Raw genomic sequence first — 144,179 nt, forward strand, 5'->3', positions numbered from 1 at the left:
AAGGTCAATACATGGAGAGGACCTAAACCCAAGCTCAGGCTCAGATGTAGCCCTTAGACTCAGTCTCTAAGTCCCTAATAAGGGGAGCAGGGGCTTTCTCTGGCATGAACTCTGTGACAGGCTTTTTGATCACCTCCCCTTGCAGGGTGCAGCCTTGCCAGGCAACAGAGAAAGACAATGCAACCAGTCCTGATGAAACCTGATAGGCTAGAGTCAAATAGAAGGGGAGAAAGTCCTCACCTATCGGTGGACTAGAGGAGGAACATGGGGGAGAAGAGGGAGGGAGAGTGAGGTTGGGAGGAGATGAGGGAGAGAGACACAGCCGGGATACAAATAGAATTAATTGTTATAAATGATAATAATTTTAAAAAATTAAAAAGAAAAAATACAATAACAGAAAGTAAAATAGGTCTTCTCAAGAGGATAGCATCCCTATTAAAGCAATTTAGCTGTAACAAAAGAGAAGGACTTTAATGATAATGTCGTTATGGATATGATAGATGCCCTCAAAGAAGAGTGAATAAATCACTTTAAGAAATCTCTGAAAAGACAAACAAACAGTGGAAGAAAATGAATAAAGCAATTCAAACCCAAAAGTAGAAATAGAATCAAGAAATCCCAAACTGAGGGAAATACGGAAATAAAAATTTTAGGAACTTAAAAACAGGAGACTCAGAAACCTCATCAAGACAATACAAGAGTGGAAGAGAGAATCCCAAACATTGAAGACAAGAAAGAAGAATGAATAACTGTCAAAGGAAATGTTAAATTTAAAAAACCTCAAGGCACAAAATATTCAGGCAACACTAAGACACTAAGACAAAACAAAATCTTTGAATAATAGAAATAAAAGAAGTAACCCAGATCAAAGGCCCAGACAATATTTAAATATGCAGAAGAAATTCTCCTAACCTAAAGAATAAGATGGCTATCAATGTACAAGAAGCATAATGAAAACATAGTAGATTGCACTAGAAAAAATATTCCCTCAATACATAATGATGAAAACACTAAACTTACAGAACAAAGAATTAAAAGATAAAGTCAAACAAACCAAGTAAATATAAATGCAGGCCAATGAGAATAATACCCAACTTTTCAAGAAAGACTCTAAAAGCCAGAAGGCCTGGATGGTTGTTCTTTAAATTCTGAGAGACCCCAGATGCCATCCCAGACTATTATACCTAGTAAAACTTTTAATCATGATAAATGAAGAATGACACTCCATGATGAAATAAAGAATCAAATACAGCTCTGTAGATAAAGATTAAAAAGAAAACTTCAATTGGAAGAGTATAAGCATGTGTGAAAAAACATAAGGAATGAATAATTTTAGACCAGCAAATAAAAACAGGAGAAAAACCTCACAACTCAAATACAAAATAACAAAAATCAAAACACAGTGCTGATTGATGACTCTCAATATTGATCATGTTTATTCCCAAATAAAAAGACACAGACTAACATAAAGGATGTAAAAACATGTTGTATGCTTCTGCTGAACCTATAAAACTCACTTTAACATCAAGGATAGCTATCACCTGAGGGTAAAATGATAAAAAAAAAGTCCAAACAAATGGACCTAAGAAGCAAGCTAGTGTAGCAATATTGACAAATATCTGCGACTTCAAACCAAAATTAATAAGAGACAGGGAAGAAAACTACATACACATCAAATGAAAATGTCTTCAAGAGGATATTTTAATTCCTAACATCTGCATGAAACACAAGGCCACCCAAGTTTATAAAAGAAATACTACTACAGTTTAAATCACATATGGACCTTCTTACACTGAGAGTGTAAAAACCTAAGCAGAAAAAGACGGGAAATAATATGATGCATCCTATCTGACCACCATGGGGTAAAGCAGGATATCAACAACAGAAAGCATACAAATTGAATTTAAAAGGGTAAGCACAAAAATCAACATATTAAAGACTTTCTGGAACTGAAAGAAAATGAAAAACAACTTATCCAAACTTATGGGACCCAATGAGGGTAGGTCAAAGAGGCAAGTTTATAACACTAAATGCTTACATTAAAGTTCTGAAGAGATTTCATACCAGTAACTTAACATCATACCTCAATACTCTAAAACAAAAAGAAGAAATAATACCCAAAGGAATTGTTGGCAAGAAATAAAGTCAGGGCTGAAATGAACAAAATAAAAATGAACAAACAATACAATACAAAGAATTATTGAAAGATACAGTTGATTATTTGACAAAATCAGTAAGATTGAAAAATCCTTATCCTAATTAACAAAAAGACAGAGAGAGAAAAAAAAATCCAAAGTAACAAAATTAGAGATGTAAAGGAAAATGGCGACATAACTACAGACAGCAAGGAAAAACATTGAATCATAAGTACAGTTAAAAAACTGTACTCCATCAAATTAGTAATATTTTTTAATGTAAAATCTTCATACCACTATCAAAGTTAAACCAAGATTAGGTAAGTAATTTAAACAAAGTTATAACTTGTAGTGATAATTAATGGTCTACCAAATAAAATGTCAGGGCTAGATAATTTTGGAGTAGAATTATACCATGCTTTCAAACACAAATCAATGCCAATACTTCTCAAATTATTTCACAAAAGAAGCAACAGAAGGAATATGCCAATTCATTTTTGAGGGCACAGTTACCCTGAACCTTAAACTTCATAAAGCCCCAACAAAATCAAGACTTATAGGTCAATTTTCCTTATAAACATAAATGCAAAAAAAAATTCTCAATAAAACAATTTCAAGCTGAATCCAAGAAGACATCAAAAATACCATCAAACACTTATGAGTAGGCCTTATCTCGGAGATAGAAGAATGATTTAATATGTAAATTAATGAACATTATCTACCATAGAGACAAACTGAAAGACCAAAACTACTTGATCATCTCATATAAATTCAGAAAAGATCTTTGACAAAATCCACTACTCATTTATGATAAAAGTTCTGAGAGACTAAGGATATATAGGGCATACCTCAATGTAATATAATAAAGACAGTTTAGAGCAATTGTCCTTAGCCAATAACCACTTAAGTGAAGAATAAGTCAGAGCAATTCTACTAAAGTCAGGAACAAGACAAGGTTATTCACCTTCTCATAACCTTTCAGTAAAGTACTTGAAGACTTAACAAAAGAAATAAGACAACTGAACACACAAATGGAACAGAAAAGTGAAAGTATCTTTATTTGTGGATGATATGATAGTATGAATAAGTAATCAACTTCCATCAAGAAATTGGTGGACAGCCTGATTCCATCTTATGAATGGAAGCCATTTAGTTATAAGTTCCAAATATATTCATTCCTGTTTACTACAAAATTCAAATTGGCAATGTTTTGACCTGTTTCTGGAATTTGAGATGTTTCCCACTCTGTGGAGTTTTACTGGCACCCTGAACATAATCTATACCCCTATCAAAAATTCAACATAATTTTTCATAGATCTTGAACAATTTCAACTTCATTTGAAAATACAAAAGAAGCTAAAACAACCCTGAAGCATAAGAACTTACATGTGTATCACTATCCCTGACTTCAAATCGTACTACCAACATTTTTAATAGAAACCAAATAGTTTTGGCACAAAAAGAGACAGGTTGATTAGTGGAATCAAATTAAAGAAGAAGACATGCATCCACTCACCTATTGACACCTGATTTTTGATAAATTAGACAAAATTATGCACTGGAAAAGAAAAGACAACAGCAACAACCAGTGCCGGCAAAATGGATGGCATACAGAATGGAAGTAGATATATACCTATCATCTCGGAAAAAAAAAAAAAAACTGCAAAAGGAACAAACACCTCAGCATAAGAGCAGATCTATATAAAGAACTCTACATAAATATATAAAGAAATATATGAAGAAACTATATATCAAGAAAACAAACAATACTCTTTAAAAAAATGGGGAACAGATCCAAACAGAGAATTATCAAAAGAGAAAACTCAATTGGCTAAGAAACATTACTGGAAAGGATGCCGCTGGCAATGCAGAAAAAATAGCAACTCACCTATAAACACTTCAGTTTACAAGAGTGTCCTGCCTGAAAGGTATGCTAGGAAAGTGGTGGCCCAAAGCTAGAGGGAGTATCCAGTCAATATCTGATTGGATTTAGGGCTTACTCCATGAGAGAAAACCCATACCCAATGCTGCTTGTGTGACCAAGAACCTGAGACTATATGAAACAGAGGCCCAGAGTAAAACTAAACACTACTGTTCTATTAAAAGAACATAGCAATAACATGACTCCTAATCACACAGTTCTCTATTCATAGATCAGTGCCTTGCTTAGTGTATCACCATCAGAGACCTTCCTCCCATGTAGATGGAAAAAATATAGAGACCCATAATACACAGTATGCACTGAGTGAGAGTCTTTGCTAGACTCAGCCTTATATAGAGACCCATAATACACAGTATGCACTGAGTGAGAGTCTTCGCTAGACTCAGCCTTAAATGCGATTTCTCCATCAAATCCCTCCCCCCAGGTCTCAGGGAACCCTGTAGGAGAGGAGATTTAAAATATGCAAGATCCAAAAGAGATGGAGGACACAAATAATACAGGCCTTCAAAGCACAGCTAGACCAGATGGGGTCCTAGAGCTAAAAAGAGAAGTAGACAAAATCCCCATCCCTAACCCGGAAACTATCGCCAACTGATAACCACTTGCAAATAAAAAAGACCAATTTTCTCAAATGGAATCTCCCTTGGTAAATAAACTTCTCCTAAGTGTAGGCTGCACATCATGCAGTAAATGGCCAAAATGAAGAAACTCAACAGCATCTTTGGGAATTTGGCTTATAATATTATGTCAGGGTTTTTTCTTTTCTTCTTTTTACATTTTCATTATTTTATTTTTATCTTTTTAACCTATAGGTCCTTTGAATATATATTATAGTTTCCAGTTTTGTGTTTTTCTGAGATTCCTAAGTGAGTGAATGAGTGGATCTCTTCTACATATAAATATGAGGGGAGGTAGAAAGAAACTGGAAAGACGAGAGAGGAGAACCTATAATTAGGATATATTATACTCTTGAAAATCTATTTTCTTCACCAACCCCACATCTGGCAGAAGGCTGATATCATATATATATATATGATATATATATATATATATATATATATATATGATATATATATACTCAAGAAACTAGTCTAGAACAAACCAAACAACTCAGTTTAAAAATAGGGTACAAACCTGAACAGAGGGTTCTCCACAGGGAAATTTCTAACAGCAGAGCAATACTTAAAGAAATGTTCAGCATCCTTATCTATGAAGGAAATTCAAATCAAAAGTACTCTGAGATTCCATCTTATACCTGTCAGAATAGCTAAGATCAAAGTCACAAGTGACAGCTTATGCTGGTGAGGATCTGATGCAAGAGGAACACTCTTCCATTGCTGGTGGGAGTGCAAACTTGTACAGCCACTTTGGCAATCAATATGGAAATTTCTCAGAAAATCTACCTCAAGACCCAGCTATATTATTACAGCTGGGTATATAAGCAAAGGACACTGCACCATGCCACATTAGGAATTATTTCATTGATTCTTTTTCCCATTTGTGTTTGGTTTCATTGTGGGTCTCTGGGATATCCTTCCTCTGGCTCCCGGCCCAATTGTCATCAGAGAGGCTTCACCCAGCAACTGATGGAAATAGATGCAGAGACCCACAGCCAAACATTAGACTGAGCTTGAAAAAATCTATTATAATAGGAGGAGGAGGAAGGATTGTAGGAGCCAGAGGGGTCAAGGACGCCATAAGGAAACCCACAGTATCAACTAACCGGGGCACACAGGGACTTAGAGATACTGAAGCAACAACCGGGGAGGCTTGCATGGGACTGACCTAGGCCCTTTGCACACAGGTTACAATTGTACAGCTTGGTCTTCTTGTGGGAAGAAGACCAGTGTCTTCGACCAGTGGGAGCAGGAAATGTCTCTGATTCTCTTGCCTGCCTTTGGAACCCTCCTACTGGGTTGCCTTGTCTAACTTTAATAGAAGAGGAAGTACCTAGTCTTTCTGCAACTGGACATGCCGAGGCTGTTTGACATTCTTGGAGGCTGACCATTTTCTGAGGAGAAAAGGAGGAGAAGCGAATGGGAAGGAGGATGGGAGAATAAGAGACTGGGCAGAGTGGAGGGAGGAGAAACTGAGGTTGGGATATAAATTGAATAAAATTAAAATTAAAAATATTTTTAAAGAAATTTTTTTTTTTAATTTTTTTTCTTATTAGTTACATTTTGTTAACTCTGTGTCCCAGCTGTATCCAGCTCCCTCATTCCCTCCCGAACCCCACACTCCCTCCCTGGTCTCCTCCCTGCCCCTTTCCAAGTCCACTGATAGGGGAGGAGGTTTGACCCTGTTTTATCGGGTATCTTCAGGGCTGACTGCAAAGTCCTCCTCTGTGGCCTAACAGAACTGCTCCTCCCCTGGGGGGGGGGGTGTCAAAGAGCCAGCCCTTGAGATCCTGTTAGAAATAGTCCTTGTTCCCCTTACTTTGGAAAACTACTTGGTTACTGAGCTACCACGGGCCACATCTGAGCAGAAGTTCTAGGTTATATTCATAAATGGTCCTCGGTTGAGTGTCAGTCTCAGAAAAGACCCTGTGCCTGGATATATTTGGTCCTTGTAGAGCTCCTATCCTTTCCATGTTACAAATAAGAGTAAAAGATATAAATTTCTCCTCAAAAACTAAATGAAATTGTTTAGTGCAGTGCAGCTTTGCTATGCCACAGAGGAGGACAATGCACCCAGTCTTGATGAGACCTGATAGGCTAGGGTCAGTTGGAAGGGGAGGAGGACCTCCCCTGTTAGTGGACTTCGAGAGGGGCATGGGAGAAGATGAGGGAGAGAGGGTGGGATTGGGAGGCAACGAGGGAGAGAGCGACAGCTTGGATACAAAGTAAATAAACTGTAATTAATATTAAAATTAAAATTAAAAAAAGAAAAAATGCTCTGTAGCCACACTCATTTGAACATACTTTATTCTTCTACAAAATTCTATTCTGGTAATATGACTGGCTTTCCTGAATGCTTATTGTTTATGTATGTTAATCACATTTAATGAGAGATATTTTAATGTTAGTAGTCACAGAAATTATGTGCTCTGTATCTACCATTGCTAAAGCCTACCAGAGAATATGTACTGATTCCACTTTAATATTGGTCCAATAGTGAAAGTGGCAAAGATAAAATTACATTGTGGCCCCATATAAAGGGATACTTTCTAGAATAACAGAATAGCAAGAGAATTTGAACCTTAGGCATGACATATGTGGAAAAAGTACAACCAAATGTCAATGATTCTTTTTCTTAAATCAATAAAGTCTAAAATTCAGGGGGAACCACTGTAAAACATCAGTTAGTGTCAACTACTCTACTATCCTCCGGGGCTTTCCTTGCCATCTTTTAAATATGTCAATTATAATATCATGTCAACTACCAGACAGCGGCACAAACCAAGATCTGGAACTGCAACACAGCAGCAAGAAATAATTAATAAATTATTTCCTATGACACTAGTGACCACCTTTCAAATAGCCTCCATTATGGTTGTCTAGAGGCATGAGAGCAATGTAGGTGGTGATGGAGCATGCATACCTGTGTATGTGTGTTTATATGTGTATGGGCGTGGGGGGGAATGGGTTTGGAGGGTGTGTGACTGAAAGATGGTGTGGAAATGTGGTCAATTCACACAGTTACACTACTAACTCCAAATCGCATATGGGCAGCCTGGAGACCCCAAAAAGAACCGCTCCTGAAGCTCTTGCCAAAGAGAGCCTGAAGGCAGAATTTCCTCTCCTTTAGAGGAAAATATTTATTCTTAAATTATGTACAAATCCTACTCACATCATCCAGAACAAGCTGATTTACTCAATATCTAATGATGAAACTTCTACTTTCATCAGAAATTAGTTTCCCAGAAATGTCTGCAATAATGTCTGAGGCCTGATGACTAGCCAAACAGGTGCAGGAAATCTTCCAGTTCATGGACTGTCCCAAACTAAGATGCTTTGACGTTTTGTTTGTTTGTTTTGTTTACTACAACTTTATTCAGTATCCTCATGGTAACAACATAGCAGGTTTTGTGTTATGCTAAAGATATTATAAGCAAGTATAGATAATTTCAAACCAGTATAGTATAAAGTTGTGCTCATTATGAGTATTACCAAATAAATCTAAATCGATTATACAGAATAATGCAGTCCATTGACAGTGATCTGTGAATTACTAACAATTATTTCAAACACAAAAATGATCAAAAATAATAAGATTAATTTATGCTAAAATATACAATGAAGATATTACTGTAAACTACTGAAATGACTTATTTTTATAAGTATTCATGTGCATTTAAGATTTTTTTGCAATTTTTTTTAAATTATCATTTATTACAATTTATTCAATTTGTATCCCGCTGTGGCCTCCTTCCTCTTCTCCTTCCAATTCCACCCTTCTCCCTCGATGCCCTTCCCCTAGTCCACTGATAGGGGAAGTCCCTCCTCCCCTTCTATCTGACCCTAGCTTATCAGGTTCTGATCAGGACTGATTGCATTGTCTCCCTCTGTGGCCTAGCAAGGCTGCACCTCTCAGGGGGTGGTGCTCAGAGAGCCTGCTACTGAGTTCATGTCAGAGAAAGCCCCTGCTCCCCTACCTTAAAAAAAAAAAATGACTAGAACTGCCATTATGCAGTTTCAAAAAATCTTCACAGATGAAAGCACTGTAATTTCAAGCTCAGCTGATATTGTGATGCCATGCTCATAGAATACTTTTTTGACATAAGTATGTCCAATATAAGTAAATAGGAAACATTAACTAGCTTAAAAACACCCCTGTTCTGTCCTACGTTAAGTTTCATTGACATAGATTTACACATTCCCAGTGCAATCTGCAATATAGATGAGGGTTTGGCATACAATATGCTATCTGGAAGAAAAGGACCTTAAGCTTATAACATCACTAATCTTTATTAGCTTACAAGCTTAGAAACAGCAGAGTCATTAATAATCTTCAATACCTGGGCAAGTTAATCACTCAGTTGTTCGGTTTATTCTGGGTAAAAATGGAAAAGTAATGAGCTGTTATACATTCTTCGCCCAGGGTAGTGTACTGACATGTTGCTTGTCAAGAAAATCTTCCTCTTCCTCGTCTGTACTGTAATCACCAGTTGACAGCAAAGACTGCATTTCGGTATTTCTTCCAGAAGAGCTGAAAATGCATCAGAAGATCAATACACAGCATATGGTACCAATTTTCAGTTTTCGTTTGTCTTATAATCTATACTTATGTTGAAGTCATTGGAAGAAGGCTGAGTGGGGCTGTAAGTTTTGATGTTCTTGACATATATTAAGCCTCCTTTTAATGACTAAATCTCATCATTTTCCTGCTTCCAGGGGAAAAAAAGCTACTATTGTACCAAAAGAAAAGAATTCTTATGCGCTCCAGTAGTGCTCGTCCCTGATGTTTTCTGAGGAACTTCTAAAGCCTGCAGAGCCCCAAGTCATTATTAAGAACATTCATCCTGTCATTGGCTGCTTAAAGGAATCCCACTGCATGGACATTCAGATAAATATCCCGTTTGTGTACAGTAAATTAGGATGATATGGTTAGTCATTCAAGATAAACCAAAGCTAAAATTCAATGACACTAACTACTTGCCTGTTATTTTGTTTTGTTTTGTTTTTGTTTTTTCTTAATTGATTTATTTTGTTCAGTATTTTATCTGTAGGGGGTATAGACTGCCCAAAGCATGTGAGTGTTTGAGGTTTATAAATAGCTTGGGAGAACAAAAAGTCTGTATCATTCAGATAATTTTATTCAAAGTGACCAGGATATCTAGATCATATGAAAATGTTCACTCTGTGGTGCACATAGGACCTTGATAAATTATTTTTATCAAATCCAAAAAGACTAAATCAACAGTTCATAATGTTATCTGTAAACCAGATGGGAAGAGAATACCAGGGCAAGACGACTTTTGTGTGACTCTTTTAATTGTAAGTCCTGCTTTTTATCCTTTATCCCCCTATATTTTTATTATAAATTCAATTTTCTGAAATGATAATGAGAACAAATATTAATTAAGTTGGGCTTTAATAACTTTCAGGGGTAAAAACAGTAGTTTCATAGTATTCAATTTTAACTTGTTATTTGTGTTGAAATGCAAAAATTTTAAGAGCTCAAGGAAAAGATTTTTTCTTCCAGCAAGACTGAGTTACAAACTGTTAATTCTGTTTGAGCATAAGGCTTAAAACCAACCAGAGAGATTTATAATTAGAGAGACTTTTAATTTGAATTTATTTTCTTATTTTTTAAAGGAGGCATCTTTCCTCAAAACTTCCAGTGCCACTAATAGCTAAGCTCATTGCATTATTGAAGCATTTGCCAGTCTGACCTATCTTTTAAATTGATCCCCATAAGCAAAGAAGTATAAAATGGTGCAAATTAAGGGAAAACTCAATATTTTATTCTTTAATATTTACATTGGGTAAGAGTCAATTAATGTGAACTATGGAAATTCATCAGATTAATTCAAGTAAGACAACAATTTTTCAATATAATACTGTAGTATTATTACTTCCTTTTCCCCCTTTTAATGACACACAGTGTATTGCAAAGAAGTATCTTCAAAATTAATGTAACAAGTTTTTAAGCATTTTACTAAATCATACTACTAGGTCTGCACAAGATCCAAACATTTTATGAAAATAAGATGGTAATAAGCTTCATAAATGTAGGCAATATTTCTTTTCATAATACAGAAAACTGATTGGAGCTCATATAATTCAGTTATGCCCCATTTTTTCACAGGAGGCTGTATTCACTTACCTGAACTCAGTTCCATAGGGGTCACTCTCACATAATATCCCAAGGAGGTCTTTGGACACCTGACTTAAATCTTCTAATGGTAGACAGTGAAGTTTTTCTGAAGGACCTGAAACATGTCATTTCATATATCACTAGCACATCTGAGAAACATGTGAACAGCATATGGTGCTGGAATATACCCAGAATGAATGATAAACAACAAAAGAGAATAGATACAGACTTGTCACCACCTACCAATTTTTTAATGTTTGCGGGATGGTGAAGTCTTGTCTGAGATTCCACGTTGCTCAGGCTAAGAGGTACAGTGCTTACTAACATGTATAAAACTAATCATTACTACCAAATGGAAAGAAGAGAGAGGGGAAAGAAAGAGAAAGTAAACAAGACCATGTTATCAGGTCCCCTTAATCATACAAATTTTTGAAATATACATGCTGCTTGTGAATTATAGCCAATATCCTGGCAATTCACAAAATTTCAAATGAGAGGAATCTTCTTTAACACTAGATTTTTATGCAGTTTTTCAATTTGTCTTTTCATTAGACACTATTATCTCTGTGCTTGTTTATTCTGCAATGTTCCTCCCTCTTTTTCAGCTTCTTTGCTTAGGGGAAATATTACTTTGTACTTGAAGGAGGGAGAGGGGCATGTAAACCTTAAATCTTCTCCCTTTTCTTCAGCTGGCATTTTGTTCAATACCCTCGGTGTAGACAAACAGAATGTTTAGGCAAAATTATCTTTATACAAACTACTCTAGAACCAAGTATGGAAGTAAATAGTTCTAGGTTAGATCTCAGAGCATTCTTTCTGACATTGATGTAACTTTCTTTCTTTACACAGCTTCTCATATAACCTAGGTTGGCACAGTATGTAGCCCAGGATGATTGTGAACTTCAAACTCTCTTATTACTTTAATTACAGGTGAATGCTGTAATTACAGATGTGAGTCACTGTACCATATATATGAGGCGCTGGAGCTCAATTCCAGAGATTTCTATTTGTTAGCCCTCTACCAACTGAACAACATCCTTATCGCACAAAGCCATCTAAGTTATCACAACAAATACTATGATGACTGTTTAGGTTATCTCCATCACTGGGTGCTATCTTCTCCCCATTTACAAATGGGTCAAATAATTAACTTTCTGGTTACAAGGAATAAACACTAAACTGACAATATTCCACTGGACAGAATAATATTAGTTTTGATGGTTAAGAGTAACTTTCAGTTTTTCAGCAAGCAGATTTCCTCCACTGAAAGTAAATTACATTGTTCCCAATGAAAGATAGACCTCAATATATTTACAGATTAAAACTCCCTTAAAATTATTTAGCTCAGTGATTTTCAAATTATGATACACTTAGATAAATTAAATTTGAGATGAAGTTCTTTTCCCACAATCCCAAAGCAATCAGAGAGAGTCACCTAATCTCATTTATATTTGAGGACTCTTGATAAGATTTACTATGAAACAAAAATCCTAAAAGTTTGGCTATATTAAAAAAAATCAGCACCCTTACTTGTTAGATTAGAAAAATGAGGACTCATAGAAAAATAGTCACTCACTATACAAGGAATATTGCTATTAGATGCAAGTTCCTTTAGATCAATGATACTGCAAGTGACTATGCTACAACATTTAATTCTAGCCCTGAGCTCTTCTCTTCTCCACAATTCAGCTTCTAGGCTGAAAGGACAACACCCGACTCCAGACAGCAGCACTAAACAAAAGACCAGTGACACTGCAAAGCAAAGGATTTTAGGCATACTTCATCTTCTGATGATCACAGAAGACACAAAGTCAACAGGAGGAAGATGAAAAGATGGGGCATGACAACCAGCTGTGCCCCTACAAGAGCATCCAAGAATCAGTGGCATGGTGCATTCAGAAATGGAAGATTAACCTGAAGTCAAGCCTTGTATTGCATGCCTATAATCCCAACAATCGGGCTGGTGGTAGAGGCAGGAAGATCCTTAATTCCAGACATGACAGGACTAGGTTGTAATCTTCACACCAGACTGGACTATATTGTAAGACCTTGTTCTCAATACTACTAATAATAAATAAAAGAATTTGGCAGAAGACATGCAGTAAGACCATAAAAATATTCCACATAAATTCCTTGCCTACAAAGAAGCAACTAAAACAAACTATTTTTGACAGGAACAAAACTAATCTCAAAGATCTAACAAAACAAAGCAAGTTAAATGGCCACTTATTCTTCAGTTGGATCTTATACCAGAAAAATAGTGATCTCAAACAAAAGCTGCAGGAAAGAACTGTTCAACATGTCCTATGAATAGAGAAGTATTCTAACCGTGTTGATTGCCCCACTCCGAACACAGTGTAAGAGGTGTTCTTGTTCAGGAAGGTACACACCGATACGGTTTCTGGTAAAGTCACAATGTTTGTAACTGACTTTCAAAACCATCCAAAAAATGTACAAAAATACAAAATGCATTCTCTTGCTCTGCTCTCTCCACCCTCTACCCTCTGTTTCTTCTTTCCCCCTCTCATTCTTCTCCCTCGCTGTCTTAGAATGTACATACATACATGAGTTTGATACATGTTTTTTTCTATTATTTGACAAATATTCTGAAAGATTGAAATTACTTTTAAAAAACTCTACCAATAACATCAAAGGTAATATTAAAGCAATATAGTTAGAAAATTTGATATTTAAATCCTGAGGTAGAATTTGAACTTCAGGAAAAGCACAACAAATACAGATGGAATTAAAATCCATGTAAAGCAACCTTGATGGCTATTTCTGTCTGTCAACTTGACTGCATCTGGAATTAGCCAAAACTCAAGCAGCTAGATATACTTGTGAGGGATTTTTATTGACTGGATAATTTATCTTAAATCTGGGTGATACTTCCTGGTGGCTGCCTATGTAAAGGAGAAGGGGCTCTTGTTCTTTGCCTGCTTGCCCTAATGCTCATTAGGAAGTCCATTCCTTCGCTAGCATTAGAACCTACTTCTTTGGGATTTGGGCATATTCTGAAGAGCAGTGGAGACACTCAGCATTATAGATTGAACATCAATTTTTTGGACTTTTTGTTGGGAGACAGCCATTGTGAGAATGCCAATTAATAGAGTAAGTGAAGGACATATTGGAAAGGCATTGTTAAGAGAGGATCCAACTAAAGAAAATAGGTTCCCATTAGGAGAAAGCAGAATAAACCAGAAACCAATTCAAGAATACAAAACCAGACTTTTTTTTTTTCTGAAACTGAGAAATTTATTCTACAGTCAGAAAAAAAAGCTTCCACTGTAAGAAGCAATTGGCATAGAATCATCCTGGCCCTGTCACTAAGGGGACAAGAGCATAAGATGAGATAGTCCATAGGCCTACAGGAAATATAATCAGAACGAATAAAGAAAAAAAAAAGAACAAAACAATTAAACAAAAAAGCCCTTTATGTATTCTTCCTGGAAAAAAAATGTGAAGAAAAAACATGAGGTTGTAAATTAAGAGAGCATCAGATTATGTCACAGCAGGGTCTAGAGCCAGGAATGTGCCTGTGGAAGGTTTAAAAGAGAAGGACTCAGTCTACTAGTGTAAACTGATCCGTGTTTCAAGTATAAAGTCCTTAGGGGGTTCTTTCTTTCCTTCTTTCTTCTTTCTTTCCTTTTTCTTTCTTTCTTCTTTCTTTCTTTCTTTCTTTTACTCTATTTCACAATACTTATTAAACATGAGTAATTTTGTGATACAAAGAAACAGAATATTAGAAGAAAGCCAAGATCCTATTAAAATTATATTTTTGTTTATCTAGAAGTACAATATTTTTATTTTATTTTATTTTATTAATTACACTTTATTCACTTTGTATCCCCCCATAAGCCCCTCCCTCCTCCCCTCCCGGTCCCATCCTCTCTCCCCCTTCTTCATGCATGCCCCTCCCCAAGTCCACTGATAAGGGAGTTCTTCCTCTCCTTCCTTCTGATCTTAGTCTATCAGATCACACCAGGAGTGGCTGCATTGTTCAGTGGGTTACATAGTAATGGGAAGAGGGACTGCCTCTGACATAATCTGATTGGCCTGCTCTTTGATCACCTCCCCCTGAGGGGGGAGCAGCCTTACCAGGCCACAATGCAGCCTTAGAGGTTTCTAAACTGGAACCACTTCAGGTAAAAGAGCCAGATAACCCTCCCTGCAGGGAAAAACAACTGGACTATTAAGCTCAACCAAACAAAATGTCAATGGAAAAATGGGGAGAATAGACAGTAAAAAGATGTCTGCTATTGTGCAAAGGAATACATACACTCAGTCATAACAGACATGCGATGGGGCCCAAGAAGTTGGCTCTCCAGGCAAAGCTATATATAGCCCACAAAGCCTGACCATCTGATTTTGTTCTGCTGAGCCCATGTAAAGGTGTTCTGAGAGAAGTGTTCTCTGACCTCCACACTGGCCATGTCACACTCGCCCTCCTCCTTGCCTCCTCATCATCCATATACCCAAACACACACACATATACAGAGAGCTACTAAAAAGACATTTTAGAGACATCATTTTAAGAATATCATATCAAACTTTTTCAAGATAAATGAAAACACAAAGAAGTTAATTCTCAGGAATTTTGAGAAAGAAAGAAACCAAAAGGAAATCTTAAAAAGATAAGTTATAACTCACTGAGATGTATTCATTACCATCTATTATTTAATTATTTAATATTATTTAATAAACTGAGCAAATAAATGTTCATCTTTTATTTTAGAGATGAACTAATGCCAAAAACTAAAGCACAAAGAAACACTTTCAACTGCCTAGTGGTTTTTTCTTTTCCAGTTTTCTTAATTTTTAAGAATATACACAAAATTTCGAATAGACTGTCAATATTCTACTGTTCTGGTTTAAAGTGGAACAATTTTATATAGTTAACTTGGCAGCAGTATTCTGATGATAATACTTTGCTGACATGTATACTTTCATCCTAATAAACTTTTGAATCTGTATGCCTGTCTAGCTACCATTTAAAAGTGTTTTGCAAAATAGCAGGAATCTGGTCCTGTGAAGTTACAATACACCTCCTTCCTTTTTAAATATGTCCATCCATCTTTGCGTAGGCGTTTACCTCAGGATTGAAACATTCCCATTTGAAAGGATGAGGGAAACTCAAAACTCAGGAGAACATTACAAGATTCAAGAAGATCAGCATCTCACAAGACTCAAGAAATCTCTCCAAATGTTTCATAAACAGTAAGGAATTGTAGGGAGTGGGGCTGGGAACGTAAGACCCGTCAGTGAAGCTGCCCGCAAGCTGAGCAGTGAACCATAGTGGCAGAACATGGGTAAATAGTCACTCATGCTGGGTCGGGCTTTACCATGTTTCAACCTCTGAGATTACCCACACTCCTGATACCCCAATTGTTTCAGCAAACAGGACATGGATGGTATCACTTCTATGGTCCGTTACTGTCTTCTCTCTCTCGGGTGACTACAAATACACTCTTCAGTTAGAGTGATTCAGCGTTGCTGTAAATATTTACTTTTATGTCTGTACTTATGGTATAAACATGCTTAAAAATGACACTCATTGTAGTTAATAGTGGTAGTTTTTAGGAGGTGTAAGACTTTGTGAAAAGGTTTTTTTTGTTTTGTTTTGTGAGGGTTTTTTTTTTGGTTTTTGTTGTTTATCTTTTTTGTCATATTGGCTGAAGTTTTCAAAATTGAATTAGTCATTCATAGAAAAGTAGCAAAGTTGACTAAACTTAGTAAGGAATAAGGCTACTAACAGCAAAGACACAGGATGGAAGGGCTGTGACAAGTGTGGAATACACAAACTCAGATACTTTTCTGTCTTCTTCATCTACACTTGGCTTCAAACTGTGGATGACTGTGAGAGGATTGCCTCCCTGACGTTTTGTTACTGCTAGACACTTGCAATGTTCAAGAAGAGAGCGGCCATTTATCACGCTCTTTGAAGCTATTCAGGTAGGAAATAGAATGAGCAAGTAGAATTTCTTTCCAAACTGTGGTCTGTTACCCAGCAGCCTGGCCGTTGCCTGGGCACTTGGTATCTATGCAGACACACTAACTCCATGTGCGTTTGAAGAAGGCCCCAGGGGGTCTATGGATATATTTAAAGCTGGGAAGGGCTGCTTTAAAAGTCCTAACAGCTCAATTTTCCTACAGATTCTCTGACAGAAGATTTTGAAAAGCTGAAGACACTAACTCTTTGCACTTTCAGAAAGATAAAAAAGATTTTGTCTTTTAAATAATTTTCCTTACCTTTTATTTGTGTGTCTGTACGTACACCCATATACACACCAGTGAATACATAAAAAGAGGTCAAGAAGAAACTTGGGGAATTCCATCATGTGTGTTTCTGTGATCAATTCCTTTTTTTCTTCTTTTCTTTTCTTTTTTTTATTTTATTTTTGGTTTTTTGAGACAAGGTTTCTCTGTGTAGCCCTTGATGTCTTTGAACTCACTCTGTAGACCACACTGGCCTTGAACTCATAAATCTACCTGCCTCTGCCTACCAAGAGCTGGGATTAAAAGCATTATCACAGACTTGCTTAGTTATCAATGCTAGTTGTCAGTCTTTGTTAAAGGGCTTTATACACTGAAATACTCTGCTTGCCCCAAACATGAAGATTCTCATGTCACAGCCAGGTCCCAGAGAATAAACACTACACACACACACACACACACACACACACACACACACACACAAACACAGACAAAACAAGTCCATGAAATGGTTTCTAATGATATTCTGCTATACTCATAGATTGGTGCCTAGTCCAATTGTTATCAGAAAGGCTTAATCAAGTAACTGATGGAAACAGATACAGAGACTCACAGCCAAACATTGGGCAAAGTTCAGGAAATCCTGCAGAAGAGGAGGAAGAAGAATTGGAGGAGCTATAGGGGTTATAGATACCACAAGAAAATCCACAGAACTAGCTAGCCTGGGCTCATAGGGGCTCACAGAGAGTGAACCAACCATCAGGGAGCCTGCATGGGTCTGATCTAGGCATTTTGCTTATGTGACAGTTGTGTAGCTTGGTATTTATGTGGGACTCCTAACAGTTGAAGTGGGGCTGTCTCTGACATTTTTGCCTGCTTTGGGGACCCTTTTCCTCATTCTGTGTGGCCATGTCCTTCCTGAGTACTAGGGGAAGTGACTAGTCTTATTGTGATGTGATAGGATATTGGTGGGAGACCTGCCCTTTTCTGAAGAGAAACAGAGGGGGGGTGGATTTGGGAGTACTGGGAAGGAAAAATGAAGGAAAAATGCAGTCAGGACATAATATATGACAAAATTAAATTAAAAATTTTAAAAACTGAAGCAGAGTACAGAGTTAGTATGTTATATGTAAAATCCAGCATTTACCTGACAGGTTTCTCAGCACATTTAATTCTTTCTCCAAAGTGTCTAAGGCTTGTTGATCAGCAGTCGGATCTCCGAAAACCTCATTCTGGTCAGTGACGTCAATGTACTCAATTTCTGAAATTTCAGAGGCAGCTTTGGATAGGGATTCAACAGCTGCAGTTTTTGGTCGAGGATAAGAGGACAAATGGTGGCTGGAACCATTTCGAGTGGATCTGGAAACAGGGAGATGCACTGTTGCAGGTCTCTGTGCGGTTTGGCCTACAATAAAGAAAGAAAGAAATCAACTGCTTTAAGGTCCCAAGTGTATGAGACTCAGCATCTGCTTTCATACACTGCTAGGTAGAGTCTTTCAGAGGTCCTCTAGGGTAGGCTCCTGTCCTGTTTCTTGTTTTCTGCAATGTTCTTCCCATTTATCTTCCTAAGTGAGGATTGATCATCTTACCCCAGTCCTCCTTCTTGTTTAGCTTCTTTAGGTGTGCAGATTTTAGTATGTTTATCCTATCTTATAGGTCTAGCATCCACTTAGAAGTGAGTATATACTCTGTGTGTCTTTCTGCTTCTGGGATACCTCACTCGGGATGATCTTTTCTAGATCCTACTATTTGCCTGCAATTTTTATGATTTCCTTGTTTTTAATTGCTGAGTAGTATTCCATTGTGTAAATGTACCACAATTTCTGTATCCATTCCTCTGTCGAGGAACATCTGGGTTGTTTCCAGGTTCTGGCTATTACAAATAAAGCTTCTACAAACATGGCTGAGCAAATGTCCTTGTTGTGTGCTTGAGCATAATTTCGATATATGCCTAGGAGTGTGCAGAGTGCAGGTAATCATATGAATGAAGGGAGAGTTAGTAAGACCTGGAGAGGACAGGAGCTCCACAAGGACCAAATATATCTGGGCACAGGGGACTTTTCTGAGACTCTCCAGCCAAGGACCATGCATGGATATAATCTAGAACATCTGCTCAGATGCAGCCTGTGGCAGCACAGTATCCAAGTGGGTACCCTAGTAAGGGGAACAGGGACTGTCTCTGAAATGAACTCAGTGGCTGGTTCTTTGACTCCCCCCAACCCCATAAGGGAAGAGCAGCCTTGCTAGGCCACAGAGGAGGGCATTACAGCCAGTCCTGATGAGACCTGATAAGCTAGGGACAGATGGAAGTGGAGGAGGACCTCCCCTATCAGGGGACTTAGAGAGGGACAGGTAGGAGATGAGGGAGGAAGGGAGGGAGGGAATGAGGGAGGTGGCTGCAGCTAGGCTACAAAGTAAATAAAGTGTAATTAATATAAAAAATAAAAATTTAATTTAAAAAAACGGTCCCAAGTGTAAACAGGGTGGAAGTGCAGGACTTTAATCTTACAACTACAGTGCTCTGGAGGCAATGGCAGGTGGATCTCTATGAATTCTAGGCCAGCCTGGTCTACAGAGTGCCTTCAGGACAGCCAGGGCTACACAGAAAAACCCTGTCTTAAAAAATGAGAAAGAGAGAGAGAGAAATCCCAACGTGTGTTTATATGTCTGGTTGTTTGTTTAGTTTAGTGCATACATGCGTGTGCATGGGAGAACATGCATGGACAAATACATGTTGATGCACGCTGGTGTTCTCATCATCAGGGACACTATCCAACTTCTTTGAGAGAAATTCTCTCATTGGCCTGGGTTTGCAAGTTAGACTCCAGTGTTTGGCCAGTGAGCCCCAGAGTTCTGTCTAGAGCCATCATCCTAGCCCTGGGATCACAAGCATGTACCACCAGGCCTGACATGAGATCTAGAGATCAAACTCAGCTCTTGGTGCTTAAAAGACAAACATCTTACTGATGGAGCCATTTGCTGTGCCCACCCTCCAGTGCATCAATAATACCAATTGCTTCCTGCCTGAACACAAAACCGTAATAATTCAACCAACAGTATTGGTGGGAAAGGCAAAACTTTCGACAGTCACTTATTTGAGCCATCCACAATGAATTAATCTCAGATTACATTCATCGTGACATGAATAACTCTTCTCCATCATTTTTCCACACTCAGGAAAAGATAACTTAATTTTAATGACAGCTAAGGCAAAATATACATATGATAAGCTAGTTTCAGACCAGTATAACACATGGCTTTCAAAGCTGGATACCTAATATGTCCCTTAAATTCTAGGAAAATACCACACTGTGCCTTGTAAAGAGGATAGAATAAGATAAACATGGCATACTCTTAAAGAACTAATTTGACTTATCAGAATTATAAAGACAAAGAGCCTAGTGCTGAGGGCTAGGCCAGTTCAGGACTTTCTCTGAGGTCTTCATGCATGGAGAAAGGACTTAGTTCTTTGTCTAAAATCTGGTACTTGCTTGGCAATGCCAGTAATGGCCTTGGGCCAGGGCTGTGGGGGAACTGCAGTTTTGGATCCTGAAAACTGAACTTTTCCCCTCGTATGATAGAATTTTGCTAATTTTGTTTGGTTTTCCTTTCCAGAAGCACTGTACATAGATGCTATACATCTCTCTCTTTTTTTAATAAAGCTTTTTAAATTGAAAATAGATTCTTCTCTCATGCAATACATCTTAACTATAATTTACCCTCCCTCCACTCTTCTTACCCTCCCCCACCACTTCCCCACTCCCTTAGATCCATTGCCCCTCCATTTTCTTTTCAGAAAAAACAAAAACAAGAACAAAAACAGGTTTCCTCTCTCTCCTTCTCCCTTTCCCTTTCTCTTTCCTTTGCCCCTCCTCTCAGGCAGAATTGTTTCTTGACTCATTTCAGAAGCTGGCTCAGTTGGTTTATTTAACATGTAATGTTTTACCACAAGAAGAAAGAGAATGCTTTAAATTCTATTACAGCATAAGTAATTCAGAATCTTCTCTTTCTCACAAAAGATTCTTTAACAAAAGCCATCGGAAATTTTAAGAAGTGAACTCAAAGATTCACAGGACAGGTATATTGCTTTAATTTACCATCAGATTTATAGAACTATTTTTAAATCAAACATAAATAATTCAAAATGTAAGTTTTTAACCTCACAAAAGAAATAAGCTTTGTGTAAATTTTTGAGATAAGCAACTCTCATTATTATAGAAATCATGATTGACTGAACAGATCCAAGTAACATTATGTCACTATACAGACTAAAAGAGAAATTTAAGTTTTAAATGACTATGAAAGTCACCCTCTATAAATTAAAAAATAAGTTTGCCTTCCTCCCGGTTTTCCTCCTTTTCATTTTGCATTGAGTACAGTGGAACCCCTCAGAAGCCTGGGATGCAGCCTGTAAATGGTTAGTTGAGACTCACTAATGTAATACAGAGGGTACTGACTTTAATGAACACTGCTAAAATCAATTTTGAAAATTACTTTGAAAAATGTAATTATAAATACAGGCTTTGACCCTTTTATGACTCTGTGCAGAAAAAAATTCTGAAGAAAGGTAAATCAACAGTCATGTGCCTATGTATTGATTCTTCTTTAAATGCCCTCAAGAATTACTTTGATGACCAGAATTGAAAAGTGGTTTTCCCTTTATAGAATTTGGAAACATTCAATATGTCATTCATAGTCAGGAAGGAGTAAACTATTCCTCCTGCATCATGTCCCATCCCAGGAGAAAAACAGCTACAAGCAGAAATTCTTTACAAAACACGAATGTCCTGGATCTCCAGAAAACGTTCTTTGTCCTGTATCACAATGCCTCATCAAATGCAAAATGTAACAGCATTTTTATTTTTCTTTGAGATATAGCAAACAAAAGAAAGGTGTTTTTAGTAAGGCCTCGGTTTCTCACAACAATAGCAACAATAAAACGTGAAGTGAGAAAACTATAAAATAACATAAATGCCCTTCAGAAAACTCAGGAGAGAACTCCACTAGCTGGCGCTTCCAGCAGCATCTGCTTAACCACTGAATTTGAAGCTAATTAATCCCAATTGAAATAAAATGTACTCACGGGATAGATCAGATATGCTAGCACAAAGCAAAAGGACAGACCATCTTCCCTGCTAAAAATATGCTCCACTATATTTTGGAGTCAACAAAACATAGAGATTTTATTTATTATTCCTTCATATGCACTTAACATTCACTTTAGAGTTTAATTTACAAACTCATTAATAGTTTTGCTAAGATTAAGACTCAACACAACATGAAAAAATGACACTGATGAAAAATGCCAGTTGAAACTGTCATCCCATACTAAAACTAAGTATGTGAGCACACACACACATACTCACACAGCTATCAAAGCAACTGGAAATATAGTATCATTGACAATATAGTATCAAAAAATAAGTAATTTGATTGATTCCAGTCAGATCCTAGATATAACAAATTTTCTTTAGTGATAGCTTAAAAATATAGACTCTATGATGAGTATTGAAACTGTACTAAATAGTGAAAAGATGATATATGATGACATCAAGAAGCACAACTATTAATGAGGTTATGACACATAAATCAATCACTAAATAATGCTTAATGTAATTGTGATTGCTATCTATATATAACATGTAGTTTGATGAAACAATTACAGCATGTACTTTGAGTTAACATTTTTTTTTTGTACAGGTATAGAAAGTTTAGAGGTCAATATAGAATTCTTTCCTCAGTTATTCACTTTTTTTTTTTTAGTTTTCAGTTTTTCTCATTTTAAAATATTTATTTGTTTACAATTTATTACAATTTATTCACTTTGTATCTCCACTGTAGCCATGCCCTCATCTACTCCTAGTCCCACCCACTCTCCCTCTTCTACCCCTATGCTCTTTCCCTAGTCCCCTGATAATGGAGGTCCTCCTTCCCTTCTATCTGCCCCTAGCCTATCAGCTCTCCTTAGGGCTGGCTGTATCTTCTTCCTCTGTGACCTGGCAAGATTGTTCTCTCCCCCAGGGGGAGGCTATCAAAAAGCCTGCCACTGAGTTCATGTCAGAGACAGCCTCTAATCCCCTTACTAGGGACCCACTTGGAAACTGAGCAGCCTATGGGCTTCCTCTGAGCAGGTGTCTAGGTCCTCTTCATGCAGGGGCCTTGGTTGCATTATCTGTCTCTGCAGGAACCCCTGAGCCCAGGTTTTCTTGGTTCTGTTGGTCTCCTTGTGGAGTTCCTGCCCCCTATAGGACTTTCTATCTCCCTCTTCTTCTGAAGGCTTTCCTGAATTCTGCCCAAAGTTTGGCTATGACTCTCAGTATCTCATTCAATACCCTTATGGATAGAGTCTTCCAGAGGTCCCCTGAAGAAGGTTCCTGTCCTATTCCTTATCTTCTCCTACTTCTGATATCTATACTGTTTGTCTTTCTGAGTGAGGTTTCAGCCTCTTTCTTAGGGTCCTCCTTGTTTATCTTTTTTAAGACTACAGATTTTAGTACTTTTTTTCCTATATTGTATGGCTAATATCCACTTATAAGTGAATATATACCATATGTGTCAGCTGATAGGCACCGTCAGTAAAGTGGCTGGATAAAAAATTAAATAAAAAAGACTAAAACCCTCCTGTATACCAAAGACAAATGGGCTGAGAAAGAAATTAGGGAAACCACACCCTTCACAATAGACTCTAATAACATAAAGTACCTTGGTATGACTAAACTAGCAAGTGAAAGACCTTTTCGAAAAAAAATGAAAACTTCACATCTCTGAAGAAAGAAATTGAATAAGACATCAGAAGATGGAAAGATCTCCCATGCTCATGTATCAGTAGGATTAACATAGTGAAAATGGCCATCCTACCAAAAGCAATCTACAGATTCAATGCAATTCCAATCAAAATATCAACACAATTTCTTACAGATTTTTAAAGAACAATTCTCAATTTCATATGGAAAAACAAAAAAACCCAGAATAGCTAAAACAATCCTGTACAATAACAGATGTTTTGGAGGTATCTCCATCTAAGATCAAAGCTATACTATAGAGCAATAGTAATAAAAACGTTATGGTACTGGCATAGAAACAGACTGGTAGATCAATAGAATAGACTCAAAGACCCAGAAATAAAACCACATGCCTATGGAAACTTAATTTTTGACAAAGAAGCCTAAACCATATAATGTAATGGAAAAAAATGGTGCTGTTCTAACTAGATGTCTACATGTAGAAAAATGCAAATAGATCCATATTTATCATCCTACACAAAAGTAAAGTCCAGTAGATCAAAGATCTTTACATAAAACTGGTCACACTAAATCTGTTAGAAGAAAAAGTTGGAAAGAGCCTTGACCTCATGGCACAGGAGACAACTTCCTGAAGAGAACACGAACAGCACAAGCTCTAAGATCAACAATCAACATATGGGACCTCATGAAACTGAAAACTTCAGTAAAGCAAAGGACACTGTTATCAGAACAAAACAACAGCTACAGACTGGGAAAAGATCTTCACCAACCCTATGTCTGACAGAGGGCTAATAGCCAGAATATATAAAGAACTGAAAAAGTTAAAAAGCAACAAACCAAGTAACCCAATTAAAAAAATGGGGTACAGAGATAAAAAGCAAATTCTCAACCAAGGAATATCGAATGGTAGACAAATACCTAAAGAAATGTTCAGTATCCTTAGTCATCAGGGAAATGCAAAACAAAATGACCCTGAGATTCCACCCCTCACCATCAGAATGGCTAAGATAAAAAACTCAAGGAATGGTGCATACTGGAGAGGATATGGAGAAAGGGGAACCTTCCTCCATTGCTGGTGGGAATGTAACCTTGTACAACCACTTTGAAAATCAATATGGTGCTTTCTCAGAAAATTAGGAATAATGTTACCCCAAGATCCAGGTATACCACTCCTGGGTATATACCCAAAAGATGCAATACCATTCAATAGAGATATTTACTCAACTATGTCATAGCAGCTTTATTTGTAATAACTAGAATCTGGGAACAATTTATATGTCCCTCAACCAAGGAATGGATACAGAATGTATGGTACATTTACACAATGGAATATTAATCAGCAATTAAAAACAAAGAAATCATGAAATTTGCAGGCAAATGGTGGAAACTAGAAAAGATTATACTGAGTGAGGTATCCCAGCAGAATCATTCATAATCTTGACACAGCATTTTTCACTGAACCTGGAACATTCTGATTCAGCTTAGACTGGCTGGCCAAGCAGGTCCCCAAGATCTCTTGGCTTCTACTTCTACAGTATCTAGATTATGGACATGCATCATTGTCCTGGGCTTTTATTTGAGGTCTGGGATTAAATTCATGTCCCTTTGCAAAAGCAGGAAAAGCAGTTTATTGACGGAGCCATTTTCCAGCCTCCTTGGATAGCATCTTAGTAACAATATTTTTATCACAGGACCCAAAACTTTTAATCATAAACTAAGTTAGCAAAATATTACTTATTGGAATACTTGTTACTCTGCATACTTTCAAGAATTACCATTAAAAACGGAAATATAATTTCTAAGACTTCTAGGAACACAAGAGCTTTCACTGAACATCATCGTTTAGTGGGAAAAATCCTCAGCTGAGTTACTAAGAAACTTATTATCTTTCCTCACTGAATCAGAAATCAGTTTGTGATCTGAAACATGATAACCCACATCTCACCTTTAATATACAGAATTATAGACTGTAATATCTTAAATTCCATCCAAGTCTGAGAACTTGTGAATTAATACTTAATTCAATTCAATGATAAAAATCATTTATTAACCCCTAAATCTGCCAAATGCTCTGCCACAATCTGAATATTCTAAAATGAATCAGACATTAACCCTGTTGTCAATTTCCATACAAAAATACTAGAAACAGTGTCCATCACTGAGGATTCAACAAAGAGTATGAAGGCTGCTTTTTGCTTTCTAGCAAAGGTAGGATACATGAGAAAAAATAAGAGTATAATCTGCCTAAGAACAGAGCAGAGCCTGGAAGAGAACAGGGTGGGAAGAGATTCCTTGAGAAGAGAGGAGATAGCACTTCAGATACAGTCACCCATCAAAAGGAAGATTTTTTTGATACCTTCCATTGGTAGCTATGATATGCTTTTAGACAACTAAATGTCAAGTTCTTTGCTCACACTAAAATATAATCCCCATAAGTTATAATACATATCAATAATTTTCTGTTTGAAACTATAAACAATCCACTCACTGATTTTAAATAGTAGAGCTAGTTAGAAAGCTAGGAGGGTTTTGCAATGAGTAAGAGTGAAATTGGAGCGCAAGCCAAAGATGGAAAGTCACAGGGCTCCCTGGGAGGAGCTCCCCAGTCCCTCTGGGGCTGCGCTGGAAAAGGGGAAGCAGCGTTTGCGAATGAATAGGTGATAGCTAGTGCAGGTCGGCTTGACTTCTTAGTGTTTGGCTGAAGATGTTACATCTGCCCAGTTACCTTTGCAAACAGGGGGTGCTGAGGAAGGTTGAATGACAAAGAGACTCCCCTTTCAACATGTATGTATTCTGCGCTTTTACATTTTAGGACTATTCAGGTATTAACATTCCTACATTTACTGGCATCAGTTCAGAGTATAAGTTTTCCTACCTTGTTGCATTGCCAAGAGCAATTAATTATATTTCAGTCTACTACCTCAGTCCAGAACCCATTTCCCAACTCTCCTAACTGGTCATTGTTATTACATTTTAAAGACTCAAATAAAATGTCATATTAGAAATGTAATATTAGGGAAACATACTAAAATCTGTACACCTAAAGGAGCTAAGCAAAAAGGAGGACCCTGGGTTAGACGATCAATTCTTATTCAGAAGGCAAATGGGATGGATATCTGAAGAGGGAGAAAACAGGGAGCAGGAAAGGAACCTACCACAGAGAGCCTCTGAAAGACTCTACCCTGCAGGGTATTAAAGCAGATGCTGAGACTCATAGCCAAACTTTGGGCAGAGTGCAGGGAAATATTTTTTAAATTAATTTAGTTTTTATCGATTATACTTCATTAACTTTGCATCCCAGCTGTAGCCCGCTCCCTCATTCCCTCCCAATCCCACCTTCCCTCCCTCATCTCCTCCCATGCCCTTCTTCAAGTCCACTGATAAGAGAGGTACTACTCCCCTTCCCTTTGACTCTAGCCTATCAGGTCTCATCAGGACTGGCTGCATTGTCTTCCTCTGTGGCCTGGAGGTGATCAAAGAACCAGCCACTGATTTCCTGTCAGAGACAGTCCCTGTTCCCAATACTAAGGATTCTTATGAAAGAAGAAGGAGATGAAAGTTCCTGTCCTGGAAGGGATAAGAACTCCACAAGGAGACGAACAGAACCAAACAAATCTGGGCCCAGGGGTCTTTTCTGAGATTAATACTCCAACCAAGGACCATGCATAGAGATAACATAGAACCTCTGCACAGATGTAGCCCATGGCAGCTCAGTGTCCAAGTGGGTTCCCTAGTAAGGGAAACAGGGAATGTCTCTAACATGAACTCAGTGGTTCACCTTCCTCTGAAGGGGGAGCAGCCTTGCCAGGCCACAGAGGAAGACAAGTCCTGTTGAGACCTGATAGGCTAGGGTCAGAGGGAAGGGGAGAAGGACTGCCCCTTATCAGTGGACTGGGAGGAGGGGCATGGGAAGAGACAAGAGAGGAAAGATGGGATTGGGAGAGAATGAGGGAGGGGGCTACAGCTGGGATACAAAGTGAATAAATTGTAATTAATAACAAAATAAATTAATTTAAAAAATATCATGTACTCTGTAAAATTTGACTTATCTATTTTATCATCTCTGCTTCCAAAAAATAAACAAAGCGCGCGCGCACGCGTGTACACACACACACACACACACACACTCTTCTATTATAGCTAATATATGGTAATTTCTTTTGTGGTTCTTATATCCAGCAGTTTTCTCAAAATAAGACTTTGGAAGAATTTACAGTAACACCAGAGAGAATTATTGACACATTATAAGGTATCTTACTTAATCCTGTATGAATCAATGTCTCTAATGAGAAGAGCAACAAATTTTCATTAATGTTTTCTATTTGATGTTGACATTGACATCTGAGAACCTCGGTATGGGCTCTAAGCTACTGGGTCACATTTCTTTTTATCTCTAGTGGCTAGTGGTGGCTAGCTGAGGACAAATGCTCTAACAAAGGATTTTTACAGTGTATTACTCACTCTGCATCTGCCCCAAACTGGTACTTAAGAACATTTGGCTCTTTACTTAGAAACATCTGTCTTTGTAACTGATTTCTCACAGCATGTCTTTAAATTTATTTTCAACAATACACAGTGACTTAAAACACAGTTCTTTCACCCTGCCCAGGAGGCAGGAAGCAGAATACTCTCGTGGTTGCTTTTGAATTTGACGGAACAATAGGTAACTAATTAATGAGTTCCCCCCTCCCAAATTATGATAAAAGGGTGGTTTGATACTTGCAATTTCATTTCTGGCAGCGAAATCAATGTAAATTCATATAGGAAAGATCTAAGCCAACTGAGGAGAATTAATCAGAGTTTAAGGCAAAAGAGACATATAAATCGTATGTATATGAGCAAATCATCTGTAATTAAATTTCTGGCTTAAAGAGAGGCTATAAACCAAAGCAAATAGCCCATTTTGTCAAGTATTCCACCAAAGTTGCACTCTCATTGAGACCAGGGGGAATGTTCATGCATCCCTTCATCCTCAGACACTTACACGGTATTAACATGTTACACACATCTGTGTTGAGCTGATTTAAATTTTTAGCTATGTATTGCAGCTTCATATTAAATACAGAAAAGAGCAGATATACTATAACATGTATGATGCAACAAGGGAAATATTCTAATCATTCTAGTAATAAATGCATCAGGAAAATAACTGTGATAAACAGTCAACAATGTGTGCCCATGTACACATAACACAGAAAATAATGTAATAATAACCTTTAAAAATAAAAGAACCCAGCATAAAAACCTAGAGTATTAGATTTAAGAATAAATGATATTGATCCTGGTTCTAAGATGCAATCTCGGTATAGTTCAATGATTTCACAAATGGGTACAAATGATTATTATAACATCTGTAGGTCTCTATTGGGTCCCTGCCCTCAGACCTAAGAAATCCCATGGAAGAGGGGGCAGAAAACTTGAAGCGTCAGAGAGGATGGAGAATACCAGAAGAACATGGTCCACTGAATCAACAAAGCAAGGCAGACATGGGCTCACAGAGACGGAGGCAGCAAACATGGGGTGTGTAAGGGTTTGCACTGGGTCCTCTTCACACATTCGCTTGGTGTTTTTGTGGGAATCCTAAGTGTGGGAGTGGGTTTGTCTTTGTCTCTTTTGCCTGTTGGATTACCTTGTTGAGCCTTATTTTGAGGGAATTTGCCTTGTCTTGCTGTATATTGTTTTGTCAGTGTTGGTTGTTGGCTTTTGGAGGCCTCTTTCCTAAAGGGAGACAGAGGAGCTGTGGCTCCTGAAGAGACTGGTGACGGGGGCAGCTGGGAGAAGTAGAGGAAGGAAAGACTGGAGTCTGGATATATTGTATGAGAGAAGATTCTAGTTTCAATTTTAAAAGAATGAAGTAAAAGCATATGGAATATAGCGTAAAACATAACAAACATGGAAAGAATTGTATGGATATTCTTTGAGGATTGCTTGAAATACACCATATTGTGACCTAAATTTTTAAGATAAATCGCCAATAAGTAGCTATGAAAAATAACTAGGAATATAACAGCTTGGAAAGATATGAGTTCATGTGATGGCTTGGTTATCTGCCTTTAGATTCCAGAGTGGAGTATAACTGCACAAAACTTTCAGATGAGTACTAAGATAGGAGGAATCAAACAACTAGACAAAGTGAGCCAGCAATGTGACATTTCTGCATTCCCGTTGACTGTACCTGTCTTTTGCCGTTGCATATTTGGAAGAAGATTTTTATCACTCTGCAGATCGCACAAGGCACCTTGAATACCAGCATGCCTATTTAAGCTGCTGTCTGGGATCCATACTTTGTTTTCTGAAATGGAAAAAAAATGATAAAGTAATATAAAGTATAAGGTAAGATAAGTTCCACACCTTCAATGTTCATGGGACATGGACAGAATATTAAATCCAGAAGACAGGGGGAAGGGCTCTGAAAAGCTCTTCTGCATATGATACCGCCATTACAGTCCTGAACTCACGAGAGCCACTGCTGCCTGCACTATGATTCCATAAGACTTCCCAGGCCAACAGTGAGTCATAGATGCAGGAGATGCTCAGGCATTTCTACCCCTTCCGGAAATCTCCTGATATGCTGCAATCATGTGATTCATCTTCCAGTTGTATGATCCTACAGGGCTTCAATGGAGAAGCCAAACTCACAGTCACAGAACTAGTGCGGTTAAATTCAACAGGTCACAAAACAAACAACATCAGCAACAAAAATACATGAACTTGGAAAAAAAAAAAAAACAAACTTGTGAGGAAGAAAGGTGTCCTTGTTAGTTTTATGTCAACTTGATGCAATCTAGAGTCATTTAGGAATAGGTAGTCTTGAGAAACATTGGACTGTTGTAGTGCTCTCTGCGGAGTATTTTCTTGATTAATGATTGATGTGTGCAGGCCAATCTCACTCTGCCAAACCTGGACTGATATTCCTGAGTTATGTAAGAAAGCAGGGCAAGCAAGCTGTGAGCAACAAGCCAATAAGCAACATTCCTCCGTGGCTTCATGACGTCTGCTTTAGTTCCTGCTTCCAGGTTCCTGCCTTGACTTCTTTCAGCGACAGAGTATAATATAAAAGTGTAAGATGAAATAAACATATTCCTTGAGTTGCTTTTGGCCATGATGCTTTATTGCCCCAACTACCACAAGGAAAATCAATAGCGATAGAATAAAAAAGAAATAGAATAGCTTGTAAGAGTAATCAAAATACATATATGATACTGGGAGGGGCTTATGGGGGGATACAAAGTGAATGAAGTGTAATTAATAAAAATTAAAAATAAAAATAAATAAAATTTAATTAAAAATAATATCTCAACATATTAGAAAAAAATCACTTAAATCCATTGCTTATTTTTTCTGCTATACTGCCAAACAATATTAATCTGAATTAAGAAACATTTTTTAGCAAAGAGATATATTACATTCTCAGTTGTAAAATAAAGCGCATTAAGCTCCTGTGCCTTAATAATAAAGAAAAATACTATAAATGTCAATAACATACTCAATGTTCATAGAAATAAAAAGAACTTTTAAAGCATATGACAATATAAATTAAGATACAATAATTTATGAACAAAGACACTTCTGTGTTTGCGGTGGGGGGTAGATAACAAAGCTTTGCATTTACTGCTTAATAACATGACAACCCCCTAAAATGCAGTTAAATATATGAAGAGTAAATAATGTAAATGATACCAAGAACTAGCATTACAAACAAAACACCAAAACTCAAGTAATGGAAAATCTACCACAATTTCTGGATCCATGTATCAGTTGAGGGACTTCTTGGAATACTCAGCAATTAAAAACCAGGAAATCATGAAATTTTCAGGCAAATGGATGGAACTAGAAAAGATCATCCTGAGTGAGGTTACCCACAAGCAGAAAGACACACATGGTTTATACTCACTTATATAGGTGTGATGTTAGATATATAATATAGGATAAGCATAATAAAACCTTAAGAAACTAATCAGGACCCTTGGGAAGATACTCAACCCTCATTCAGAAGGGAAAATGGTATAGATTTCAGACACGGGAGAAAACAGGAAAAAGGACAGGAGCCTACCACAGAGGGCCTCTGAAAGACTCTACTGATCAAGGTATGGAAGCAGAGGCAGAGACTCATAGCCAAACTTTGGGCAGAATGTATGAAATTTTACGAAAGGAAGGGAGATTAGAAAGACCTGGAGAGGACAGGAGCTACACAAGGAGACCAACAGAACCAAAAAAATCTGGGCCCAGGGGTCTTTTCTGAGACTGATACTCCAACCAAAGACCATGCATGGAGATAACCTAGAACCTCTGTATAGATGTAACCCATGGCAGCTCAGCATCCAAGTGGGTTCCCTAGTAAGGGAGGCAGGGGCTGTCTCTGACATGAACTCAGTGGCTGGCTGTTTGATCACCTCCTCCTGGGGTTGCAGCCTTGTCAGGCCATAGAGAAAGACAATACAGCCAGTCCTGATGAGACCTGATAGGATAGGGTCAGATAGAAGTGGAAGAGGACCTTCCATATCACTGGACTAGGGGACGGACATAGGGGGAGAAGATGGAGGGAGAGTAGGACTGGAAGGAGACAGGGGAGGAGGCTATAGCTGGGAAACAAAGTGAATAAATAAATAAATAATTTAATTAAAAATTTTTTAAAAGGAAAAAAAGAAATAAAAATATGATATAATGTAAAACTACTGAAACGGGGAAAAAAAATCTCCCTACAAAGTCCTTGACCTGATGTGTTTTATAAATAAACAAAACTAGACCTAAGGTGATGGGATAGTCAGGGATAGTCAGCAGAGTGCTTGTCACTAAAGGCTTAGGGACCTGGGTTTAGATCCCTAGCTCTTTTATGAAGAGCCAGGTGTGTCAGAGGCCACTAAAACCATCAGTCCACGGTGGAGACAGGGTGATCCCTGGAGTTCAGAAACCAGATAGACTAGTGATTCAGAGAGCTCCGCAGTCTTGGTATAAAAGAAAGAAGATGGACAACAAATAGAGAAAGCACCAAATGACGACCTTGGTTTCCATGTGCTCACAGAGACCTGCTTTTGCCCACACTCAGGGCAGCTGTGTACATGCTCATACAAATAACAAAGGAAAAATAAAAAGAATAATCAATACCAATACTCTCTACAAAGACGTGGGGAAGCTCACAAAAATTAGGAAGTGAAAAAAAATGAATAAAAAAAGTTCACATAGCTGGGAAAACTGAAATTCACAAGGTTCCTGAGGGCTCCTTCCCAAGATTACAGAAACAGTTCACTTCTGGAGGACACTGACAAGTCTGGAATCTAAGAGGGCGTTCCCAGATGGCTGATCTGCCTTAAACTTCCAGTTCAGCAATTGTATACAGTCACTCGTGTTAGAGTGGGAGATTCATTGATGATACGCTCAGATAGTGGCATATTATCAGCCTTAAAAAGAAAGGATTGGTTTCCTTTATAAACACAATTTTTTAACAGTGACTTTCAAACTCTGTCCCCTGGAGTTTTGGAAGTTTGGGGCATGCATAAAAGAAAAAAAACTGAACCTATAGTGACTCATATTCTAGTCTTACTTTTTTTACACTTCATTTTAAAAACATTCTTTCTTGTGCATGATAAAACTTGGGACACTAAGCTAAATTAAATATGCTGGTTCACTTTTTGAATCAGTTAAAAATAAGAAAATTTATACAATAAATTATATAAGAGAAATATACAAAGAGGCAGAAGAATGCTGGGGGTTAATGAGAGGATAATGAATTAGGTTTAATGAGAATAGAATTTTGATCTAACAAGGTAAAACGTGTTCTGGAGACAAGTGGCACTAGTAATGTTATTTATCATTATGAAAGTAAGAAGTGCCACTGAGTCACACACTCAACAACAGTCAAAAGTAAATTTAAGTTATTTCTCTTCTTAACACAATTAAAAACAATACAAATATTTCAGAAAGACACTGAAATTACATATTACTGTTAAAAATTTAGGAGATCCTGATATTTTTATGATTTGTTTTTAAGACAATATTTAAAGATAATGTTTAGCTGAAGTGATTCTAAGAGATTTGCTGCTTTGTGATATGAAATGAATGCTGATTTAAAATTCTTAACACGATCTTCCACCAATATTCTTATTGTCTTTTCCTTAATTTCTGATATTCTCACATATGACAGCACACACAACGTCAATACTTTCAGAAAAAACAAAGAAAAGGTTTTAGTCATGGAATACAGTTGCCTATTATGCTATTATATGGTGGGTGGTTTTTTTTTTTTTTTTGGTTGTTGTTGTTTTTTTTTTTGTTGTTGTTTTTTAATTGAGTGAGGATTTGACTGGAGAGTCCCAAAGGTCATGACTTCTGATGAGAATTTACCTGTGACTGTTATCCCGGAACAGGAATCGCAGCAATCTATGCTTGATGAAGGAAGAGAGTCCAGTCTTTCATTTTTATCAGGAGTAAAGAACTTCTCAAGTCCTTGATATGGCTCATTTATAGGTTTTTTTCTGAGGGCTATTTCTTGTAACAACTAAAAAACAACATTTAATGTTTGTTTATTTCTAGCTGGCAAAGTCATACATACATTCACTGAGTAATTTACTATGACCTTGACACCAACTCTGTTGTGATAACGTTTACAGTGTAATAGTGTAATAAGGAGACAAAATAATCCAATATTTAGATCCAATAAATGCAACAATGTTACTATAAACTGAAAGTTGTTATTAACCCAAGAAAGTTGAAAATTTACAAAGTAATTTTATTTTCTGTATTCAATTTTTTCTTCCCTTAGTAGAGTGGTTTTCAACCTTCAGAATGTTGTGACCCTCATGTTGTGGTGACTCCCAACCATGAAATTATTTTCATTGCTATTTCACAACTGTAAACTTGCTATTGTTATAAATCACAATGTATGTCTGACATGCAGGATATCTGATATGCTATCCCTGTGAAAAGGCCTTTCCATCCCCAAAGGGGTCACAACCCACAGGCCGAGAACCACTGCTCTAGTACCTTTTTCACATAAATTATATTAGAGTGAGGAAACTCTTACATATGCTTCTGAACTAGTGTTTGTGTTTATTGAAAAAAGTTTAAAAGATGAAGTAAAATGCCAATGAGAATAAATCTGATGTGATGATGAACGTGGATGAAATCCAAGTTATCCAAACAGATACACAGCCTAACCTAAAGCAAACACATTGGAAACTGAGGGAAGAGGAAGAGAAATAACTTGTGATGTTAATGTAGTTATAACCTAGCAAATCTTGACTGTGTGTCTTTTAGAGTTAGTACCTATACTTATTCTGCCACCTAACTCACTATTGTTCAGATTATGGTTGTGCTTTATAGACAAAACAAAACATGTTCTAGACATGTTGGCTTGTACTTATATTCCTGACACATAGAAAAGAGTGGAACAGCAGGATATCTATGGGTTCAAGGGCAATCTGAGGTACAAAGATTCTAAGTTAGGATTTCTCTTGCTGTGACAAAACACCATGTCCAAAAACAACTTGGGGAGGAAAGGGTTTACTTGGCTTACACTTCCTCATCAATGGTCACCATCAAGGAATTCAGGACAGGAACTAAAACAGGGCAGGAACCAGGAGGCAGGAGCTCATGCAGAGGCCATGGAGGAGTGTTGCTCTCTTGCTCATCATAGTTTGATCAACCTGCTTTCTTATAAAACCCAGGACCTCTTTCTTGTTTATCTTCTTTAGGTGTATAGATTTCATTATGTTTATCATATCTTATAGGACTGTATGAGTGAGTATATACCATGTGTGTCTTTCTCCTTCTGGGATACCTCACTCAGAATGATCTTTTCTAGATCCCAACATTTGCCTGAAAATTTCATGATTTCCTCGTTTTTGATTGCTGAGTAGTATTCCATTGTGTAAAAATACCACAATTCTGTATCCATTCCTCCATTAAGGGACATCTGAGTTGTTTCCAGCTTCTGGCTATTACAAATAAAGCTGCTACAAACATGGTTGAGCAAATGTCTTTGTTGTGTTCTTGAGCAAATTTTGGGTATATGTCTCGGAGTGGTATAGCTGGATCTTGAGGAAGCACTATTCCTAATTGTCTGAGAAAGCGCCAAATTGACTTCCAAAGTGGTTGTACCAGTTTACATTCCCACCAGCAATGGAGGAGGGTTCCCCTTTCTCCACAACCTCTCCAGCAAGTGTTGTCATTTGTGTTATTCATCTTGGCCATTCTGATGGGTGTAAGGTGAAATCTCAGGTTCATTTTGATTTGCATCTCCCTGATGGCTAAGGATATTGAGCATCTCTTTAAGTGTTTCTCTGCCATTTTATATTCCTTTACAGAGAATTCTCTGTTTAACTCCGTACCCCATTTTTTAAATTGGGTTATTTTATTTATTGCTTTTTCACTTCTGTAGTTCTTATATTTGCTGGATATCAGCCCTCTGTCAGATATAGGGTTGGTGAAGATCCTTTCCCAGTCTGTAGGCTGTCCTTGTGTTCTGACAACAGTCTCCTTTGCTTTACAGAAGCTTTTCAGTTTCATGAGGTCCCATTTATTGATTGTTGCTCTTAGAGCCTGTGCAGTTGGTGTTCTGTTCAGAAGTAGTCTCTTGTGCCACCCCGGGGTAAGATGATCAATCCTCACTTAGAAAGACAAATGGGATGTGCATTGGACATAGGAGAAAGTAACAAGTAACAGGACAGGAGCCTATCGCAGAGGACCCTTGATATACTGTACCTAGCAGTGTATCAAAGTAGATACTAAGACTCATAACCAAACCTTGAGCAGAGTGCAGGGAATCATATAAAAGAAGGGGGAGTTAGTATGACGTGGAAAGGATAGGAGCTCCACAAGGACCAAGTATATCTGGGCACAGGGGTCTTTTCTGAGTCTGACAGTCCACCAAGGACCATGTATGTATATAACCTAGAACCCTTGCTTGGATGAAGCCCATGGTATCTCAGTAACCAATTGTTTTTCCATAGTAAGGGGAACAGGGACTATTTCTGACAGGAACTCAATGACAGGCTTTTTGACCTCCCCACGCCCCAAGGGAGGAACAGTCCTGCTAGGCCACAGAGGAGGACTTTGCAGCCAGTGCTGATGATACTTGATAAAATAGGGTCAGATGAAAGTGGAGGAGGTCCTCCCCAATCAGTGGACTTGGCAAAGGGCAGGGAGGAGATAAGGGAGGGAGGGAGGGAGGATTTGGGAGGGAATGAGGGAGCAGGATACACAGTTAATAAAATGTAACTAATAATAAAAATAAATAAAATAATAAATAAATAAATAAATAAAACCCAGGACCACTAGCCCAGGGATGATACCAACCAAAATGGACTGGGCCTTCCTCCATCAATCATTACTTAAGAAAATGAAGAGGGAGGAAACAGAACAGAACAGGAGCCTACCACAGAGGGACTCTGAAAGATGCTAACCTGCAGGGTATGTAAGCTAGCTAGCTAGGCCCTTTACTTAAAATATGAATCTTAGGAGGAAACAAGTAATTCATACATAAGACTTCAAGACTGATTCAAGATTCAGGGAGAGTGAGTATCAGTATTAACAATTCAGAGTCAATGTAATTAATGCTCAAATATACTTTGATCCAAAAAAGTAAATACCACACAGTGACTCCTATAAAACCAAACAAATACACAGGTTACCTTTACTCATCCTTAAATGAGGCTGGCAACCAGTAACATACATCATTAAGAAATCCTAATCCACTCTCCAGGACATTATTCATAATTGTCCATGATATCGATGAGCTATAATATGTATGGATCATGCCATTACTATTCTAAAAAATGTTTTTAAACTCTGAGTATAGGTTTGGCAATTTATAATAGTGATAGTGATATTTTGTTTTGTACTATTTTTTTTTCAAAACTAAGAAAGTTTACTATGGAAAATTTTAGAACCAGAACAACTGAGAACCTCCAACTAGTCTATTTTTATCCCCAGGATAGCCCCCAAAATAGTGCATAATTTCAGTAGGAAGTTAATACTTCACAAAGACAGAAGTTCAAAATAAACAACCTTACACTCAATTTAGATATCAGGAAGCATCATAGCCAAAATTACCCCTGATTCTTGAACTTTAATTTTACTCTTGAACATAACAGATTTCCACATGATTTCTGCTAAGGTAATTACTTTCATTTTGTAAAGGGGAAATTACAATCAGTTCAGATATTTGCATTAGGGATGAAAAAAGAGTGAATTCAACTCCGTGAGTATCTGAAAGCAAGAATTCATTCTTCTGTGAAACACCGACTCTTCTGACGTTTAATCTAAAACAGTCTCATTGTCGAATAGACTCCTTGGTGGTGCCTTTCTGTTAGGCAAGTTCTTTCTACTTACAATCCAACTTACCCTGGAGACTAGCTTAGCCAATCGCTAAATGAAGGCACTCAATGTCTTGCCTCTCATGTTGAAACTATTATTAGCAGAAGACATTTTCTGTGAAACAATTCACAGTTTTATTCCACCGTGGAGGAAGCCCATGTTACTTTCCTGATGAACTTCTAGAGGTAAAGGTTATTTAATTCGCCTTGAAAACACTAGGTCAAAAAACCTAGTGTTCCACAAATAAGCATGACATATACTCTTCATGACATTGGCTTAGACTATTTTCAGACAATTGTTGCTTGTCACTGCCTGCCTGAAACTTCCTAAAGAACAATTAATTTACACTGTGCTCAAATCAAAATAGATTCTTTGAAACAAACAGACAGATAACACTAAAAAAATTTCAGATACCGTCTTTAAGTCTGTTGAACATATTTTCATGAAATTCTATGACTGCCTGAGCAATTAGGTATAAGATGCTTTTGCTCTGATGACTAATGTTACCGTTTTTAAGAAGAACACACGTGGACACAGAGGACCGGATGCAGGTCCTTGCTTGCCATTTCAATCTCTGGGAGCCCATAGAAGCCCTGTTTTCTTGATTTGATATTTTTCATTCTCTCTGACTCCTACCATCTTTCCTGCACGTCCTCTGCAAGGTTGCCCCCTCTGCAAGAGGAAGGGCCCAATGGAGACCTACAAGTTAAACGCTTGCTACATGTCTGGCTTTGGTCTCTGAGCACACTCCTGTCTGCTGCCTGAGGAAGTCTCTCTGATGACTGCGCCAGGTGTTCTTGTGGGGCTCCTAATAATGGATGAGGGTGTTTTTCTGGATCATTGCCTGCTCTTGAGACTCTTTTCCTCCTATTGGGTGGCCTCATCCAGCCTTGATAAGAAAGTTTCTGCTTGTCTTACTGTATCTTCTTTTGCTTAACTGTTGTCTCTTTAGAGGCCTGGCTCTTTTCTGAAGAGTAAAAGGAGGGGGAGTGGATCTGCAGGAGAGGAAGACGGGTATACTGGGAGGACTGGAAGGAGAAAAACTGTGGCTGGGACACATTGTATGAAAGAGGAATCTATTTTCAATAAAATCTTTAAAAAGAAAAGAAGAAAAGCACACATTTTTAACAGTAGTAATAAGAGGAATCAAAAATGTAATTAACCTTTAAAGGTTTCATTTAAAATTTTTGAACTCTTTAAACCTCGGATATATGTAGTACCTAACTTGAACACAGAAGTTAATCTAAGTAATTTAATTTAAAATAAAGATTTGTAGACCAAAAGAAAAAAATAAATAAAAAATAAAACGTCATTGAGAACTTTTACAATGAGTTAATCATGTTGCATTTTGTTATTGATAAACTCAACAATACATGCTTTTATTATTTATTCTTCTCATAGTGTGCATCTATGTAAATTTAATACAGATCTTAAATATTTGCAAAGAAAACACGAATATCATGTTTTCTGATATGAATTGTTTCTTTTTTTTATTTTTATTTATTTTATCAGTTACATTTTATTAACTCTGTATCCCAGCCCTGTCCCAATCCCTCATTCCCTCCCAGTCCCTCCCTCCCTCCCTCATCTCCACCATGCCCCTTTACAAGTCCACTGATGGGGGGACCTCCTCCCCATTCATCTGATCCTGTTTTATCAGGTATCTTCAGGACTGGCTGCAAAGCCCTCCTCTGTGGCCTAACAGGACTGCTCCTCCCTTCGGGGGTGGGGAGACCAAAGAGCCAGTCATTGAGTTCCTGTTAGAAATAGTCCATGAATTGTTTCATAATTAAATTTCAACATAGTTTGAGTCCTGTTCTTGTTAACAAGTATAGTTTTGTTTCATCTTAAACTAGATCATATTTATTTTAAGAGTTACCACAAACTACATATTTTTTTTCAAAATGTTCTAATAAAAGAGTAATGGGTGATATACTTTAACAATCATTTAATGAAAATATTTTAAATTTCTCAAGTACCTTATTATGTCCTTAACGTCTGGGTTCTTCAAAGTTATTTGATTGACTTCTTACAAATAAATTACTGGTATTGTTCTGCATTATTTTCCGATTTCTGGATTTACATGCTGAAAATAATGTTTTTCAATTTCTCCAACAGAGGTACATTGGCATCAGAATGTAATTAGGGATTTTTTTTGCACAAAAGATTTAGTGATTAGACTAGAATATAAATTAAGTTAATGATTTATTAAAATTGACCTGTAAAATCTTGCAAGCCCAGTTTTACTTGCTTTGTTTTATGAAGGGAAAACTGTATGCACAAAAAGGAAAGCTTTTACTATTAGTTCAAATGCATTCTTTGTGTCTTCATTCATTATTTTGTTGCCATAATAGAATGTCACGTACAAGGCAATTTGTAAAGAAAGTAAATTTCCTTTCAGATCTTGGGGCCATGTTTTTTGAAGGCCTCCTGGCTCGACCATCCCATGGAGAAAGGTGGAAGGAAAGGAAACCTAAGAGAGATAGAGGTGGCCAAACTTACTGTTGTAACAAACTGGGTCAGACAGCAACCTTCTTTCCACAATAACAAAGGCAATTCATTCATAAGGAAAGAGCACACATGACCTGATCAACACTTTGAACACTCTACCCCTTAACCTTACTGCTTCATGCACTGGGGATTAATTTCCCAACATAGGAACTTTGGAAGACACAATCAAACCATGGCAAATGGCATGTGTCTCCTTAGATGTTTAAAATCATTCACACTAAATTTTCATAAGTCATATTTACAGAAAAATCTAAGCCACTTTTCAGAATATTGAATTATTTGAATAACACATTGATGTAATAGAAGTTTTAAATTATATTATATTTCATTTTGGTTCATTTTTGTACATTTTCTCCCAGCCCATACATCTAGAATTGTGTCTTACTAACCTTTTTATATAAAAAAAGAGCTTCTAGTGTTGATGCAATTTTATTTTTCTGTATTATATCTTTCTTATCATCAATATTTCTTTCTAAAGACATTTAGCTTATAATTGAGTTTACATAATTTTTAGGCCAGGCCCATGATTCATTGATTTTCACTGTGTTTCTTCCATTCATGAATATGTATGTTCTTTTGTTCACAGTGGCTTTATACCCTAATAAGCATATCCCTGAGTTTAAAAGGATTTTATTTTGAAATTGTGTTTAATATACCTGAGTCGTCAAATTTATACTTTATCTGGGTTTCAATAGCAACTGGACACCATTGTGAATCCTACTAAATATTCCATGACCACAAAAAAAATAAACTTCAGAATTGAAATATGGCTCTCGTAAATGTGTGTGCTGCTTTAACAGAATAATAAAGACAGTTTGCAAACAGAACCATGGTAAGAGACGATTTGTATACATTTTCTGGTAACTAGTTTTTCAGCTTCACCTTACATGTGAGAGCCTTTCTGAAAAGGAAATGGAGACAAGATGACAAAGAGAGAAAGCAAACTGAATGGTCTAAGAGTTCAACATCTGTGAACCTTCTATGGTCTTGTGGATATTTGCAGAAGGTACCAGACAATTTTGCTCAAAAACCTGGCTTTTTTTTCCTTCACAAATACTTTAGATGTTTAGAGAGCCACCAATCCATGTTGGCTTCCTGAGCCATTTTCCACTGAGCATTCTGAGGATAGATCAGGTCGGATTCTCCTCCTATAGAAGAATGAACTTTCCCTAACTACAGCATTCCTCCATATATGAGTAGATAAATCAAACCATCTTCAAAATGCCTCGTGGAATCTGGGAAAATGGATTTTTGCTTTATTTCTTTGTTGAAAGTAGAGACCATAATCTATTGCTTTCTTCAGTGAGGTAGTAGGAAGAAAAGCTGATTTGAAGTAAGATCTGAGTGCAAAAACTACTATTGGGTAAACTGTAGAAATTTCCTTCCAGAAAGGACTTGGATTTACCTCTCCCACATATATCAATGCATTACTAGGAATGATTAACATTAGTGAATATCTTGGTTTGAAAACTTCAGGGAAGAAGGTACAAACAACTGGACAGTACAGGCTGACTAGTGTGATATTGCTTCACAGTTTCATTTCTCATGTCAGATATTTCATTGACCTGGCCCAAATCTGTCCAGATCAGTTTCTATCACTATGTTGCACATATGGTTATTTCTCTTAGCAGGTCTATCCTTCAGTATCTGAGCAGATGTTTAAGAATCTGGAATTTTGGAGAAATCTCAGTTCCAATTTTATATTTCAAAGATGTCATGCTTTTCATAAGACAGTACAAAAATTCAGCCTGTGACAAACAGAGTTAGCATCAACTCAAGTTTCATCCCCCCACATATTTTAGTTCTTGTTTCAGTTTAGGCTGACTTTAAATAAATTGAAGGGATGCAAAAAGGTGGATTTAACTAATTTCTGAGGAGTTTGTCATTTACAATCACAACTGCTGTGTAGAACGGAGATTCCAAAATAGTTTAAAATATGGCTGAGTACAAGAATGAGCCACTTTGCTTGCTCCAGTATTTACTTACCCATATCCTTGAAATCATGATATTCTCTACCTACATCACAGATGATGGATTATTTTCTTTGCACCTGAACTGATAATCACTTCCAACAATAAACATATGAATGTACATATATGTGTGTATTCTATGTATGTATAAATATACATATAACCATATAGTGTAGAATGCATTACACTCTAGTATTCATAAGCAAATTTTATTTGAAAAAGTACCATTATTCTTGATAGACCCATGTGGTGGTTCTTTAGTATCATTTGTAACAGAAAACTGTATGTTAAAATGCCATTCACCTCTTAAGAATTTGTCCTATACAAGCTCCTAGTGTCTGCTTCAATGAGTCACCTTTAGCTATCACCTTATAAGGAAGCATATTTTTGGTTCTATTTATTTATTTATTACAATGTTTTCACTTTGTATTCTACTGCAGCGCCCTCCCTCATCTCCTCCAAGTCCCGCTTACCCTCCCTCATCTCCCCCTGTACCCTTTTCCCTAATCCCCTGATAGGTGAGGACCTGCTCCTCTTCTAGCTGACCCTAGCCTAGCAGGTATTATAACTACAGTAGAAGATAGCCTTTTTTATCTACTACATCAAAACATAATTTTCTTAAGCACATCATTATATATAATGTAATAGGTATTTACCAGTGGTGGCTTTGCAGTGTTTGAATCTTCTAAGTTTGGCCTCTCATTTAGATTGCTGCATTCCAACGACCTGATGATGTCTAGAGATAAATTCTCATCCATGAAAGATGTAGTTAAATTTATGGTTGACAAGGAACGCTTGCTCGCAATTGGCATGCAGGAATCAACAGAATTTTGGTTATTTCCTGGGTATATATTTTTCTCCATTACATTTTTCTCAAAAGAGATGGTTTCTCCTAGGTTTTGGAACTCATCAGAATGAATACCCAACTCCACAGTGTTAACAAAGTCTGTGTTTGAAGATTCTGTTGCTGAAAACACATATTTAACAAGACATTAATAAATACATTAAATATTAACTGATTATATTTTTCACAAACCAAAGTCAAGTGGTTAAAAAAATATTTTACTTATAAATCTTATTTCATAAAAATGTGTTTGCTTATTTCCATGTTTTACCTTTGCAGTCCAAATTGTGCTGAGATTGGGCAAAGGTTGTCAACTAGATAAAACAGCAGCAGTGAGGGGCAAAGAAGAAAGTGTGGCAGGGACATCTGCCATACCAAGACATGGATGAGCAAGACAGTATGAGTCACCACCTCATTATGTCTGACCCAAGTCTCCTGATTTAGATCATCGGTTTTCACTGGGCTGCAGACTGGAATCATCTTCCATTCTTTAAAAATATCAGCCTGTAGTCCGACCTCAACCAATTAGACACTGAACTGAAATTCAGGCAACAGCATTTGTCATTCCCTCCCATCAGACTCTGTATTTGACTGACATGAAGCCAGCATGGCAAAAGAACTGGGCAAGATATTCTGTGGATTCAAAATATTTTAAGGATTTTTTGACCAAATTGCTTTCACTTTAAAGCACACCAACCAATATTTGTCTCAGATAGCGCCTAAACTATTCAACTCTTATATTCTTTCCTCTATTATATGACAGATTGTGTAAAATATACCTCAACTCTTATTTTCCTTCCTCTATTATATGACAGATTATGTAAAATACTAAAGAGTTTAACTAAGAGTTCTCTTGTATAAATTCTAGGCTATAGCCACCAAGTGCTGCCTGTCATTACAAAATACTTATAAAACTTGGCAAATACACATAGCATATAGAAAATATCCTTCAACCTGTTCGAATTAATAAAAATGATAAATATCATGAGAAACATCCTTCTATCAGGAAAGCTATTAGCACAGCAAAATGTCAATGATAGTCCTATGCTTGTCTCTTAGAATGAATCAAATATAAAAATATATGATTTGTTAGAATAAAAGATAGGCATTGTGCATTGAAAAGTCCACATATACCTTCAATAATATATTCCAAGACTGAAAAACACTACTGCTGAAAACCTTTTCATAATTCTCTGTAATAAGTAGTACTCAGAGTACAATAATAGAAGTGAGTAAATGGAAGAAATATTTGAGGAAAGATATCTGAGAAAGAATTTTATCCAAAATGTAAGAACTCTTAAAATCCTATAATATCAAAGCAAACAACTGAATGAGCAGTATGTGAATGAACATTTCATTATAATAACACAAAGAGGATATATCAGAGTACTTTCCTAATTTATACAAAGATGCAGTTCAAAATCACAGTATCTCACACACACACAAACACACACAAATGTTCACACTCATATTCCAACAATATACAATGGTAAATTGTATGTCAATAAATACTAAATATCAGATTTTTCTAGGTGACTGTAAATTAAAACAGTATCAAGGGTGACCAAACCCTGACAAGAAAGGAATTCTGTTGCCCTCTAAAGTGCAGAATGTCTCACTATTTTGCTAGAAACAAGTGGTTTAAATATGGACTGTCATCCACAGGCTAATGCCTGTTTGGACATTGGTTCTCTGATTTGGGAAGGCTATAAACTTTTGGAAGGTAGAGCCTTGTTGGTGGGTGGAGAGCTGTAGAAGTGGAATTTGGGGTTTCGTGTCCTGGCCTTGAACCTTGTTTTTCATCACTGCTCCCTGTGTGTAGATGGAATGTGATAATTCTGCTTCCCTGACTACTGGTGTCCCTGCTGTTATGTCTTCCTTGCTTGACACAATGAACTGTGCACTTCCTGTAACTATAATATGAAATGAATCCTTTCTTCCAACCTTATTTTAGTCAAGGTATTTATCACAGTAGCAGAAAAAATAACTCATACATTCGTTTTAGTGTAAACTATATTCATAACTGCCAAACCTTGGAAACAAAAGAATATTCTTTTACAGATCACTGGAAAGCTAAATAAATTGAAGTTCATTCATACAGTGCAATATTATTTAGTGCCAGAATAAAACGAGACTTTTGGTGTGAAATGTTGACAGTGGGGAAGCTGAGTGTATGTGAGTGCAAAGAGAATACTGGAGTCCTTATCAGTTCTGCTCAACTTTGATGTAAGCAAAATAAATCTCTAAACAATAAACGTTATTTTAAAATATGTTTAAATGTCTTTGAAGTAACACACAAGTATTTTTGTTCACAGTTTTCTCAATCACAGCTGAAAGGTGACTGCACCTCGGTAAAACAATACCAATTATATGTGGGTTCAAAGTGCCAATGTGAAATGTGTGTATACAGTTCCTGAGGGCCAGACCAGTTTATAATGTCAGGACAGGTAGGATTGGCATGAAGCCTCCACCTTTCCTCAGCTTCTGCTGGCCAGTTGGGTTTTCTGCAGATTTAAATACTGCCCTTGGGTATCACTCAAATTCTTCACAAAGACATACCTACTCATTTCCTGAAAAATCTGAGGTTTATAAAATATAGTACTAAACTTAAAAATCATCCAGTAACTACCTTGTACATTAGTGAAAGAAAGTCAGAGAGAGATGACGGCATTTCAAGGTGACACAGATTGAGTGGCAGATATGAAAATTGAATCTGACTGTCAGGTCAGGGCACTTCAGTGTGACTCTCTAGATAGAGATCTTAAAGATTAAACAACAACAACAAAAAAAATCCCTAAATTCCTTACAGCAATCAGATCTGAAAAACTCAAAAGAGCTAGAAGAGATGACACCACAGAAACAAAAACAGTGAATTGTTTGGCTTAGGATTCATCTCACATAAACTTCACATCCAATATGAATATTATAGGGAGTTGTTTAGTTGTATATGAAGGCAAATGAGACAGTCATCATACTTTCATCACTAAAACTTACTCTATGTGACTTTAAAATACTCATTTACTCCATAATAAGTTTTATAGAGACCCATAATGACTTTATTTGCTTTATAAAAATACAACAGCATTATCTATTGATTAAATATTATTTGTAAGAGAATTATGTTTTCAAATCAACTACTCATATTGATCTGGCTCTATGATGAACAAAATAATAAGCAAAATGTTCCTAGACTACTATATCTATTGATTTTATTAAATTAACAACATTCATTATTAAAATAAATTAAGCAAAAAGCAGAATGTTACCTTTTAAGTCAGCCTTGTGGCATGTAGAGTTTGTTCTTAAACAAAAATTTAATATATCTGTTTTTCCCTTGTTGAAAACAAGATGTTGATGAATGCCATTTTCACAAGAAAAGCAATTCAGATGATCGGGAAATGTAGAACTTTCATGTTTAGAGACAAGCACAAAGAATGAGTTTAAAGAAATAGTCCGTGAAAGCTCTGGTATACTAATTACATAAGACCATAATTTGGTACTGTTTTAAAATTTTGGTAGATATATTTCATACAATATTAGCTAAGTGGTTGTATGTATAAACCATATATGACATAGTTAACTGCAACTAAATTGCAAAATCTCAATAGAAATTGACTGTTTAATAACATTGATGTTTAATTTTCTTACATCTTTTGAGAATGCTGAATTTAGTATAATCACAATACAGTATGCCATGAATATATCTGTGTTCCATTCAGGGGTGAACATTAAAAGCAGTATGTAATACTTCATTTCAGTTGTCAACGATGGATATTATCTGTTTGCACAGCTGTTCTCTCTTCACATTAACTACAGACCAAGCAACACCAAATTTTTGTGTAACTCTATAATAACAAATCTCATGGATTATGGTTAACGAAGATGTTATCTTAGGTCACTCGTGATTCAAAAAAAAGTGATATTATAGTTCTGTGGTTACCTTCAAAGCAACACTCTAAGACTAATGCCAAACCATAGTGGTAATTTTGTTCACCTCCTCTAACAGTTTACAGGGCTCAAAGATGACATGCGATGATGTATATTAAAAAAAAATATAACAGAAAAATATATATCAGACCTGAGATAGGTATCCCAGAAGCAGAAAGACACACACATTATATACTCACTTATAAGTGGATATTAGACATACAGGATAAACATAATAAAATCTGTATACCTAAAGAAGCAAAGCAAGAAGAAGGACCCTGGATAAGATGATCAATCCTCACTCAGAAAGGCAAATGGAACAGACATTGGAAGAGGGAGAAAACAGGGAACGGGGCAGGAGCCTACCACAGAGGGCCTCTGAAAGACTCTACCAAGCAGCATATCAAAACAGATGCTGAGACTCATAGCCAAACTTTGGGCAGAGTGCAGGGAATCATATGGAAGAACAGGGAGATAGAAAGACCTGGAGGGGAAAAGGAGCTGGAGCTCCACAAGGAGAGCAACAGAACTAAAATATCTGAGCACACGGTTCTTTTCTGAGACTGAGACTCCAACCAAGGACCATGCAGGGGGAGAACTTAGAACCCTTGCACAGATGTAGTCCATGGCAGCTCAGTGTCCAAGTGGGTACCCTAGTAAGGGAAACAGGGACTGTCTCTGACATGAACTAAGTGGCTGACTCTTTGATCACTTTCCTTACCAGGCCACAGAGGAAGACAAGGCAGCCAGTCCTGATGAAACCTGATAGGCTAGGGTCAGAGGGAAAGGGAGGAGGACCTCCACTATCAGTGTGCTTGGGGAGGGGCATGGGAGGAATAGACGGAGAGAGGGTGGGAGTGGGAGGGGCTACAAAGTGAATAAACTGTAATTAATAATAAATGAATAAATTTTAATAATAAAAAACAAAAATAGGGGGAGGTAAGATGATTCAGTGAGTGAGCAGACTTGTTACTAAGTTTTAAGACCTGAGTCCAGTCCCAAAACCCTACATGGTAGAAGAGAATCCATTCCTACACATTTTTCTCTGATTTTTATTTACAAGTATATGCCAACATACATACACAGAGGTACACAAGACACTTAGATACACAGAACTAAAAATAATTAATCTTTTCAAAGTAGCGAGCAGAAATTTCATTCATTTCCTTAAGGAGACACAATAACAGATATCATTGGCTTCTAAACTGCTGATCAGAAAATTGTATCCTAACAACACCTTGCTGTCAACGGCAGCTCTCCAGTTTAGTGTTGAGAGCCTATGTCAAGATGAGATGCTGCCTGGTAATTCCAGGCATCACTCAGCCTCGGAGCTGCCATGATACGCTAGCAAGGGCAGAAGCTGATCTGGACAAAACACGAGTGGGGGATGCTTAACAGGAGCTGGATCCCACTGTTAAGTCACATGGAGCATTTATGAGGATGCACCAAAAATGCGAAATGTCACAGAAGGGAGGTAATTTTTAACTTTACTAACAGAAAAATAATATATTTGATTATTCACATAGAAATGACAAAATTAGCACAAAGCAATTACAAAGTGAACTACTATACTTCTTAGGCCAATCACATAGGAGGTTTAGCCTAAAGAGCAGCATTGCATCAGAGGAGCTCATGAACCTGATCATTAATTTTAGAGTTCAAAAGAAAGCACAGTCAGAAAGGATCTTAGAGAAAAGAAGGTTGATGTACGTTATATACAACTTGGAAAACTACGTCAAATGATAGCAGCCACTAAATTCATAAGAGTATGTAAAGGAATAGAACTATTAGACAAAATCGTGGCTTTGTTGCTTTATAAATAAATATTCCGGCTAGAGAGATAGATGAGATTTGCATGGCTGGATCTTAATTTGTTATTATTAATTTAGGCTATAAGTAGATCAGATCTACCCAATAGCCTCATCCTTGAAGGCAAATGCTTAGCTCTACCCCAAGCTGTTCCATTAGTGACTGGTGGTTAAAGAGTAACAATGGTGAATGGGAAAGAACTTACCTTAGTTGACTCTCTGCACCAGCCAATTCAACTCTGTAAGGCACTGCATTCTCTGGTTCTTCAAATTCTTCTTTGTGAGTCTTATTAAATACATGTTATATAATATTAATATTTTTAAAATTTCAGTATAACATTTCATATAGCCATATATACAGTTTTCATTTCATTTCATAGCCAGGTAATTGTTGGTGATATATCTTACTTATTTCTACAAATGACTCTCTAGTTATACATGTTCCAGGAAAACAAAATTTAACAGTTTATCCTTGACAAAATTTAATATTTAACTCAATATTTATAATTGTCACACTTGGTACAAATAATAGTAACAACTATCAATCCCATTAGATTAGTAACTAGCACTTTTTCAGTTCTCTTAATGTCATATCTCCATCTAATTCTAAGACTAAAAATTTTACTGAATGGTGTGGATGTGTGTATACTGTGTATTTGACTAATATCTTCTCATTATTTAAAGGATAAATAAGCCATTAATAGAAGAAAGAAAAGCCGTCGTAGCTACCAATCCAGGAGCCACAGAGAAAGCGAGAGGTGGGCGGCTTCTCACCGTTTTCTGAAGTAGCAATCCAAAATTTCAGAATGCTTTGGGGAAAGTGGGAGTTCAACTATTAGCTAACTAGGAAGTCAAAGTGCAGAGGCTCTATCACATCTGAGTCGTTTGGTCTGAGCTCTGCTTGGCTGTTGTACTGACATAATTTTTAATAACTCCCTTAAATGATAAATACTATCTCTCCCTTTAAAGAAAAATAACATGAAGAAGAATTTGTTGAAATTGATTATCTTCTCTTTTTAAAACGAACTTTGAAAGGACTCGAGAGGAAACTATATAGACAAAAAAAATGTCTGTTTTAATATTATTTTACTGATATCAAACATAGTATGACCCCAGAATTTTTATTGTAATCCTTTTTTTGATATCAAGCATAGAATGAGCCCAGAATGAATATATACTGTTTACCTCAAACTACTCATTTTGCTCACATTATGATGTTTACATATTTAATATTTTCCAGAGAACTTTTTTTTTGAGTGTTAAGACAATTTTAATTGCTACTGGGACTCCAAAGCTGCTTTTATAGCTTGAATTAAAATGAAAACACAGTAACTGTGTCTCATTGGAAACCTCATTCTCTGGGCACCAGACACAATCACAGCAGCAGTCTGCTGTTTGATTCTGATGAAGTTTCCTGAATCCAGGAGGGCACGTCACACTGCATGTAGAGGTGGGAACCTGAGGCAGTTAAAACAAGCATTGGTAACAGACATGGGTTACACAAGCTCCTTTTTATCCTGCATTATTCATCAAATTCAGCGTCTGAGCATTTCCTATAAATCTGCAATAAAATTGAAATCCATACAATAAAAAAAAGAAAAATAACATGAATGATATTCCAGAAACTACATATTACACCTAAGTATATTCAAACAAGATACCATTTGGAGAAACTGACCTATTGTGGAAGGTTGAAAAATAACAAACTAAAGAGACACCAAACTATACTCTGTGAATTAATGCAGCAGAACATTGGAACACCTCCATGATGCATGTGTCCACAAAAGTGTCACTAGTAAGTTCGCATGAACATGTGTTCTCTGAAATAAAATGGATAGCTTTATATTCATCCAAAAGCTGGAATCCAAATGTGAATTTCTTCTTTTTTATTTATGTATGTATGCATTTATTTATTTATTTATTTATATATATATATATATATATATATATATATAGTATTCTGCCTACATGTGTGCCAGGAGGCCAGTAGAGGGCACCAGATCTCCTCATAGATGATTGTGAGCCACTATATGATTGCTAGGATTTGAACTCAGGACCGTTGGAAAAACAACCAGTGCATTTAGCCTTTGAGCCATGAATTTCTCTCCAGCCCATGAATTTCTTCTTAAACTCTAACAATTTTAAAAGAAATCTTACTGATAACAAGAAGACAACACAATTACAATTTTTTTATGTTAAACAATTTGAGTATCATTATATACTTACACTATCCAGTTCTACTATTGTTACAGATGGTGGAGGTCTCGCTATATTCACTTTTTCTACTGGCATAAAAAGGGGTGGATGTTTTACTTTGATCTCCTCAACTAAAAAATAAAATTGGAAAATATTACCAAAGAACATATCAGACAATTTGCTGTCTAGAAATAATACTACCATAAATAAAAGAACAATATTTCATGAATCTACAAAAAGATGGAAACACTGTCAATATCTTCAGCTCAAATAAAACACATTTTCTTGCAGTTATTTTTTTGCATGAAACTAAGTTAAAGCAAGTAAAAGGAGATGGTGTCTCATAATGTAGATCAGAATGATGCCTGGACAAAACCTGAAAGCATGTGTTGATCACTGCTTGGTTGTACAGTTTTAAACAATGCTGAAAGATCTAAAAGCTCAACTGACCATCACTGTCAGCATCATTTTCATTCTTAGTGCACTGTGCCTCTGCAGTAGCCCCACGCGGATGTGTGAATGTGTTTGGGAGCATGTTACAAAGTTGTTCCTGTGGAGTTCTACAAAACAACAAAGACACAATTAAAAGAGAAAAAAAAAACACATTGATTGAACTTTCACAGAGAAGACATTTACTTGTCAAGTGAGTGAAAATTCAAAATTAACATGAAACTTTGAGTGTAACATTAATTCATAGAATATGATTAACAAAATTTCATTGTGATGAAAGTTTCTAACTCAATTTCACGCCACCCAAGGAGTTTTTCAGTTGCATACTGTGTTTTGTTTAAGATGAAGGACAAAGTCATGATACAAGTCAGTACTCTAAAAAAAGCCACATGCTGCTGACAAGGCTAATTTACAAGTCTATGTTTTATCTCACACACTTGGCGCTATTTTGATGAGTTCTAATGCAAGATGAGGGCATTGATCTAAACCTTCAGTACACGAGTAGAGTGGAAATCGTGTCCCATTATAAGAATGTGGGATGTTCTGGCGTGAGCTCAGTGGCTGGCTCTTTGATCACCTTCCCCTAGGGAGTGCAGCCTTACCAGGCCACAGAGGAAGACAATGCAGTCAGTCCTGATGAGACCTGATAAGCTAGGGGCAGATGGAAGTGGAGGAGGTCCTCCCCTATCAGTTGACTAGGAGCAGGTCATAGGAGGAGAAGAGGGAGGGAGAGAAAGAGGGCTGGACTGGGAGGAGAGGAAAGAATGTGAGATGTTCTGTCTATGGCATCTATGACCTAATTAGCATGACTGGTGGGTGAAGACTGCTTCAAATGGAAAGCACAAAACCTTGGAATTCTCAGAGTTCGAGTTCAAGAAAGTGTAATTAACTCACAGATTTATGAGAGGCTTCATTTTTAATCAGAATAACTGCACAATCTTCATAGATCATGCAAGCTCACATGGTTGCCAGGCAAAAGACCCTGTCTTATGGATACTGTCAGTAGCAACATAAACCTTAAAATTTGCCCATTTTTATCCTAACTACTTTTGGTACATTCAGTACTAGTAGGCAGTAGATTATGTAATCTCTACTAGGATGCTATGGGGAATGGAGGAGTTGAGAACCTGCTAGTTCTCAGTCACATTGGCAGAGAACATGGCAAGAGCACCCTTCCGCCTCTGTTCTGAGTACCCTTCCTCCTCACGCAGTTCCTAGCTGTGTTTTCACTTTACCATGCCTCTTTTCCTGCTGGTAAACACAGCGGGTGCATTTCTAGTATGGTGTGCAAATCACGTAAGTACAAAATATTCTGTGTTACTGAGCTTTACATCTTAAGATATTTTTATGGGAGATTAATTACTTCCACTGAGAATTTAACTAAGTGAGATATAAGACTATTATATAATATAAAAGATTAAAGGGAAACTGGCATTTGGTCACCAGAAACTGCTTCCTACTTCAGTATTAGTTTATTGTGCTAATAACTCCCTTTGTATGACCTGAGTACAAATAAGCTGTTATCCAAGTACTTTACGAAACAAACCAACTTTCGTAGTTGGTTCATTTTCATCTTTGTTTTATAAGTAATGCCTTACAGAAAATTCTGATAGCAGGGTTGAAGAGCAGAGGCACTACACATTATTTCTTCTATATAAAATCCCAACCCCAGCACCTCCCACAGAACCATAGCACATAAATAAAGGTGAAAACACCTTCTGTTATAATTGTTACCTCTTCATCTTCTTTAAAATTTAGGGAGTTTTTATTAAAATATATTTGCTCAATATCTCTCCTCTCTTTCTCACTCTGTATGTGTGTGTTGTATAAACAGGTATATGCATTTGTACGCTCATGTGTATGCAGGTGGGTGTGTGAAGGCTGATCATTCTTTGAGGTCATTTTTCAACTGCCCTCCATTTTATTGTACACAATCTTCACTGGTCTTAACCTCATCCCCACTGGACCTTGCCCCCTTCTTGACCTTGCCCAATATAGGCTAGCTTGTGCACAATGAATCTTAAAGTTCTGCTTGTCTCTTCCTCCCCGACACTAAGATTACTAATGTTTGCTACCTGCACAACATTTTTTATGTGGATCCTGGGGATTAAATCAGTTTCTCATGTTTGAAGCAAAGACACTACACAGACTGGTTTTTTGATTCCTCATAGACATTGATATAAAACCATTGACTTACTGACATGAATCCACTTAAATATAAAATATATCCAAGAGCTTATGGTGAGAGCGCCTAGCCCAGAAAAGTACCCACTGTTATTATTTTCCTAAGTGTACACAGTACTTAGGTGCTTTCTAAACACAGATCTCTCTACCCAAAAACTAATGCAGCCCTCAGTCCTCATCAGAAAAGCATCTTTGTACAGTGAACAAAACCTAAAACAAAGACTCAAAAATGATAAAGGTGGAGAGAATAAGTGCCTGCTTGGTGCTCATCCATAAATGAGATATCTGCATGTTCCTTCTTTCTGGGGCTAAGGGGACAACATGAAAGCCAAGGGAAGAAGTAATGTGTTCTGAGTATGACAGGACTGTTACACACACACGTAGCAGCTGTGGTTGCTTACACAGGCTGGCATAAGTCCCAGCTGAGAAAGGGAGTGGGGTGGGAAAGGGGCACTGGAGTCCCACTCCAGCTGAGGAACGGTGAGGAGAGTCGGTTTGCTTAAAGGGTGTGGTCCCTGCTGGTTGATCATTCTCCAGCAGATGGCCCCAAACCCACACTTACTGGTTCAAAACTAATTAAAAGAAAAAGAAGAGAAATAACACTTTTTCTTTAATAATTCCAATTTTTAAATGCAAAAAAGTCTAAAAAAATCATCAATGGAAGAGCAAAGTAGAATTATGAGTCAGCTTAGAAAGTAGTTAGAGACAGAGTACTACCCACATGAAATGTTATGTTCTAGAACGTCCCAAAGATGAAATGGTTAGATATAACCTAGAACCCCTGCTTGTACATAGCCCATGGCAGCTCAGTATCCAAGTGGGTTCCCTAGTAAGGGGAACAGGGACTGTCTCTGACATGAACTCAATGGCAGGTTCCTTGACCTCCCCACATCCCATGGGAGGAACAACCTAGCTAGGCCACAGAGGAGGACATTGCAGCCAGTCCTGGTGAGACCTGATAAGATAGAGTCAGATGAAAGGGGACGAGGTCCTCCCCTATCAGTGGACTTAGAGAGGGGCAGGGAAGAGAGGGAGGGAGAGAGGGTAGGATTAGGAGGGAATGAGGGAAGGGGCTATAGCTGGGATACAAACTGAATAAACCGTAATTTATATAAAAAATAAAAATAATTAAAAAAAGAAAAAAAATGATGAAATGGGATTCCTCAAAAATAGATTTTTTTGACTTGGCTCTTTTTCTAATTTATTAATCTTTTTACTTAATTGCAGTTGTATTAATTATAAGTAATTATAGCTGTATTTTCTTTCTCTGTGGCTTGGTAAAGGTTGCCCCTCCCCCCAACCCCGCCTCAGGGGGAGGTGGTCAAAGAGCCAGTCACTGAGTTCATGTCACAGACAATCCCTGTTCCCATTACTAGGGAACACAGTAGATTTTTTTCTATGATGAAACACAGGCCTTGCAATCACTCTTCAAACTTCAGGCTAGAGAGTTTCTCTAGCATTTTTTTATTTTAATTTTTTTATTATTAGTTACATTTTATTAACTGTGTATCCCAGCTGTATCCCACTCCTACATTCCCTCCCAATCCCACCCCTGTCCCTCATCTCCTCCCTGCCCCTTTCCAAGTTCATGGATTGGGGAGGACCTCCTCCCCTTTCATTTGATCCTGTTTTATCAGGAATCTTCAGGACGGGGTGCAATGTCCTCCTCTGTGGCCTAGCAGGACTGCTCCTCCCTTGGGGTATGGGGAGGTCAAAGAAATGCCATTGAGTTCCTGTCAGAAATAATCCCTGCTCCCCTTACTATGGGAAACCAATTGGTTACTGAGCTACCATGGGCTACATCTGAGCAGAGGTTCTAGGTTATATCCATACATGGTCCTTGGTGGAATATCAGTCTCAGAAAAGACCCCTGTGTCCAGATATATTTGGTCCTTGTGGAGCTCCTATCCTTTCTACGTCATACTAACTCCCCCTTCTTTCATATGATTCCCTACACTCTGCCGAAGGTTTGGTTATGAGTCATAGTATCTGCTTTGAAACACTGCTAGGTAGAGTCTTTCAGATGCCTTCTGCGGTAGACTCCCGTCATACGTCCAATGCACATCCCATTTGTCTTTCTAAGTGAGGATTGATCATCTTACCCCATGTCCACTTTCTTGTTTATCTTCTTTAGGTCTATAGACTTCATTATATTTATCATATCTCATAGGTCTATGTAAGTGAGTATATAAATGTGACTCAAAGACCACCATCATAACACCCCCACCACTTAGGAGGCATTGGAACTACAGAAACACTGTACTTAGAGTGAGATCTACTTTATAAAGATTATTGTTTTCCCCTGTCCTCTAGAAAGTTGCCAAGAACAATGACGTGCAGCCGTCTCTGCTCTGTAACAAATTGCATTTATACCATCCCAAGTCACAAACTCTATAGGCCCATATGTTGTTAAAATCACCAATGATGAAAACACATCCTTGTTCATAGTGTTAGTTTCATATTGTAAGTTTGTTTTAAAGCAAATTAGAAAACCATGAATCTGACCATAGGTTTTTGAAAATTTAAACTGATTATAATTAATAAAAGTATAAAATGAAAGATCTAACTAATTTTAAACTAATTTAATTTAAAAATGTTTTAATTTAATAGATTTGTAAAATAAAGGCACAAATATCTATGCTAAAACATAGCAAAGTCATTTTAAAGGAAATCTTTATTTCATCCTTCTGTTACTATTCTTGAATTCTATACTATATTTGCACCTTTTTCATGCTCTTGTTATTATTAATTTCTATACTTTATTTGCGCCTTTCCCCAGAGTCACATTTTTTTTTTGTTTCTTAAGGTTAAAATATACCATATACATTCATTTGTATATAAATATAACTGTTGTTAATATGGCCAAAGTGTCACTGTAATTTTAAATTGTTTTAAAATAAGTCATGCAGATAAAGTACATTTACAAAGTTGCTTCAGAAAGCCATGTTTCACTTACAGGGAACACAGACAACTTCTATTTCCTAGCAAAGAGTAATACTAAAATTGTATTGATTACCTCCTGTGTTTCTTAAGCCATAATTTTTCCATGTATGACAGACTGTCTTCTGAAAATTCGATATTAATTGGTTCTGTCCAAATTTTCAAATTAGTTTGTACTTCACATTCTTCCACTGAGTCTATAAAAACAAACACTGCACATAATTAATATAGCCATGTCTATGAATTATCATCTCTTTTCTTCAGATATAGAGTCAATTGTTTATGGACTGTAATTCTTTGGTATTTATCTGTATAAATGTAATTATTATTAGGTTATGATATGATACTAATATATCAAGACTAAGATGTAAGTAATGCTAAAGTGTTTTTAAAGCATTGGTTTAATAAATGGTTCTGTGGATAATTTCTTCAAAATCTCTTGAAATCAAAGAATCCTATGAGTCAAAAGTTTTCCAAATGTGACATTCTTCTAAGTGAAAAGAGGTAAATACGAACAGAGTTGCTGTATCTTCAACACACTCAGCACACACAAAGGTGTATATTACAGCCATTTCTAATAATATTTCCATGTTATGGGGAATAGAAAATAAATAATTTTAATAAATTAATTCTATCTTATTCAGAATAAACAAAACATCAATCCCAAAGTACTTTTGCCTTTGCAGTCATTCACTCCCAAATGCTGTTTATTTCTGAAATAGCGCAAACTACAAAACTACTCCAGGGATAGAGCTCCAGGACTGGTAGCTCTTCCAACCTCTAGAGATGGCTCCTCTCTCTAGGTTGCAACACCTCAGAGTAAAATACTGCAAAAAATAATAAATAAAAGGAAGTAGTAAAGATTAAAATCAAACATTCTAACACGATGCTGGTCCTAATATCATAGTGCAGACTGTAGTGATTAGCATCCTACACAGCTGATAAACTAAAATAACGGAGTTTCTCAGCCCCCATTTTTCCAATAGTATTGTGGAAAAGATACAGAAGGAATTTGGAGAGTAATAACTAGAATCTCTTAAATAGCAGAAGAAAAGGGATTAGGAATGTATATTGTGAACATGAAGATGTGATGGGAGGGGAAGAAGGTGTGTTTAACACGCTGAAGTTCAGAGAATTAGTGCAAAAAGACAGGGCAGGGGGAGGAAGGGGGTGCTTAGGTTGGTTCTCTTCAGAGACAAGAACTTGAGAAACGGCTCCCAAGTCTGGAAAAAAAAAAGAGGAGGAGGAGGATAAAGGAAATAGCCCATGATTTGCTTTTTTCCATTCACCAATGGCACATCCTCAGGAAATAAAGATGAGACCTAGTCTTAACATGCTTATTGGTATCTTTGGTAACTGTGCCTAATCACAAACACATAACTGCTAGGAGAAGAATATTTGGCTAAGTATACATTCAGCAGACACTTTGCTAGTTAATTGAAGGGCGTAAAGATTCAGGAGGTGTGGCTCCATGGGAAGAGGGCTGCATGAGCTGTCTCTGAGGCTTTGTTTGCTTTATTGCTTCTGGCTGAGCAGTCTTCTTTACTGAGAATGTGTATGAAACACTCCATCACTCATCCGGTTGGGGTCATAGGTGTTTTTCTTAATATACAAAACAAAATTCTTAGAGTAAATGGATGTCTGAGGAAACCCAGAAACACCCAGGAGACCAGAGAAGAGGAAACCAAAGAAGCCAATGGGAGAATCTCAGCAGGGAGGTGAGATAAAAGAACTTTAGCTCCCAGAGAAGCCTCTGGCCACCAAAAGCACCTAACATTCACAATGAAAAAAAAAGGAGTATCTTGATGGTTAAAATGAATGAAGGTAGTAGTCGGTGATCTACATAGCTAGAGAACTGGAAAATGTAAAACACATTGATCTGCCACCTGGTTATGGAACACAAAGGTGCTTAAAGTGATTAGCAATAAATACTGTACATTCTAAGGATAGTATTCACCTCCATTATTTGAACAAAAATTTAAGGGTCTGAAAAGGTAGGCGTTGATAGTGGGAACAAGAGAAAACTCTTACACACTTCATATGGAGTACAAACTGTTGAAAATACTTTTTCTGAATACTATGTTTTTATCTAATTTAGTTGAGGACATACATTCATGACAAACCAGCTGTTCAACTCTCAAGTATTGGTGGAAATGTGTTCAGGGCATATTTCAAGACCTGTACAAGAAAACGCATAGTAGTATTGCTTGACATTGTCAAAACGGGAAACACCCTAAAGAATAATCCACATGTATATTGAGAAATAGTGGCATAGTCCCATGAGATCAGTAAAAATTAAAAGCAGGTGAATTAAAGCCATGCACATTCTCATGTATAACTTCCAGACAAATACTATTGCATCAAGGAGACATAAAATAATATAAACATCATAATTCCATATATATATGTATATATATTGAATAAATTTGAAGTACTTAGAAAAAATGACAATATATTTTGAATAAGCATCATGGAAATGAAGGGAATAAAAGTGTAGAACAGGTTATGAGATGCTAGAACAAATGAAGTCATGAGGAATGGCAGAATCATCGTGCTTATTGGTGTCTCCTCCAAGAGCTGTAAAGTTTACAATACTCTTTTATATATGTTAAATGCAGTATATGAAACATTTACAAATATTTACAAATGCATATAACATTAACAATAAAATGTATCATTTTCCTGAGCCAATAAAAGTTAAATATGTCAGGAGTAGCCCTTACTTTAACTATTTCTACAAAGAATGAAGGGGAAAGGATAGAAACAATCACTCAACACAAAACACTGTTACTTTTTTCAAATGTCCATTGTTCATTAGATCATCATTAGCATCTTTCCCCAAGGACCCATAATTGCACTTTACTCTTTGCTGTAACATCACAGTTCTTTTCTTTTCAAACTTCTTAGATAAACATACATTCTTCTTCAATATGGGCAAAGCTATATAAGCCCTTTCTTCCCTCAGACCAGTTTCTCTATGAAAATAATATTATACATAATATGTCTGCCACAGGCCACAATTTATCTGTGACCTCCAGTTCCAATCAGTCTTATCTTGGTGATGTTGCAATATCAGAATAACTTCTATAACTTTACTGTAACAAGGACAGAGAAGCTACCCTTCTTGACACTTTAGAGATGACAGGGTCCAAACTACCACAGAGTAATTGTTCCTCCTATTGTAGTGGAAGCCCAACAGGACTTTTATAGACGATCACAGCAGTCTGAAGGCAAAATATCCAAACTTCATGAGATACTGTCTTCTAACTAGGACCATGTTAAACCTTATGTGAATTACTGTTAAAAAAAAACTATTAAGATAAAAATTTATAGAAAACAGGGCACATAAATAAGGCTTACATAGAACATATGATGTTAGCCAGTCCGGATGAGACTCGATAAGTGAAGGTCAGAGGGAAGAGAAAGAGGACCTCCCCTATCAGTGGACTTAGTGAGGGGCATGGGGGGAGATGAGGGAGGATGGGATTGGAAGAGAATGAGGAAGGGGGCTACAGCTGGGATACAAAGTGAATAAGATGTGGTTAATGTAAAAAAAATAAAAATTTAATTAAAAATAGAACACATGCTGTTGACAGAGTAAGCAAATCTGTATCTGAAATACATATTTTCACATGAAAACAAATCATTGCAGTTCCGTTATAAAGAAAAATGATCAAAATGCCCATTCTCATTATGTGACAGTTGTTCTCTGCTCACCAAATTCTCCTAATGACATCCATCTAATTGCCAATCACTGAGTGGAGGGTAGATTCAAAAAATGCAAAATGTTACAGACTATACAATACTACACAGCTTGAAAGATAATCTGATTCTGGAATTAGACAGTGAAGGAACATCCTAGCCCTGCCACATAAATTATAGCACCATTTCCGATTGTATCTAGTGACAGAAATAGAAAAAACAATGTAATTACTGTGTCAAGGACTTGCACTTGTAGGCTAAATCTGACCTATTGCTTTCTGATGACTGGATTTCTGTGTTCATAAATATAAGGTTTTACTGCAACACAGTACAACTCCTTCATTCATGTGTTGTCTGTGACCTTTTTCAACCTCTATAAGGTTTCCTAGCTGAACGTGCTTATAGCAAATGTTTATCAAGTTCTGTAGTAGGTCCTGAGCTTCTATTCAATTGCAAATAGAGTGGTACATTTTCCAGTAAAGATATAGAGTCTGAAAAGCAACTGTGGTTAGTTTGATAAACTTTATGATGGTCGAATTATCCTCTAAACATTGGCTTTTTCACTGAGTAGTCATTGATGGCAGCATTGTCCATAGGTCCCCAAAATATAGTGCTTTCAGGCCTTTCACTTTAGCACACAAAAGCTACCAACTTTTATAGGACCTCCAAGGCTTGCAATGTAGGATTCTTCCAATATTTACATCTAAAGAAATAAGTATATGTTGGAGCCATATTTCCAATGCACCCAATATGAGGAAGAATTAAAATAAGGCTTCATTCTTCACTTTATGTGCAATAAACCATTATAAACTAAAAGTTAGAAATTAAGAATGTTTCTGAAGTTCTGAGCATTGTCTTTTCTCCATGGCTAAATCCTGGTTAAATTCTGCTCCTATAGAGGCTTTCTTAGGACCACTATCCCTATGATGAAACACTATGACCCAAAAAGGCAGTTGGAGAGGAAAGGGTGTGTTTCACTTACACATTGCTGTTCATCATTGGAGGAAGTCAGGGCAAGAACAGAGCAGGAACCTGGAAGCAGAAGCTGATGAAGAGGCCATGAAGGAATGCTGCTTAGTGGTTTGATCCTGCTGGCTTTCTCGGCCTTATAAAACCAGCTTAGAGGTGAACCAATTCACAAAGGTCTGGGTCTCCCTACATCAATTGTTAATTAAGAAAATGCCCTATAGATTTCTTTTAAATGAAAGAAAAATATTGCCAACACCAATCTATTCTTCCTATGAGATTCATCGTGGTCATATTCAACCTGCAAATTATAGTTTATGGTTTTCATGCAAACATTTGTTCCCCCATCCTCTCAGTTTCTGGTGCTATTTTGGAGGCCATGCAGTCTTAAAGGTTGAGGCGTCACAGATGGAAGTAAATTTCCTGGAGGCATACTGTGAGGCTTATAGTGGCATCTTATTCCCTGTCTTGTGTCTCATGTCTGTTCTACAGTAACTTAAGAAATGAAGAGTCCAGCCATCTGCTCCTGCTGCCTTGGAACCACCTGCTGCTGTATTTTCCCTACCTTGATGGACTGTATCATCTCCAACTGTGAGCCAAAATAAATAGTTTCTTCTTTAGGTTGCTTTCTCTGAGATTTGTAACACGGAAAAGAAACGTTACTTATCTAAAATGCATATAAAGTATCCTTTGCTTACCTGCCCTCAGACTTCCCACCTGATATCTTGTAGATCTAAAATAGAATAGTTTTCTAACCACTGTTGCCTTGCAGGAAAAGCAAAGCCAAAATGTCAATGCTCTATTCCTGTGATGTTCTGAGTTTACATAGAAAACCAAGGTAAATATTCCCCCATTATCAATTCATGCTTTATAAATATTAAACAGCTCACCACTGACCGCCTAGTGTGTACACAAAGCTCCCTTGAGATGTAGCAAATTGTTCTTTATTATTTTTAAGCATTGTGTTTGTATTGCAAGAAATGGAAAGAAATAAAGACGCATTTATGTTATTATGTGAATATTTGAACAATGTACATACTTGGATTTTTTTCATGTCCTTTCTGTTGCATGTTTTCCTCCTGATTTCCAGCTCTCCACTGAGTTAAGGCTTCTTGGAATAACTGGGCAGACGCTTCTTCATCAAAAGGCATTTCACACAAGGGCTTGAAACCTTCTCCTCCTTCGGCTGCTGTAGTTTCAACCTAACCAGTTTAAAAAAAAATGTAGTAAAGAGCATTTATTAAACTTCCTGTATCTTATAAGAAAAGCATGAAAGGAAGATACATTTAACTTAGAAAAGTATATTCTTATATCTCTTTTCAATGCCTTATTGTTTTCTTTAAAACTCTATTGGCAGTTATAAATGGTCTGCTCAGAAGTTAACTATGTTCGGGCCTATAAATCTGATGACGTTCTCCATTTTATCTCTGCTCCTTCCCTTCTACAGATGTTCTGGTTGTGTACACATTATCCACCCTTTCTTCGTCCCCAATCCTGTATTCCAGCAGTTGTGTGTTACGTAATAACATCTTATTCTCTATCTAGCCAAGACTGGTCTCAAACTTGAGATCTCTCTCCTTTGGCCTCCTGAATTATGGGATTATAAGCATGCAATCATACCGATAACAAGTATAAATGTGTATGTGTGATTTTTTTATGCTAACTACATTTTTTTTATTTTCTTTTTTTTACACTTTATTCATTCTGCATCCCCCCATAAGCCCCTCCCTCCTCCCCTCCCAATCCCACCCTCCCTCCTCCCTCTGCTTGCATGCCACTCCCCAAGTCCACTAATAGGGGAGGTTCTCCTCTCCTTTCTGATCTTAGTCTGTCAGTTCACATCAAAAGTGGCTGCATTGTCCTCTACTATGGCCTGGTAAGGCTGCTCCCCCCCAGAGGGAGGTGATCAAAGAGCAGGCCAATCAGATTATGTCAGAGGCAGTCCCTCTTCACATTACTATGTAACCCAATTGGACTCTGAACTGCCCTGGGCTACATCTGTGCAGGGGTTCTGGGTTATCTCCATGAATAGTCCTTGGTTGGAGTATGAGTCTCTGGGAAGTTCCCTGTGTTCAAATTTTCCTATTCGTTTGTAACATAAGTCTTATGCCATCAGTGTATCCAAAACCCTTTGACTCTGCACAGTTCTATCAGCATCTACAAAGATCTTGAAGAACTTCCTTGTCCTATACTGTCACTTCCTCTTCTCTCTATCATTCATCCAATTCAGTGAGCCTCACAATCTTGGATAACTGAGAATTACTAGGAACATTTCCTCTTCAGGGTCATGTACTAGTTTTCATGGCTTTTAACAACCATCTTCCTCGTGCCCTTCAATTTCCCCAGTATCACCTTCCTACAAAGTTCTCCACTGGGAATACTGAAGATTCCTAACTCCTCTGATTTGTTTCTGGTTTATTTGTTTTTTCTACTACATATTATTTATGTGTCAGTTTATTCTACAGATCCCATTAGAATAAATATGGTATAAATGTTCTTTTTATCTTTTCATTAAGTACCAAATCTAGTACATGGTTAGAAAATAGTAGGTTTCCCTAACAAGCAAGTAAAATGATCAAGTTCATCAAAGTGCAGCAAATGATTCAACCCAAAGTGTTGGTTCTTTGCAAAAATCAATAATATTGATGAATCTTTAACAAAATTAACTAAAAATAGAGACAATATTCAAATTATTAAAATTAGTGATGAAAAAGGAGACATAACAGTAGACAATGAAGAGCTCTAGAAATAAGGACATGCTTTAAAAACTTGTTCTTCACCTAATTAGAAATTCTAAAAGAAATAGATAATTTCCTTGATACATATGGTATTACAAAGTCAAATCAAAACCAAATAAGTGAATTAAACAACTAATAACCCCTGGTGAAATAGAAGCAATAATTAAAAGTTTCCCAACCATAAGAATCCCAGAGCCAAATAAATTTAGCAGATAATTGTCAGACTTTCAAAGAATTAACACTAGTATTCCTCAGATTATTTCACAATAAAAAAGACAGGGAAAATTGCATAATTCTTTTTATCAGGACATGATTACTCTAATACCTAATATTCTAATACCATGTAAAAAACCCAACAAAGAAAAAGAATTGCACACCAATTTCCATTATGAACATGTATGCAAAAATTTCCAATAAAATACTTGCAAACAGAATGCAAAAACACATCAAAACATGGTTGTACTACAGAGCAATAGTGATAAAAACTGCATGGTATTGACGTAAAAACAGAAAGGAGGATCAATGGAACCACATAGAAGACCCAGAAATAAACCCACACACCTATGAATACTCGATTTTTGACAAAGAAGCCAAAACCATTCAATGGAAAAAACACAGCATCTTCAACAAATGGTGCTGGTCCAACTGGATATCCACATGCAAAAAAATGAAAATAGATCTATATTTATCACCCTGCACAAAATTAAAGTCCAAGTGGATCGAAGACCTCAGCATAAAACCAGATACTCTAAATCTCTTAGAAGAAAAAATGGGGAACAGCCTAGAACTCATTGGCACAGGAGACAACTTCCTGAACAGAACACCAACAGCACAGGCTCTAAAAGCAACAATCAATAAATGGTACCTCATGGAACTGAAAAGCTTCTGTAAAGCAAATGACACTGTCATCAAAACAAAATGACTGCCTACAGATTGGGAAAGAATTTTCACTAACCCTTTATCTGACAGAGGACTAATATCCAGTATATACAAAGAACTAAAGAAGCTGAAAAGCAGCAAACCAAGTAATCCAACTAAAAAATGGGGAACAGAGCTAAACAGAGAATTCTCGACAGAGGAATATCGAATGGCAGAGAAACACTTAAAGAAATGCTCAACCTCATTAGCCATCAGGGAAATGCAAATCAAAACAAACGACCCTGAGATATCACCTTACACCCATCAAAATGGCCAAGATCAAAAACTCAAGTAACAACACATGCTGGAGAGGTTGTGGAGAAAGGGGAACCCTCCTCCACTGCTGGTGGGAATGTAAACTGGTACAACCATTCTGGAAATCTATCTGGCACTTTCTAAGACAACAAGGAATAGTGCTTCCTCAAGACCCAGCTATACCACTGCTAGGTATATACCCAAAGTTTGCTCAAGTACACAAAAGGGATACTTGCTCAACCATGTTTATAGCAGCTTTATTTGTAATAGCCAGAACCTGTAAACAACCCAGATGTCCATCAACAGAGGAATGGGTACGGAAATTGTGGTATTTTTACACAATGGAATACTACTCAGCAATCAAAAAGGAGGAAATCATGAAATTTGCAGGCAAATGGTGGGATCTAGAAAAGATCATTCTGAGTGAAATATCCCAGAAGGAGAAAGACAAACATGGTATATACGCACTTATATAGACCTATAAGATATGATAAACATAATGAAATCTATACACCTAAAAAAGATAATCAATTGAGCGGACATGGGGTAAGATGATCAATCCTTGTTTAGAAAGACAGATGGGATGTACATTGAACATATGACAGGAGTCTACTGAGCGCATCTGAAAGACTCTACCTAGCAGTGTTGTCAAAGCAAAGACTCAAGACCAAACCTTTGGCAGAGTACAGGGAATCATAAGAAAGAAGGGGAGTTAGTCTGATGGGGAAGGGATAGGAGCTCCACAAGGACCAAATATATCTGGGCACAGGGTCTTTTCTGAGACTGACATTCAACCAAGGACCATGTATGGATATAACCTAGAAACTCCGCTCAGATGTAGCCTGTGGTAGCTCAGTAACCAATTGGTTTCCCAAAATGAGGGGAACAAGGACTATTTCTAACAGGAACTCAATGACTGGCTCTTTGGCCTCCCCACCCCCCAAGGGAGGAGCAGTCCTGTTAGGCCACAGAGGAGGGCTTTGCAGCCAGTCCTGAAGCTACCTGATAAAACAGGATCAGATGATTGGGGAGGAGGTCCCCCCTATCAGGGGACTTGGAAAGGGGCACGGAGGAGATGAGGGAGGGAGGGAGGGACTGGGAGGGAATGAGGGATCGGGACACGGCTGGGATACAGAGTTAATAAAATGTAACTGATAAGAAAAAATAAAGAAAAAAACAAAAACAAACAAACAAAAAGAAACATGACGATGATAAAGCATGTTTCATTCCAGATTTGCAGGGATGGTTCAACATATGTAAATTAATAAATGTATTCACTGTATTAACAGACTAAAAAAAAAACCTGATCATCTCATTTCATAGAAAGTGTGACAAAATCCAACACCCTTTGCTGACAATAAGCCTGGAGAGATGAGAAATACAAGGGACCTAGCAACATAATAAAGGCAATTTACAACACACCAAAACCAATATCAACTTAAATAATGAAAACGCTGAAGCATTTCCACTAAAATCAGGACAATAAAGGTTGTCCAACTCTCTGCATACCTATTCAATATAGTACTTGAAGTATTCTGGAACTCATTTTGTAGAACAGACTGCCCTCAAACTCAAAGATTACCTACCTCTGCCTCCCATGTTTGGAATTAAAATAATAACCCAATTAAAAATACAAGGTTCTAATACTAATAAAGTTCTACTCAAGACAGCGCTCTCAAAAGATGAAAAACACAAATGACTGAGAAAAACTTAAAATAAGTATTCAGCATCTTTATGCATAGGGGAAATGAAAATCCAAACTACATTCAGATTTCCTCTTATAAAAATCACGATGGTTAACATCAATAAAAGGAATGAGACAGCGCATGCTGGTGAGGATATAGGAAAGGGAAAACATGCATCTATTGCTGGTGAGAATAAAAACTTATACAACCACAGTGGAAATCAGGGTGGCATTTCCTCAATTATCTGGGAATCAATCTACCTCAAGATCCAGCTATAGCATTCTTGAGCACATACCCAAAATATGCTTTGTCCTACAACAGAAACTCTTGTTCAAACATTCTTTGCTGCTTTACATATCACAGTCAGAAATTGGAAACAGTCTAGACATCCATCTATAGATGAATGAATAATGAAAAATGCTACATTAATATTAACACAATGGAAAATTCCTCAGCTGTTAAAAAAAATGGAATCATGAAATTTGTAGGCAAATGGATGGAACTAGAAAAAAAAGTTATCCTGAGTTAGATAACTCAAACCCGCAGACATATATGGTGAATAGTCTCTTACACATAGATGGTGGATAATATCTTTCAATAAGCATGCTACTATCTGTTTAACCACAGAGGTTGGATATTGAGTACAGGACTAGTTGACCAGGAAAGAAATTTTAAGCTTTGGGAAAACAGAATACAGTTTTGAGAAATGGAGAGGAACTGAAAAATGGAGGATTAAATGGAGGGAATAAGGGAGGAGTCATATGGAAAGTTACTAGAGTAGAAGCTTCTTAAAATACACGTACACATCAATGCAATCTAAATAAAATCACCAACTAACAGGGAAGACAAAACTCCAACTGGCTCTCTCTTGCCACGAAGCAAAATCTGCCAGGAATGGGTTAACATCTAATTGAGTTGTTTGCCAAAAGGGTCTCATGGAAACTCCCAAACAATACAAGCTATTGCCAAGTCTATTGATAGCTCTCCACAAAAAAGTTTTGTCACCTATAATCATTTCCATTAGATTTCCATTTAGAAAAGTACATTGTTTTATTTCTCAACTCATAGCTTTTTTTATTTTATTTATTTATTTATTTATTTATTTATTTATTATTTATTTTTTGCTTTTTTTTTTCTTTCTCTTTTCCTCTGTTTGCTTTGTTGTATTCTGGCCTAATAATCTGTAAGGAAGGAGAGAGGAAAACAGGCATGGAACTGCATGGGGCAAGAGTTGAGAAGCTGGAAAAGGTTGACAGTGGGAAAGTTGTGTTAAGAATATACTGCATGAGAAAAGAAAATACAAAGGTCTGTTTAATAGATTAATAATTTCTTTTTCTACATATCATGCTACAATAATGAGGCTGTAATTCTTCCAGTGATGGTTTGCATTACATCTTTTGCTGGTCTATGAGAAAAAGAACGATGCAGAAATGTGTGCACTTTCTTGGAAGGTTCATGCATAGCTCCTGTTCAGGAAGAGATGATCATGGTGGAATAGAATACTTATGTACATGTTTGAATCTCAGGAGACTTCAGTTCAACCAGACTCAAGTACCAAGTAACAAAGCTTTGTAATTAGCCAAGTAACTCAGTCTGTGAGCTACTGAGGAAAGGCCAGTATCATGTGTGTGAGACAAAATCATAAATAACAACAATCAGAATATGGAGTTTGTTTCTTTACTTTTCTTTTTTTTTACTTTTATTAATTACACTTTATTCACTTTGTATCCCCCCCACAATCCTCTCCCTCCTCACTTTCCAATCCCAGCTTCCCTCCCCTTTCTTCACACATGCGCCTCCCCAAGTCCACTGATAGGGGAGATCCCCCTCTCCTTCCTTCTGATCTTAGTCTATCAGATCTCATCAGGAGTGGCTGCATTGTCATCCTTTGTGGCCTGGTAAGGCTGCTTCCCCCTCAGGGGGAGGTGATCAAAGAGCAGGCCAATCAGATTATGTCAGAGGCAGTCCCTCTTCCCATCATTATATAACCCACTTGGACACTGAACTGCCATGGGCTACATCTGTGCAGGGGTTCTAGATTATGTCCATGCATGGTACTTGGTTGGAGTATGAGTCTCTGGGAAGTTCCCTGTGTTTAAATTTTCTTGTTCTGTTGCTCTCCTTGTAGAGTTCCTATCCTCTCCAGATCTTACTATTTCCTATTTCTTTCATAAGATTCCATGCACTCTTCCCAACAGTTGTCCATTAAGTCTCAGCATCTGCTTTGATAGTCTGCAGGGCAGAGCCTTTCAGAGGCCCTCTGTGGCAGGTTCCTAACTTATTTCCTGTTTTCTTCTTCTTCTGATGTCCTTCCTCTTTGCCTTTTGGGATGGGGATTGAGCATTTTAGTAAGGGTCCTCCCTCTTGCTTAGTTTCTATGCTGAAGAGTCAATAGAAAGATATTTCTTCCTTCGAAATGTTCAACCTTGGGGAGATATTTTTCACTTTTCCTTAATAAATTACCACATTAATTCCATTCTATTACAGAAAATAATCTACATGAATCTACTATACATATCTAGTGTGTGTACAGATATACTATATACTTATATGCACATATAAAATTTTATATGTTATAATGTGTGACTAATAGTTAAACTGAATAACTGCTAGATTTTGGTATTCATCTTTCTTTATACACTGCTGAAACTGTCATGTAAAGATTTTTTATTCTCAACATGTCGAAGTCTAACTAATACAAATTTGTTATATTATATCCCAACTTTCATTTGAATGTTTCTTTCCAACACTCATACAATTTCTGACATGATCAAAATGCTCAGAAAGTCATATTGCCAAAAAGAGAAATTTTCACCAAAAAGAATAATTTTCAATGGAATCAAGGTAACATTAAAATTACTTTTATACTCTAAATATATTCAAGTACTCAAGCAATTAAATATTAACTAACAATATGATAAAGTGCATCTCTGACAAAGGATATGAATGGCAGTCATTATACATAGGAGAGAACATTTCCTACTTTGTTTTCCTCAGTTTACCTCAGAGCTATTCTCCTGAAGAAGTGGGGTTTTGGGTCTATGCTGGATTTTACTGGATGCCTCTGCAGAATTACTCCCTTCACTGGGTGGATTTGCTTCCTTGATAAATTGATGGGCAGCATCTAAAACGCTGGATAAGATTTGAGATTTTGGCTATTAAAAAAGAAAAAGTACCGTCAATTAGCTCAATAGGGCAGCCACAGTAATTTACAAACAATAAATCAAGTTTTAAGTATTGTATGGCTAATTAAATTCAATAAAATATAATTGATAATTAAAATGACAAACTGACAGGAGCCTTTCACGGTGGGGGGCTCTGAAAGACTCTACCCAGCACAGTATCAAAGCAAAATCTTATGGAAGAAGGGGGAGATAGAGAAACCTGGAGGGGACAGGAGCTCCACAGGGAGAGCAACTTAGTCAACCAATTCCGCAGACGCTGAGGAATCAACCAAAGAACGTGCATGGAGAGGACCTAGACCCCCGCTCAGATGTAGCCCACGGGCAGCTCGGTCTCCTTGTAAGGGGAACAGGGACTGTCTCTGACATGGACTCAGTGACTGGCTCTTTGACCACCTCCTCCTGGTGATGTAGCCTTACTAGGCCATAGAGAAAGAGGATCCAGACAGGATGAGACCTGATAGGCTAGAGTCACATAGTAGAAAAGGAGGACCTCTCCTATCGGTGTACTAGGGGAAGAACATATGGGAGAGAAGAGTTCGAAGGAGGGTGGGACCAGGAGAAGATGAGGTAGGGGGTTCCAGCTGGGATACAAAGTGAAGAAATTGTAATAAATAATAATAATGAAAAAAGTTAAAAATAAAGTTACAGTATCAAAAAATTAAAATAAAAATAAAATGACAAGCCATCAATTTATTGTTTATTTTTGAGAAAATAATATAATTATATTATTTCCCATCCTCATTCCTCCCTTTAACCCTTTCCAGAAACCAGTTATTGATCTTTTACAAATTTATGGCACTTTTTAAATTTAATGTTGTTACACAAATACAGGTACACACACATATATTTATTTATTTAAATATATCCTGCTATGTCTCTATAATGTTACTTGGATATATGTTTTCAAGGCTGACAATTAGGTATTAGATAACCAAAAAGTGTGCTCTTTCTTGGGGAAATAATTTTCTACCACTTTCAATATTCCTTAATTGCCTGTATTTCTTTGCGCATTATTAAGGCCTTACTGGGCTTTCTCCCCATGCACTTTGACATATATTGATTTTTGTTTTTCTTTTTGTTCAGCTTATTTTTAGGCATTCCTGTTGGTGAGATGTTATAGCTTCAGCTTTTGACATTACTAGAAGAAACAATCCCACAGCAAACTCTCTGATCCTCTGGTTCTGTCTGTCATTCTTTCTGGACCCTCTTCCTCAATGTTCCCTGAGCCTCAGGTATGGAAGTTGTTTTTATAGGTGTATTTATTGGGGCTTTACTTCACACTTCTTCATTTTGATGATTAACTCAATTTTGGAAAAGCAATCTTTTCCATATCTGTCTGAGAGATTAACATCTAATATGTACAAAGACCTCAAAAAAACAAAACACTGATGATTGAAATTTAAAAGTACTTTAAGAATCTTTACCTCAGTCCTGAAGATACCTGGTAATAGGTTCAGATGGAAGGGGAGGAGGACCTCCCCTCTCAGTGGACTTGGAAGAAGGGAATGGGACGAGAGGAGGGAGGCAGAGTGGGATTGGGAGGAAATGAGGGAGGGGGCTACAGCTGGGATACAAAGTGAATAAACTGTAATTTATAAAAAATAAAAAAATGAAAACTCAAAAGAAATGGTAGCAAGGCTGTAGGACAAAAGGAAGAGTTGTATCCTACTTGTGGAACACAAACTACTCCAATTATCATTTAAATCAGGATGACTGCATCACATCACAAATATCCAAGAGTAGAGCTACCATGTGACTCAAACATACTATGTTTGGGTGAATATACTCCAGGTTTCCAAACATACACACAACAGTTTCCATACATACAGCAGAGACCACCACACCCATGTTTGTGTAGTTCTCTGCCCAGTAGCCGAGTTATGAAATCAGCCAACCTGTGCAATGGCGAATGAATGGCTAGAGAATACGTGGTAGGTATGCAGATAGTTTGGTCAACCACAAAGAGGGTGGAATTTTTATTTTATGGAAAACAGACGCAAGTGTGTGTCATCATTTTATGTGAATTAAATCCGACACAGAGAGGCAAAACACCATGTTTTCCATTGTTTGTGAATCCTTGAACTCTTGATATGTAGAATGATAAGGATCTGAAAGTGGGAGTGAAAATTGGGGGAGATGGAAAGAATGGAAAGAAGAACAGGGAACAAAGAGGATGAAAGGGAAGGAGTGGAAGTGTGTAAAGTGTGGACAAAATCATCACGTGAGATGCAGCAGCACACACGATGAGCATATGTCAGTGCACAGCCTTGCACAGCTGACAACTTCATGTTACCTGCGTGTCTTCAACTCTTAGTAACGTGTGTGTGTGTGTGTGTGTGTGTGTGTGTGTGTGTGTGTGTGGTGTAAGGCTGTGCATATATACCATTTTTCTGCATTTAATGACATTCCCACAAAGAAATCGAGTAGATAGTAAAGATGCTCATTATGAAACTAAGGAAAACTAATTTCAGAGAGCAATAGCCAAAGTCAAATGACCATGAAAATATCAGGGGTTGAATATAATGAACCCTTTCATTCATATTTTTTTTAATTATTTTCCATTGATAACATAGGAAATGTATTTTACCCTTGCTTTTCAATAACCATGTTGAATTTATTTTTAGCAGATTTTTAACCTTGTTCTTCCTTTTAAAAATATATACAAAACACTGATTCTAAAATCAAAATCACTATGTACAACTTAGAAAACATTTTTTTTGTTTGTTTTTAATTGACCTATTTGGTGTGGGTTTTTTTTTTGGTATTTGATTAAACATTATAAATTACCATCCATCATATTAAGGTCATATCATATCTTAAAATACATAAGACTTCTAGAAAGACCTAGAAGTAACTACAGTTAAAATTTAGAAGCCCCACCCCTGGGCTGGAGAGATCAGGGTAGAGGGCTGGTTATGGCAGCCATGCCTTGCAACAGGTTGGGATTGAAGGATGGTGGGAGAATCTGGAGGCCAAGTCAACTTGGTTAAATAGGCATCTCGGCCACATGTCCCAGGAGAATTCCAACAGCTGTCATATAATAAATATTTTGCTTTGGTGGAGACAGTCTTTATATTCTTTGGAGTTATGGGGTTCATAATAAAAGTGGAATCTGTTCTATTTGTACGTCCTAGTTGTGACTTATCTTGAAACCCTGGAAATATAGTGAAAAATCAAACACATATCTGGAGATAAAGTGATATAATCTGGACGTCTTGGAAGAAAATTTGGGAATACACTTGTGAAAACATTTGTGTCTATTTAGGGTTGCGCATTTAACTTGTGGCACAAATCATATTATCTTTCACTTAATGATACAACAGCTACCATCTTAAGCACTAAATTGCCAATGAGCAAGAACGTAAATATTATTGTAGTTATAATAGATTAAGTACCTATTAGGTATAATATTGAACTATACATTTAGTTATTATTTTCATATTGAGAAACAACTCAAAGATAATTTTGTTTAGATCTTCTTTTTTTGTAGCCTGTGGTAGCTCAGTAACCAATTGGTTTCCCAAAGTGAGGGAAACAGGGACTATTTCTAACAGGAACTCAATGTTTAGATCTTCTAAATAAGAAAATTTAGGTATAGCGGTGCTAACACGTAGGAACAAAATAAGGAGACAGAGATTGTGCAAATTTACCTATGCAATGATATTCTATGTTAAGAATGTTTAAATTCAAATAAAAACAGCCTTTAAAGAACATAGTAAATCATATATTTCACTGTAGGACAGAAGTTTAAACTAGAGCCAGACTATGATTTACTGCCAGTATTTCTGCGTTCCTCCACATCCTTCACCCCATGATGTGATGGTAGGATTTCATCTGGTAACTGTTCTAAATTCTCACCTCAACTTTTCCTCCCCTTAGAATGATATTATCTTTCAAATTGTGCTCAAGAAGAATTTATCACCCTGACAATACAGCATTAATCCAAGTGAAAAAAAGCAGATATTTTGTAGTATTTCTGAGTAGATGGCAGGCATTTTCTAAAAGTTAAGGTCCAAGAGTAAAAGTTTTATTTAAAAAAAATAATAAGGTAGCACTCTTAATGGCAGCCTCTGTGCTGCAGAACTGTGGTTTCCACTGTCAGCTGAACCTCTCTCAGTGTTGAGTAATGAGTACCAATGAGCACACTGACTAGCCATACTTCCATCAGTTCCAACTTAAGAAAGTTAATACAAATCTCACACCATCTTACTTTGCAGGTTTGAAAACAGAACTGTGAATGCCTCCATTCATGATAATTTTTGGTATGGTTTGATTTGGCGACAATCAAACCATAATGTGAGGCTGGTTTTGAACTTGGGACCCTAATGCCTCAGCCTCCTGAATATCACATCCCACCATATCTACACCAACCCTCTTTCTAGAGTATTAAATGTATCTGGCTTTCTGCTTGCATAGTTTTAGAAATGATGTATTGTAAAGAAAGCCTTTGTTCTAAATTGACTGTTCTAAACCTGGCAAAAGAATTTTGCCAAATATAAAGATTAAGAGATAAGGCAAGATACACAGAGAATGAAAAATGTATTTTTAAAGGCTCAAAGAATATTATAAATCCATTAGCTTCAATGCTTAATAAATATTGATTATTTGCAATTAGCGTTAACTATACAATTTTTCTGTAAGAATAAGTTATATACTGAATTTTCTCATAAGTGCATATAATTGTGATAGTCTGTGTACTATCAATTAAAAGTAATGCCTTGGAAATACTTTTTCAAAATCAACTTAATTTTTAATTAAATTACTTTTTTAAAAAACACATACGTTTGTACATGTTAAGCAACTAAATAACTATAGAAAAGATAAGTGTTACCTCCAAATTTCTATTACTAAAACATAACTCTGTTCTCACAGTTTGTTCTTCTGATGAATTACAGATGGACTTATTAGAAAAATTTTCCTAAAAGTAGGCTTTACCTTAACTGAAGTCTTTATCAAAATTTAGGGAAGAAATCAATAAATGACTGGTCAAAAGTTTCATCTACTCCTTCTACTAAAATAAAATGTCAAGTGCAAGCTAGAAAGAAAAGGCCAAAATTTTCAATCATCAGGCAGGTGAAACAAAACAAAACAAAACAAAAAACAGAATTTGTACCAAAGTCCCTAAATATATATGTAAAAATACAAAGAAAGCCAAATATTTAGAGAGAAACAAGTTGCAATGAAGGGACCCACAGCAGGATATGTATTTTCAGGGATAGGCAGAGAGCTCAGCGAGGGGAAATGCTTAAGGTAAAGACCTTAAGTCAAGTCCTCAGAACCCATGTGAAAGGAAGGTGTCATCATGGGCCTGTAAACCTTGTGCTCCAGGACAGAGGCAGGGAGGGTGCTGGAGTTTGCTGCATACCAACCTCCCTCCAGATTCAGAGACACAGCCTGGTTCAAGAGAATGGGATCAAACAGTAATAGAGCAGAAGCCCCCAACATTATCCTCTGCCTCTGTGCATAAAGATGCATATCAGCAGCCCCCAAGATATGTGTGCATACAACACACACACACACACACACGCACACACACATGCACACACACACGCTGCAAATCCAACAAACAAAAAAATACAGAAAAAATAATCTGCATTTGGAGGCAATATGCTCATCATATTTCTAAAAAATATGCCAAATGCCTGAGATATGCAACCGTCCAGATTGGAAAATCTTGTTGCTTTAACCACCAACCAGATACAAATCAAACCCTGAAAGTACAAAAATCATGTGCCTATAGTTTCCAAAAACATACAATTTGAAACAGAACTTAGACCATTAGCTCAACCTTTCCTATAAAGTGTTGGCTTTCTGGTTTCTATCAGATTTTCTTAATTGCTGACTTATGCAGTATTATTTTTCTTTTACACTAAGGAGATAATCAAAATGATAAAGGGTCTTGGCATTTGTGGTTTATTCCAAATGTAATCCATCATACGACAGATAAATGATGCCAAATATACCTAATCCAGATTTGATATTTGCTATTACCACAAAGTAACAGACCATATGAAATAAAACACATCTCATGCAGTTAAAGTATTTCCCCCAGGATAAGATGTGTTATATTTTCTTCAATAATGTGTGACCTCAGTACCAGATAACAGATGGAAAAGATGGCCCTGGAACTGAGGTTTTAACTATTGAACTGTACTTCAAATACAACTTTGCTAAACAACACAAGAAAAGTGACCTGAGTTTCCTTATGTCTATGCTCTTATGTCTCTATATTGAAATTCTTCTTCCTTTGAGGAAAAAAAATAAAAATGGAAAATATAAATGTCCTGGAGGATCTGCTTCTTCATAGTCCTCTTAACATCTTCTTCTGCTCTTCTTGAAATTCCAAGGACAACAACGTCAGCCGGACTATATCTCCAAGTGCTCCTGTGTCCTCAGCATAAGCACAGAAGGACAATCTGCTATGGGTAAAAGATGGACATTTCTCTTTCTTTTTAAACTTTAACTAATTTATTTATTCACTTGACATCTTGATACTAGCCCAATTAAAAGATTATTTTTTAAAAAGAGGACAAGATGACATGTGAATGTAGCTATTAAAAATATAAATTAGTATCCAAAAAAAAAAATGCAAGCACTCAGTCTCAGGAAAACAAACGGTGGGATTTGTGTCTAAAGAATTGTACATTTCAATTTCTATTGCATCAAGAACTTCTTTGTAAGAAGCAATATTTAAGCCTGGATAACCAAGGGAAGCAACACCGGGAATTCATACCTACAATTTTGCTACCTATTTTCAGTGTGGATGCCATATAATTATGCACTATATTAATTATTGTAGCAAGTACTTACTGTTGTTTTCAGCTAATGTTACATTTATAATGAATGCATTCAGCTGAGTTAGCTTCTTTCAGTAATTACTCGTATTTGAGATACATGATGAACAAATGATTTCATATTCAATTATTTGAATAACAGATCTTTAGACATAGCAGAATAAATTCACCAGCAATGAGTGATCAAGATATCTGTCTTACTTGAATGATAAATATAGTATTTCTTACATCACCGCTGAACAGTTTTAATCTATAAAGAGTGGTAAGCCTAAACTAATTCAACCAAAACCACTGTAAAGCTGTCACACCTTGTTAAAAAAAAATCAGGAGACAATGTAGTTAGTATGTGCATTTTATAAAGGATTCTGCCTCATGCCATTAAATAAGAGGGTAGTTTTATTTCGTTAGACATTGAAAATACCCGAAATAATACTCTGTTATACAAAATTTGACTAAGGAGAAGGGCATGTTGTTAAATATTTGATACATATTTCATTTACTATTCTATAAAGGCCCTCCAAAATGTGTTCCTACACACTCATAGCAACAGCCCTCGGTTCACACTGCCCTGCTGTTACTCCCGGCACTTTTGTGAGCATCGGAAACACAGAAATTACTCACCTTTTAAAATATTTTTAATTATAATTGTGTTTGCAAGTTTTATCTTCATCTATACATCTGTAATACATGTGTGCCCGTTCCCCTCAGATGCCAGAAAAGGGTGTCATATTGCCCAGACCTTGTGGGTCGGGGGGGCCTCTGGAAGAGCAGCCAATACTGTAAACGACTGAGCCATTGCTCCAGTCCCGTTACTAACTCGTCTCTGAACTCCATTGAATTCTATCTCTAATTTCTCTCTCCTTGTACTAATCAGTTCATGTTATTCTATTCTGACACCATATTTATATTTTTTGGTTATCACATATTAATAGTTAAGCAATATTTTGCCTTCTGTGCATTTATTCATTAACACATTTTTTCTGTAGCTCCATGTAGCTTAAATATTCTTCCTTCCAGAATACATAGATCAAGGAAATCAGGGCACTTCTACAGGTAATCAATAAGTTTATTGCTATAATTAGGTTATATAATGGCTCACATGAGTATATCAAAACCTATCAAATATGATAAAATAAATGTGTGAAGATATTGTTTTACAATTATACCTCAAGAAGGTTATGAAAAATATTGCTAAAAATTTTAAATAATTATTTGAACTTAAAAATAATGTTAATCTGTTTCATAAGCTTTAAATATAAATGGCATAAAGAGAAGGTTGAAATTCCAGGAATACTTTCTATGCACTAATAAAACCTAATGCACATAGCACATGCTACAAGTAGAAAAAAAATTATACCGTTATTTAGTCTGATACTCTCATAGCACTGCAAGTTTCTGAGCTTGCATCTATGATTTATCTTTAAGACCCTCTTAGAATAAATATGAAAGACAAGTCTCTTCTCCCTTTTAAATTAGTTCAGAGCTCACTGCAGGGATCTTCTCTGCTGCACTGGTCGCTTTACCTATCACTCTTTTTATAGTACACTACCTAAGCCACTCATGTTCTTGCTCTTGAAAGATAACAGAAGCCCTACTTCCTCTTCTCCCTATCTTTCCAATTGTCTTTATTTCGCTTTCCCAAGCTTTCTGGTCTGAGTAAATGATTCCATTGAAAATGTTATTATCTTCAAAGTGTGAGGGCCTAAACTGAAGCTTCCCAAAACCCATGAGAACAGCCAGGTCAAGTGGTATATAGCTCTAGCTCCAGCTTTTGGAGAGGAAAGAGAAGGATGCCTAGAAGCTCCAATGCTATGAAGTCTGGCCTATGGAATGAATGTATCAGCCTAGGAGAGACCCTGTCTCAAACAAAACTGGTCAAAGTTTGTTGATCAGCAAAGTGCACATACATGGTTCTGGTACTCAGGAGACTAAGGAGAAAAACAAGTTTAAGGCCATCGGTCATTATATGCAACACATATGCACAAGGGAAAACCAAAAAAACTTACAAAACAAATTGAAAATTTCATTAACATTCTTCATAATAGCTTCAAATGTGAAGGCAAAGCAGGTATGCACCAGACAATGAATGGATGAATAAAATCTGCTAGTCATATAACAGAATGCTGTTACGTGTCTATAAAACAAATGAAATACTGAAAGTAAAAAATTGTCTGGGAATGGGTAGGAATACCAGGAGTGTGAGTGTAATAATGGAGCTGATACACATGTTCAAAATTAATTCAGCCAATAATTACACGTATCAGCAAAAACATTAAAATCCATTGAACTTCCAATGTCCATCCTGTTTGTCTTTCTAGGTGAGGATTGACCATCTTACCCAGGATCCTCCTTCTTGGTTAGCTTCCTTAGGTGTACAGATTTTAGTATGTTTATCTTATATTATAGGTCTAGTATCTACTTATACATGTGTGCCTTTCTGCTTCTGGGATACCTCACTCAGGATGATCTTTTCTAGATCCCACCATCTGCCTACAAATTTCATGATTTCCTTGTTTTTAATTGCTGAGTAGTATACCATTGTGTAAGTGTACCAGAAGTTCTGTATCCATTCCTCGGACACTGGAAGAAGGAGAAAACAAGGAACAGAACAGGTGCCTATCACAGAGAGCCTCTGAAAGACTCTACCCAGCAGTGTATCAAAGCAGATGCTAAGACTCAAAACCAAACTTTAGGAAGAGTGCAGGGAATCATATGAAAGAAGGGGGAGTTAGTAAGACCTTGAAAGGACAGGAGCTCCACAAGGAGAGCAACAGAAACAAAATATCTGGGCACAGGGGTCTTTTCTGAAACTGATTCTCCAACCAAGGAACAAGGTCCATTCATGGATACAAACTAGAATTCCTGCTCAGATGTAGCCCATGGCAGCTGAGTATCCAAGTGGGTACCCTAGTAAGGGGAACAGGGACTGTCTCTGACATGAACTCAGTGGCTGGCTCTTTGACCACCCCCTCTGAGAGAACTGTAGCCTTGCCAGGCCACAGAGGAAGATAATCCATGATGAGACCTGATAAGCTAGGGTCAGATGGAAGGGGGGAGGACCACTCCTATCAGTGGACTTGGAGAGGGTCATGGGAGGAGATGAGAGAGGGAGGGTGGCATTGGGAGGGAATGAGGTGGGATGTAAAGCAAATAAAGTGTAATTAATGTAAAAATAAAAATTTAATTTAAAAAAATCCATTGAACTGTACATCTTACATGATCATATCCATAGTATATGAATTGTTTCTTCTCTATGAAAAACATTGTTCCCTATCAATTGCTCTCAGAACAGTATTTTTATTGGTCTTCATATCAGCCTACTTTTGAAATTCTGAGTGAGTTATCAAACACTTAAATGAAATGTTGACCAAGCCTGAGTTAAGCTGTCAGACTACAAATGCTCTCACCAAGCTGCTCTGGGGAACAGTAAACTCAGAAACAGGCATATTGGCTTGCCAGCAGGACAGCTTCAGTGTTTGTTCTGGGAAGGCTCCTGTGTTGGGGTCCAGGCAGAAGCAGAGCTGTGGTATATATATCAGATGCCTGGCTTTCCCTTATTATATTCCCAGGAGCCAATCTGCATGCTAGGGCTTCTAAATCACCACAGGGGATGGACCAGGTACAAAGCTCTCTGCAGGTAGGGGGCTCTAGTTTACCCTCTATCTGTAGATTTTCCTGCTAAAATAAAACTTGTCTTACTTAGGTCATATTTACTATGAATATGTTCCATAGACACCTTTTTCTACCTCTCCAAGAAAGAGCTATGAAGTTAACTAAAGCCAAAGTTAGCACAAAAGAGGGAAAACTTCTGTAATTTTTTAACTGTATACAACATATTAAGTTATAATCTTTGTCCAATTTTTGCTAATAAATTCTTTAGTTTTCAAAATATGGAGAAAACAAACTTTTGCTGACTAAAATACCACTTTGTGTGATTCCAGAAATGTGATTATATCATTAGGGATCCATTCATATTTTTATTCTCTCAAATACTTGATTTATAAGAGACAGGTACAGCTCCTGAGAATGCAATCAGGACCAAATGTGACACATTTCTATTGGACGTTGGAATCTTATCAGAAGACACGGACGAGTGAGCAGCAAGTGGTAATGTGATTTTTTAAAAATCCTGTAGCTGAGTTAGCACAAAGTGATGAATGGATTAAAGGTCAGTGAACTTAACCCTGTAGTGTAGGAAAAGCATTATTCGTAACCAAGAAATGGTAAAGAAATCTCAAAACCCAGCTGTTATACATATTTAAAATATTTTATTTGAAGTATAGCATTAATATTTGTAAGTAGCGGTTTTTATTATTTCCATAATAACTTTGTAATTTTACTGTAAGATCAAATGAACATGTGGTGATTCCTTTTGAAGGGGAATTTCTCGGTATCCACATTGTTCTACCTTATTGATAACTTCAGGAGAAGACTCTGAGCAAACTCAACCCTGTTCCTTCTTAGGTACAGAGTGGAATGCATTGCACTTTAGACATCCATCAGCCCTCTGGGTAAATTGGACCCTCCAAAGGATATTTAGACAATTCTAGAAAGCAGCAATAAGTCAAGTTTTCTTAACCTCCATGGCACAACAGGTAATTTTTACTGTGTCTGTTGTAGAGCTGCGGTTCCTATTTGTACCTTCACACTTGAGTACTGGCTTCTCAGTTTCTATGAATTGACCTTTAAAAATGCCTATCATTCCCCAAAACTAAGCCAATAACAAGGTATAAGTTTACTCTGAATTCTATACTGTCATGAATCAAGTTCTCCTCAAAAAATAATTGTAGAATTTGTCTTCCAGAATTTTACTGCAGTGTTCAGGAAACACCAACTTTAAGCAAGAGAAGAGTAAAAATCAGGGAAATAAAGAAGCTGAGCCCAGTGACAACTACAAAAAGGGAATTTTAGTGGCAATGAGAGTTGGAGCAAATTGAAACAAGAAGGCTGTTTGGATTTTCTGTGGGGGAATGCTCTGATTGTAGGTCTCCCTCTAGAATTTATTCAAATGTAAACTCCATTTCTGAGATGTTGAAATGTGGTACCAAGTGAGATCTTTACATGATTAGGACAAACAATTTGTGCCTCAATAATTTATCTTAGAAGGTTGTTGCTGTCCCTGTGACTGAGTGACAGACTGTACAAACTCAAGCCTCTGTAGTGCTTTGCCTGCCACAGGGACTCTTTCCAGATGCAACCCCTCAAGGGTGTCCCTTCCAGCCTCCAAAACTCTGATCTGAATAGAATGTTTATTCGCTATAAATTATCCAGTCCGTGGTATCTTGTGATATCAACAGAATAGAAACAAACACAGCCAGTCCTTAGCAGACAGGTAAGAACTGGTAGATGCTATGGAAAACAAAAATTCTTGGAGAGGGTCTCAATGATGGCCTGTCTACACCAGTGGTCCAGCAGTCATGGAAGAGAGCATCTAAACTGTAAGAAGGGAATCTGAGGGACACACACATCACACCCACAATATGCATGTGTACTGCAAATGGCCTTTGAAAGACCACCCAAGCTATTATAATATTCCCCACAATGACTAAACATTATATCAAAATATGTCATTTTAAACATTAATGGGACAGTACTCCTTTGAGCCTAAACTCTAGTAATGGACATTGTCAACTTAAATATGTAATTAAAATATAATGAAGTTAATAAGCACACACTGTTCTGTTGCTGAGATTCATTTACTCAGCAATTATTTCCATGTAAATTTATTCGAGCAAACATGTATTTCCCACCCATGTTTGTATATACCCTTCCTGGGAGATAAAAGTCCTCATGCAAGACATACGAAATTACGAAATTCTGGCCTGGATAGTCTCTTCTTCCTTTCCTAACCACTCCCATTCTGAGGTTGCAACTTTGCTCTTAAAAGAATCTCCATTCCAATTAAGAAAAGCAACTTACTATAATCTATCTATTCATGATTTACTTAATCCAACCTCCCCTGTGCATGTCCGAGTTCACAGTAGAATGCTTTCTGTGTTTTCTGCAGCCTCCTACTTCTCTGATCCGTGTTCTCTTAGGCGGTTATTGTTACAAGGAAATATGAATGTTTGATATATTAATACCTTATTTTTCATCTAAAAAAATTCAAGTTTCAAAATTGAGAATTTTTCTAACTAAATAAACAGAACTTTTAGAAGTTTGTAACTGCTCCTGTGCCTTTATACTTCATTCTGCACATGATTAGCTATTTATTACGGATTGAAAGAGGCATGGAAACCTGAAATGTTTCAATCATTGCCAAGCATTAATCAATCATAAATTATATAGAATACCTTAAAATTGGTGTTAGTTAACATGAGAATAGTAATATATAGCTTAATTTCAATATTGCAGACACTTATTTTTATTGTAAAACCAGATAATGTCTTACAAAATATACGTAATGACTGAACCACAATATGAATTGCTCTGTAGACCAAGAATTTATATGGCTTAAAAGTATCAACGTTGGCCGGGCATGATGGTGCATGCCTGTAATCCCAGCACTCAGGGAAGTAGAGGCAGACAGATCTCTGTGAGTTCAAGGCCAGACTGGTTTACAATGCAAGTCCAGGACAGCCAAGGTTTCACTGAGAAATGCTGTCTCAAAAATAAATAAATAAATTAAATAAAAATTAAAAAAATAAACAAAGAAAAAGTTGAACACCAAAAATATATATATATTTCTAATTAATAAGATCTACAAAGGAAAAGATATCCAAATTAATGACTGATTGGTAGAAAAGAGGAAGGCCTTGGGGGAGGGGAGGAGGGAGAGAGGGAGGGAGAGAGAGAAGGAGCAGGTTAGGTAGAGAGATCTTCTCATACACTCTGATTTGTATGCATACAAAATTCATCTATGTTAACTTTTAGAGACAAATGTGTTTTCCTCGATTTCAAATTCCTGATGAGGTTAGATATCATTTTACTATTTGAGGCTTAACAACCTTTCCTCATCTGCAGTCAAAACTAGAAAGTGCTATGGCAGCAGGGTTTGATGTGTTCTTATCACACACACTTAAACAGAAATAAAAGTAAAAGAAAGAACACAGCGGATGAAGTGACTGATATGTTCATTGGCTTGGTACAGGTGATATTTCTCAAGACACGTATTCATGAAGAGATCAAACAAGCTTGCACATGTGCAACTGGTGTCTATAAATTATATATTAATAACAATGGAAAAATAGCCTACAGAGTGTTGTAAGTGCTCTCTGAAAAGGCACTATGGGGCCCACAGGAAATTTACATTTCCAAATAAGTATATTCTAATTTTTAAAATGTATGATAGTTAATATACACTTAGTAAATGCTTCCTTACTTTCTTGATCTTTTCTACATTTAGAGTTTCCTAGGATTCTAATATAAAAACATCAGATTAATGTAAATCAGGTTATAAAATCATTTTTAATGATTCTAATAAAAAATATGGCAGAGAAAGAGGCTTGTGTTGAGAAAGAGCTCTCTGGTTTGGGTTGTTTCGGCAAGCATGACTTGACCCACATTATATCCACATATCTACGGAAAGTCATGTCAGAGTTCTGTAAAGGATGTGTGGGCCCCAGTCAGAGGGGAAGTGCGTAGAGAAGGGAAAGGATAAGAGAAGTCAGCTTGGGTACACTTAGACACTCAAACACTAAGATTAAAGGAAGAAGCTAAGGTTCAGTCTCCTTTGTATCTTCCTTCAAGACAGCATGTTTCAGTTCACTGAGTGGTGATTAGAAGCATGCTGGGTGAATAAACTATCCAAAGAGAACTTTCCATTAGGAACTTAGAGTAAGATCATTAGACATTTGCCTTCACCATGATGAATTCTATAGTAGTTACATTCTAAGAGTTAGACTGCTTTTGACAGGTTAATTTTGATTTCTGGTGGTATTCAGTTATATTATCTCAAGGTAAAGAGTGTTTTAGTTTGGTTTGGTTTTGTTGGTTGGTTGGTTGGTTGGTTGGTTGTTTTTTTCTCCATGTTGTCTGCCCTTTCTGTTTGCCAGCTCCAAATACTAGTTGGTAATTCAAAAGTAAATGACAGGATGAGGAGGTAGCTCACTGAGAAGTGTTCCTGTCTCAGAAGCCATAGACCCAGCACTCAAGTAAAAAGCCAGGAATAGTGGAATACATTTGTAAATTCAGCACTGAGAAGGGGGAGTTTAAAAAGGTCCCTCCTGGGTCAGGCAGCATAGCCTAAGCAACAAGCTTAGGTCCCAGGGAAAAAGGACACAGAAACAAGATTGAAGGTTCATGAAGAATGATGGGTTTCCTCTCTCTGACACACACACACACACACACACACACACACACACACACATACCCACACACACACACACACACACACAGATGAGGAGGTTTGGCACATATGAGGTAGATCTGTTAGATCTCTTCAGTGCTGACCCATCATAAAGGGCCAGCATCTTCAGAAGCTAAGCATATTTATGTGAAGAGGACAAGTAAAGATTAGAATCCCACAAAAATGTTTCCAAGCACACATCTGGTAATTTTTCATTCGTTATGGGTTATTAATATCTCTAACTATTAAGTCGGGTCTTTGATTCTTATTTTATCTCTGGGTTCTTATCAGCAGGAGGCTAGCAATATTAACTTGTGTGATATCACTGTCTGGCAAAGACCAAGCATCCTAGAAGGTACTCTAGAAAGTACTGTTGGATAAATTGCTATAAAAGGGTTTATGACATTTATGATAAATGAATGGAACTTTAAAAGTAACTGCGTAATGCCATCTCTATCTCTAACCATATCTATTCTTGGTGTATCAAAGTTTTAAAGGTGTTTATCAGGGCTAGAGCTGAGACATTTTACAAAGCAATCAATAAATTTAAAGAACAAATAAAAGATCCCAGCATATGACGGAAAATGTCCCTCTTGAGTTTACCTAGCTGATAGTGGATGGAGATGAACAAATGTTTACATAACATCAAAGGAAACATTTCTATTCATAAGCTAACTAGAAATTGTACTTAAATCAACTATTTACTTGAAACTGAGATATATAAAAATATTGTCTAATCTTAATATTGTAATTTCATAGATAGGTGCAGAATCTGAAGATCATAGTTAAGCTAAGGATTTAAGGGACTATATTAACAGAGTTTAAATAGCTAAATAAAATCTGAATTAGCGTTCAGTAAATTAATTTTAAGATACATGTCAAGTCTGACTGTACCTAACAGGATTTTAGAAATTAATGTAAATTTTCCTGAATTCTAGACAATTAGATATGTTTAAATTCATTTATGTTGTAACATTTTAGGAATAGATCTTAAGCGTCCTTAAGCGGCCTACCTGCAAAAGAGTTGTTCTGTGGAACTTTAGTGCCCCCTTCTGGTGCATTTTAGCAAAGCAGCCTGAGCAATAATCTTCGCCACATTCCAGGCATACCTTTAAAAACAGGAGACAGAGGCAGATGATGCAGCTAACATTGATGAGACCAGATAGGCTAGGCTCAGATAGAAGAGGAAGAGGTCATCCCCTATCAGGTGACTAGGGAAAGGGCATAGGGGAAGAAAAGGGAGTGTGGGTGGGACTGGGAGGAGAGGAAGGGGGCTGCAGAGGGGATACAAAGTGAAAAAATTGTGATAGATAGATAGATAGATAGATAGATAGATAGATAGATAGATAGATGAATAAAATTTAAAAACAAGCAGGAGATACAACGCAATGACATCTGTTGTCCTCGTATTTATTCTCCCAATTACACAGATGTCATTGGAATAAAAAAGTGCTGAAATGCTAAGTTAACACTAAATAACTAACTACTCTCAGATCGAATAAGTACAATAGTAGTAGCAGTGGTGTTGGTTAGGCATATTATACATGTGTATACATAACACAACTAAATAGCACCAGGTCAAACTCCTTGACCTGGTGGAAATTAAACAACATTATAAACTGAAACTCTCATTTTATGACATGTTTTATCTTTATGCATATCGACACTAGGTGAAAACAATATATATTGTCCCTTTCAAAAACTTCAACATACTTCCATGAATGTACACTTTTTCTTGGTGATACTTAAAATGTAGCTTTGAAAATGTTGTCAGATGTATGCAAAAAAGGAAAGAAACCAAAGGAAACAAGATGTGGTGTTTGTGACTACTGAATTGGCTACAGGCTGTGGTAGCTCAGGTGGTCATCATTCAGCTTCCTGGTAGCAGGAAGTGTTTTGAACTGTGGCAGTTTGGTGATGCAATATACCCATACCTGTGATGTTAGTGGGAATTACTGCCAGTAAAGAGAAAGCGAAATAAAACTTTACCACTATTGAAGTTGCTATTATGAAGCTGTAGCATTGCTTCAAGCCCCTCACAGTGCAGTGAGATATAGTGTGAAAAGAACCTTCGTTTGTTTCAGTTTGGCCCAGGCTGAGTGACTGGAAAGTGGAAAAGAATGTGCATGAAAGAACAGAGGGTCAGAAGGTCTGTGTCAAGAACCGGTTAATACTGGTGTCAGCGCTCAGGGACTGACTGAGTGAACATCAGTGTTTATCATGGTCAAACCTTGAGCCTGGAGTAATATAATGTGGAGATTATTGTGGGTTCGCCATTACCTTGTATGTTCAAAAAAATCAAGTGTGTTACAACAAAAGAATCCTTTCTTCAAAAACTAATAAACTCTTTAAAAATTAATTTAGATGACTGCACAGTCTATTAGTAATTCAATACCTCTTCAAAAGTGATTAAGAACATAAAGCTGGGATTTTTTTTCTAAGCAAAAGACTGCCCCCCATAAAGCCTTTTAATTAATCATAACAAAAAGTCCTTAATTGTTTTTTAATTTTTAATTAATTAAATTTACATAGGTCCCTCCTTCCCCTCCTCCCAGTCCTAACCTCCCTCACACAAGACTATTTCAAAATTCATTCTGCATAATTTTCTTAAATATACCTGCTAATATATTCTACTGAGTTTATCATAAACCTTTGGTATTTTATACTACATGATATGATGCATGGAAATGAAAATCAGGTGCAGCACATAATTCTAAGGCAAGCATTTATTAACAGGTGTTTAAAGAAAGCAGCCCAAAAGATGTTTGTAGACTGGAGGATCAAGCTGGAGTTGTCAAGTAAGCTCTCTTATTTTGTTATACAAGCATGTTTGGATTTAAACAGGTTAAAATGACTGCCAACTGAAAAATCTTTTTAGGCAGTTTGTGAAATGGGCAGCAACTTACTAAACCACAGGTAAGATTCCACTCTGCTGCATAGTTTCCTCAACGATAAAACAGAGGGATGCAGTTTTTAGAACTATCTGAGTGGTTTGGCAAATTCCAGATTGGCTGTATTAGTTTTCAGAATTCATTTCAAACTAATTAAAATCAGTACATGTGGCAAATTAATATGCAACTTTCCTCTCCACTTTTAGCATAGGGAAATAGCCTAAAGCCACTGAAATGTCACTTAAAATTAAATGCTTGGAAATGTTGAATTTTTATCAATATTTGTAAATGCATTAAAGTCATAAAGTGACAAGCTAATGACAAAATCATTTTAGATATTGTCTCCTTTGTGTGTATCAGACCCAGTGGCAGGCACTTCCTTAAATTATAACTGTCCATAGATTTACCGCATAGGCCACAAGTGGGAAATCTTGTATAGAAGGGCTCAGTAATTTACAAAAGATAGTGTAGTTCATAGGGAAAGTTAGCATGCAGAATTCCAAGCTGAAAACCACTCACTCCTATCACGATAAAACATGTCCAACATGAAACTACTGAAAGGGAACATTTGGAGGGGAGGTGTTCAAGGAGTCTAACCATTAAAAATTATAACAGGACACTGTGTACGCAGATGTTGCTGTAAAAGTGTGTGTTGCTAAGCATGACTGAAGAGATGGAGGACACACTTGTAGATGATGCCTTTAAGCAAGAGTGAGAAGATGAAGTTCAGTGACGATGTAGATGTTAAACTTGTGTGCTAGCACATAGAATAATAGTAAGGAGTAGCTTAGGGCTCTACCAGCAGATTCAGCGAGGAGGGCTGTGTTTAAGGGGCCATAATAGGTCTACTCTACTCCTTTGGCATTGTAGTGTACTTACAAGGAGAGCAGCTTTGTTCTCACACTGTCCACAAACTTTCCTCTTAGTCTTGGGCTTTTCACTTCCAATAGAATGTGCCATTGTGTAATTACCTGGTTGTTTCGATGGTGCTGGAAGAAAAAGATATCATGATAATCACGCTAAGGTATGGTGTTTGGTTTCCTGATTAACAAGATAATTAAGCCTTAGGTGTGTGGCTTTCCTTCTGGGTCTTTCTTAGATTCCACTGATCCACCAGTCTGTTTCTAGGCCAGCACCATGCAGTTTTTATTACTCTTGCTCTATAGTACAGCTTGAGATCAGGGAGAGAGATACCACTAGAAGATCTATTTTTGTACAGCATTATTTTAGCAGTTCTGGGTTTTTTGTTTTTCTATGTGAAATTGAGAATTTTTTTTTTTAATGTCATCAAATTTTAATTTAGCTGCATGTTTTTGTGAAGTGGAGATTTCTGGTTTCTTTTTTTTTTTTTTTTTCAATGCAGTTTATTCAGGAACATTGAACAATCCTCGGACTCCGGGGAAAGCCAGCCCACAGCTTAAATAGCCTCTGGGTAGCCAACCCAGGCGTGCCACGGGGGCAATGCAGATAGGTCCACATACATGGAAGCAAGCCAGATCCTCGGCCTTAGCCAAATGTGGAGTTGTTCGTGACAGAGAGCACTCACCATCGAGAATTTTTCTTTCAGGTTGTATAAAGAGTTGTGTTGGTATTTTGATGGGAATTGCACTGAATCTGTAGACTGGCCTCTGAAAGACTCTCTACCCAGTAGGGTATCAAAGCAGATGCTGAGAATCATAGCTAAACTTTGGGCAGAGTGTAGGGAATCTTATGAAAGAAGGGGGAGATAAGAACACCTGGAGGGGACAGGAGCTCCACAAGGAGACCAACAGAACCAAAAAATCTGGACCCAGGAGACTTTTCTGAGACTGATACTCTAACCAAAGACCATGCATGGAGATAAACTAGAACCCCTGCACAGATGTTGCCCATAGCAGCTCAGTCTCCCAAGTAGCATCTCTAGTAATGGAAACAGGGACTGTCTCTGAAATGAAATCAGTGGCTGGTTCTTTGATTGCCTCCCCCTGATGTGGGAGCAGCCTTACCAGGCCACAGAAGAAGAGGATGCAGCCAGTCCTGATGAGACCCTGATAGGCTAGGGTCAGATGGAAGGGGAGGAGGACCTCCCCTGTCAATGGACTTGGGGAGGGACATGGAAGGAGAAGGGGTAGGGAGGGTGGTATTGGGAGGGGACTAGGAAGGGGGTTACAGCTGGGATACAAAGTAAATAAATTGTAATTAATAAAAACTAAATTAATTTTTTAAACCACTCTAATGAAGCCATAAGCATTTCTAAATTTTCACATAGCACTTAAGCATTAGCAGCCTAAGAATAGAATACAGCCATGTCTGATTCATCAGTTCACTGTAGAACCTGTAACCCCTGCCAGCTCCCATGGGGTAAAGCCAATACTGAGAACGTTACTCTTGACAGATTTCTTATTCATTTCCCTTTCCTTGTATACAAGTGAAGCCCATTTAGAAAAGTTCTAACCGTACAATAGTATACATTTATAACAAGTTTGCCTGTTTTAGTTATTTGTCTTGTTGCTGCAACTAAACACCTGACTAAAGCAATTTAAGGAATGAAGCACTTTGTTTGGTTTTGGCTTTCAGTTCTAACGACATAGTTGTTTTAGGAAAGTCAAAGTAGCAGGACTGAAAGAGATGAATGCTCCTGCCCAGCTGCCTTTGTCTTCTTACTCAGTCCATGACCCTAGAACCATCGGATGGAGCTATCCTTATTTGGTGTGTGTCTTTCTAAGTCAATTAGCCTAATCTAGATAATCACTCACATGCATGCCCAGCAATGGCAACTGTGTTTCCATGGTAAGGCTAAATCCCATCAACTTGACAATGAAGATCAGCTCACAATATGTTTGTTTCAATACTGTATGTGTTTCTAGAATTTAGTCCATCAAATTATGTAAGTAATCAATACAAATATGTTTAAGTTCCAGACAAACATTGCCTTTGGTATCACTGTAAATTCAGATAACTTTAAAATGTAAAGTAAATTTTCAATATTTTTTTCAATTCCTAGAGTGGTATTTTTTCATGTGTAATAATCATAGTTTATTAAGAGCTCAATAGATGACAATGTGTCAAGTAAAATATTGTTAAATAACATGTAGAGTGATTTTATATATGATCTCACTGGGTCTTTGCAAGAAGCCAGATAACATAGGTGTTACTAATCCCATGTTAATATATACCTTCTACCTAGAGTAGTATTTTAATTTATAATTTTATGCTGAAAAATTTGCTCCTCGATTTGAAGATTCTACTGAAAATTTTAAGGAATAATCTTCACTTTTGAAGATTTATTTGTTTTAATTATATTCTCAGTTGAAATTTTGACACCAAAAATTGAATAAAACTTGTTTCGAAAATCAAAATATCACCATTCAGTGTCTGAGAAGCTTTACACTATATAAATTATTGTAGTTTATCCATAATATATATAAAGACCCTATTTGATTATATGTGATATGTGAAGAGCCTCATGCCTAGCATATAATACAGAAAGCTGCTTACCTTGAGTCTGTTCCTTTAGTAACTTCAATTTCACTTTTCCAGCAGAGAGCTGCATTAATAAAATAGATGTTATTTTTCAGCTATACATTCTCCTAACCAAATAAAAAGTAATTAAGTTATTAACAGAATGGTAGATAGTTGTACCATTTGAGAACATCTTACGCAAATATATATATATATAGATATATATTTGAGAATAATATAAAATTGAAATCCTCCCCTATCAGTGGACTTGGAAAGGGGCAGGGAGGAGACCAGGGAGGGAGTGTGGGGTTGGGGAGGGAATGAGGGAGCGGGATACAGCTGGGACACAGAGTTAACAAAATGTAACTAAAAAGAAAAATTAAAATTAAAAAAAAAAGAATCAAAAGCACATATAGGCTTTAAATTTTGTTCAAATAATATATATATTGGTTTTGTTAGGTTTTGATACAGGGGTTCTCTCTAGGTAGCCCACACTAACCTCTAACTCATGATTGTCCTAAATACTGACATTAAAAGCATGAACCACCATACCCAGTATGTAGAGCAAATTTTACATAAAGTACCAGGAATATTTTCTTTTTTATTTTACAAAGTTCCAGATGCCCATTTCATGCAAGTTTATGATATCATTTGAGCATAACAAAAATTACTATATGTTAGCATGAATTGATATTTAAAAAAACACTACCATTCAGATATTGTGAAGGTTTAGAAGTCTTTTCCTCCTTCTGAAGCTCACAGACTGGTATTTGCACTGACTGAATCTACAGTGAATTCTTATTGAACTCTTTTGTTCACATAACTGCAGAAGCCAATGGCATTATCTTATTTGTACAATTTTGAGAAACACATTTCAGCACCTCAGTCTTACCCATCATATGTATTATTTATGATCCCTGACTTTTCTGTGTGATTGCTAAAATATGCTTGAGAAAGTAAAAACCAATACTGGGTATTTCAATATAAACAGTCCCTTAGAGCCTTTGGATGTTAACACTGGAGGCAGCAGGAGAGACCTGCCCACTGAACACGTTTGCCTGGGTCTTATTAAAACAAGCATTTAAAGTACACCAGTGAGCCCAGAGGATGGTCTGCATTTACATAGACTGCCGATTCATGCCCAGCTTTCAATTTGCAATTTGCATGCTCAATTGCTCAATTTGTACATGAAGATATGAGAACAATGGCTCCCTCTCTATCTATGGCTGTACCAACTACAGTCATCTTTGAAAATTTAGGCCTAATTATTCTCTGCGGTTTTGCTTCAAAGAGGCAGTTATTGTTCACATTCTTTGAAGTAGCTGTTCAGATGTTTTCTGACCCAAACACTGCAGAAAAGAAAATAGAATTGAAATAATCAACTTTTATATGAATCACACTTTTATTTTTTTTAAGTTGGCAATGTTATACAAGTTACAGATAATTTAACCTCACTTTTTATAACCGAATTATCCAGTATGATTACCTTAATGATGTGACTGAATTGCAATGTGATCAGGATTGCTATGAGCTCCTTAGGATAAGCAGACGTATCAGGGAAATAAAGTAATTATTAGGGAATTTTTATAATTCTTTTGTTACCGATGAGTAATATTTTTCTATCTATAAATATGTCCATATTTATTTCAGGTTATCCAAATTACATGAAAATATTCAAGTGAAAAGGCTGCTAGCTCCAAGTTTCAGTCTAATTGAGTTTGTCATTAAATCTGATTTTCATGTTTGAAAAATAATTGAGTGATAAAGCAGGGTTAGTAGATGGATACAAATAGACAGCATGTTTACATGTTTCTGAGTATTTGAAACCAGAATTTAGTGCACTTATTGCTGAGCCAGAAGGCATTCAACAAGAGCTTCCTAATGCCAGGGCAGTTTAACTGACCCTACCATCTGTAATGTCTGAGCAATTGCTGTGGAATAAGAATGGTCAGTTGTATCCAGACATCACAAATACTTGCAACCTTGCACCAGTACTTTTATGTATCCCAAGTGCCCCCAGAAGGCACTTTTTCAATGCTTTCCATGCACATCCCACCTCCTGAAAATTTTCCACCTCTGCTTACTATCTGTATACAAAGACCCCCTTGTGGTTCCATAGAATCCTGTGTAAAAATGTACTTAATTATTTGTACTTTGTCTCTGTACTAAAATGTTCCACCCTGATGTTCACAATAATTGGAGCCTGCTTTGGGGTGGGGAGAGGTCAAAGCTTGTCTGAAATAATATCCATAGAAACTAGTTCCTTTCTGGAGCTTTATCATTGATTACTTTTTGGGTTGGGTTGGGCTGGGCAAGCTGATCTGTAATTCATTATGTAGCTGAAGATGATCCTGAATTGATGATCCACTTGCTCCATTTCCCAAGGGATGAGTGCCTTCATTCCATTTATGAGGCACTGGGGAGCAAGCCCTGAGTTTCCTGCATGCTAAGTAAGCATCTCCAACTGAAGCACTTTCCCAGACCAACTGGGTCCTGATTTACTTACTTGCTTTTACTCAGTGGCATGGGTTGGGGAGAGGGAAGATCTACAACCTTTACCCAGGGTACTATTCCACCACCATCACTAAGCAAATTCACTTCCTGAAGATATCCACTACCCACTAACTGTCTTTATCATGTCTAGGTTCCTCTTCTGCCCAAACATCAGAATCTATTGAGTATTTCTCTTTATCCCATTTCTAATTAATACTCCAGTACCCACATACCTGACATCAAGCACTGAGGATCCTCCAACACTCTGGCAGTTGTTAACACCTAAATTCCTCTGGTTGCCCCACCACTGTGACCAAAACTTGCAACTAGACATGATTCTACATGTCCATGTGTTCAAACTCCCAAACACAGAGGTTCTCAGTGATAAACATGATCACTTTTCTTCTACTCTTAGCTCTCCCTCCTACCTTCTATTGTGATGAAATAATGCTATGGGGTTTCCTGCACCCCATGCTTAATAACCCCCATGAACACATATGACTTCTTAGCAGTTGGCTCAATAATTACTGCTAAACACCAGTCATGATTCCCACAGTTGTTCCTCCAAACCATCACTCTCAAGAATTCATAGTCAAACTCAATGGAGAGAAACTTAAATGAATCCCACTGAAATCAGCAAGGCTGCCCACTCTCTTCATATCTCTTCAACATAGTACTTGAAGTCCTAGCTAAAGCAATAAGACAACTAAAGGGGATCAAGGGGATACAAATTGGAAAGGAAGAGATCAAACTTTCACTAGTCACAGATAGTATACATGAGCGACCCCCAAAAGCTGATAAACACCTTCAGCAAAGTGGCTGGATACAAACTTAACTCAAAAAAAAAAAAAATCAGAAGCCCTCCTGTATACCAAAGGTAAAAAGGCCTAGAAAGAAATCAGGGAAACTACACCCTTCACAATGGCAACTAATAACATAAAATACATTGGGGAGACTCTAACCAAGCAAGTGAAAGACCTGTTTGAAAAAAAAAAAAAAAACTTCAAGTCTCTGAAGAAAGACATTGAAGAAGATATCAGAAGCTGGAAAGATCGCCCATGCTCATGGTTAGGTAGGATGAACATAGTGAAAATGGCCATTCTGCCAAAAGCAATCTACAGATTCAATGCAATTCCCATCAAAATACCAACACACTTTTTACATACCTTGAAAGAAACATTCTCAACTTCATGTGGAGAAACAAACAAACAAAAAAAAAAAAAAACAATTTTCAAAATGATCCTGTACAACAGATCATCTGAAGGTATCTCCATCCCTGATCTCAAGCTATAGTAATAAAAACTGCACGGTATTGGCACAGAATCAGAAAGGTAGATCAATGGAACCAAACAGAAGACCAAAAAATGAATCCACACACCTATGAATCCTTCATTTTTGACAAAGAAGCCAAAATCATTCAATGGAAAAAAGACATCATCTTCAACAAATGGTGCTGGTCCAACTGGATGTCTTCATGCAGAAAAAATGAAAATTGATCCATTTTTATCACCCTGCACAAAACTAAAGTCCACGTGGATCAAAGACCTCAACATAAAACCAGATACACTAAATCAGTTAGAAGAAAAAGTGGGGAAGAGCGCGGAACTCATTGGCATAGGAGACAACTTCCTGAACAGAATACCAACAGCACAGGCTCTAAGAGCAACAATCAATAAATGGGACCTCATGAAACTGAAAAGCTTCTGTAAGGAAAAGACACTGTCATCAGAACAAAATGACAGCCTACTGATTGGGAAACATCTTCACCAAACCTATAACTGACAGAGGGCTGATATTCAGAATATATAAAGAACTAAAGAAGTTAAAAAGTAATAAATCAAGCAATCCAATTAAAAAATGGGGTATGGAGCTAAACAGAGAATTCTCTAAAGAAGAATATAGAATGGCAGAGAAAACCTAAAGAGATCCTCAACATCTTTAGCCATCAGAGAGATGCAAATCAAAATGACCCTGAGATTTCACCTTACACCCATCAGAATAGCTTAGAACTCTGTGACAACACATGCTGGAGAGGTTGTGGAGAAAGGGGAACCCTCCTCTATTGCTGGTGGGCATGCCAACTTGTACAGCGACTTTGGAAATCAATCTTGTGCTTTCTCAGACAACTAGGAATACTGCTTCCTCATGATCCAGCTATACCACTCCTAGGCATATATCCAAAATATGCTCAAGTACACAACAAGGACATTTGCTCAACCATGTTTGTAGCAGTTTTATGGTAATAACCAGAACCTGGAAACAACCCAGATGTCCATCAATGGAGGAATGGATACAGAAATTGTGGTACATTTACACAATGGAATATTACTCAGCAATTAAAAACAAGGAAATCATGAAATTTGCAGGCAAATGGTCGGATCTAGAAAAGATCATCCTGAATGAGGTATCTCAGAAGCAGAAAGACAGACATGGTATAGACTCACTTATAAGTGGATACAAGACCTATAAGATAGGATAAACATACCAAAATCTGTACACCTAAAGATGATAAACAAGAAAGAGGACCCAGGATAAGATGATCAATCCTCACTTAGAGAGACAAATGGATATTGGAAATAGGTGAAAACAAGTAACAGGACAGGAACCTCCCATAGAGGAACTCTGAAAGACTCTACCTAGCAGTGTATCAAAGCAGATGCTAACACTCATAACCAAACCTTGGGCAGAGTGCAGGGAATCATATGATAGAAGGGGGAGTTAGTAAGACCTGGAGAGGACAGGAGCTCCAAAAGGACCAAATATATCTGGGCACAGGGGTCTTTTCTAAGACTGATTCTCCAAACAAGGACCATGTATGGATATAACCTAGAACCCCTGCTCAGATATAGCCCATAGTAACTCAGTATTCAAGTGGGTACTCTAGTAAGGGGAACAGGTACTATTTCTGACATGAACCCAATGGCTGGCTCTTTGACTTCTCTCCCCATCCCCCACCCCAAGGGAGGAGCAGCTTTGCTAGGCCACAGAGGAGGGCATTGCAGCCTGTCCTGGAGAAACCTGATAAGCTAGGGGTCAGATGGAAGGGGAGGAGGACCTCCTCTATCAGTGGACTTGGAAAGGAGCGGGGAGGAGATGAAGTGGGCTACAGCTGGGATACAAAGTTAATAAAATGTAACTAATATTTAAAAAATAAAAATTAATTAAAAAAACACAAAGAATTCATAGTTGTCCTGTTTCCTGTACCTCATTTGAGCAGATTCTGTCAACTCTATGAGAGCTGAAGTTCTGTTTTACTGTACTGTATCACCTGTCAGTCCCAATCTCTAGGATTTTCGTTTATTTCCACCTGTGTTGTTTTTCCCCTGTTGTGCGTTGTACAGGAAATTCAGTCTCCCCAGTTTCTTTAAGGAAACACCTTCTCATAGACCACAGCCCCAACTGCTGGCATTTCTGTCATCTGCATCTTCAAATTCTCCCTTACCTGCATTCCATTTCTCAGCCAGTAGAGTGGCTGACTTGAGTTCTCCAAACCCCAAAGAACTTAACTATTTCTTTGATACTCTGAACCTTTATGTGTTCTTGTTCCTGTGTTCAGCAAAGTATATTTTTTCATTGTCTCATTTTCCCATTTTTAAATACTTTGAAGTATACTGTTACACTGATCTAATGACAGCTCAATAATTAAAGTAAATAACCCATAATTAACATAAAAATAAAAATTATAAAAAAGTTATCTAGGAAAAAAATAATAATTAAACTTCAGGCTTTTAATGTTCTCATTTTCCATAGATAAACATTGTAACAATTCAAAGTGGGTTCAAATATATCATCTCTTACCTGACTTAGAAGACTAAACTTTACAAATGTCTTAAGAATGCATAGCAGAGGTTCAAGGTTGTTGGTTTGCCTAAGAGCACAGAGATAGCCAAACGAGTCAGAATTTTAATTTATAAGGCCAATACTGTGTCTCTCACCCTCCGCACAGCTGATACCAAGGGGTTCTGCAGCATGCTGTAGCAAGTTCAGCAGCAACCTTGGTCCTGATCTATTATACATCTTCATCAAAACCAGACAACCTCTCTTAACGGTATCAAGTGCCAAAAGGAAAAAAAAAAAAAAAAAGACATTGTGAACAGTCTCCAGGAAAACAAAATTATCTCATTGAGAACCACTGCTCTGAAGTGAAATTTCTTTATAACACAACACATTAGATGTCACCAGCATCCAATATGTTCAAAAAAGGCTCTCCTTCCCTTTAATCTTCTATGAAATTCTGAGGCTTTGGCTCCATTGCCTGCCCTTCTTTTATTTCTGGGTTCTCTACACGGGAAAACTGGAAGATTATTTTACAACAAATCTAACAACCTGATGCTTGACATTGAGCAAATCAGTTTACTTCTCTGATGTGAAATTACTTCATCTGTGAAACCACAATTATAAACTGACTCCAGGGAGATATAAGTGCTTGCGGAGATAAAAAGCCAACAAAGATAAGCTCCCAGCTGGCATAAAATATCCTGAGTAAATATTAAATTTTGAGGGCTACCACACACCACACACCGGCTTTCCTTGGGTTTAAGTCTTCATATCTCTCTTGTTTATGTAAATTCTTAGAGATACATTTACTCAGCTTTGCTTATCACATGAGAACTCAAACAAAATCCTAAACTCATACCACAGACTCTTCTTTGTTTAAGCTCCCTCCTACTTTATAAACCCTATATTATCTATTGTACTTTTGAATTCCCTCTTTCCTCACAGTATTTTGGTGTAATGTTTTTCTTCACATAATTCCTGTCTCTATTTTAATTTGGATTCATTTCATATCACTTCTATGGTCCTTTTATAACCTTTCACTATGTCTGTACCACTATGCCTCTGAGCCCACTGATTCCCTGAGCAGCAAGCACAAACAATGCAGACATCTCACACAGTGACTGGGAAGTAGAAAAGAATAATCTGTTTCTATTGTTCTTTAACTTTTCCTTAATTTCCACAGTCAACAGTGTAATGTATGTGCTGCAGCTTGTTATGCAGATAAATAAACGGAAGACTATACATAGGAAGTCATCGTTCAAAGTCTATTCCTTCCTGCTGTATTTCATGGTCAAAATTGTGTATAGCCTATTTGCTTTATACTCTGTTAATAACAAACAAAAAAATAATTGGACAAGAAAAACTATTACAAATCACTTTTATAATATTTCAATCTGAGTGATCAAGCTCTACAAGTGAAGAAAATCTTCCTCATCAAGTGAAATGAATCAACATACCTGAGACTAGGATGAGGAACTTCTGCCCTCCTCGTTCTATGAACCTCCCCACATTTCCACTTTTGCCCTCTTTTAGAATTATGATGTTTGTGGAGGCAAGGATTTTGACTTATTCTTCAAATATTTCCTTAGGTAAACTTGTTAACTAAGCTATTATTTCGCAAGTACACATTATTCATACACAAAATGTTTATTACAAATGTTTTATATTGACTTTTACTATATTTGATGTACCTTGGCTTTTTTTTTTTCCTAGATTAGATGAGGACTTCCTTGAAAACAAAGAGTAAACCACTAAAAGTCCAAAATGGCACTTTAAAAATACCATTTTATAAAAATCCATGATCAAATGTTTGCTGATTATAGCCACCTTTTTTCCTTTTCTTTTTTTTTTTTTTTTTTTTTTTTTTTTTGACTCAGAGTCTCATGCCATAACAAAGCTGGCCTAAAACTCATGCTAATTGCCCTGCTCCAACTTCTTTCTTTTAATTATTTTTGTTATTAGTTACCTTTTATTAACTTTGTATCCCAGCTGTAGCCCCTTCTCTCATAACCCCAATCCCACCCTCCCTCCTCATCTCCTCCCTGTCCCTTTCCAAGTCCACTGATAGGGGAGGACCTCCTCCCCTTCTATCTGATACCTGCTTCAACTTCTTGAGTGCTAAGGTTACAAGTGTGATGTACCATAACAACTCACAGCCAAAAATTTTAACATATTTACAGTAATATCTGAAACACAATACATGACAGCACTATGGAAAGATAATGACCAGTTCCAAACAGCTTATAAATTTTTAACCCCCAGAAGGAAAGAATTCTGCCTTACAACAGGGATGGCACTCTATAATGAAATGATTTTTCTGAAGCAAAAAAAGTACAGAAGTGCCGAGTAAGATATTTGTAGGTGCCAAATGACCCAATGAAAGTTTAATGACAGATATATAAAAATAAAATGCTGTGCAAGTTAAAATTCATGAAATCATGAATCTTGTACCAAATAAATCAAGAGAAAAAGAATTCCTTATATAAAAACACCTACCTGCCTGCTATCATAAATGTGATGTAATTTTACATTTTACAATCCACAGTCGAGATAAAGAAAATCTGTAGCTTGGGAATTGTCATGCAGATTTTCCCATGAACATCTTTATTCATGAGACCAAGAGTGTATGAGTAATTATTACTGAAGCAGAGTTCAACAATATTAAGGAAATAAATAACATGAAATCATATCATTTAATATTAATGTTCACCTTAATATAGAACAATGGCATTGTATTTTATATCCTTTAAACGTCAAATGAATGGAGAGATTGTATCTGGAATTCAAAGGAAGACAGAATGGGAAATTTCCCCTCAAAGTAATTTTTTAAAATCTTCTTAAATATTTCGTTAAAAAAATAAAAAAGTCTGCATAACAAACAAAGCATATCTGAAATAATAAAGCCCCACAGTAACTAAATATGGTGAGCCTAAACTGAAATTACTAATGCAATAGTGCATTCATTATTATTGTCATTATGATTATTTCAATTTATTTGCTTTGTATCCCAGAACAGTGGATTCCTCAGTATGGGAAGTGAATGCAAAGCCATGAAACATAATCCTTGTCCTTTTGTTTGGCAAATGGCATCTTTCTTACCTTAGTGGCATTCGTTTTACTTTGTGACATCATGTATGACTGGTTACTCAATTTGCTCAACTTTCCAGATTTCCAGTGATATCCATTTTCCCTTCAACACACATAAACCAAAATGCAGTTACTGCAAACATTCCTCCTTTTAATGAAAACAAACATTTTCCTGTTTTGCGGAAGCAAAAATTGAGGTGTTAAGCATGATAAAATTGGAAATGAGATGTTAACAATGTCTCATTTTATTACCAGGGCATCACTTTACATATCGCTCTTCTATAGTTGTAACTTTCCTGTAGGGATGACTAAAATCAAAATGTTCAAACGCAGATGAAGAATTCTATTGTTTGGTATTTACAATGACTAGCTTTTACTAATTTATAGAAAATTGTACATATGGTTGGGTCATGCAGTTTTTAAAACAGTATCCACAAATAAAAAAGGGGAAAAGAACACAAATCTGTACCCTTTATAGCATATCTGCCAGGTGGTAGATCTGTAAAGACTTTAAACAATGTCCCACATGGAAAATAGCACAGATGACAAAGAAGGCAACTTTTCATTTGACAGGCTTAAACAGGGATTCATTGAGCACCCCCCCCCAAAAAAAAAAAAGAAAAAGACGTTTTTGAGGATATAAAACTAAAGAATCAGATTTCACTAGACAACCTTGCCAATGTCACAGAGATAATAAACCTGAAGTTAAAACAATGGGCCTCCATTTCCTGGTCAATAGATGGCAAGTCTTCACCTTGCCTGTGACACTCAGTGAGACTTTAGCAAAGAATATTACTTCTCTGAAATCTCATTCTAGTTAAAGAATGTTTTAAAAAACCATCTAGTAAAGGCTCCACAGCTAAAAAAAAAAAAAAAAAAAAAAAAAAATTCTTTCCTGGGAACTGATTACAGGATCCCCAATTTTCAAATGAAAATGATCATTCATTAAAAAGGCTATTGATTTACAAACATGAGGACTTCAGTTTGATGCACAGAATTTTGGGGGTATGGGGGGTGATGGGACAGAGACAGGGAAGTTGGGCATGGTGGTGCACACTTAACAGTTCTAGTGCTAGGGAGGTGGAGACAGATTTCTGGGGCTCTCTGGCTGCTTGGTGAGTTCTAGGCCAGTGAGAGATCTTGTCTCAAAAAAAAAAAAAAAAAAAAGCAAAAAAGCAAACAAACAAAAAACCCAAGTGATCCACCCTGAGATCATCTGGCTTCCACATGCTCAAACATAAATGCATATGCATATTCACGTATGTGCAGTATTTTATCTAGTAGTTCACAATCACCTGTAAATTTAAATCCAGGGTATCTAATAAACTCTTCCATCTTTTCTCAGCACATGTACAGACACACACTGCATCCACTCACACATACATATACCAGCATTCAAAAAAACGGTATAGTAAAAGAAAAGCATCATCAGTGAAGAGAAGGAGAAGGCTACTGATCATTAAGGTTAAGAAAGAAAGACATACCTGATCATCTGTATGACATAAGTATAGATGTCATGCAAATTCCTTAAATGATCAAATTCTAAAAATAAATATACTGAGACTATAATGTATGTCTGATTATACATCAATGATTGGTAAAGAACTTTTTGGATATTGCATGCTTATCACTTTAAAGACCAAAAAGACCTAAATTTAATATACAGAGATTTTGTTGACATTTAATACAAGCAAATACACATGGAATGTATAGTCTTATTCTCTGTAGGAGACTGTAAACTTCTGAAAGGCCATTTATCCATGACAACTACAATATAAAATGAACATACATCTGAATCTGAAATGGCAGGCGAATTTATCCAAAGATGCTCTTGAATAAAAGCAGGTGTATGTTGAAGAACATAGGTTCACAGTGACATTTATATTCTCAAAATACTGAAAAGCCACTAAAAATGGCATACTTCAATATGTGCCCATGTGGATAGAGCATTGACCAAACTATTGTGGTATGAATTATTTTCATAACTTTTAAATTAACTCATTTATAAAGACATCAAACACGCCCACACATCCTCTCCCTCTCCAAAATTGATGCAAAGATAGGAATATTGTGGGAAAATAATTGTAATCATTAATTGTTCAAGAAAATGGTCTGGTTGCAAGCATAGACTTAAACATTTTTTATCATATAACTGTCAGTCCTTTTGCCATATATCAGGGTTACTTGTTAGTGTTATAAGAAAATTAAATTAGCACTTTGCAATATACAAGTACAGTATTAAGGGGATTTCGTCAACAAAATTAGAATATCAGCTATTATTTGCTTAAAATGTTTTACATATTAAAGATTTTCCATTTTAAATAATTCTAAGATAAGCAAAAGAGCGTACTTGTTCCTGCAGATGTACTCTGCAGAACAACGCCCTAAACATCAGCTGGGTTTTGTGGTATCTTGATTGGCATAATTTCATAGCAAACAATCAAGTTTGCATTGATTTCCTCTACACTCCAGGACATAAGTCACTGGGGACCTTATCATAAGCAGTAACTATAAAAACAAAAAAAAATCTAGTAAATTTAAAGGGAAACAGAAGACTTGGTAATTTTAAAAAGTCATGTGATTCATGTAAGTGGCACAAAAAGCAAAAGTACGGAATTCAATATTCCTTAGTCCTCAGGAACAGTTAAGTGTCATCAACCCATCAAATGTTTGTTTAAGAGAAGTTATACAAAAGAGTTCTTTATGTAATTCAGTTAAATTAATAGCATCTTTAAATCAGTATAATATAATATTAGGCAATATTGTTTATTCTTCTAAAATTCTCTGACACTTTCACTCACTTAATATCTTCTCTTCCTTTGTTCCATGTGGCTTGGAACTCTTGTATTTTCTTTTCCATCTTTTGATTCTCTAGTTCTAGCTGAATTTTCTCCATTTTCAGTTCCTGAGCATGTCTAAAGATATAAGATTTCGTAGTCATTTAGGTTAAGGAAACACACCTCAAAGCAAGCAAACTTCATAGAAACATCCTTTCTTAAACTGTGATTATTATAAGGTCTAAACAATGGCATGTCTTATGTGCTTCCTATGCCCTTCTTAAAGATATTTTTTTTATTTTTTTTTTATCAGTTACATTTGATTAACTCTGTATCCCAGCCGTGTCCTGATCCCTCATTCCCTCCCACTCCCTCCCTCCCTCCCTCATCTCCACCGTGCCCCTTTCCAAGTCCACTGATAGGGGGGACCTCCTCCCCATTCATCTGATCCTGTTTTATCAGGTATTTTCAGGACTGGCTGCAAAGCCCTCCTCTGTGGCCTAACAGGACTGCTCCTCCCTTCGGGGGTGGGGAGGCCAAAGAGCCAGTCATTGAGTTCCTGTTAGAAATAGTCCCTGTTCCCCTCACTTTGGGAAACCAATTGGTTACTGAGCTACCACAGGCTACATCTGAGTGGAGGTTCTAGGTTATATCCATACATGGTCCTTGGTTGAATGTCAGTCTCAGAAAAGACCCTGTGCCCAGATATATTTGGTCCTTGTGGAGCTCCTATCCTTTCCCCATCAGACTAACTCCCCTTCTTTCTTATGATTCCCTGTACTCTGCCAAAGGTTTGGTCATGAGTCTTTGCTTTGAAAACACTGCTAGTTAGAGTCTTTCAGATGCGCTCAGTAGACTCCTGTCATACGTTCAATGCACATCCCATCTGTCTTTCTAAATGAGGATTGATCATCTTACCCCATGTCCGCTCAATTGATTATCTTTTTTAGGTGAATAGTGCTTCCTCCAGACCCAGCTATACCACTGCTAGGTATATACCCAAAGTTTGTTCAAGTACACAAAAAGGACACTTGCTCAACCATGTTTATAGCAGCTCTATTTGTAATAGCCAGAACCTGGAAACAACCCAGATGTCCATCAACGGTGGAATGGGTACAGAAATTGTGGTATTTTTATACAATGGAATACTACTCAGCAATCAAAAAGGAGGAAATCATGAAATTTGCAGGCAAATGGTGGGATCTAGAAAAGATCATTCTGAGTGAAATATCCCAGAAGGAGAAACACAAACATGGGATATACTCACTTATATAGACCTATAAGATATGATAAACATAATGAAATCTATACACTTAAAGATATTTTAAAGTCAGCATTTGCCTGCTACTAATATTCTCTTTAAGCAATGTGTCTCTTCAAATCTAAAAGCTTAAAAGTATTTATTTGCTTTATACATTAGCCGTGTTTTATATATACACAAACATCTTTGACAAATAGAAGAAAATAGTAAACTTTACACTTGCTTTACTATATCACATAGTTCAAAGCATAGTAATTAAAATTGTCATCATTCTTCATTCATCCATCCATTCACTCACTTAATGCAGTGTAGAGGTTAAACCTGGAGCCTTGTACCTGCTAGGTAGGGACTTTCCTGCTGAGTAAGTCTTCAGCCTAAAACAAGTATCTTCTTTGTACAGAAACTCGTTCTGTTGGACTGGAAGCTTGAAACCCTTTTGTTTATTTTCTTCCTTCCTTTTCTTTCTTCTTTCCTTCCTTCCTTCTTCATTCCCTCTCTCCCTTCCTTCTTCCCTTCCTTTTTTTTTTTGTTTTTTGTTTTGTTTTGTTTTTTGAAACAAGACCTCTCAGTGACCTGAAGCTCACTAAATAGGATCAACTGACTGGCCGGAGAAGCCCAGGGTTCTGTCTGCCACTGCTTTGCCCAGCGCTAGAATTATAAGCATGTAACACTTTGCCCAGCTTTTATTATGTGGCTTCTCAGAACTGAACTCAGATCTAATGTTTGTACTAACTGAGCCAACTGCACAGCCCTGAAAGATTTTCTTCATAGAACGTGAAGCTCCCCCTCCTATTAGCCTTAGATCCTGACTATTTTACAGCTAGAAGCCAATCTGTGTCTAGGTTTCATTATCTGTTATGAATTTAAAACTTTCCCTTAATACTATGGCCAGACCCATACTAGAGAATAATGGATATTAGATGTACAGAGGTGGCAAGGCTTCACTAAAGAGAGAATTCACCATGTTTTTGTCCTCAGGTGGAAACAATCCACAGTGGTGTTTCAAAGTAATTGGCAATAGCTGGCAAACGGTCCACAGGAGCTGGCTTTAGAGGGAGAGACTTGTGACTTGACTCACATCCAAAGGGTGAGGTTCACCTCACTACCCACAAGAACTGTGAAGGGTGACAGGAGGCAAGACACATGTAGCCTCCAATTCAGAAAGGGTACAAGCAGGCAGGAAATTCACTGAGGCACAGTATGATTGTGCTGTGACTGAGGAAAGGACTACCTGGACCCACCTTGCCCCCAGACTAAGAGTATTTCTTGGAGTAAACAAAGTCTGAGCTAAGATGTTTAGTATTAAAGAAGTTAGCCAGGCAAAGGGAGGTGGTGGGAACAGTGTTCCATGAGGAAAGAAAAGTGTGGACAGAGGAGTGATAACATACGAGTCAAGGATCTGGAATGTCCCTTTTGCAATTCTTTAAGTGTAAAATGGGAAAACATCAAGAAATGGACTGGCTGGGTGGCTGGTCGTCAGATCATTAAAAACCCTGGGAGTATGACCAAGAATTGGGAGTCATCTTTTCTGAACAACAAAGCTGTTCAGGATTAAAAGATACTTGTGTTTATAAAGACTTGTGTTTATCAGGCTTGTGTTTATAAACATCACTCTGTGGTACCATTGGCACTCAAACTAGAAGTAAGAAGGCTTAGAAGCAAGACAGCTAAGAAATGGCACCAGTAATCAAAACTTGTGACTATGCTAATCTGAGGAGAGACAATGTGAAGGAAAATGACAGCTTGATAAAAACAGGAAAATAGACTTGTAACTAGACTTGTAGACTGGCCAGAAGTCGGTGACAAACCAAAGTGGGCACAAAGGGCAAATGTAAAATATCCCAGGCCAGTAACTTAAACAGGCAGGATTACACTGGGGTGATTTCCTAACTAGAACTCTCTGAGTAGATGAACAGGGCTAAGATTCAAAATTAATCTCCTGGTGATGCTCATACTCAGTGTTTCAAGAGCTTACAGCACCTCACCTCCAGCTTCCAAAGGACAAACATGAGAGCCATTTAATTTTCTTAGAAGACACAGTGTTTCCAAAGTCCCAACTGTGGCTGATAAATGGGAAAACTGAAAATAAAAAACTATGTCTGAAAAGTTAGCATGGTTTATGCTTGGTTTTATAGATCTCACTAAATAAATAAATAAATAAATAAATAAATAAATAAATAAAAGAGTCTTTAGGAAGAGCCCGGGTTAGAAGGAAAAACCCCTATGGGACACCATGCCAGCACTGGAAAGACCATATGAACTATAAAGGAGACAGCTAAGACTGAAAGGCGATGGATACTGGGGAAATGTTGGGGTTTGCCAGCAGCAGAGTGTCTGACAGTAGAAAGACCACTGATAAGAATGCCACGCAGAAGATTCTTGAAACAAGGAAATGATGAAGAAGGAACAATAGTGTGTCTCTTCTCTCTCACTCTTGGGAGTTTGTGAATCACAGGTGCGTCTGTCAGACACAGGGGCAAAAGGCAGTGTCTAATCCATTCTGAAGATAGATCTCAGTCTTACCGTGACATGCCCATGAGTTATTACCTAGGCTTGTTCTGTCTCTACAACTATGTTTTCTACACTTCAGCAAACTGACTATGTCTTAAAGACAAGGTTTACGTTGTATGTACATCTGGAAAAGTTTCAACGACCAACAGTAACTGTATCCCTCCTATAGAACTTGGGGATCTGCTTACCTGTGCCACACACACTGTGTTCTGACAGGCCCTGAGTTCACTTGTCAAACCACATATCACAGGACACTGCCAGCCATTGAAAGAAAACCCTGCTATCTTCCCTCTTAGGCCAGCACTTGCTCTCAGAGTATGTAAACAACTGATAGACATGCCTTCAGTGAATGATTTGAAGGTATTGACACAGAGATAAAACATTGATGCAGTAAAATATTACGCATCCCTTTCTCTGTTTCTAAAAATCAAAGCAGTGGCACTACCAACTTGATATGTTCCATAACCAGCCAAACAACAGTACACCTAAGTATGATAGCATCACCTCTGTAACCTTTTTCAGTTTCCGTAACGTTTTTACACCCAGTGACCTAGAAGTGAAGACAGTGTAACTTATGAAGAACTCTGAAGACATAAAATAATTACAGGGGCATTGATATGAGCTAGGAAACTCAGAAAGTAGAATTTTAAATGGGCTGCATGTTCTGAGCACATCCTGGTTGGCTTAGTCCTTGAGAAGACTTCCATACACACTGGGTGATTTCCAATGGAAACAGTGAACACATCCCCTTAACACCTATAGGAAGCTACAAAATACCAACGTTACGCAGAACTGATGCTTATTACACCTGGAAGTACTGGGCTTTGCCTGGATAGATTTCCAAGCTTGTTTAGAACATTTCTTTCCATTTCTGGAATTTTTTCTTCAACATAGTGTACATGTTCAAATATATCTGACCCTAATTGACCCCTTAATTTTAACTTCTTTTAAAATTATTAACACTAAATGAAGGTCAAAAAATTTAACTTTGCCTTATACTGCTTTAATAGTTAATGAATCCAAAATTTCATTTATGACTTTACACTCCAATTACTGTTAAATAATTTTAGTACTAATTTTGAAAACTATTATAAACCTTAAATTTATAAACCATTTTATTATTAAAATGACTGTTGTAGATAAAAATAGCAACGTAAAAATGGAAATATTTATGAAATTTTGTTTTTACTTAACTCCTGTTTTAAAAAAGTTTTATTTATAACACATAAAAATTTAGCACATATTTTATTTTTAAAATATGTATATACTTACTTATATTTTAGTTTTACAGAATGTCCAGGTTTTCCCCAGGGAATAACTACAAAATCTTTGCTGTTCATGATTGTCTCTTAATGTTGTCTTTATATTTTTGTAGTTTCAGAAACTTCTGAAAAATAACAAAAAGAGTTACTACTCCCAGAGTTGAAACAGTTGCAAATTCTAAGCCACCGATACATCAGGAAAATGTCTTTGCTATTTTGCTTTGCTTGTGCAATGTTGAAAATCGATGTTAAGGCTTCCAAAATTCCAAGCACGTGCTTACTGATCCATTAGCCCAACCCTCAGGAAAACGTTCAAAATCGCTATCTTTAGGAAGAGAAAATTTCAAAGGCTGTATGTTAAATATACAGTACGTGTACTTATGTATACTATATAGGTTACATAAATATAACATTCGACAGAACTGAAACTTCACTGGTATCTATGTAAATTACAGACTAAGACAGGCATGAGGGCAGACAACTGAAGACGACATCAAAGTCGGCATCTGGGAGAGAGAGAGATAACAAAACAGGAAAGCATTTGATTAAAAGTAAAGAATCCAGTTTTCTCCGTAAAGAAAGCATGTATTCTGGTTCTTTCTACAGTTAAGAGGTTACAAAAGTTCAAAAGCAATGTATCTCACAACATTTGCTATATTTGACCTCAGCCTCTTAAAACCATATCATTTCTTGATGACATATTAGTTTGACTAATAATTGAAATATACATTTCTTGAAATGTATTCACATTTTCACAGTGCATAAATATCAGGTACTAAAACCCTATTTAAAAATTATAAAACATGCTTAATATACTGAAGAATGAAAATAAACTTTGAGCCACAATGCAAATACCTTTGTAATATATATTATGTAACACAAAAAGTAATAATTGTCCAAAAGCATTCTGATAGTCTCATACACACGCGTATAGATAGATAGATGATAGATAGTTAGAGATATACATGTATACACACACATATTATATATGTATGTATGTATTTAGTAACACTCCTTGATTAAAACAACTGACCAATAAAAAATAAATACAAAGATTTCTTCCCATAACTCTGAGTTAGCCAGAAAATTAAATTATGCAGAATAATTTTTTTCAGTCTCTCAAATACATATGACTTTAAAATAACTTACTCTGTAATGCTGAACTACACATTCATATGGACCACTACTTTGTTCCATAGTAATAAAAATTGTTAATATTCAGGCCTAGAGAGAGATTTCACTGGAAAACTGCTTGCCTATCATGTGTAAAGGTCTGGATTTGAGCCCAAGCATCACTTAAAGCAGATGTGGTTGTCCACACACTCCAGAGGCAAAAGCCAGAAAGTCAGAAGTTCAAGGTCATCCATAGTTATACAATGAGTTCAAGGACAGCCGGAGCTACCTAAGATCCTGTCTCAAATTTTTTTTTTTCTAAATATGGAAAGCTTTTTTTAAAAAATACTGCAGGGACCACAGTCTTAAATGTCCAAACTATTTAATGCTGTGTTGCAGGACCTCGGGAAATATGTACTAACTCTGATATATTCATGGCATTGTATTGAGAGGTAGAAAGGGTCAAGGCCTAAGGAGATTGTTTTCTGAGCACAAATGGCTTAGAGTCAAAAAGGTCATATAAACTCCCATATAAAAGCCAAATAATAAAGGATAAATAATAAGGCCATAAAACTTAAAGCCATGATGCAAGAAAGGACTCAGGCTGACTAGCATTTAAGAGTTTAGAAGCAAGAAGGGCTTATAGATAAGGATATCAGTTGTTTTTAACAAAATCTCAATCTCAGTGGACTGATTTTACCAATGAAGACTTAGGAGCTGGATTCTGGTTTGAAAGCCTGCTAGAGAGATGATGAAAGCACCCAGCTGACCTCTCAGTCGACATCCCCAAAGGAGAAAGACACATCCTCCCCAACACTGTCTCAGAAACGCTCATACTGAATGCCCTTCCCTTCTCCACCCTGTGAAACTCTCTATCCATCCTCCTGACTTCCTCTCACTCCCTGCAGTTTTTTCTTATGTTCACTCCCTGTCAACTAGTTGCTTGTTTTACCTCTTGACCTCGGGTCACCTTTATTTAATTCTGTTTACAATACTCAAGCAGAAAGTGGGCAGAGTGCGGGCAATCTTATGAAAGAAGGGGGAGATAGAAAGATCTGGAGGGGACAGGAGCTCTAAAAGGAGAGCAACAGAACCAAAATATCTGGGCAAAGGGATATTTTCTGAGACTGATACTCCAACCAAGGACATGCATGAAGATAATCTAGAACCTCTGCTCAGATGTAACCATGGCAGCTCAGATTCCAATTGGGTTCCCTAGTTGGGAACAGAGCATGTCTCTGATGTGAACTCAATGACCTGCTTTTTGGTCACCTCCCCCTGAGGAAGGGGGAAGCAGCCTTAACAGGCCACAGAGGATGGCAATGCAGCCAGTCCTGATGAAACCTGATAGGCTAGGGTCAGAGGGAAGGGGAGGAGGACCTCCCTATCAGTGGACTTGGGGAGAGGCATGGGAAGAGATGAGAGAGAAAGGGTAGGACTGGGAGGTAATGAGGGAGATGGCTACAGTGGTATACACAGTGACTAAACTGTAATTAATAAAATAAATAAATTTACAAAAAGTGTCTGTTAGAATGAGCTACACACCCATAACGAGAAACAGGTTATTCCAGTAAACAATACAATCTTAGGGTTCACAGTGTGACCAAATATCTTGCAATACATACTACAAGGGGGGGGGGAGTTCTTGAATGGAACTAATGGCAGTCCCATTTTCAGTGGTGTTCAGAATGTGTGGACAGTGTTGTATGCCTGGATTCAGAGACAGACTGAAGGCAGTTGTTTTGTTTTTCCAATGTCGGAGATCAAATCCAAGGTCTTCTGCGTAATAGACCACTAGTCTTAACAACGAACAACAACTCCAGTAGCATCCAGTGCCTAGTTAAAGCATGGCAAATTTAAACTTCAGAAAGGAAGAATTGGTGAAAATTTTTGAGAGAACAACAGATGATGAAAATGGAAAGTTTGCTCAAAGAATTAAGGAGGCCAACAGCATCACAGAAATCTCTATCCTCACATTGAAATCCACATGCTCAAATCAATTTGCCAGCTTCTTCCTCTGCAGAACTGTCTTAGAATATCAACAGTGTGATCACCATCTCAATGATTTTGGAGCCCAGGACAGTGGCGCACACCTGCAATCCCAGCACATGAAGAGGCAGAGGCAGGTGGATCTCTGTGGGTTCAAGGCCAGCCTGGTCTACCAAGTGAGTCCAGGACATCCAGGGCTATGCAGAAAAACCCTGCTCAAAAAATAATTGGAATGTTTCTCTTAAATCTGTCTGCAAAGTGAGTCACATTTCTAACAAGCACATAGCTCAATCTGAGTGTGGAGAAATGATAGAGCAATATAATTAACAGTAGTGAGTAAACCTACATATTTATCACATACACATGAACACACACACAGGAAAAGAAGGTAGGGATGGAGAGGCAGAGACAGAGACAGACATAGACAGAGAGACAGAGAGTTTCTTTTAGAAATACTCCCAGACAAGAAGTTACATTCCATTCCTGTTTCTGATGGTAATCAAAAAATCAAATTTCTGGTCTCTTATCCCCACTTGATAACTTTATAAAAGCTAATGCCTTGTAATTATCAACCAAACGATAACGCAAGAGGATCCCCAGAGCTGATGTTTCTGGATAATCAAAATAATCTGTGCTGCCCCAGTTTCCTTTGCACACTGGGATTTGCATGTGATACAGACTTCCAGGCATGTGTATATGCAGGAAGTTTAACTGTTTTAGCAATTCTTTAACAAGGATTGATCTTTATCTATAAAAAAAGTAGTGAGAGAAGTCTGTTAATCTCATTAGAAAAAAAATGATTTGGATTTACAGCTCTGATGATAATGTGACTTAACCAATAAGCAGTCATAGCAGAGGGCACTTCACCTCACTGAATGCAGTTAGTGAGGCTTCTTTTCAATTAAATGTTTATCAAGTCATGCACATAAGCCAATTTATTGTATGCATAAAAATGAAAGATTATAATGGCGAGTCATGCTATTCTGTCTATTTCTTTAGGGAAAGCCAACAGAGAATTAGTCATCTTTCTCAGGACAGCAAAGCTATAACAATGTCTGAATCATAAATAGCAAAGCAGAAAGCTTGAGGCACAAAGTAAAATTACAGGGTACAAATAACATCTTTTTTGCAAAGATTTGTTTATTTACTTATTTATTTTATATGTGTATGCCTGAGTGTCTGGAGAGGTCATCAGATATACTAGAATTGAAGTTATATGTGGTTGCAAGCTACCCACACATATATTGTTCACCTGCTTGTGGTGTTTATATAGTTTTCTGTCCCCTACTCCCATTTCACCTACACATATGAATGCAATATGATCCCGGTTTTAGTATTACAGGTTGATAATTAGTTCTACATATTTTTCTCATTTTAGAAATGAAATGCAGTCACTCTATTGCCACAGAAGGAAGAACAAAATGTTCAGTGATGCCTGACACTAGGAAAAAAAAAACTTGCTAAGAAGTATCCCAAGTTCCCAGAGAACTTAGCACTGTTCCATTGGTAGAATGGGAACTTTGAGTAACAGCTGTCTCCATTGGGATTGTCTGGGCTTCTGACCTTGAGAAACAATGTTATAATACAAAAAGTTAGCACTCAAAAACCATGTAATTAAGACACAACAGAAATCCTAAAGCTCCTCATAGTGGTTTATATAGGCTTAGAAATCTAGACTGTGCTCATAGCTATCCTTGGATGTATAAGGCCAGCAGGTCATCAATGAACACATAATTGAACCTTGCAATAATTGAGAACATGTTCTGGGTTAGTTGTTTATTAATGACTCAGAGAACCTTATATCCTAAAATTTAAGAGCTACCGCTAAGTAGCTTAAAAACAAAGTTGTTTTTTTAAATTATTATTATTATTATTATTATTATTATTATTAATTACACTTCATTCATTCTGTATCCCCCCATTAGTCCCTTCCTCCTCCCCCTCCTGCTCCCACCCTACCTCCCCTTTCTGCATGCATGCTCCTCCCCACATCCACTGCTAGGGGAGGTCTTCCTCTCCTTTCTGATCTTAGTCTATCAGATCTCATCAGGAGTGGCTGCATTGTCATCTTCTGTGGCCTGGTAAGGCTGCTCCCCCCTCAGGGGGAGGTGATCATAGAGCAGGCCAATCAGATTATGTCAGAGGCAATCCCTCTTCCCATCACTATGTAAGCCACTTGGACACTAAACTGCCATGGGCTACATCTGTGCAGGGGTTCTAGGTTATCTCCATGAATAGTCCTTGGTTGGAATATGAGTCTCTGAGAAGTTCCCTGTTCCAAGAAATTTTCTTGTTCTGTTGCTCTCCTTGTGGAGTTCCTGTCCTCTCCAGCTCTTGCTATTTCCCACTTCTTACATAAAATTCCATTCACTTTGCCCACCAGTTGCCCATCAGTCTCAGCATCTGCTTTGATAGTCTGCAAGGCAGAGGCTTTCAGATGCCCTCTGTGGCAGGTTCCTAGGTTGTTTCCTGTTTTCTTCTTCTGGCTTTCAGAAGCCCTCTGTAGCAGGTTCCTAGGTGTTTTTTTTTTTTTTTCCTTGCTTTAGAACGTATTTTTAAAGTGTCCAATTATTAGAATCTTAAAGGGACAATTAAACACTTTGAGGTCATATTATTTAATACAATATTTGGAAATATGACACTCATGAAAGAAATGTAAAACAAAAAATGGAAGTTTAGGATAGAGTAACTATTGCCCAATATTTGCTCCAGGTTAACTAAATAAATCCTAGTCGCTATGTGGTGATTTGAATACACAGCTGGTTTAGGAATAACGACAGATTAACTAAAAGATAAATCAATTGTAAAAATACTTGCCTCAACTTACTAAACTAATGTTAAGTTTGAATTTCCATATCTCTGGTATTAATATGTATTAAATAATGTTAAATTTTTTAAGATTTAACATAACGCTGTAAGGGATGAAGTGATCACTCATGATCTTCAGGCTAAGAGCCTATGTGCGAGCAGATAGCTTGACTTCAAGTCTTTGGCAGTCTTTTATCAACTCAGTATAGCTGATGAGACAAAACTCCATGCTAATAAATGATACACACATACCCCAATGGTTCATGTTCTGTACCAATTATTTTCTGAACAACTTGGAATATTTGTATTTAGATATCAAAGCAAGATAGTCTTTTAGAACACTTTCAGATTTAAAATGATAAGGAAAACATACTGATTTTAAGATACCTACACTTTGCATTTGACCAGAGTCAAATTTCAAATTACTCTTTTAAATAATGAGTACTTTTATAGAGATAAGCTCTTCCCTAGTTGCCTTTAAAATTTATGAAAAAAACAATAATAAAAGAAACTAACAATAGTTGTTAACTCAATGCCAAGTAAAAACTTTACATGTTTACAAGCAACAATGGAATTATTACATTTTTAAGTTAGAACTTTCAGAAACCAACAGCTTTAACGTTATATCATCAACACTTAGTCTCATATCATCAACTGTTTTTCCCATGACTGTTTTAGTAATTAGAAAATTAAGCATGCAAGGATGGTACAAGAACCACAATTACTATTATATTGTTTGCTCTATTACTAGTTCTGACAGTTGCTCTTAAGATTTTAAATTTATTTACAGTTCTACATCTTTACACTCAACATCTTTAAGTCAAATTAATAATCTAAATATCTAAATAAACCCAAGGTTTCATTGGTAAAGGGTCTTTCCCCTTCCCTAGTTATCATGTTTCACACATTAGAAGATTACATACTTTAAATTTTATACTGACATATCTAAAATACCATGGAACACCTTTCCAGTGTCCAATTGCTTCTTTAGTTCTCCAAGGCCAGTTAGATGGCGAAGCAGTCAGAACCTTTTGCCAACAAGTCTAACACCCTAAACAAAGCCTAAACACACACACACAGAGAGAGAGAGAGAGAGAGAGAGAGAGAGAGAACACTGAAATAAATACTTGAGTTCTCTATACCACAATAAATATGGCCCAATGACTCTGCCTAGCACTTAATATTTTTTACTATGCATCACCTTCTTCCAGTCTCTTGTATTTTTCCATTATTCTATTCACTCTCCAGTTTGAAGGCCACCTCCCTTACCATTTCCTCCACTGGAAACAATTTCTTTGGAAACTATGTTTGAGGCTCATTTACAATTACTGTCTCTATTTTGCATAATTGCTTAACAGGTGCTATTTTCGAAGTAGCCCAGGTATTTGAGAGGCATCCTTTTATTTGTGTTTGCATATTCATCAATGATCACAGTATCTACATATCTCATAGTTGGGTTAATAATGTGCTAAATTAAGTATTCCATTTTCTACTACTTTTAAACTTATTGCACAATCTTATCTAGGAAGAAAACTTTTAACTCTACCCTGCCACCACAATTTGTGTGTGTGTGTGTTTTTACACATCTACTACAAGATATTGATTGGCAAGCAACAAATTATATTAACTACCTCTATTTGTAGTCTAAAGTACAGAACAGGTAAGCACTACAGCAATCCTCTCTGAATATTTGTTCTGATGAAGAAAGTAAAAACACAAAATAATCAAATAAAATACCTGCAAGAAATACTAACTGTCCTGAAAGAAGAAAAGAGAGGAAGTAATTTCAACTACTTCCTTAGTAATACAACTGGCAATGTTAGTCAAGTCAGGGCCAGTTTGTGCGCAGTCAGAAAAGAGAGTAGATTACGATGGTCACAAAATTTACAGTTTTAATCCTATACAGCTTCACCTCCACAAAATATCTTAATATGACTTGCAAAAAGTCACTGTTAATACCCATATTTTCTTTAAAAAATACCACGAAAAGCAGAGAAAAAATAAAATAAAGAATAAAATATCCACTGCCTCAGATATTTCTGGAACCAGGCTCTCCTACCCTGCCAGCCTTTACTTGAGAGGACTGAAGTTCAAGGAGGCAGTGGGGAGATGAGAACAGAAAGACAGAAGGAAAGATGTAAAGGAATTACGTGAGATGGTTTCTCCTGTAACTACACGCTTCATGGGGCACCAGTGACTTCAACGGATGAAAGTGATGATCATTTGAAAAGAATGCTGTAACTGACGGAGGCTGGTCTTTCTCTCTCTGGACTTCACCCTTGGTTCTTGTCTGTACTGACATCAGCTTGTTTTATTTGGAAACGTGCCTGGAAGCCCAGGAGTCTGACGTGGCAAGGGTTCAGCAAATGCCTGCAGGACCGACCGATGCTCTCCCCCAGGGTCTTCTTGCTCACCTACTGCTCCACAGTCTGTACCGCGCACGTGGAGCTCGCCGCCCGGTCCTACCCTCAAGACCTTTCACCCTCCCCCTGCTGTATGCGCCTTTTCTCCTCCAACTCACCTGCGACCCTTGTTGCAGCGGCTGCTGCTGCCTTTTGGCTTCCGCATTAATCTCCTTGGTCACCGCGTTACATCGGTACCCATAGCAACCAAAATGCTTGGGCTTGCTACTGTCACTGTCCACCTGCAGAGGGCGGAAAAGAGTCTGTGATATGTGAGAGACAGGAAAGGTCCTGGGAAAGAAAGTGTAGTTAAACTACACGTTTAGTTTAAGGCGTGTGTATGTGTGTGTGTGTTTGTGTGTGTGTGTGTTGGGGGTGGGGGGATCGGTTCAGTTGGCTTCAGCCTTGATTGAGCCGCATACACTGCTCTGCTACAGCACTGCAAGCAAGGATCACAGATCCCTACTCGTACCACTCAGCTCATCCTCCTAAAGGCCCAATTCATATGGGTGAAAATTAAAGACACAAAAACCTAAAGTAATTAACGCCGAACTACAAAGCTAACAAGTAGCAGACTCGTGAATTCACTCTAGTGTTTAGCTCCAGTCAACCATGTACAATGTTTTACTGCTTTCCAAAGGCTGCCGAGAAGTTAAAGACAAAAATCTAGTTCTCTGAGCAAGTCCGGAACTCCCTTGATACACCAAATACTCGATCCACGACACTGTATATTTTAGACGTGTCTAGAAAAATATTACATATATACACGTAAACAAACACACACAAATTCAAATGTTTTAACATACATTTTGTATAACACATTCTAATTATCTCCCTCCTACCCCTGCCAATGTCCCCTACAAACCCCTTTTCCACCCATATTTATGTCTTTTTTTTTTTTTTTTTTTTTTTTGTGACCCAGTGAGTTTAACCAGGACTGTGTGTCTATGCCTTTGAAATTGCCCATTGGTGCTTGTTCGGGCTCACCAGTGAGCACTTAACTAAAGACAGTGGCTGAGCTCCTCCCAGAATCTCAGGAGCTAAGAAGTGATGCAGGACAGGAAGAGACCTGTGAAGCCTTCTCTCACAATGGCTGAACGCTCACAAGTCCAGTTTTGTGCAAACCCAGCTCAAATAATCACAGTCGCTGTGAGTTCACGATTACTGAAGGGCTGTGTCGCCCCTTCTCATGGTCGTCCAGCTCCCACATCCTCTAGTCCTCTCCTCTACCACGTTCTCTGAGCCTTATAGGAAGTGATGCGAATATCGTATTAAGGTTTCAGCTTTCGTTTGTCACTCTCACACGCAGCTGCGAGTCTTGGAATTCGCTGCTGGCCACTGGGAAACAAACCTGACAGCAGTACTCACCTATAGGTAGAAACATCGGCATTTATCGGGTAGTTTGGCACTATGTAGATTTAGCTAAACATCAGTAAATTCTTCCTTAGGCCTATGATGTTCCAAGGTTTTCTTTGGTTTATGGTGTTTACCTGGCATGGGTTGCCTCCTGTGAATCCAGCCTCAGATTCAATCAGAAAGTCGTTGGTTATCTCTGTAATGATATTATCACACCACTATTACATACATGCCTATACCTTGCTGAGCAAGTTGGTAATGTCAGTTAGAGATTTAGAGCTGAGTAAGACGACCCTTTCATTTTCTTCCCACTAGCCTTCATAGCAACTTACAGGACTCTGAAAGATAGCCAATGGTAGGAAGTTTCCAACGAAGCTTAGTTTCATTTCTTTGTATCTCTGAATCATGCATGTGTAGTGTCTTCAGCAATATCATCTTATCAACCAAGAGGAATGTCAATAGGCTATGCAGCTGTGAGGCCCTCTGGGACTTCCCTGACAGGCAGTACTCAGAAGGACGCATTCCACACCTGCACACATCCCATACCTGGCATTGGGGCTTCTGTTTAGTAACTCATGTCTAGAAGCAACATTATCCACCCATGTATGGTCTTTTGTAATCATTTTAAATTATATTTTTCATTAGATTATAACATAGTAGGTTTCCATATTGCTTTTCATACAACTTTAGTTTTTTTCGTTTTTTGATGATTCATTTTTTTATGCGCATTGGTACTTTGCTTGCATGTGTGTCTGTGTGAGCGTGTGAGATCTCCTGGAAATAGAGTTACAGACAGTTGTGAGCTTCCATGTGGGTGCTGGGAATTGAAACAGGGTCTTCTGAAAGAACAGCCAGTGCTCTTAACCTCTGAGCCATCTCTCCAGCCCTCACCTTTTATTTTTGTTTAACCTTCTTTCAAGCCTCCTTGTCTCCATTATATACTCCCTACTCTTCTCAGAAAAAATTTCTATCCCAATTTTTCCTGCCTTTCTTTTTACTTATATTCACTATTCCTCCACCCTTAAGTAATCACCCCAAAGAACCCTTTCTATTTTCCTGGCTTCCACCGATACTGTAAGTTAAACACACAAAACTAAAGACTGAAGCTAAGAAGTACACATGAGAGGCAGCCTATGGCCTTCGTCTGGGTCTGGTTAACTGACTGAGTATAAAGTTTTTCCCATCCCTCCCAGAATTTTTCTTTACAACTGAGGAAAACACCATTATGACTATGTAATCAATTGTATTTTCTATCCTTTAATCTAAAGACATTTGTAGGCTGTTTCTTTTGTGCAGCTATTTGAGTAGAGTAGCAACAAACACTGATGTTCAAGTTTCTTTACAGTAGGACTTTGAGTACTTTGAGTAAACCCCAGGAGTACAGCTGGGTCATATAGTTTCTCTATTTCCAGTTTTTATTTGTTTGTCTTTGAGAAACGTCTGGACTATTTTTAGAAGTGTCTGTATAAATGTCTGGGTATCAAACAATTTTATTCCAAGCAGTGATATTGCTATACTGGTCTTATTTTATTTTTGGCTTCTAAATATGGTGGGCTTTTTTCTAGTAAATCTCTGTATTTATATGTTACAGGTAGAAAAAAAAAGTGATTGTTTCTTCTGTCAGTTTCCCTGTAACCTTGTACACTTAGCCACACTGCATCCATCACAGTTCTAGACAAGTATTCTTACCCACTAAAGTTACTATGGTAACCTGTGCATCATTGCTCTCCTGTACCTGCCAGTCTATGTTGGAAAAGACTTCAGTCTTTCCCCTTAGCTAACTGGGAAAAAAATTTGCAATCATCCTGGCTAATACAAAGTACAAAACTGGATTTTGGAGTCAGATAGACTTGAATTTTGGGTATGATCCTATAAAATGTATTTGCTATGTCACCATAATATATAATAGAGGCTAGCTGCTCTAACTTTTCAAATAATATAGCAGTACACCTAGCCCTTAATCTTGTAAAGCACTAAATAAAGCAAATAACACAAAACATATTAAATCTCTAGCTTTAAGTTAGACCCGTAGTAAGGCCTTGTAAACAGTACAGGTGGTGATGTGGCATTGATAGTTGCTACCGCTGATTCGATGATATGACTTACATGACTTTACTACTTCTTTCTTTAACACTGATAAAAATAAAGATGTTAAGTGGCCAGATACTACTTCTAGTTTTCTTATACACAATGTGCTTCCTAGAACCTTACACTTTTCAAACCACTACCAACAATCTTTTCAACATTCATTTATTCATTCACTCATTTGCTTATTCATGTCCTAGGTAGCAAATATTTAATTGAAGAAGGCACTTCCTGTATTCATGCATTTTATTTTATTATTTTATTTTATTTTTATTTTATGTGTATAGAGGTGCATGCTTGATGCCCATGGAGGCCAGATTAAGGCATAGGATTCTTTGGAGCGGGAGATACAGAAGGTTGTGAGCCTCCATGTGAATGCAGGGGATCAAGCCTGGGTCCCCTGGGAAAATAGCCAGTGCTCTTGAACACTGAGCCACCTCACCAACGCCCTATAGTAACACATTTTGGCGATGGCAGAAAGGTCATTTACAAGTGTGCTATGAAAAAGAAAACTATTGTAGAGAAATATAAAACGCTTAAATCCCTATTTTAGTGTAAGCATTAAGGAAGCTGTGAATGTAAAAGAGAAGACAAAAATTGATCAATTGTGGTACAAGAACCTATGAATAAAAATAATAATAAACTTCAACTCTGCACTAATAGACAGTGATATTTCTATAAAATTGTCTTCACATTTATAAACTATCAGTTTTACTTCAAGAAAAAAAATCCTTAAACACATTTAATGACACAATAGCAAGATTAAATTCACAAAACAGTGTTATTATCTAACTTTTAAAATACACTTAAAATTTTTGTAAGATTTCATTAAAAATAGCATATTCATAAAAAATTAAATTACAATAAACATTCGAGATGTGTAGCACCTTGTAATCAGAAGTTAGTGAGGTCCTCTGTCAACCACTCACATGCACAAATGTGTGCTCTCACGTATCTATTTACATATACATAAAAAAGTAAAGACAAAAGACACTTAGTTGAATAAGCAGAGTTGAAATCTGAGGTCAAATTGTCACAAATAAATGTCAAACTGAAAATAAATGATGGTTTTAAATTTTTCATTGATTTATATAGATAATCTAAATTTTTGTAAAATAAAATCTTTAATCCCTTTTTTATAGGTGGAATAAATAATAAATTCAGTGATTTAAAAAAAAAGATATGTGCCAGAAACCAGAGGCTGGCAAGGCTCTAAGACCTAAGATAGAACAAAACATGACTGAGAGGAACACAGTCAAGGAAATTATTTCAACGATATTCTGCTATAGTTGTAGACAAGAGCCAAGACTATATCATCACCAGAGAGGATTCATACTTAAAGTGATGGAAACAGATGCAGAGACCTACAGCCAAACATACGGTGGAGCTCATGGAATTCTGAAGAAGGAGAGGAGGATTCTAGGACCCAGATGGGTCAAGGACACCAAAAGAAAACTCACAGAATCAACTTACCTGGGTTCATAAGGGCTCATAGAGACTGACCTGACAGCCAAACAGCCTTCTTGGGTCTGACCTAGGCGCTCTGCATATATGTTTAATTTGTGTAGTTGGGTCTTCTTGTGAGACTCCTCGCAGTGGGAGCAGGAGCTGTCTCTGACTCTTTTTTCTTCATTCATAGCTTTATTCCACTTTCAACCTGTACATTGAAAATGACATTGGGAAATTCCAAATTTCTTTGGATATTTCCATTGATCAATACTTTAGATGTTAGGCATAAACCAGGCAGGCTTCCAAAGCAACATAAAAACAATGTCAGTATACACTGATCCTTGACATACGAAGTGGAAGAAAGGTCAATAACAGTGTCCAACAATAAAAGACATTTGGCCACTTAACTATAAGAATAGGTTTTTATCTATTTTGATTTTGTATAAACAAGTTGCAGAGAACAAATTATTTTTAATAATCAAATTTAGGTTATCTCCATGATAATCCTTGGTTGGAGTATCAGTCTCAGAAAAGACCACTTTGCCCAGATTTTTTGGTTCTGTTGCTCTCCTTGTGAAGAGAGACAGAAAGAAAGAAAGACAAAAAGAAAGAAGGAAGGAAGGAAGGAAGGAAGGAAGGAAAGAAAGAAAGAAAGAAAGAAAGAAAGAAAGAAAGAAAGAAAGAGGGAGAGAGAAAAAGAAAGGAAAAGAAAAGGAAAGAGAGACAGAGGAGAGGGTAAGATTTTTTTTTAGTTTTTATTTTTCTTTGTTATATTAATTACAGTTTATTCACTTTGTATCCCAGCTGTAGCCCCTTCTTTCATTCCCTCCCAATTCCACCCTTCCTCTCTCATCTCCTCCCATGCCCCTCTCCAAGTCCACTGATGACAGAGGTCCTCCTCCCCTTCCATTTGACCATCAGAACTGGCTGCATTGTCTTTCTCTGTGGTCTGGTAAGACTGCTCCCCTCTCAGGAGGAGGTGATCAAAGAGCCAGCCACTGAGTTTCATGTCAGAGACAGTCCCTGTTCCTCTTATTAGGGTACCCACTTGGATACTGAGCTGCCATGAGCTCTATCTATGCAGGGGGTCTAGGTTACCTCCATGCATGGTCCTTGGTTAGAGTATCAGTCTCAGAAAAGACACCTGTGCCCAGATTTTTTGGTTCTGTTGCTTTCCTTGTGAAGCTCCTGTCCCCTCAAGGTCTTTATATCCCCCCTTCTTTCCTAAGATTTCTTGCACTCTGCCCAAAGTTTGGTTGTGACTCTCAGCATCTGCTTTGATACACTGCTGGGTAGTCTTTCAGAGGCCCTCTGTGAGAGGCTCCTGTCCTGTCTCCTGTTTTCTCCCTCTTCTGATTTCCATCCTGCTTGTGTTTCTGAGTAAGGAGGGTAAAATTTGAGGGGAGAGAGATCTCAGAAATGTTTGGACATAAGAAACCATAATCAGATTACATTTTATTTTTTTAAATCCATTTTTGATTAAAAATAACAAATAAAAAAGAAGCCTTAAATTTAGGAGGGGTTTACGGGAGCACTTGGAGAGAGGAAAAGGAAAGGAGAAATGATGTAATTATAATTTCAAAAAGAGATAAAAACATAAAATGAAAAAGTTCTTATAGTTCATTTTTTTAAATTGTTCCCAAAATTATAAGTTCCATCTGTCACCATGACATAGAAAATTTCAGCAAATAAATGTCTGTAACATAAGGAAATTCCTACTGATGCTCCACAAGTGGAGGAGAGACATCAAAACATATGATGATATCCAACCATGCTTGGGGAGAATGTCCTGCTTCAATGGCTGTAAAGGCCTGAATGATCATGGCTGCATCACACTGTTGTGAGACTCTAATCTTGCATATATACCACAGGCAAACCAAGGAGACCAACACCAGAAGGCCTGCTAACCCTCCCATGCCCGCCCATTCCTTCAGATGATTCATGGCTGCAGCAATCCATGTTGATAATCCTGTGGCTAGTCCTGCGTCCACTCCGGTAGAATTTACTGTGACAATGGCCACTCTCAGCTGCTCCATCGTAGTATCGAATTCTCCAGTCCAATTACCTAAAATATAGCTCGACAATTGTTTAGACAGATTTGCAGCACAGGAAAAATTCTCATGTTGTATGCTAGTGACACAAAGTCCAGCATACTTTCATTGACAGCCAGGTTGAACGATTTGCCATAGGGTATCAATTTGCTCCTGCAAGAGGTCAATCCTCTGATTGAACACCATCAAGCTTCCTTTTAGTTGAGCATTAATTCCTTTATGTACAACTAAGGCATGAGCTACATTGGCTAAATGATTATTCAGGGTCTGAGCAGTCTGCCCAGTATGACTCATGGCTAATGCCCTGGTGGTAGCTCCAACAGCCGTCAATGAGATGGTAGTAACAATGGTGGCTGTAGTTCCAAGATCCCTTTTCTGTCTGAAGAGAGTCATAGCGTGAGGGGCATCAATGGGCACAGGCACCCAGTGAGGCATGCGAGTAACCAGGGCATACCTAACTTTACTAGCATTCCAGCATTGGGCAAAAAAGCAAGTATCATTACCACAATTACTTGGCTCTATCTGGCTAATAATGAATAAAAATGATACGCTCAGGATGCGAGGCTAAGCACTGCACTAAGGGTCAGCCGCTTTGGACCCAGAGAAGAGCATGTCTGATTGCATGCGGGTTGATGCCCCAGGTCCCGCCTCTGAGAAAAAGGTATCGGACGGTCTGATGCTCTTTGGGTGGATGACACCTAAATGAACATCTGTACAAAGTCCCAATTTATTTCTAATATCAGAGATCAGACCTCTACTCTTGCCTGATGCGTCTAAAACAAAAAGGGGGAACTGTAGAGAGCTGCGGAATGCTATGCCTTAAAGATGGAGCTGGTTTCCGCCTTCCACCTTCCCGATGGTGAGTGCTCTCTGTCACGAACAACTCCACATTTGGCTAAGGCCGAGGATCTGGCTTGCTTCCATGTATGTGGACCTATCTGCATTGCCCCCGTGGCACGCCTGGGTTGGCTACCCAGAGGCTATTTAAGCTGTGGGCTGGCTTTCCCCGGGGTCCGAGGATTGTTCAATGTTCCTGAATAAACTGCATTGAAAAAAAAAAAAAAACATATGATGAATTAATTTCTGAAGTGCATACAATGCTTGCCAAGTTGAATAATAAATATAGATGCTTTTCAATGTCACTACTATTCTAGGCACTTCCTAAGATGGAATCAAAGAATAAAAATGACATAATTTACACCCTGGAAAAACTCAAATGAGGGTTTACAATGGTATGCATAATTATTATGGTATGCATCATGTCCTACAGTTATGAGATATGGAAGCATTGTATGATGTAGAAACATTAGTAGCATTCAGTGGGATTCCTGGATATTTCAAAATTAGTTTCTATGCCAGATAGATAAGAGTAGCAATCTGTGCTGAGACCAAATTGAAAAACATTTTATTCCACAATAGAAACCTCAAATAATTTGAAATCAGAAAGATCATCATCTCAATATCCAGAAAGAAGCATATATCGAAGGTTATTTTGATGATGTCATGATACATAGAAACAGAAGTAGATGGAAACATGGAAGACTAGAAGATGGTTGTCCTGGGCTAAGAGAGCAATTATGTAAGCCCACAATAAAGCAATGCAGGAGAGCAATTATGTAAGCCCACAATAAAGCAATGCAGGAGGCACAAGCCATTCGAGCAACGCTGTAAGCTCTAAACAGAGCATGAAGATCAATGAAATGTGCTTGGCCAGAAACCACAAGCATACTGGTCTGTAGATTTGATAACTTGACCATACTGTCAATCAATCCAAGGACAAGGAGAGACTGAACAAGTGCACATACAGTGGGCCAATAGAGGAAGGGGAATGGGTTCAACTTGAAAAAAAATTTTGTGCAATGAATAGGAACTAATAAAATAAAACATGTGTCTGGTTATTTGTAAAACAATGGGGGCTTGAAATACATATCGGTGTTATCAGCATTTAGACAGTCACGGAAACTAAAGGAAAAGCTGAAATTCTCGTTAAAAGCCTCAACGTGGTTATGAAGTCTGTAGCGTTAGTGAAGATGTGCACCTTGGTGCACTGGCTTCAGACTAACAACGGGCTTTTTCTAAAGTACTGAAAATTGTTCAGAAATAAGGCTACCAACATGATAAAGTATTTTTGTCACTTAGAGGAAGCAGATGCAGTTAATACTGGCACACCTGAAAGGGATGTTATCCTTGGCGTGGGCTAAAATATTTTTAGATAAATGCTGAGCCGTAGCATAAGCATTTTTCCACCGTCTATCCTTTTATCTGTGGCTAAACTTTTTAGCTTTGCACTACACAGCAATAGGAGAACCTCTCATATTTAGTTACAGATTCATTACTAAAATCCTCACCTTTCCTCAATGTGTCGCTCATACTTTCAGTGCACACAAGTAAAATGCATCACCGAATGGTCACAGAAAGGACCCAGAAGAAGTCGAGAAAAATAAATAGCATCATTCTCTAAGCCTGCTTTGTGAATGCTTCAAGTTTCCTAAGCAAAATATTTCAATTGTTTGTGAAAATGAAACCAGACAGCTTAAAGTTATAATCCATATGATGACATCTTCAGAAAAATCAGCTGCAAAAGAAAGCAAATTTTGAACATTATAGCTTCATATTTAATATAAGCATAGCCTTTCTTATTTCCACTGAGGAGCTTATAAACAGCTACCATGAGCACCAATAATCTCTCAGCCTGCTCTAGCTGTCAGCGATCTGATCTGTGGCTCCTGGCAGTTATGCTCTGCCCCATGACACAGCCTGCACTCATCAGGGCTTTCTGGACAGGTGTCTATACTCTACTACTCAGCTTTCCCACTCAGATTCTTCCTTCTGTGAGTGTGAAATTGACCCTGAGAGACTGGTGAGGTACCAACATTCTGACAAGTTAGACTACACAGAGGGTAAAAAAAAAAAAAAAAAAAAAATGGATATAAGGAAGAAAAAAGAGCAGAGAGTAAGTGAAGGCAGGAAACAAGGATGAAAGAATTACTATTCTGGAAACTTAAGGACTTGCTTGATCTTTTTTAATTTTTATTTTTTATATTAATTACAGTTTATTTACTTTGTATCCCAGCTGTAGCCCCCTCCCTCATTCCTTCCTAATCCCACCCTCCCATCCCTCATCTCCCTGTCCCTCTGTAAGTCCACTGACAGGGGAGGTCCTCCTCCCTTTCCATCTGACCCTAGCTTATCAGGTCTCATCAGGTCTGGCTGAGATGGCTCAGCTGTTAAAGGCTAGGTTCACAACCAAAAATGTAAGACTTGCTTGATCTTATGTGATACTTGATACATTCTCTCTCTCTCACTCACAGAGAGAGAGAGAAAGAGACACAGAGAGAGAGAGAGAGAGAGAGTCAAGAAGCGTGGGCCATCTGCCTTACGGCTGGAGTTACAGGCAGTCGTGAGCTGTGTGTCACGGATGCTGATAATGCAACCCTGGTTCTCTGCAAAAGCAGCGAGCGTAAGGACCACCACTCCTTTTCTCCACCTCGTCTTGACCTCACTTTGTCACTTGGGCTACAATGTATTGTTTTGGGTTATGAAGAGAAAAGAATCATGTGTAAAATGACCACAAAGAGAACTATAAAATAATAGTAAAATAACGTTTTATGTACAGCAAGTCTGAGGATAGATTCTCAGAAAATCTTACCAGAAGAACATTAAACTATGACTATCATAATTTTAAACTAGAATGAAATTGCAAATTTATTGTGGCATGCTTCAGAAGTCATTTCCTTAACAATGTAAAATCTCCAGTTTACTTTTTTTAATCAGTTTAATTTCTTAGTTTATTTGTTTTAAGTTTAGCTAAGCCAGTTTTGCTGTGTGCAATTATTTATAATTGATGTAGCTTTAGGGAAAAGCTAATTTTAAAAAGAGAAAGGCTTGTATTTCAGAGAAAAAGTCATTCATTTCTGATCTTTGCCAAGCTTTAATAAGTGCATCTTCCTGTCTTCTAGAGATTTATGCTCTGCTAGCTATACTTCATTTGGAAAAATTTGCATTTATCTCTTATGCACTCAAGCTGGGAGGCACAAAACAAGAGTTACAAGACTTCTTTGACATAAGATGTCTGACAGTAATTTTCTTTCATCAGTTTTATTGTTCTACAGTTCTAGTCCCCAAAGATATATTTTTCATTAGATTTTTTTGTGAAACATTTTATAACAAGGGCCTTAACTGCACAGTTTCTCCACAAAACATACTGAGAAAGCAGTCCTGATTCACTCCTCTAAAGAATACATGGAAGTTTCAGCTCTTATGCTAGGAAGGAACACTAACCATACAAGGAACCATTTCACATTAATTCAGAAAGAAACTGTAACGCATCTATCTTAGTTTCCTTTCTGCTACTGTCAATAAAATATCCTGACAAAATCAACCATCATGAAGAAGTGGTTTCTTTTGCATACACTTCCAGGTTACAATCCACCATTGCAGGATAGCCAAGGCAGGAACTTGAAGTAGTTAGATGTATTCAAAGTCAACAAGAATTATGCAAGTGCACTGCTCCAGCCACTTTTTCCATTCCTATTCAAGCCAGTAGACAAACTCCGGGAATGATGCCAGCCACAATGGGCTCATCTTCCCAAATGAAATCAAGATAATTCACCACAGACATTCTTACTGGCCAACCTGATACGAACAACCCCTCATTTGAGTCTTTCTTCCCACATGATTCTAGATTATGCCAAATTGGTTATTAAAATTAACCACGACAGCATTCAACATAGATAATTTGAGTAGAGGAGAAGATGATTCAGACATTCATCAAATACTCATTGAAGTCCAACTGTGTTCCAAGTAGTCTGTCATATCATGTTTTTGATACCAATAAACAAGGAAATTGTATTCTGTACATGAAAAATATGTGGTCTTGCTAGGGAACAAAACAAGAGTTCAAACTACTACTACTAAAACAGAGAACATGGAAAGAGAAAGAATACTGACTCAAGTGATGGGGATTAAGAAATATGACTTAGCTAATAAAAAACAACAACAAATTAGGCAAATCCCTTGCCTAATTTTGATCCAGATGACTAAGAACAGGAACCAGAATGGCCCAATGTTGTAAAACTAGTGAATCTTCTGTGTATAGAAAAACATAAGCAAACTTTCCTACAGTGAATTAAAAATGTTAGGTTTAGATTTCAATATAATTCAGTGGAATAGTATATGAGAGAAGCAATTGTTTCAGTATCACACCAAACACATCTGAAACATGCATCTTAGAAAGAGCAGACAGGAAGAAAAGAGACTGAAAGAAATAAGGCATCATCTGGGCCATTGAGTCATTATATTCAGTGGCAGATTCCAGAGAGCACTATGACTATTGGATCAAAAAATAAGAATATAGAAAAGTTCATTATTTCCTTATTTTTAAAAGCTGAGTAGTATTTAGTTGTGTAAATGTACCACAATTTCTGTATCCATTCCTTTGTTGAAGGACATCTGGGTTGTTTCCAGATTCTGGCTATTACCAATAGAGCTTTTACTAACATGGTTGAGAAAATGTCCTTGCTGTATAGTTGAGCATATTTTGGATATACCTAGGAGAGGTATAGGCTAGGGTCAGATATGAGGACCTCCCCTATCAGTGGACTAGGGAAGGGGCATAGGGGAAGAAGAAGGAGGGAGGGTGGGATTGGGAGATGAGGGAGGGGGCCTCAGCTGGGATACAAAGTAAATAAATTGTAAGAAATAATAAATAAAAAGAATATGGAAAGATTTTTGGGTCAGGATGTCTTGAATGAGTTATGACTTATGCCAAGCAGGTGTATTGAAATGTATAGCATGTTATACTTATATCTTTACCTTTTAGGGAGGAAATCAGACAGTATTAGCAGAAAGCTATGATAGAGTGGGGTGAAGTAGACAGAAAGCTTATCAAACAATGTTGCACAAAGGAAACAGGATATTTCGAGTGTCCCAGAGAATGAGTACACAGTGATCTTGGGAGTGATAATGATAACCTCTTCAGTGGCAAGAGTTGGTTTCTCAGAATCTAAAGCTGCAGTTCCCCCAAAGTCATGGTCCCAGGCCATTAATGGCTCTGCCAATTATATTTGTGGGGTTAGAAAAGGAATTGTGTTTCTTTTCTATATATCAGGATCTCAGGAAAAAGCTACCAAGGTCCTGGACCCAGGCTTTACTGGCTCTGTGAAGCATGTTCCTGATTTGCAGAAGGAGCTATGTTCCTTCTCTATATGTCGGGGTATCAAAAAAGCCTTGGATCAGCCTATCCCTCAACAAATACAGTCCTTGAAAAGAGGAAACTAATCAATAAGTCACTGCTGTAAAATGCCAATTGCTTGGCCAAGGATGGAGAAAGCAGGAATGAAGGTGAGCCATGCTGTTATTTTTATACTAAAATTATTCACTAGACTTTGAATTAATTATGCGAGAAGTAATAAAGAATGATCCCCAGAATTATAAGACTAATGCTAGGACAACATTTTGCAAACTACATGAAACTCTAGGGAACAATTGTTCATTTAACACTGACTGCCTACTGTACAGCAGCTATTGTTTAGGAGATAGGACATTCACAAAACAAGTCAACTTTTTTTTTCATTGACTTTTTCCTTTATTTGAAAGAAAGTCATGAAATTCTGATGTCAATATGAGAACCTCTCTTAAGAAATTGTGTTTACAACGAACCCATAACTAATTTGGAACCTGTGCTGAGAAAGATTTGGTATGATTTTGATAAAGGAACATCACTGCTCTAAGATGGTGAGAGAGAGAGAGAGAGAAATTATGATTGAAGAGCAACGAATAAAGAGAAGAAATCGAGATGCTACAATACAAATCAATAGTAAGCAAGAATGTAGATGTTTGATACTTTGAAATATGGACATGGGTAAGGACTGTATGTAAAGAACTCTAACATCATAGGATAGGAAATAAACTGGGAAACTGACAAACATAACCACATAACATTAAGAAGCTTCTGCAAGGCCAAGGAAACAGCCATCTTACATACTAGCGGGGAACTCTTTGTAAGAGACCTGTGACGGATCATCTTCATTATCAGCTTGACTGTATTTAAGATCACCAACAAAGCACATCTCTAGGAATGTCTGTAGGTATTTCCAAATAGATTGAACTCTTTTTCTACCAAGAAGTGAATAGATAAAGAACATAAGATTTTATTCAGCTATAAAGAAAAAATTATAATAATTTCAGGGAAATGAAGGAACTAGTTGGTATTGTATTAAGTGAAATAAACCAGATTGAATCAAATATTACGTTTTCTTTTATAATTTCAAGTCTATTTTATTTTACTTATTTATTTTTCAGTGATGGGAGCCTCACACATGCTAAACAAACCCTCTCCTTCTGCTGAACAAACATCTATCACTGAGGTATATCCCCAGCTAGATGTAAATACACACACAGAGAGAGTTAGAGACAGAATTCAAAACAATGAGAGAAAAGAGAGAGAATCTAAAGTGATAACAAAAGAATATGAGACAGAGACTCAAGAGAAAATGATGGACTATATGTGTCATAAAAGTAGAAGACAGTTTGTGGGTTTTGAGAAATAGAGATTTTAAGATGAAGAACAAGATAGTAATAATTAGAAATGGTATGTTATAAACCCATTATTTAGAATGCTAGCTTATAGTTTATTTTAAAATATTTTTCTACATGTAGACATCCAGTTAGACCAGCACCATTTGTTGAAGATGCTATCTTTTTTCCATTGTATGGTTTTGGCGTCTTTGTCAAAGATCAGGTGTCCATAAGTGTGTGGGTTTATTTCTGGGTTCTCTGTTCGGTTCCATTGATCCACCATTCTGTTTCTATGCCAGTACCATGCAGTTTTTAAAACTGTTGCTCTATAGTACAACTTAAGATCAGGGATGGAGATACCTCCGGAAGATCTTTGTAGAAAAATGCAAATAGATCCATACTTATCACCCTGCACAAAACTGAAGTCCAAGTGGATCAAAGACCTCAACATAAAACCAGACACATTAAATCGGCTTGAAAAAAAAGTGGGAAATACCCTAGAACTCATTGGTACAGGAGACAACTTCCTGAACAGAACACCAACAGCACAGGCTCTAAGAGCAAAAGTCAATAAATGGGACCTCAGGAAACTGAAAAGCTTCTGCAAAGCAAAGGACACCGTCATCAAAACAAAGCGACCACCTACAGATTGGGAAAGAATCTTCACCAACCCTTTATCTGACAGAGGATTCATATCCAGTATATATAAAGAACTAAAGAAGCTGAAAAGCAGCAAACCAAGTAATCCACTTAAAAAATGGGGAACAGAGCTAAACAGAGAATTCTCTGGAGAGGAATACCGAATGGCAGAGAAGCACTTAAAGAAATGCTCAACCTCACTAGCCATTAGGGAAATGCAAATCAAAACAACCCTGAGATTTCACCTTACACCCATGAGAATGGCCAAGATCAAAAACTCAAGTGACAACACATGCTGGAGAGGATGTGGAGAAAGGGGAACCCTTCTCCACTGCTGGTGGAAATGTAAACTTGTACAACCACTCTGGAAATCAATCTGGCGCTTTCTCAGACAACTAGGAATAGCGCTTCCTCAAGATCCAGCCATACCACTACTGGGCATATATCCAAAAGAGGCTCAAGTACACAAAAAGGACATTTGCTCAACCATGTTTGTAGCAGCTTTATTTGTAATAGCCAGAAGCTGGAAACAGCCCAGATGCCCCTCAACTGAAGAATGGATGCACAAATTGTGGTACATCTACACAATGGAATATTACTCAGCAATGAAAATAAGGAAATCATGAAATTCGCAGGAAAATGGTGGGATCTGGAAAGGATCATCCTGAGTGAGTTGTCCCAGAAGCAAAAAGACACACATGGTATATACTCACTCATATAGACATACAACATAGGACAAACCCACTAAAACCTGTGCATCTAAAGAAACTAAGCAAGAGAGAGGACCCTAACTAAAATGTCCAATCCCCATCCGGAAAGGCAAAGAGGATGGACATCAGAAGAAGAAAACAGGAAACAACCTAGGAACCTACCACAGAGGGCCTCTGAAAGCCTCTGCCCTTCAGACTATCAAAGCAGATGCTGAGCCTGATGGGCAACTGTTGGGCAGAGTGAATGGAATTTTAGGTAAGAACTGGGAAATAGTAAGAGCTGGAGAGGACAGAGTCTCCACAAGGAGAGCAACAGAACAGGAAAATTTGAACACAGGGAACTTCCCAGAGACTCATACTCCAACCAAGGACTATTCGTGGAGATAACCCAGAACCCCTGCACAGATGTAGCCCAGGGCAGTTCAGAGTCCAATTGGGTTACATAGTAATGTGAAGAGGGACTGCCTCTGACATAATCTGATTGGCCTGCTCTTTGATCACCTCCCTCTGGGGGGGAGCAGCCTTACCAGGCCATAGTAGAGGACAATGCAGCCACTTTTGATGTGAACTGACAGACTAAGATCAGAAAGGAGAGGAGAACCTCCCCTATTAGTGGAATTGGGGAGTGGCATGCAAGCAGAGGGAGGAGGGAGGGTGGAATTGGGAGGGGAGGAGGGAGGGGCTTATGGGGGGATGCAGAATGAATAAAGTGTAATCGATGAAAAATTTAAAAAAAAAAGGGAAAAAATAATTTAAGAACCTTAAATGACTTTCAAAAGTGGAGGAAAACATGGAGTTAGTCAATTGGCATGGAGCACGTCTCGCCCCTGGGGGCAATGGTCTCCTGAACCTACTCAGACCTCGGACACCACCACTGCTAGTTCTAGAACTGACGCAGGATGTTCCAACGAGGGGGTTAAGGCTTCTCATAATATTTCCTATAAGCCCACACCTGTTTGTCTATATCCCCCATTTTTATTCATTATTAGCCAGATAGAGCCAAGTAATTGTGGTGATGATACTTGCTTTTTTGCCCAATGCTGGAATGCTAGTAAATTTAGGTATGCCCTGGTTACTCACATGCCTCACTGCATGCCTGTGCCCGTTGATGCCCCTCACGCTATGACTCTCTTCAGACAGAAAAGGGATCTTGGAACTACAGCCACCATTGTTACTACCATCTCATTGGCGGCTGTTGGAGCTACCACCGGGGCATTAGCCATGAGTCATACTGGGCAGACTGCTCAGACCCTGAACAATCATTTAGCCAATGTAGCTCATGCCTTAGTTGTACATAAAGGAATTAATGCTCAACTAAAAGGAAGCTTGATGGTGTTCAATCAGAGGATTGACCTCGTGCAGGAGCAAATTGATACCCTATGGCAAATCGCTCAACTTGGCTGTCAATGAAAATATGCTGGACTTTGAGTCACTAGCATATAACATGAGAATTTTTCCTGTGCTGCAAATGTGTCTAAACAATTGTCGAGCTATATTTTAGGTAATTGGACTGGAGAATTCGATACTACGATGGAGCAGCTGAGAGTGGCCATTGTCACAGTAAATTCTACCAGAGTGGACGCAGGACTAGCCACAGGATTATCATCATGGATTGCTGCAGCCATGAATCATCTGAAGGAATGGGCGGGCATGGGAGCATTAGCAGGCCTTCTGGTGTTGGTCTCCTTGGTTTGCCTGTGGTATATATGCAAGATTAGAGTCTCACAACAGTGTGATGCAGCCTTGATCATTCAGGCCTTTACAGCCATTGAAGCAGGACATTCTCCCCAAGCATGGTTGGATACCATAAAAAGCTAAAATGTTATGCTCAGGATGTGAGGCTAAGCACTGCACTCAGGGTCAGCTGCTTTGGACCCAGAGAAGAGCATGTCTGGTTGCATGCGGGTTGATGCCCCAGGTCCCGCCTCTGAGAAAAAGGTATCGGATGGGTCTGATGCTCTTTGGGTGGATGACACCTAAACGAACATCGGTACAAAGTCCCAATTTACTTCTAATATCAGAGATCAGACCTCTACTCTTGCCTGATGCATCTAAAACAAAAAGGGGGAACTGTAGAGAGCTGCGGAATGCTATGCCTTAAAGATGGAGCTGGTTTCCGCCTTCCACCTTCCCGATGGTGAGTGATCTCTGTCACGAACAATTCCACATTTGGCTAAGGCTGAGGATCTGGCTTGCTTCCATGTATGTGGACCTATCTGCATTGCCCACGTGGCACGCCTGGGTTGGCTACCCAGAGGCTATTTAAGCTGTGGGCTGGCTTTCCCCAGGGTCAAATGATTGTTCAAGGTTTCTGAATAAACTGCATTGAAAAAAAAAAAAAAGAATAAGAAAAAATATTAAAAAGAAAGATATTTTTACAGTATTTTGCTAATACTGGAAGTCATAAACAATATTTAAACAGAAAAGTCATCAATAATTTATATATTCATTAGAGTGCAATGATGACCAGAGGATATTGAAAATAAAGGGTCAACATGAATACAGGAAAACCAGAGAAAGCTAATTCAATAGCACAGGCAAGGTAATTACAAATTGATTGTATTAAAGACTTAATCATTACATTAAGATTCAGGATGGCTATGTAACCAGATCCAAAGTAACAGTAGATGAAACAGGATTATCATTGACTTCTCTCTTTAGTGTAAGAAATCCAAACTAAATTGTGTTTTTAGAATAAAAGGAGCCAAAGATCCTTCTGTTGTATTGACAGCTGTATAACACTTGACTTTCATTTAATGGTCTATGAAAATTTATCCAACTCCCAACTCTCTCTTCTCATCAAGCTATTGCCCAAGTAAGAAGAAGGAAAAGAAAATGAGCACATGTATATTTGGTGTTTGTGTGTGTGTGTGTGAGTGGGGGTAGTGGTTTATATGTGTGTGTGTGTGTGTGTTCATCTAGGTACCTGAAACACATGTATACGGAGGCCAGAGGTTCCCATCACATTTCTTCTTCAATCACAGTCCACCTAAATATATATAAACATATATATGTTTATATATATTAGACAGTCTTGCTGAGCCTGAAACATACCAATTGGCTAGGATGGCTGGCCAGTGATTTCTTGCAAGCCACCTTTCTCTAACAGATATGCAACCAGTGGGAGTTTTTTACATGGATGCTTGAGATTTAAACTAAGATCCTCATGCTTAAATGACAAGGAGTTTGCTGACTGAGCCATATTCCCAGCCTCATTTATTTAAAGTAATTTTGTGTGAAAACTGTCTTAAAATTTGCATTTCTAATGACAAAGTTGTTTTGTAATAGACATCCTTTCCCTTCTCTACTTCTCTCTCCCTATCCTTCTCTCCCTCTCAGTCTCTGAGAAAAAGAGGAAGAGGAAGAAGAAGAGGAGAAGGAGGAGCAGGAGGAAAAGAAGCAGCTCAGATTCATTCAGGCTCTGTGATTGCTGTTTTAGTTTCTTTGAGCCCTTCTAAGCCTGTTCTGTAGACCATGTTCTCCTGGTGTTCTCAACCAGTTTGGCTCCTACTAATCTTCCTTCCCTTCTTCTACTGGGCTTTCCAAACTCCTAAGGGAGGAACTGGATGTAGATCACTAATTTGGGCTCTCTCTACTCCTATTTGGCTGTGTTTGGGTCTCTGATTCTGCTTACATCAGTTGCCAGCGAAAGCCTCTCTGCTGAGGATTCAGCTAGGAACCAAACTATGAGTATAGCAAAATACCATTAGGAATCATTTTCTTGATTTTTATGTTTCTTATCCTAGATCTCTGCACTATCCAGCCTCTGTTAACTCAGGTAGTGTCAGGCATAGGTTTCTTCTACTAGTGTAGGCCTCAAATTAGAGCAGTCATTGGTTGGCCTCTCCCACAAATTCTGGCCTCCATTGTCCCAGCATGTCTTTCAGGAAGGATAGATTGTGGGTCTAATATATTTGTGGCTGGGTTGGTGTCGCTGTCTCACTGTTGGAAGCCTTGCCTGGTCACAGAGGGTGGCCAGTTTGGGCTTCTTGTCCTTTGTTACTGGGACTCCTCAATAAGGTCACCCTCTTTGAGTGGGTGGTGGACTTTTAATGACAGATTTTATTTCCTTAAAGGTTATAGGTCTATTTAAGTTGTGTCATCTTGATTTAACTTTGATAAGTGGTATCTATTGAGAAATTATTCATTTCTTTTAGAATTTCCAATTTTGTGGAGGATGGTTTTTTAAAATACGACCAAATGTGTGTTATGTCCTTTTTTTTTTTTTTTTTTGCTTTTGTTAATTTGGATATTTTTTATTCATCTTATAGTTAGTACTGGATGAAGGGTTTTCTATCTTGTTGATTTTCTCAAAGAACCAACTTCATGTTTTATTGATTCTTTGTATTGTTCTCCAGGCTTCTATTATATTGAATTCAGCCCTTAGTTTTATTAAAGCTCTAGAACAAAAAAAGAAGTAAACACACCCAAGAAGAGTAAGCAACAGAAAACAATCGAACTGAATTAAAATATTAGCCTTGTGCCCACAATAGATGAGGTTAGACAAATTCCTTGACCAATGCTACATTTGCCCAGGAATCCACCTGGGACTCATCTGTGCATGACTACGGTGCATTGAAAGTTAAGATGAAATACATGTTTATACTTGAAGCTCTCCACATCTCCCTGAAGTCAGCAAACATGTAGCTGTACTTCCTCCTGATCTCCAGCACTGACAAGGGAAAAGAAACTGGGCATGGAAAGCAGAAAACTAAACAGAACCGAGAAAGGGAAGATTCACCCACAGCTCAAGTCATGTCGAAGCCAACCCTGTGTAACATGAGATGCTATCTAAGACAAAGAAACAAATAAATGTTTCAGGCTCTAAAGAGGTGGCTTAGTTGGTAAAATGTTTGCTGTGCAGCATAAAAACTCAAGTTCTTATTATTAATATTCACATAAAAATCCAGGGGTGGCTCCATATGCCTGTCACACCATCACTGGGGAGGCAGAGACTCCCTGGAGCTCACTGGGCAGCCAGCCTAATCCATGAGCTCTAGATTCACTGCAAAACTATCTCCAAAGATAAGGTGGAGAAAACATGAGGAAGACACATAACACACAATATGGACCCCTGGTCGTCTCCACAAGTACACATATGACCTTCATGTACACATACAGCATAAACCAGAATTTTGATTATGGTTGTGATAAATAATAAGAATTGTCAAGGAAACATGCTGAAGAATGAGCTTTTGTGAAGGATTATCCTGATTAAAATAGTTATGGTAGAGATACTCACCATAAATATGGGGGATATCATTCAATGAGATGGCATCTCAGGCTGAAGAAAAAGGAGAAAGCGTTCCACATGTCTGCTTCCTGACTCTGAACACAGCATGGCAAGACAATTTCTACTCCTGCCTACGATACCCTGATACCCCCTCAACCATGATTGCCCATGACCCTGGAACTATATTACAAAGTAAAACTTAAGTTTCTGAGAGAGAAAGAGAGAGAGATAGTGAGTTCTTATAGAGGGCTGGTGAGATGGTTCAGTAGGTAAAAGCACTGGCCTCAGGTTCTGACAACCTGAATTCATTCCCTGGGACCCACATGGTTGAAGGAAAGAAGCAACTTCTGTAAGTTCTCTGAGCTTCTCATGTACACCATGGCATGTGTGTCCTCCCCCAAACACACATATACATACACACACAATTGATAAATTACTAAAGTGATAACAGATTTAAATAGATTTATTAATGGATAAAGCATACAGTTTTATACTTAGATTTATGGTTTTGAGATTTGACTATCTGTGTAACTTGAATGTTTTCCCTTTCATTTCTGAGACTATGCTATTGGATCTATGCCATGATTTAGAATTGTTCTCATCTTTTTTTTTTTTTTTTTTTTTTTTTTTTTTTTTTTTTTTTTTTTTTTCAATGCAGTTTATTCAGGAACATTGAACAATCCTCGGACCCCGGGGAAAGCCAGCCCACAGCTTAAATAGCCTCTGAGTAGCCAACCCAGGCGTGCCACGGGGGCAATGCCATCTTTTACTGGTAGTTATTGTGCCCCTATTTATCTATTATAAATAAAGCCACTGTTAATATTTATTGGAAAGTCTTTGTATAAATAGTTCTTTTCATTAAGAATAAGAGTTAATTTGTATAAAAAACATAATTGTTTGGTCAAATAGTAAACTTATTTGAATTGATGAAGGGACTCTTCTGAGGGGTAGGAGAGGGCAGATGGGAAGAAGAGGGAGGGAGGGTGAGACCTGGAGGAGAGGAACAAGGGGGTTATGTTTAGGATGTATCATGAATAAATTATTTTTTTGAAGATCTTTATTCATCTCAAGAAATATGACCTTGTAGAGAATTTCTTTTGTACATTGTGATTTCTATAAATGTGTAAGCCTTCACCATTCTTTACCTAATACCAGCATAAACATGTAGAATAGATTGATACAGAGATTTCTTCTATGGTAATATGTCAATGAAAATGCAGGCATAGTGACTGTAAGTTTCCACATCACAATGACTAAATGTTAACTCTAGATTTTTTTTAACTTCTCCTACTAACTGAAATATGGGAAGATCCTGTAGACGTATTAAGGGAGACATAATTGACAGCATTTATTGTCCAAAGAAGGAATTGTTGAGCATTATTCTCAAATGCCAATCTCTAATAATTGAGCAAATGTAATTTCTGTCTTGAGTAAATACCAATGACATTCTGATTAGATTTTCATCCTAGAAAAGGCAAAGCGTAGGGACAAAGAGAAGCTTAGTGGTTGCCAGGAATTAAGGGTGGGGACAAAAGTTAAAGCAAAAGACAGGCTGAGCCAGTTTATTTGTTTAAAGAATAAAGCCATTCTTTTGTACATTGAAAAAAAAGTAATTGTCAAAAACTTTTCAAAAGCTTTTCCACCAGAAGCTGACACATTTTTATAATACACATGACCTGGTTTTACATTAGGGTAGGTGTACATTTTAAACTACTTTATTTGGGTTTCTTTTTTTATTTTAATTTTTTCTTATCAGTTACATTTTATTAACTCTGTATCCCAGCTGTATCCCGCTCCCTCATTCCCTCCCAACCCCACCCTCCCTCCCTCATCTCCACCGTGCCCCTTTCCAAGTCCACTCATTGGGAAGGACCTCCTCCCCTTTCATCTGACACTGGTTTATCAGGTATCTTCAGGACTGGCTGCAAAGTCCTAGCAGGGCTGCTCCTCCGTTAGGGGGGTGGGGAGGTCAAAGAGCCTGTCATTGAGTTCCTGTCAGAAATAGTTCCTGTTCCCCTTACTAGGATACCCACTTGGATACTGAGCTACCATGGGCTACATCTGAGCAGAGGTTCTAGGTTATATCCATACATGGTCCTTGGTTGAATGTCAGTCTCAGAAAAGACCCTGTGCCCAGATATATTTGGTCCTTGTGGAGCTCCTATCCTTTCCCCATCATACTAACTCCCCTTCTTACCTATGATTCCCTGTACTCTGCCAAAGGTTTGGTCATGAGTCTTTGTATCTGCTTTGAAAACACTGCTAGTTAGAGTCTTTCAGATGCGCTCAGTAGACTCCTGTCATACTTTCAATGCACATCCCCATCTGTCTTTCTAAACAAGAATTGATCATCTTACCCCATGTCCGCTCTCTTGATTATCTTTTTTAGGTGTATAGATTTCATTATGTTTATCATATCTTATAGGTTTATATAAGTGAGTATATACTGTGTTTGTCTTTTTCCTTCTGGAATATTTCACTTAGAATGATCTTTTCTAGATCCCACCATTTGCCTTTTACAACACATGCTGGAGAGGTTGTGGAGAAAGGGGAACCTTCCTCCACTGCTGGTGGGAATGTAAACTGGTACAACCACTCTGGAAATCTATCTGGCGCTTTCTCAGACAATTAGGAATAGCGCTTCCTCAAGACCCAGCTATACCACTGCTAGGGATATACCCAAACTTTGCTCAAGGACACAAAAGGGATACTTGCTCAACCATGTTTATAGCAGCTATATTTGTAATAGCCAGAACCTGGAAACAACCCAGATGTCCATCAACGGAGGAATGGGTACAGAAATTGTGGTATTTTTACACAATGGAATACTACTCAGCAATCAAAAAGGAGGAAATCATGAAATTATTTGAGTTTCTTATACTTCTTTCTCCCTTCTCCACTCCAATCCCTTTCAACACCCCAATGCCATATAGGAGAGAAAGGAAGTTGGTGGGGAGAGGATTTGTAGTTCTTATTGGTTATGTCCTGCTGGTTAGGATCCTCAGGTTCCTTGGAGCAAGTCTAATCTTCATTTGAGGATATCTCCAATTTCTCTTAATGCAGCAACAGCAGCCAGGAGCAGCAGGGGGAGGGGCAGCTGCCTTCTTCTTCCTTGGAGCTCCTTTTCTTTTTCTGGGCCCTAGCATTTCTTTCCTCTCCAGAGGCCTCAGTGTTAAAACTATTTGCAGCAAGCGAGGAGCCCCTGTCAGAGCCTGCATGAGGCAAGTATTTGCTGCTGTGGACAATCTTTTTCTTTTTTGTGAGAAATTATAAACAAACATTTTTAATGAACTAAACACTTTTCAAATGAGTGGTGAAGTGACCTCTCCAGCTCAGTTCCAATCTTTGTGGTACCTGCAGCTTTTTAAAATTAATTTATTTTCTATTAATTACAGTTTATATATTTTGTATCCCAGCTGTATCCCCCTCCCTCATCTCCTCCCATGCTCCTCCCCAAATCCCCTGATAGGGAAGGTCCTTCTCCCCCTCCCTCTGACCCTGGCCTATCAGGCCTCATCAGGACTTGATGCATTATTTTCCTCTGTGGCCTGGTTAGGCTGCTCCACCCTCAGGGAGAAGTGATTAAAGAGCCAGCCACAAGCAGAGTAGCAAAGCAAATGCTGAGACTCATAGCCAAACTTTGGGCAGAGTGCAGGGAATCTTATGAAAGAAGGGGGAGATAGAAAGATCTGGAGGGGACAGGAGCTCCACAGGAGAGCAACAGAACCAAAAAACAAAACAAAACAAACAAAAAAAACAACAACAACAACAAAAAAAAAAAAAACTGGGCAAAGGGCTCTTTTCTGACTGATACTCTAACCAAGTACCATGCATGGAGATAACCTAGAACCCCTACACAGATGTAGCCCATGGCAACTCAGTCTCCAAGCAGGTTCCCTAGTAATGGGCACAGGGACTTTCTCTGATATGAATGCTATGGACAATCTTAACCAGTCCATATCCTACAGCTGGGATCAAAGCAAAAACATGTTCATATCCACATTTCCCACTTTGTTTAAAAAATGGCTTTTTAAAAATGTGAATGAGACTTGCTGCCACTTTCTTAAAGGGAGGTGATCAAGGAACCAAACCCATTTTAGATCAATAGTTTCTTTTATAACCTGTTAACTGTTAGCTGCTCTTGAATGGCTCATACTTTTTGTTGCTTAGCCTCGAGCTAGGACTCCAAATCTGTTTCCTAACAGCAAGAACTTACCTCATATGTCTCTCTTGAACGTGCATTCAATAGTCAAATTATCCATTTTATCACAGCCTCTACAAACTCCAAGAAACTTAAACATTAATGCTGAGAACACAGTGCTGCAAGAAATGCCTTGGCTCCTCATCTCTGGCAGAATGTACCCTATTTCTCAGGGTTAACGCATCGGCCATTTGAGCATTGAGGCCTTTAGCAGTTTGGTCACAATTTCTTTTCAAATGACCAAATTTACCTCATCTGAAGCACTGAGCATTTTGATATCTAAGGCTTTTGGTGGCTACTGGGAAAGTTAATGGTGGTAATCTCTGAACTAGGGGCTGCTCCTCTGGCAGCTCAGTTTGCTCAAGATTAACCTTTTTCTTGAAATGGACTCTTTTGTCCTCTGTAGCTTTCTGCTCCTCCCAGCCCCTTCCCTCATGAAGAGGCTGTGGGAACTTGACATCAAAATTCCAAGGAGCAGAGCTGAGCAGCAGTTGTGAGAAACTGGCTTAGTTACCAGGTGTTCTTCCTTTACCAGTGGGGCTTTTTGCTTTCCAGGCATTTCAACCCCTACCTGCAAATTTTCTCATTGCACTGTTGACTCTACAATCCTTTCTAAGATGAGTGAACCTTCTGATTTTTTTTTTATTTCATCAATTTTTTTTCTCAAACTCCTTTATATCTACTCACAACTTTTCCAGTTGTTCAACCATTCTCCCAACCTTCTTTAAAATGGAATGCAGGGAGATGAAGAAGCAAAACCAGAAATTTCCCTCTGGGGGTAAAGTGGGAGAGAAACCAGCAGTAGCAGCCACAGTAAACCTTTTGCTCATATCCTGAAACAGTATCTTCATTTCTCTGTACCCTGCTGTCTCCTCTACTGCATTAGGCGTCTTCCAACATGCCAATACAAGGTAGAAGAGAAGGAACGCTAGTGGGAAGAAGGGACTTAGTTTTTCTTGGCTACTTCCTGCTGGGTAAGGTCATCGGGTTCCTAGGAGCAAATCCAATTCCCATTTCAGCACATCTCCAACTTCTTCTCATCAACTGTATCCACAGCAACCAGGAGCAGTAAGGGGGTGTGAGGGCAGCAGCCACCGTCTTTTCTTCTCAGTGCTCTCTCCACACTATCTGGGCTCTGTCATTTATTTCCTCTCCAGAGTCCTCAGAGTTAAACTGTCTGCAGCTGGCAAAGAGCCCCTAAAAGCTCGCACGAGCCAAATACTTTGCTGCGGTGGACAATCTTAATCAGTCCCATATCCCACACCTGGGATCAAACAAAAACATGTTTATATCCACAACACGTTACTCTTTCAAGCTAAGCCTTATTAGAACAATCTGAGTCATGAGAACACATCTGATTGCAAAGAAGCTTGAAATACAGCTTGAATCTAAGGTGACAGTTTCTAACTGACAATAATGTGTTTTCTTTAATCAAAACAAAGAAAGAGGGGAAATATGGGTGATTATCTTTATTTGAAGTGGGAGAAATAAAACTGGATCCTAGATTATTTGTTAATATTGGCATCAGTAACTGACTCAACATATTAAATTTGAGGTGGTGTCAAGGGGTTGCTTACTTTACCAATCTGAAGGCTAAGCAGGGAAGCAAAGGTGGGAATATAAATGCATGAGTTTTTACTCAATAGGTAGGATTCTAAGT

At 37.5% G+C, this 144,179-nt stretch overlaps 1 protein-coding gene across 1 annotated transcript; it reads right to left on the reverse strand.

Moving 5' to 3' along the window:
- Positions 1 to 7,016: 7,016 nt before the first annotated feature.
- Positions 7,017 to 117,454, reverse strand: Zbbx (zinc finger B-box domain containing). Its single transcript, XM_060378442.1, has 20 exons — positions 117,397 to 117,454; positions 108,976 to 109,090; positions 103,956 to 104,069; positions 101,167 to 101,257; positions 91,834 to 91,882; positions 89,236 to 89,345; positions 86,479 to 86,574; positions 70,202 to 70,354; positions 62,643 to 62,805; positions 57,012 to 57,132; positions 51,812 to 51,921; positions 51,392 to 51,492; positions 49,372 to 49,451; positions 46,697 to 46,836; positions 43,243 to 43,553; positions 34,134 to 34,287; positions 29,968 to 30,084; positions 18,197 to 18,454; positions 10,846 to 10,951; positions 7,017 to 9,225 (listed from the first exon to the last, which is right to left on the reverse strand). The coding sequence occupies exons 2-20, from the start codon at positions 109,041 to 109,043 to the stop codon at positions 9,099 to 9,101; spliced, it is 2,469 nt and encodes an 822-aa protein (XP_060234425.1). The 5' UTR covers positions 109,044 to 109,090; positions 117,397 to 117,454; the 3' UTR covers positions 7,017 to 9,098.
- Positions 117,455 to 144,179: the final 26,725 nt, after the last annotated feature.

This window comes from Meriones unguiculatus, chromosome 2 (genome assembly GCF_030254825.1).
Source record: "Meriones unguiculatus strain TT.TT164.6M chromosome 2, Bangor_MerUng_6.1, whole genome shotgun sequence".
Taxonomy (NCBI): domain Eukaryota; kingdom Metazoa; phylum Chordata; class Mammalia; order Rodentia; family Muridae; genus Meriones; species Meriones unguiculatus.

Coding starts and splice junctions, on each gene's coding strand:
- Zbbx (XM_060378442.1), bottom strand. CDS start 109,043: ATGAACAGCAAAGATTTTGTAGTTATTCCCTGGGGAAAACCTGGACAT. Junction 91,883..101,166: donor GTAAAACGAATGCCACTAAG/GTAAGAAAGATG, acceptor TTATTAATGCAG/CTCTCTGCTGGAAAAGTGAA. Junction 46,837..49,371: donor GGTGCAGAGAGTCAACTAAG/GTAAGTTCTTTC, acceptor TAAACATGAAAG/TTCTACATTTCCCGATCATC.